Source organism: Musca domestica, unplaced genomic scaffold (genome assembly GCF_030504385.1).
Source record: "Musca domestica strain aabys unplaced genomic scaffold, Musca_domestica.polishedcontigs.V.1.1 1, whole genome shotgun sequence".
Lineage (NCBI taxonomy): Eukaryota > Metazoa > Arthropoda > Insecta > Diptera > Muscidae > Musca > Musca domestica.
The window spans coordinates 36997654-37141832 of NW_026712114.1; the positions used below are offsets into that span (position 1 = coordinate 36997654).

The window sequence follows — 144179 nt, forward strand, 5'->3', positions numbered from 1 at the left end:
CCTTGCTGCAAAATAAATTTATAAATAGTTTATCTATACATTCGAAAATCGAAAAAGAGAATATTAATACATTGTATGACCCTCAAGTGCAAAGTTGACAAACGTTGCTGCCAAATGACTATAATTCTTCAGTTGCAAATATCCAACATTTCTGCTTTCTTTTATGCAAATACTTATTAGGGAATAATAAAAATTCTTCAAATGCATACCTCGACCCAAGCAAGACCAATATAAGTGGTATAACAGCTCTGTAATCATCTATGATTATTTCCAGTTCAGTGGGTGAGCGTATTTCTTTTCAAGCGTATAAAGAAACAATGCACTTTTTCTTTCACTTTGGTTCGGCAATGGACAACAAATGTCACTAAAATGCCATTCAATGCAATGCACTGAAGTCTCTGAAGAGGGCTTTGTCAATCATGTAGAACCACATATTTTTTAAAGACGACTCATCTTGAATTTACTCACTGACCAAACGACCACTAACCCTTTTCAATTTGAAAAACCTCTAGAAAGCACACGCTACCAAACCTTTCATTAACCATGTCCGGTCGAATGCAGAGTTTTTCAAGCAGAACTCTATACAAAAGAATATAAAAACGCCATACTTTCCTAGAAGAACTTTCAGTTAAAGTTCAAAGCGAATGTTAAACAAATTACGGAAATATCGGAATATTGACAACCAATGAAATAAGATTTTGTGATTACAAAATAATTAAGGACATCATGTTGCGTTACGGAAATAAATTGGAATACATTTTCATTTCAATCGTATTAATAACATTTGCATATGAAACATCAGCATCTCCTCTGCCCGGACTAAACAAAAAATATGAGAAAAACAACCATACCGGCTCATCTCAATTTTCTGGATTACAACAATTGAGAATTTTGCGTCATCTAATTAAGGAATGTGAAAATGTATGATTTGGTATAATTTACAGCAATATATGCAAGTGTGGTATGATAACGCGTGTTATTAAAGAAAAAAATCTAACTAAGAAACTGATGTATAAAATAAAATTTATTGTTAATAAGTGGATTCTAGTTCTGAGGAATCAGTTTTTATTATTTTATTAATGTGAACTCTTATAAAATGATATAAAATAAAACCGCCATTGTGAAATACAAACATATTTACAAAATATCTTATCTTATATCTAACTTATTCAAGGAGTGATTTTTTTAAAGCACATTAAAAATGTTGATAACATACATCAAAAGTTGTTAAAATATGTGTACAAAACTTTAAAAATACCTCAAATAGAACAATACGATAAAAAACAGTAGAAATAGATAAAACAAGTAAAAGAGCTGTAAGTTCGACGGTTCGAGCTTTGAATACCGTCCACCATTTGGAAAGAATTTGGAAAATTTCAAAAAAATATAATCCGCTAAAAATTTTGTTAAAATTTTAAAAATACCAAATATAACCATTATATCGGGTCATAACGACGATGTGGACCTGAATAGGCAACTTTTGTCATAAGCCATTACAATATTCAAATGCGAAACTTAAAAAAATCGTTGAATAATGTAGCTAAAATCATCAAAATATAGGAATATAGAGAGGTACCATTATATGGGGACCATACCAAAACGTGGACCTGCGCAGACAATTTTCTGTCATAGGCTGTGGTATCAAATAGGAACTTCAAATGTCAAATTTGAAACAATTCCGGTAAATAATGTCGCGAAAATCATCAAAATATCGAATATCGGGAGGTACCGTTACATGAGGGCTATACGAAGACGTGGACCTGCACAGACAATTTTCTGTCATAGGCTGTAGTATCCATTACGAACTTCAAATACCAAATTTGAAATAATTCCGGTAAATAATGTCGCTAAAATCATCAAAATAATGAATATCGGGGGTACCGTTACATCGGGGCTATACGAAGATGTGGATCTGCACAGACAATTTTCTGTCATATACTGTAATATCCATTTCGAGCTTCAAATACCAAATTTGAAACAATTCCGGTAAATAATGTCGCTAAAATCATCAAAATACCGAATATCGGGAGGACCGTTATATGGGGGCTATAGGAAGACGTAGACCTGCACAGACAATTTTCTGTCATAGGCTGTATCATCCATTACGAACTTCATATACCCAATTTGAAACAATTCCGGTAAATAATGTTGATAAAATCATCAAAATACTGCATTTCGGGAGGTACCGTTATATGGGGGCTAAACGAAGACGTGGACCTACATGGCCCATTTTCAATAGCAAAAGTCCTGCAGATATAATACACATTTGAGTAATTTTATATAAATTACTTCATTTCGTTCGGAAGCTATTTCCACACACGGACAGAGGGATGGACAACGCTAAATCGACAAAGAATTTTATGCGGCTCATATTTTGAGATGTTACAAACGGAACGACAAACTTAATATACTCTCCATACTATGCTGGAGGGTATAATAATAGTAACTTTACTTTAAACTTTAAACCCTCTTTGTTAAATTGGTTTATGGCCAAATCGACTGGTTTATTGTGAAAGTTCTGTTGTATGTGGGAATTTACTATGTTGAATATTTCCGGGGGAAATTAAAGCACCCACTGACAACCCAAACTGTCCTGACCTGATTTGGAGGGAAATTGTGACCGAAATCTTCAAAATACCGAAAATTAAGAAGTACCGCTCTATGGGATTGTACCACAAAGTGAACATATATTTTATATTTTTTTGCGAAGAGGTTAACTACCGAGCGGGAGCCTGTGAACCAACATAGCCCATTTCCAATAAAAAAATTTAAGAATACTACACAAATCTATGCCAAATTGAATTTATTTACTATGAAAATTGAACTATCTTGATATCAACATGCGGAATGACATCATTAAGCCCACTAAACAGTTAATGCTGTTCAAGACTGTATGTACTCTATAGTGTCCCCCACGAATATTTTGAGGTGTTGCAAAGGGACAAAGTATGAAATCCCATGATCATATTGTGGAGGATATAAAATGTATATACTCAAGCTAGACCCAATCCTTTATAATTCACAAAATAATGAGAGGGGCCAAATTCAATCACTACGAATTATGCAGAATGATCTCAAAATATATTTAAAAAAAGTCCACGGTTTCTTAAAAATATATGATATTGATCGCAAATCTCTAATATATTTTATAAAATGTCTTAGAAATCTATTCCATTCCATTTGTCCTTGAAAACAATTTTTTTAATAAATAGATTCTACGAAGAAAATCTTTAATTGTATTTAAAAAAATGATTTTTGGTCACGAAGTCCCCTGCTCAATGTCGGAGATATTAGGATGAGCAAAAATGGGAAAAGTTCGGAGATAGATGATTTAAAAAAATCCCTTTTTTTGGGAAGGCTATATTCGGGTATATTCAGCAATTTGATACGCTATAACCAACCCTTTTGGCCTAGGTGAACGGGTCCTTTAGGCATTGGTATATGTAACACAGGGAACAGGAAAAGGCGGAGCTACAAATAGAAGACATGTTTATAGGCGTTCTTAAACTCTATATCACAAAAGTAATCTTAATATACAGGGTGATATGAAAAAACTGCAACCGACTTCGGACTGCTGTCATTTCTAAGCCACTCGTCCGACAACTGTTAAAAGTATTCTAGTGACAGGTCATTAGCATTTTCCTGAGAATTTTACACAAAAAAAAGATGTGCACCTTCGGTTGGCCACCAGAACTCAAGCGCCGGCCATGGTGATTGTGTGGGCCGCCATAACAGGCGATGGTCGCTCTCCGCTCGTATTAATCGACCGTGGCATCAGAAAAAATACCGAATATTATCGCGAAAATATTCTGGAGGGTTTATTGAAGCCTGGGGCACGCAAACATTTTGGTCGCAGACTTTGCAAGGTTGGCACTAAAAGATACCAAAGTGTCGATCAGTTCAAGCAAGTGCTTCGCCGGGACTGGGCCTAAATACCGCAGAGCAACATTCGGGCAGCGTGTGACGGTTTCATTGGCCGTTTGAAGGCCATAATTCGTGACAAAGGTGACCAATTCGAACAGATCTAAACTTATTCTAAAATGTTATGCTATTTTCGACATTTTTTGCTTTAAAAAAAAGTTGCAGTTTTTTATCTCACCCTGTATATACGTCAGAAGTGTCTTTTTTGTTTCTGTATTAAATTATTTGTATGGAAATTTTGGTATTTTTCACACAAAATATTAAGCCCTTTAAGATTTAGCTGATAAGATGATTATCCAAAATGGTGGGCTTCTGTCCTGCTCCAACCTATAACTTCAAGCAAAATTTCGCTTCGATTGGTCTATAACCGTAACCTGTAAAGTAACTGCAAAATCAGCCAAATTTAATTGTTGGCCCATTTCATTACCTAAATATTTTTCGATTCAAAACACAATAGGACAGACTAAAGGATGGATGGACTAACACCAATTGGGTGTTACATACTGTTTGGTCCAACCAAACTTGTGTTTTTATTAAAAGTGCTTATACTGCAAAATATATCATTTCAGCAGATCTCTAAAGTTCTTTTTGAAATTAAAGATCCTAAAAAATAAACTGTCCATAAAATAAAATATTGCCTTGAAATATGAGACCTTAAAATACAAGTTCTCAAATATTTAAATAAAGAAGAACTACCACAAATAAAATCCTTCAAAAGGACTTCTAATAGAAGATTCCAAAAAAATGATCTACAAAAGAATACTCAAAGACTTTTAAAAAAAAGTAGAAGAGATTAATGTTTTGCATCACCTCAAAAAGCATTTAAATAGACAATAATAATAAATATAGACAATAATCTCTATAAATAGATACCTTTAAATTTTAGTCTATAAGTTGGCAATATCAAAGACTATTTAAAAAAAGACTTTTTAATAAACTTGAAGTATTCCATAAATTAAAGACCTCAAATTTACATTATGCAAAGGGAAAAAGTCAACATATCGCTCATTTACTCAAAAAGTGGCATAACTCTACAATAGGTTTTTTGAATTTAATTCATAAATTTTTCATAATAAATGTGTATAACGTACAATTAAATATTTTCCACATAATTATTATACCACACTAAGTTTTAAGAATAACATATCTGTGTAATAACATATTATTTATTACTCTATGTCAAATAAACATACACACATTCATATTTATACATACAGTCGTCATCGAATTCATCAGCCACAATCAAAACATGGCAATGTCTGAAGGTCACAAGTTTATATTTATTCGATGACGTCACATCGCGGGATGTGGTGCCCGTTTGGAGAGGTGTTCGATTTGTACGTCTATCGCCCAAAAAATCTAATTATGACGCTTCAAACGCTGAAAACGATTTGTATAATGAGTAAATATGTCAACAAAAAGAAATCGACTGTGTTTTAATTTGATCTATTTGTAGTAGTCAATTTTGGAAACGTAAGGATACGCAGTATCTGACGTGGTTTGATCGTTTGGCTTTGAGTTTTAGACGATTGTTGTGGACGCATAAGTTGGAAATCGATTTGAAGGAAGTGATGGATGCCTACATGGAATACAGGAAGGAAAACGGTACGTAGGATTTTTTTACTTGTATTTATGTAAATATAGAAAATTCATTTATTTAAACATTTCAACCAATCCCAGACTCATTAATTGTTTTCCTTTTCATTAACATTTGTTGATTTTTTGGGATCAATTATCCATATGAAGCTAGGCCTAATTTAGTGCATAGTTTTTGTGAGAAAATGGAGTTCATAGCTAGGTTTTTTTTATGAAAAAAAAACGTGAAAGTTTGGCTGCAGAATATAGATTTTGGAAGATATATACGTAATTGAAACTATTTCAAGAAAAACTTGTAGACTATATTATTATTTAATAGCAAAAAATATCAAACGACATATAGTATCATTTAGTACTTTTCGTACACTTAGTTTACGCATTTTCAAAAGGAGCTCTTACTATAATAAATTTCAACATTGCACCTTTATCCATTCACTCAAAACAATTTTTTTTTTCTAAAACCATGTACAGATTTCAAAGCAATATCAAAACCACTTCCCTAACTAGATTTTATTCTTTCCGTTCACATATTTCCAAATAGTACTAAACTTAATGCATTTTCGTACGTATGGTACACTTATTGTTCGAAATTTTCAAATACATTATGAGTCTATCCGCAAGGCGGAGGGTATACATCTGTCGCCAAAACCGACTGATACTTCTTATACCCTACACCACATAGTGGTAAGGGTATTATGTCTTTGTTCATTTGTTTGTAACATGGACAAGGAAGCGAGATAGACCCATAGTTACTTTGAGAATCTTCATAGAATCACTTTCTGAGTCGATTTATGCATGTTAGTCCGTCCATGTATTCTTGTGAGCGAAATGCAGGTCGCAATTATTATCCAATTGAGATGAAATTTTCCAAACAATATTTCTTTGGCCCAAAGACGAACCCTATCGAAATAGGTGATAATCGGATAAGATTTAGATATAGCTCCCATATATCTTCAATTGATTTCGGGTTAATTGTGCACCAAATGGCCAATATAAATCCAAATGACCTGAATTTTGGTACATCCCATCGAATTCAATCAAATCTGGAGAAAATCGGTTCAGATATAGCTCCCATATATATGTTTCATCCGATTGGGGTTTAATGTCCATCACATGCGCAATATGCACTCCACAAGAATTATATTTGGTACCGGCCATCAGATACAGCTCGAAAATACCTCTGTCAAATTATATCGAGATCGGTTCAGATTAGGATAAAGCTCCCATATATCTTCAACCGATTTCAGGTTAATTGTGCACCAAATAGCCATAGCACACAGTCAAAATAACCTGAATTTCGGTACATCATACAGAATTCAGTCTAGAAGCAAGTGCATCAAATTTGGTGAAAATCGGTTCAGATATAGCTATAGCTCCCAAATATATGTTTTATCTGATTTGGTGTTTAAGTCCCTCACACTCGTAATATACATTCGACAACAATGATATTAGGTACCAAATATCCTATAGAGCTCGGAAATGCCCCTTTCCAATTTTATAAAGATCGATTCAGATTTGGATGTAGCTTTCATGTATATCTTCAACCGATTTCGGGTTAATTGTGCACCAAAGGTCCTAAATTTTGGTAGGGCTATTATATATATATATATATATATATATATATATATATATATATATATATATATATTTTTTTTTTAATATAATGCTACTCGAAGTGATATAATGCACTCTATAGCAATGTTATTTAGTATAACAGATTAAAATGTCTTCCTCAAATTTAGTGAAAACCGATTTAGAGTTGGATATGCCTCCTATATATTAGTTATCTCTGAAGCCAAACCATAACTGCTTTAAAGCCAAATGTTGAGAGGTGATTTGATCTACTTCAAATAAATTCTTTTGTTATGGGAGCTGTGCTAAATATCCACGTAGTGGGTCCCCCCCGACTTTTGACTTTTCCTGACAGGGTTTTCTAGTTTTTTTTTCACATATGACACTTTTCAAGTTTGAGCTCTATATACTTAAACAATTCAGATAACCTGTCAAATTCTAATTCATCAGACCCCATTGGAACGGCAAGACATCGTCGACATCGTTACAATATGATGCTGACTATGATGTTTGGTGTAACAGCTTTCGGGGCTGTTCTGGTGCCAATGGGCTTCCAACTGCTGTCTGTGGTGAGCGGTAAAGCGTTGCTATTGGCGAAAATGGCTTTGCTCTTGGCTTCTATAAATGGTCTCAAACGAGTAAGTTTTTTCAACTAAAAATATATTTTAAAAAGAAATTATCTGCAACAATTCAAGTTCTTTATATTTTTGTACAATTGCAGGTGGCCAACAGTGGCCTTCACTACGGGCTCTATCATGTACCCGGTGAGCATTATGGTGGCTATTACGATCGTGGAGATGTACATCATCCAAGAAATGTACAAAACCTTTTGACACCGTCCAATCAAATGAGGGGAGTGCCTCTGGAAGTGGGTATTAGTGTTAAGTGAGGGGGTTTTGTGAAATAAATGGCTGTGCGCCCAAAACGAGAACAAAAATATGGCAATATGAAAAAAGCATTTTGTTTATAAGCTTTATGTAGTGGTTGAAAAACATAAATAAAAGCATTTAGTCAAGTTTTGAACCAAATTGAATTTTATTGTTGAGTTGTTGTGGGTGTTGTTGACTGATAAGGGGGTGGGTTCTAGAGAAGGTAATTATGTGCCAAGAATGGCAACAAGTGTTGATTTCATTCATAAAATTGTATTCAACAGTGTGTGTGCGTGCGTGCGTGTGTGAGTGTTCGTTAAGGAAGCTTTTATGTGAAACCATTGTATAAAAGGACTTGTCGGCAGGATAACTTCAACATTCCAACATCTGTTGGCCAAGTTAACGGTCGTCTTTGATTTCTCGTTTTGGCATTAGCTATTCATTAAAAAGGACAGCAAGTTTGAAATTGATTTAGAAAATAAAAATTGGCGTTAGATATTATTTGTGTGTCGTTCCCGCATAAATTAAATTTGAATATTTTTTTGGAGACTCAACTCAAAAGCAACAGATTTCCTTGACAGGACATCACCACTTTGTGTTTATCAAAAATTGCTAAGGCTAATAAAGTTATCTTGGCTTGTGTTTTGTTTTTTAACTACGAGTGGTCAGCATAGAAGAAAAACAACTTGGGAGAGAAGGATAGGAAAAAAACAAAAACGTGATACTTGAGTAAAATCACTTTCTTTCCAAAAAGTTTGAAATAAAAAAAAAGTCAATTTGTCAATTGATGTAAGCTGATGACATTATAACGCTGTAAAAAAGGTCTTTGAAAGTAATAAAAAAGTGTATTTGTGCGAAATTTTTTTTTTTTCTGAAACAAAATTGCTGAGTGTCCTTTTTCAAAGTGGACGAAAAAATTTGGTATCGAACTACAAGTGTGAGATTAATTAAATCCCTAATAACTCAATTCCAACCAACAAAAAGCCAAACAGAGGGTGAAATAATAAATCAAAGGTCTTGGGTTATTCTTCAATTCCATGTTGTAGAGTATGGCCGCATGTTACAACTTGTAAGATTAATATAATTTGTAAAGGATATTTGTAACAGTTGTCGTATGTCTTAATAATTAATTCCTTATCGTGCGTATGTTAAACGGGTGTTTTGTGTGGGTTTGCATAAAATCTCACGAAAATTAAGACACAGCCAGCCGAACAAAGTTTTCACATTAACACAAGTTGTTGTGGATCCTTTTAAGACACATACACAAATTATACAAAATTGTCCTTTGTCAAAATTTCGACAAAAGCCGTAAAGTCGTTTTTTTTGGGACCTGTCACAAACATAGGACAAAAGTCGTAGTTGTCAACAACAGCGGCGGCAGTGGCAACAGCAACAGCATCGTCACATCATCTTCGTCTAAATCTCAATCACTGTCAACTCGAAGATTTGAAGCAACACTTTCTGAACCAACATTTAAATAGATCGCATTCAAAATGAAAGCTGCTGTGGTATTCTTTTCATTGTCAATTATAGTGCTCAGCGTCACGGTGAGTATTTGAATATTTATGAGATGAAATGCTAATATATTTGCTAATTTTAAATAAGAATGCAATTTTTTTTGTCTGGAATGTTAATAATAAGTATTGTTAATTATTTATTGTTTATAGATATCCATTAAGTAAGCACTAATGGTAACGTGGAAAAAATTACAAACCTCAAATCGATTTTAAAATATTTACTTGCATTTAAGATTAGAAAATATTAAAGAAAAAACTAAAATTAAATTATGAGACAATTTATATTTAGTTTAACCTATCTATTTTTATACCCTACACCACATAGTGGTAAGGGTATTATGTCTTTGTGCATTTGTTTGTAACATGGAGAAGGAAACGAGTTAGACCCCTAGTTACTTTTGAGAACCTTCATAGAATCACTTTCTGAGTCGATTTATGCATGTCCGTCCGTCTGTCCGTCCGTCCGTCTGTCCGTCCGTCCGTCTGTCCATGTATTCTTGTGAACAAAATGCAGGTCGCATTTATTATCCGATTGAGATGAAATTTTCCAAACAATATTTTTTTGGCCCAAGGACGAACCCTATTGAAATTGGTGAGAATCGGATCAAATTTAGATATAGCTCCCATATATATCTTCATCCGATTTCGGGTTAAATGTGCACCAAATGTCCACTATCAGTCCAAATTACCTGAATTTTGGCACACCCAACCGAGTTCGGCCTAGAAGCAAGTATATCAAATTTGGAGAAAATCGGTTCAGATATAGCTATAGCTCCCATATATATCTTTCATCCGATTTGATCTTTAAGTCCCTAACATTCCTACTATGCACTCCACAACCGTGATATTTGGTACCAGATATAAGATACAGCCCAGAAATAGCTGTTTGTAATTTTATCGAAATCGGTTCAGATTTGGATATAGCTCCCATATATATCTTCATCCGATTTCGGGTTAATTGTGCGCCAAATGGCCGATATAAGTCCAAATGGACTGAATTTTAGTACATCGGACCAAATTCAGCCTAGAAGCAAGTATATCAAATTTAGTGAAAATCGGTTCAGATATAGATATAGCAAGCATATATATGTTTCATCCGATTTAGTGTTTTAGTCCCATACATTCGTAATATTCACTCCACAACCGTGATATTTGGTACCAGGTATTAGATGGAGCACAGGAATAGCTGTTTTAAATTTTATCGAAATCGGTTCAGATTTGGATATAGCTCCCATATATATATTTTCATCCGATTTAGGGTTAAATGTGCACTAAATGGTCAATATCAGCCCAAATCACCTGAATTTTCGTACATAAGACCGAATTCAGTCTAGAAGCTAATACGTAAAATTTGGAGAAACCCGGTTCAGAGATAGCTATAGTTCGTAAAATGCACGATAGAATTCGATAGATTTTGATTTTGTACCAAATATCTCATAGAGCTCTGAAATGCCCTGTATAAACCTTTTTACGAGAGCTCTACTAAATATGCATAGTGGTGTAGGGTATCATATAGTCGGCCCCGCCCGACTTTTGAGCTTTCCTTACTGGTTATATTTGGTGTTGCGGAATAATTATTAAAGCGCCTATGTATACGGTCAAGGCAATATAGGGTCTTAAATAATTAGTTCTAAGAACCCGGTTTTTTGATCTACAAATCCACTTGGACTTTTTCACAAACCAGACTGCAATCCGACAGTGAAATTATAAGAACAATTGTAGATAATTCGGAAAAGTGCTAAATTTGTCGAAAGTAAAGGAGATTAAAAAAAAAGAAAATAATGACACATTTTTATGGTACCTATTGAGTATCCACCTTTCTTTGGTTTGGAGACTGATAATGAAATTTTATCCCGAAGTTAAAAAAAAACGTAAACACATAATATTTATAATCATGGTTAACTTATGAAGGAAAACATTTAAAGTAAGCACATCCACATCTTCAATTTACCATGTCAAATTTCTCTGAATAAAAAACAGTTTCCCATCTCTGGTTTATAAACACACATGTAGAAAATGAAATTTTCCCAAATAAATCATTTTGATTTTTTTTTTGTAACATTGATGCAAAATTTTTCTACATATAAAGGGTGATTTTTTAAGAGCTATAAGAAAATTTAAAAATTTGATAAAATTGTTATTTGGATTGATAGTATGGTTATTATAATTTAATGTTTGGAGATTAGTGCATGCAAATGTTGACATTGACTAAGTTTCAAATGGTCTTTCCGCTTAGTCCAAATCTGGCATACTCTTCCAACAACGGCCGGTAGCTCTTCCATTGCGTGATCACGTCTGTATATGAGCTTTAACATAATCCCACAAGAAATAGTCTAAAAACCTTAATGGGAGGCACATTGACAGGTCCTGAACGTAAAAAAAAAAAAAAATATTCACCGAAATAAAATAAGTCCATTATTGCGTCGCATAATGGAAATGGAGATTTATTTTTTTTTTTGTAAAATCTGATGAAAAATATTTTTTTTTTTTGAGTCATAATTCTAAATATATGATTTGTAGGAAAAGTTTACACAAATTCGCCCAATTCAAACCTAAAATATGTTTTTCATATTTATAAATTCCTGGCGTTTAGATAAGATTTAGACTTTTGATTTAATCTGAGGCCTATATTTTATGACATATAATTTTGTACAATATTTTGACTTGCTACGATCCGCTTTAAAAGAATTGTTTAACCCTGTGTTGAAAAATGTACCCAAAATACCCCTATAGTGGTTTGCTTAATGATTAACATTTTCCACCAAATTAAACTTGTTGTCAATAACATCACCGCAGACACTATATTCCCAGAATGCAAGGAATCATAAACTGAAAATTGCAAAAAATGCGATATAAACTCTCAAAAACTTGGACAAGGTGAAAAGATTTAAAAAAGGACTGACGGGCCAAAAGGGGTTTCTCTTTAAAAATAGTGGATTTTTATCTTTAAAGGACTGTCTGTGGACTTAAAAATAAAAAAATATTAAACAAGTATAAATACCATTTGTTTTAATTTTTTTTTTTTTTTTTTTTTTTTTTTGAGGACTTTTCTTGGCTGCGTTAGGAATATTTCTACACCGTCTTCCAGAATAAATCGTGGCATTTCGAAAAAATAAAGACCTGCTGACATTAGTGGTTAAAAAATGTTCAAGTAAATCCCGAAAATCGTGCGCTTTTTAAAAGTCATTTTATTATCTCCTGAAAATCAATCCAATTTTTAATTTTTTTTGTATGACTTTTACTGTTATAAAAATATTTGTTAAAATTTTTTATTTTTTAACTTCTTCCAAAGTTTTATGAACATTTTCTTCTTACTAGATTAGGATTTTTTTCTTGTTTTTCCTGACAGTCGTGGGATTTTTAATATACAATACAGGGTGAGATGAAAAAACTGCAACCAGACTGCTGTCATTTCCAAGCCAATCGTCCGACAGTTGTTTTTCTAGTGACAGCTCAGTACATTGTTTACAAGCGTACAAAAGCACTTTGGTGAGAATTTTCCAGAAAAAAAGTTATTCGTGATGGAATTCAAGCGTGATACTGTGATTTCTTTATATTTGTCTGGAAAACCACAAGTGACTATCGTTAGAGCACTCCAGTATTTAAATGTGAATAAATCTTTTGTGTCTCGACCATCGCTCGTTACCCCAAGTCAAGGAAGTGGACGAAAGAAAACAGCAGCGTCAGCAGAAATGGTTCGAAAAGTAAAGAAGTGACTTGATCGAAACCCGCGTCGCAGTGGCCAAAAAAATGGCTCGTGAGCTGAACATATCGCAATATTCCATTCGCAAATATTGAAAATGCGCTCCAAAAGTGCAAGAACTTAAACCGCAACAGAAAGAAATTAGATTCAAAAGAGCTAAAGAGTTGCTTCGCTTGGCCGAAAGTGGTGAACTGCCGAATTTGGTTTTTTTCGTTGTCCAGCAGTTTGCAAACAAACAAAATTATCGTGTTTATTTCCCAAAGAGGTCAGCTGAAAATGTACACCTTCGGTTGTCCACCAGAACTCAAGAGACGGCCATGGTGATGGTGTGGGCCTCCGTAACAGCCGATGGTCGCTCTCCGCTCATATTAATAGACCATGGCATCAGAATAAATGCCGAATATTATCGCGAAAATATTCGGCATTTATTCTGATGCCATAGTCGATTAATACGAGCGGAGAGCCTTGGGCACTCAAACATCATTTTATAACCATGAATGGTTATAAAATGAGGTTCCTCGCTTATTTTCTCCGGATACCAATCCGTTGGACTATTGTGTCTGAAGTATTTTGGAAAGCATGGTTGGCACTAAAAAATACCAAAGTGTCGACAACCTTAAGCAAGCGCTTCGCCTGGAATGGGCCAAAATACAGCAAAGCAACATTCGGGCAGCGTGGGACGGTTTTTTTGGCCGTTTGAAGGTCATAATTCGTGCCAAAGTTGACCAATTCGAACAAATCTAAACTTATTCTTAAATTTGATGTTATTTTCGACATTTTTTGCTTTCTTTCAATAAAATTAAAAAAAAAACCTATAAATAATTTAAAAAACTTAGGAAATTCGCGAGCCGTTTAGGAAAAAACTTTAAGGATTTCCAAACAATCATGAAAAAAATTTCCTTTTTCTCCGGTGTTTGTGGGGCGCACCGAAATACGGTAGAAAAATATAAAAAAAACAACAACAACCCATTTCGGGTTGTACTGTTATATGGGTTCTAAATGTCCCATTTTCAATACCAAAAATTCCACGGACCTGACATATTTTTTAATGAAATTTTGCTAACCAATACATTCGGCACTACTTGCGAGATGTGGTTATTCTAAATGTACCTTTGATGGTGAAGTAGAGTGGGGAGTGGCCCGATTTTCCAGGTCTATGATTTTATTAAAATCATGTGGCAGGTACCAGAAAGGGTCAACCTTAGTATCTTAGGTAACACTAGATTTAAGTAGAATAGAATGTGCGAAGTTTTAAGAAATCGGAAATTATTCGCCTTTGATCTTAAAATTTTGTATGATAGTACTGTCCATTTGGTTTCAGACTTAGACGTTATTTGACATTTATATTAATTATTTTTTTTTTCATTATAAATTTCCATGGGAAGCTCCCAGATAAAGAGGGACGATATTGTGCAGCTTCAAACTTGATCTTAGTTTGCAAACATATTATTACCTACCAAGGTTGGACAAAGTCGGATACTCCCTTCTAGAGTAATTATTCACACCAGCCGATATGATAATACTTATGTTATTGAGTGAAGGTATAAAATAATAAATAATTCGAATTAAAAAAATCAAATTAAAAAAATCTAATTTCAAATAGAGTTTTACGAACTACAAATGAAATTCTCAAATTATAATTCAAACATTTCGAATTACAAATGGAATTTTCGAATTTCAATTTCATTTTCACGAACTAAAATGTTTCGAATTTAATGTGAAAAGGTGTTGTAGGGTTAAAAACATTCCTTACATTTGGCATACAACAAATAATGACATACAAACTTATCTATAATATTTGAGAAATCTTAAATTTCCACATTTGGTAAAATTGTAATAACCAATATTTCCAATATACATTCCCAAGGGCTGCTATAATTCGTTCACTTTTTGTTGTACATTGGTCACTCAAAATATTTGGCCTTAAAAAAGTAAAACATTTTTATTCCATATTTGCCATTTAAATTCAATTACAAGTTACTCGTGACGATGATGCTCTTGCCATGTCTCTGGAATGTTATTTTTTTGCCCTGTAATAATAAAATCAACAAACATCTGCCAGCCACAGCCACAAAAAGTCAGTTTCCTTAAAAAATGGTCATGGGACGGAGAGCTGATATTCAAACAAATTAGAGCACACATACACAGGCATGTCCTGCTGACACGCATACACAAATGATTTGAGAATTGTTTGCCCCACCTCACTACTTACAAGCCACACAATTGACCATAAAGGATCATCAGAACGCCCATAAAAACAGACACAGAAGCTTACTTTAATTTAAGGATATACGTATGAACACGAATGAATTGGCTTGTTTATGAATGAAATCATTTTTGTCATAATCATATCTTTGCAGAAGTATATCAAAAGTTACTTATCTCAGTCACATATCTTTTGAGATGTTGTACCTATATTAGGGAGGGTCCAATGGGGGATTATGTATTTAAGATAGCCTTTTACAAATTATTTCCTTTTGGGTTTTAATTGAGCCTAGGGTTATCAAGGAATAGTGACATAGACAAAAATGTTGGATTAGAGACAATTGATTGTCACGAAGACAGGGTGATACACATTTTTTTCAAATAGTCATAATGTACCACCACGTACTGTGGAGAATATTAATTTTTGTAATATTTCATAAAATAAGCGACTCCCCTTATGTTCCCCTCATGGCTGGTATGTGAATCAAGAATTAGGTTAATCTCTTGCCACCGTGCATTGTATGAAACATCACAATGTAACTTCGAGGAGGAGGGGGAAGTGAAAAAACAAACAACATTAAGATATTGCACGAATATTACAAATTACAGATATAAATTACCTCAAGAACAGTGTTAGCCAAGTAAAGGCAGATGCCATAATTTACGAGGTAGGAAAAACGACAACAAACTCAGAAATGCAGCATATGTTGCCTGTGTGTGTGTGTGTGTGACATACGGAAATTCCAATATATGTCAGCTTAATCTCATCTTCTCTTCTCCCCCATTTCCCAGCCAAATATGAATAAACGTAAATTGGAATTAATATAACATTAGCCATAAATCTAGACATCTATAAATTACATATTTTGTTGGTGGATCATAATAATGTCATTGGTAGCGTGAAGCTTGTTGCTATCAGTTTCTACACATTTATTTATTTATTGATTTTTTTTTTTGGAAAATACCCTCAAACAAATCCAATAGCTACCAAGCCAATAAAAATATATTTTTGTGATGAGAATAGATTGTATTTTGTTCATTGGGAATTGTATTTGATATGCGAATGAACAATTTAAATATTTTATTGAAGGAATTATTTCCAATACCTATAGAGAACGCCATCAAGAAGTTAAAAGATAATTTAATCTGAACAAGTATCAAGTTAAAAGTCAAAAAAGTAATCAGTCGGTTTTGCTGACTGATGACATACATAAATATATTTTGACTTGTAATTATTCAAACTGTTGACCCTTTATGGAGGTGGTTCCCAAGGAGTGGGCCAATATTGTCCATTTTGTATTGGACCTAAATAAATACGATATAAATATTACGACGTGCCAGGTTTGTACTATATTGTCTACTTCCTTCATTTTATATGAGGTATGTGATAATTCTTGGAAATTGTTAAAATCTACGTAAGGTACCAGATATAGGGGAAGGAAGTATTCATCTAATGCTGAGTAAAATATTGGGATGGACAAATTAAAAGAAAATCCAACGTTTTTCCCAACCTGATACGAAATCGTAATTTCCGCTAAATTCCATATTCATATCGGAATTCTGATTGAGAGAAATATTTAAAGAATCGTTGACTTGTTTCGCAAGTTTTGAGAGACATAGGTATTGAGAATTGTAATAATTTTAGTTTGGGTGAGGTACCAGAAGGGGTGGTCGATATATTCCATCTTCACATCAGATCTTGCATTATTAGAAAAAATGGAATGCGTAAAATTTGGAGAAAATCGGATGCTTATTTCGTGTTTTATAACCGTTTTGGTTATTCAACTGCAACAAAGTCAAGTGCCATAATTTTTACATGTTTTTTTTTTTTAATTTAATTGAATGAACGCAAAAATGTCGGAAACAGCATCAAATTTTAGAATAAATTTAGATTTGTTCTAATTGGTTACCTTTGGCACGAATTATGGCATTCAAACGGCCAATGAACCGTCACACGAATGTTGCTCTGCGGTATTTTGGCCCATTCCCGGCGAAGCGCTTCCCTGAGGTGATCGACACTTTGGTATTTTTTAATGCCAACCTTGCTTTCCAATATACTTCAGACACAATAGTCCAACGGATTGGTATCTGGAGATTTTAGTGGCCATTGTGCGCTGGAAATTAACCATTCTTGGGTGGCGCGTGCTGAGTCCTGTTGGGATGTCCAAGTTCTGCGGCCAAAATGTTTGCGTGCCCAAGGCTTTAATACACCCTCCACAATAATATTTGACATTTATTCTGATGCCACGACCACGGCCCACACTATCACCATGGCTGGCCCTTGAATTCTGGTGGCCAACCCAAGGTGCACATTTTCAGTTAACCTCGTTGGCAAGTAAACACTATCATTTTGTTTGTTTACAATCTGCTGGACAACGAATGTTTTCTCATCGGAGAAAACCAAATTCGGCAGTTCACCACTTTCGGCCAAGCGAAGCAACTCTTTAGCTCTTTTGAGTCTATTTTCTTTCTGTTGCGGTGTAAGTTCTTGCACTTTTTGGAATTTCAATGGAGCTCATTTTTCAATATTTGCGGAATGGAATATTGCGATACGTTCAGCTCACGAGCCATTTTTCGGCCACTGCGACGCGGGTTTCGATCAAGTCGCGTCTTTACTATTCGAACCATTTCTGCTGATGTTGCTGTTTCCTTCCGTTCACTTCCTTGACGTATCCAATATCACGGTAACGAGCGATGGTTGTGGTGGACACATGTAAATGCTGGAGTGCTCTAATGATAGTCACCTGTGGTTATCCAGCCAAATATAAAGAAATCACACTACCACGCTTGAATTCCATCACGAATAACATTTTTTCTGGAAAATTCTTACCAAAATTCTCACAGGAATAATTTAACAGCTGTCGGACGGGTGGCATGTTATATCGTTGCTTGACATAAGCTTTCCATTATAAACGCCAAGAATCAACTAATAAAGCAATTTTAAAATTCCACAGTAACATTTCTACAGGATTATGTAATGAAATAATTTCTAAATTAACTGCCTTAGTTGTTTTTGTGTTAGCTTTCATTGGCATTTCCAATACTCATTTAATTAGTGTTAATATGAAATGAAAATATGATGATTAAATAATGATGAGAGATTCCCAAAATGGTGGATTTTTAACTGAACTGAATGACTGCAAAGGGAACAACAGACATAAAAATTAAAAAAAAAAAAAACAAGTAAAAGTGACATTAAGATGGGCCGAACATTTTGAATCTGTAGCATATGAAAATCAAAAATGGTCTTACACTCAATATTGTTCGAAAATTTAAATAACCCACTGAAAACTCCAAATGTTAAATGACAATTGCTTTGGTTGGGTATTCGCTCCAAACCGTCAATATACCGAATATCAAAAGGTAAAAAAATTTACAGTACTTAAAATATCCTAAATGTCAAATTACTTCTATATTTATACCCTACACCACAAGGTGGTCAGGGTATTATGTCTTTGTGCATTTGTTTGTAACAGGCAAAAGGAAACGAGATGGACCCATAGTTCCTTTTGATGACCTGCATAGAATCACTTTCTGAGTTGATTTATGCATGTCAGTCCATCTGTCCGTCCGTCCGTTCGTCCGTCTGTCCATGTATTCTTGTGAACAAAATGCAGGTCGCATTTATTATCCGATTGAGATGAAATTTTGCAAACAACATTTGGCCCAAGGACGAACCCTATTGAAAATGGAGATAATCGGTAAAAATTTAGATACAGCTCCCATATATATCTTCGTCCGATTTGTCTTTTATTGTGCACCAAACGTGTAATATCATCCCGAATAGTACGGAATTTTGCACATACAACTAAATTAGGCCTGAAAATAAGTATGCCAAATTTTATCGAAATCGGTTCAGATATAGCTATAGCTCCCATATATATTGTTCATCCGATTTGTTATTTTTGTCCTCCGCAGCCGTAATATGCACTCTGTAACAACAATATTTGGGGAAATATATCAAATGCAGCTCCGAAATACCTTTGCTAAATTTTATCGAGATCGGTTCAGATTTGGATATAGCTCCCATATATAACTTCGTCCGATTTACCATTTATTGTGCACCAAACGTTTAATATTTGTCCAAATGGTATGGAATTTGGCGCATACGACCGAATTTAGTCTAGAAGGTAGTATGCCAAATTTGGTGAAGATCGGTTCAGATATAGTTATAGCTCCCATATATATTGTTCATCCGATTTATTGTATTTGTTACACACCAGAGGGCTGCAATGAGTATGATTGAGTAGGCTTGATCACACACAGTGGAAATACAATCAAACTCAATCAGTCGGTCAGATGCAACATGTTCATTCGAGTTGCTCAAGCCAAACGAAAAAGTTGTGATCAAATATGTATTGATCGAAGTTTTGTGTTCGCAATCAAACAGCTCACATGAGTTATTTGTTTACGAACTTATGTTGAATTGTTCATAACGGGTCGATCATCTATGATGATTCTGATCGGTTTTATTTATCCTAGTTAAGTGAGTGATTTGATTTGATTAAAACACAAATGTTCGAATTTGAGCGAAATCATGATTGTAATTTTACTAAGGATTTCATAACTAAAAGCTGTCCCCATTAAAGAAATTGGTACACATTATATTTAATAAGCATACATTTTTTTTTATTTTATTTGGGTTTTTGGTATGCTAGACTTCAGTAACATATTTGAAAAAAAAAAAAAAAAAAAACAATTAAATTATTTAATAAAGAAACACATCATTGGTATTTAGAAAACAAAAAATGTTTAAATATTTTTTTATTTTACAATATTGGTCAAGATTTTTCACAAACTTCGACCTTTTCGTTTATTTTCTACTTGCAACAATTTCGGTCGCACTATCACAATATTCTTCCATTTCAATCCCAACTTGATTAAATGGTTGAATAAACAATGACGATGAGCGAACTCGATTCATAGAAGACAATTACGGTTGTGATTGCTCATTTACATTCATGTGTTCGATCAACTCATGTTGCTGAACACATCAAACCGTCTCGAACGCTCATGTTTGATTGTGAGTGAAGTGATTAAACTGAGCGTTCGATTCGATCCGAAGCGAAAACGGTAATTTCATTCAGATCAAACTAAACGACTGCATCAACAAAAATCATGTAAGAAACCGAGTATGCTTGAATTTTTGCATACTCGTTGCAGCCCTCTGTTACACACAGCCTTAATATGCACTCCGTAACAACGATATTCAGGGAAATATATCAAATACAGCTCAGAAATATCTTTGCCAAATTTTTCAAGATCGGTTCAGATTTGGATATAGTTCCCATATATATTTTTATCCGATTTCAAATTAATTTCGCACCAAATGGGCAATACAAGTCCGAATTTAAAAGATACAAATGCTTCGGCATATTTAGTCCTTTGAATTTTAAATTATAATTATAATCATAGCGTGTATGATTGAATTCTCCCATAAAAACTTTTAATTATTAAGTAGAGCTCAACTAAATTAGCACCGGTTGTAACTCTTCAAGTTCATCAAGTTCATATTCTTGATCTGCAAAAGGTACAAAAATGATTCCGCAGTCACGCCCGTCTGAGATTATAAATGTGTATTTTTTTGCAGAAAGTGAAAAGTAAAATGTTTTGCTAATGTTCAAAAAAAAAACCTAGAGAGGGTATATATCATTTGATACGGCCAAAACGTGGCTCAGTGAAACGAAGATTTTAGCCCCTAGGTCTCTTTGGACAAAATCAGTTGCAGAAAAGAAATAATCTTCCCATCATTTATCTTTTTTTAAAGTCACAAAAATTCGTCGAATACTTCTGGTTGGGGCTTCTATGTACGCTTCAATTACAATTGTTTTTGTCATCAAATCTACATCTGACAGGGCAAAGTTAATTTAATATTTTCAGAGATTTTCACGAAACTTCATTATACAAATCACTGACTTACTATATGTATCGCAAAACAAATCAGTAGCCGTGTAATGCCTTATTATTGCTGAAAGCTCTAAATGTGTGGCCGATGACATATTTGCTGACAACCATAAATACTTTGATAGGCCACCGAGAGGTAAGCCTAAGCTTCATTGATTGAAAAAATGGCAAAATCAGATTTATCTTTGGGTATGCTAAACATTGTGATTGATTTGCCTGTACACATCTTTTCTCTCAAGTTTCTAAGTCATACGTATTTTTTGCTGATGCCATTTAGCGGCAGACACATATGAGAATATACTTTCATCGTGATTTGGATTTGAGTGCAAGCAACAAGCATTAAGCGAAACAATTATGTGTGGAATTTATTGCCAGTTCAGACGAATTTTAAGTTGCCGTTGAACGTTTGTTAGGAAGGTACCAAGAGAATTCAATCTATATAACCCATGAACTTACGTTGTCAAATCTAGGTTGAAATATTAGCAAGTACAGAACATGGATCCAATTAGGCGCTTCTTGGGCGATTTTTGGTCGAGGGCCTGAAAACAGTAGGCAATATTTTCCACTTTAGCACCTCACCTAATGTTAATGCGCAAAGCTTGGTCTAAGTCGTGAATTCCATTTGCCATATATGGTTTTTAAAGTTATGACCATTTTTGCGGTGTTATCAGAAAGATGGTAATGATATGCGCAACCTCTACACTAGATATAATATTGCAAAAGATACAGGACCAACTTCAGACTGCTGGCAACCAACTTCAGACTGCTGTCATTTCTAGGCCACTCGTCCGACAACTGTTAAAATTATTCCAGTGATAGCTCATTATATTGATTACAAGCGTAAAAAGCATTTTGGTTAAAAAGTTATTCGTGATGGAATTCAAGCGTGATAGTGTGATTTCTTTATATTTGGCTGGAAAACCACAAATGGCTATCGTTAGAGCACTCCAGCATTTAAATGTGAATAAATCTTTTGTGTCTCGTACCATCACTCGTTACCATGATATTGGAGTGTGAAGTGAACGGAAGGAAACAGCAACATCAACCGAAATAGTTCGAAAAGTGAAGAAGCGACTTGATCGAAACCCGCGTCGCAGTGGCCGAAAAATGGCTCGTGAGCTGAACATATCGCAATATTCCATTCCGCAAATATTGAAAAATTAGTTCCGGGTAAAGCCATTGAAATTCCAAAAAGTGCAAGAACTTACACCGCAACAGAAAGAAAATAGATTCAAAAGAGCTAAAAAGTTGCTTTGCTTGGCCGAAAGTAGTGAACTTCCGAATTTGGTTTTCTCCGTTGAGAAAATCTTCGTTGTCCAGCAGTTTGTAAACAAATAAAATGATCGTGTTTACTTGGCAAAGAGATTGGCCACCGGAACTCAAGCGCCGGCCATGGTGATGGTGTGGGCCTCCATAACAACCGATGGTCGCTTTCCGCTCGTATTAATCGACCGTGGCATCAGAATAAATACCGAATATTATCGCGAAAATATTCTGGAGGGTGTATTAATGCCTTGGGCACGCAAAAATTTTGGCCGCAGACCTTGGACATTCTAACAGGACTCAGTAGCGTACAAGCACGCGCCATTCAAAAATGGTTACAAAATAGGTTCCTCGCTTCATTTCCAATCCGCTGGACTATTGTGTCTGAAGTATTTTGGAAAGCAAGGTTGGAACTAAAAAATACCAAAGCGTCGATCACCTCAAGCAAGCGCTTCACTAGGAATGGGCCAAAATACCGCAGAGCAACATTCAGGCGCATGTGACGGTTTCATTTGGCCGTTAGAAGGCCATAATTCGTGCCCAAGGTGACCAATTCGAACAAATCTAAACTTATTCTAAAATTTAATGCTATTTCCGACATTTTTTGCTTTCATTCAATAAAATTAAAAAAAAAATGTAAAATTATGGCGCTTGACTTCGTTGTAGTTTTCATCTTACCCTGTATTGTAGCTAATCTGCTATATGTCCGAACGGTCAAAATTGGACTTTTAATTCGTTTGTGATTTCCCCGGGAGTAGAAATATTTGCGGTTTAGTGGAATTATTCGAATTTAAAAGTTATGGTCACTATTTATTATGTGATGACCAAAGAAAATTTTAGGCTTCTGCCCTGTCTTAATATCTAGTCCCATGCTATTGGGCCAATCGATTGGTGTATAATTATGGCCTATAGAGCAACAGAAAAATCAGGACATTTTTCTGTTTTTGGTCCATTTTAATATCCAATAGCAAAAAGCTTCTATTCTGACCCTAACCCCATCTCCATGCTAAGTTTTGTGAGGATCGGACGATAATTGCGACCTTTTGCTCTCTCGTTGTTTCGTTGACATAACATATCATAGGTAGGAGTGGTTCTTTCAATTTACTGCAAAATTGCTGTTTTTATGTGGATACCTCGAATATTGGAGCAGATGCCAGAAAGCCCTTGCGTCACCTATATCTCACATGTTCAAAATGGCATGTGGAACACTTAAGCATGTCGCAGTTCCATTGTTAAATCCTCTCACACAATTGCAAAGTTTTTCATTGCTTATTAAAGGTTACGCCCGTTCGAATTCAACCGTTGTTACTTGTTTTTAGTCAAATCACTCTTTTAGAAAACCAAGACTAAGAAAAACATATAGGGGTCCGGACCCCTGTGACATAATTTCTTTTCGTTATATATATTTTAAAACCATTTCAAATGTTTAAAATGGGTTTTAAGTATATTTTTGGTACGTTCCTACCTATTCCCAAAAACATCAAACATTGGTTTCCAATCGATTTCTGAACTGATAATACCCAGTTCAATACATTTTTTTAGTTTTCACTTAAAAACCATTTTGTATGAACATGCCGAGAAGTCAAACACACATAAAAGCCATGAATATTAGAACTGTTGCAATTTCCAGAGGATGATAGGGGATAAAAAGAAAATAAGAAAGAAAAAACAACCGAACCAACAATACATTGAAAAATAACAACAACGGCAATATCAACATCAATTTAAATATGACAACTTCGAATGTGAATTGAACAGAACATGTGAAGTAAAAGAGTCTACGACAAAAGTAACAATTTCAAATCGATTTAAATATCTCCAACCCCCACCACATACACATCGCTACCACAGTTTTTTTTTTTTTTTTTGCCTACAAATAGGATCTTTAGAGTAATGCTGTTACTTTCAATCACGTTGCCGGTATTTGCCTAAGCACATAAGCACTTTATTCTTTGAATAGTCATGCCCGGACTATGTTGCTATCTGCCTCTCGGAAGTTATGTAGGCAAACCGTGGGAATCCTGACAGACATGCATGCATTTTAAGTACAGACATACAGGGATTCCACTCACATGCCGTATGTAGGTACGTAACCTACTTCCTTTCGTCAATTCGCTAAAAATGTCAAATTGCCAATTTAACGCTGTTTATGCCATTAAATCCATTTATATAACTTCTTCTATGAGCCATCCTCTCACGACATCATCATGCTGTCTCATCAGGAAGGTTAAGCGGCAGCATAGCTGTATTTGTTATTAACTTTTAAAGCTGTTACTAATTGCAATTGATGGTTTCTTTTGATTGCAAATTTTCAAATTAGAAGAGTTTTAAAACGGTATATATATATTTAAAAATGTGTAATATCGACTAGCATTTGTAGAAAAATTGTCACTCTTGGCAAAGAAAATATGTTAGAGACCTTTGGAATCAACTTCTTGCCAACCTTATAATGGCAACAACCTATCTTTTGTATTAGGGCAAGTTTAAAATGATGACAACAAAATATATCCTGCATTACCAGTAGGCTAAAAACATAATGAGCTATTTCTGAACTTTTTCTCCGGGTAATATATTTTGTTGCTATTTTTTCATGGGTTAGCCATCATTGGAGTTAGGAGAGAGAGCAGTGTGAGAGAGATTGACACAATTCCAATTACCTACTGAAATTAGTGAAAAGTGGAGATGTCTTAACTCAAGAGGATTTCTCAAAACGCTTATTGTTGAAAAAATCTAATAATTGTACAACAGCGCAAATTTTTGGAATTTCTGTGTAAATTTCTACACTCCGGAAGGTATATATAATTTGATACGGCCAAAACGTGCCTCATCGAAATAACGGTTTTAGACCCTGGGTTACTTTGGACCAAATCCATTTCAGAACATTTGGAGTTGATCTACGGCTGCCCGTCTACCCTCAGTCCTTACGTCTATCTATCTGACTGGCTGGTGCGCACGATAGCTTTCAAAAAAAGTATCCGATTTCGTCCAAACTTGTATCAAGATAATGTTATTATTAAACTTAGGAAACGGGAAATATCGGTCCATTCCTTCTTATACCTCCCCCACAAAAGGTCAAAAGTTCCACAGCAAATAGTTTGCCGTGTACAACAAGAAAGGATCATCCAATTTTATGCAAATGCCAATATTTGTATCAATTCTATGTTAGGTGCGCAAATGGACAATATCGGCTCACTCCACAAATGGCCAACATTTTTAATGATAATATATAATTATATCTCACATAAAATACGAAATAAGTATCCGATTCTCCTTTCACACACCTCAATATTTCTACTTACACAAGATCAGTTGCGAAGATTGGTTGATATCGATTCACCCCTTCTGGTACCACCACCACTACAGCTCAAAATTTTGAATATCCATGGAGCTCATGAAACACGAAATCGATCAATTTCAAACTCAGCACATCTCAATATTCCTACTAATACAAGATCAGCTGTGAATATGGAATATATCGGACCACTCCTTCTCGAACGTCCCCCCAGAAAGGGGTTACAAATTTTTAAACCCTCCACAATACTATGGAGGGTATATTTACTTTGTCATTCCGTTTGTAACTCCTAGAAATACTCATGTCAGACCCAACAAAGTATATATATTCTTGATCAGCGTAAAATTCTAAGTCGATTTAGCAATGTCCGTCTGTCTGTCTGTTGTAATCACGCTATTTTTCGAACGAATTGATATAGAAGGCTAAAATTTGGCACACATGTTTATTTTTCCAGTAGGCAGGTTAAGTTCGTTAATGGGCCATGGTAGTCCACGTCTTCATATAGCCCCCATATAACGGTACTTCCCGATATTCGGTATTTTGATGATTTTAGCGACATTATTAACCGGAATTGTTTCAAATTTGATATTTGAAGTTCCAAAGGGATATTACAGCCTAAGACAGAAAATTGTCTGTGCAGGTCCACGTCTTCATATAGCCTCCATATAACGGTACTTCCCGATATTCGGTTTTTTGATGATTTTAGCGACATTATTAACCGGAATTGTTTCAAATTTGATATTTGAAGTTCCAAAGGGATATTAAAGCCTAAGACAGAAAATTGTCTGTGCAGGTCCACGTCTTCGTATAGCCCCCACATAACGGTACCACCCGCTATTCGGTTTTTTGATGATTTTATCGTCATTGCTCACCGGATTTTTTTCAAATTACGTATTTAGAATTTGTAATGGGATCTACAGTCTGTGACAGAAAATTGTGTGTGCAGGTCCAGATTTTCGTATAGGTCCCATATATCAGTACCTCCCTATATTCGGTATTTTGACGAGTTTAGGTACAATACCCACCGAAATTATTTGAGATGTCGTATTTGAACTTCGTAATGGACAGAAAAATATCTACGCTGGTCCAGGTCTTCGCACAGCTCCGATATAATGGTACCTCCTTATATACGATATTTTGATGATTTTAGCTACATTATTCACCATTTATTTCAAGTTTTCGAATTTGAATATGGTACTGGCTTATGACAAACAATGTCTATGTAGGTCAACGTCGTATAGACCCCAATAAAACATCTATATTCGGTATTTTAAAAAATTTAAACAGAATTTTTTAAGGATTTTATTTTGTGAAAATTTCCAAATTCGTTTCAAATCGTGGAGGGTATTAAAAGTTTGGCCCGGCCGAACTTACTGCTTCTTAACTTGTTAATAATTATAACTCTCATAAAATGCAAAAAAAGCATTCGAATCTCTTTAAATGTTTCACATCCCATTATTTTTATTTACACAAAAACTGGTGTAAATACAGTAGATATGGGCTCACTCTTTTTTGGCAATGGGTAAAAATTTGGATTAACTATAACTCTCATTAAATGCAAAAAGCATCTTCAAATTTGGTATAATCCATATATCTACATTTTTGACATTTCGAAGTCTACGTCATCAATTGATAACCGAATTGGCATAGATTTTTCGTTGGATAAAAATTCGTAAGTTACAATATAGATTAACGTTTGCAATTTGTAAAAAACCGTTTGTTTTGTCTGTAGGCATTCCAAGTTCATATCCGCATCCATATATATGGATAAATATGACATATTCGCCTTTAAATCATTTATTTATTTTTTTTTTTATTTATTTTCAATTAATACAGAAACCTAGCCAACAGGGCCATGGACGGTTCAAAAAACTTCTATACATGACTAAATTTAAAAATTAAAATTTTTATGCGTGTATATTACTCAGCAGATTATATAAAATGATTATGAAAAAAAAATAAAAATAAAATGATCAACGAATATTGTTTTGTGGAGATGAGGTATTGCTGAGTATGTGGTCAGCCACCACCAGTGTCTGTGTACATTACACCACACCGAGCAGTAGTCTACCTCCAGCATTCCTTCTATATTGAACATTTTTTTTTTTTTTTTGATTAGATCAATTGATCCCTTACGAACTTTTAGGATCTTTCCTTTTTAATCAAAAATTTAACTTAAAATATAAACCGCTGCAATACTAAAATAAATTAGATTCAATTTAATAAACTTCAAAGTGATTTACAAAAAAATTGACATCGACCAGCAACCAGTGCTACTCCAGGTAACTGCGTTTTTAAAATTGCTAAAAACTTTAATACAACTTTAGTAATCTTAAAAAGTGTCATAAACAATGTTGCAAGTTATTTTGTTGTCACAAAATCCAAAGGTATAAGGATACTTTTGCCCAAATTGGAAACAAAACAAAACTAAAGAGTGAAATCGATACACATCATGCGAAGAAAAACCAACATTTAAATTAATTTCGTATGTTAATAACTTTTTGAAGTTAAATAAACATTACCCATGAAATATAAAAATGTGAAAAAAGATAAGTGTTCAGAACAGGAAAGTAAAAATTTAACGTGTGTATATCATATTTAACCGATATAAAGTAACTTCAAAAAAAAAAAAAAAATAATATATATATGAGATGAAAAAACTGCAACCATCTTCAGACTGCTGTCATTTCTAAGCCACTCGTCCGACAGCTGTTAAAATTATTTCAGTGACAGCTCATTATATTGTTTGCAAGCATATAAAAGCATTTTGGTGAGAATTTTCCAGAAGAAAAGTTATAGGTGATGAAATTCAAGCGTGATAGTGCGATTTCTTTATATTTGGCTGGAAGACCACAAGTGGTTATCGTTAGAGCACTCCAGCATTTGAATGTGAATAAATCTTTTGAGTCTCGTACCATCGCTCGTTGCCGTGATACTGGTAGCATAACCCGACATCAAGGAAGTGGACGGAAGAAAACAGCAACATCAGCATTCAGCAAATATTGAGAAATGAGATCGGGCTAAGGCCATTCCAAAAGTTGCAAGAACTTACACCGCAACAGAAAGAAAATAGACTCAAAAGAGCTAAAGACTTGCTTCGCTTAGCCGAAAGTGGTGAACTGTCGAATTTGGTTTTCTCCGATGAAAAAAAATTCGTTGTGCAGCAGTTTGTAAACAAACAAACTGATCGTGTTTACTTCCCTAAGAGGTAAGCTGAAAATGTGCACCTTCGGTTGGCCACCAGAACTCAAGCGCCGACCATGGTAATGGTGTGGACCGCCATAACAGTCGATGATCGCTCTCCGTTCGTATAAATCGACCTTGGCATCAGAGTAAATGCCAAATATTATCGCGAAAATATTCTAGAGGGTGTATTAAGGCCTTGGTCATTCCAACAGGACTCAGCACCATTGCACTCAGCACACGCCACCCAAGAATGGCTACAAAATGAGGTTCCTCGTTTCATTTCCAGCGCACAATGGCCAACAAAATCTCCGTATTCCAATCCGTTGGACTATTGTGTCTGGAGTAATTTAGAAAGCAATGTTGACACTAAACAATTAGGCAAACGCTATAGTCGTGCGGGGCCGACTATGTTATACCCTACAACACTACATATGTTAGCCCACTTATGTCAAATCCATATTGGAAGATTTCTCTTTTGAAATTAGGATTTTGACTAGTCCATTTTACAGCTAAATATAATCTAATGGTCAACCAAAATGCTAGAATTCTTCCCCGTCTCTAACTCTCTTCACAGACGTATCGATTGGCTTCAATTGTGTGATCGGAAAAACATTTATTTTTGCAATCATCTCCAAAAGCAAGAATCTCCAAATTTAGACTCATCTATATTATTTGCTTGTCTACGATATTTGGCTATATTCGTCAACATAATCAGGATAAAAAAGTCAGAAGTTCGCCTTTTGTGTATTTCAGATATAGCCTGTAAGTAATGCTGGTATTTTTTCACACAAAATTACTGGTACATTGTACCCGCTGTCCTAAACTTTTTGGTTTCTATTTGTGACCTTTATAACGGCTGCAAATGAGGAAAATTATTAGTTGTTGGTCCATTTCAACCCCTAATATATTGCGGACATCTTTGAAAACAATAGGCCTAGCCCTTCGAGCCCAACCCTACCCTTGTGAAAATTTTCGTGACGATCGGACGATATTTGCAATACTTATATAATATCCCCAACCTGTGTTGTAAGGTGAAAAAAATATTACAAAAAAAAGTCAAATTGAAAAAATCGCATGCGATAAAAAATATGAAAAAATAGAAATATGTGACAAAATACTACAAAACCTATATTAACATCATTATTGGCATATTTTTCTGCGATTTTTTTAGATTTTATACTTTTATGTCAAGAGGGCATTCTGAATTGACAAAATTTGTCAAAATCGGTCCAGCCATTCTTGAGAAATAAGCATTCTAACTAACATCCCCTTCCTTTGTATATACACATTGTATATATTTCGCTATATATATCTGATATTTTTACTATCGGCATCTACGTAACGTTCAGAATTGACCTGTTCGTCTATTTGTGATTTCGCCGGCAGTAAAAATATTCGCGGATTAATGAAAAATTTGACTTTTATTTAACGCAAATATAATGGTCTGTTTCACCCACTAAATATTACCCGATGGCCATCAAAATTGGAAGGCTTCTGCCCAGCTCTAAGCTCTAGCCCCATGCTAACGCGTCGATTGGTCTATAATTGTGACCTGTAGAGCAACTGCAAAATCAGGATTTTTTTCAGTTTTTGGTCCATTTCAACCCCTAAATATTGTGCGGTCATCTCCAAAAGAAATAGGGTTCTATTCTGACCCTAGCCCCACCTCCATTCCACATTTCGTGAAGATCGGGCCCTAATTGTGACCTGTAGAGTGATTACAAATTAACATGGACAGACGGACGGACGGACATACATAGCTAGATCGACTCAGCTCGGCGAGATAGGAAGATCCATATATACTTTCCTATGTGGGAAAACAATATTTCGTGGTGTTACATAATTTTTGGCCCAATCAGACTTATAATACCCCCAACACATAGTGTTGTAGGGTATAAAAATACCAAAGTGTCGATGCCTCAAGCAAGCGCTTCGCCGGGAATGGGCCAAAATACTGCAGGGCAACATTCGAGTAGCGTGTGATGGTTTCATAAGCAGCTTGAAAGCCATAATTTGTGTCAAAGGTGACCAATTCGAACAAATCTAAACCTATTCCAAAATTTGATGCTATTTCCGACATTTTTGCTTCATTCAATTAAATAAAAAAAATAAAAAATTATGATGTTTGACTTTGTTGCAGTTTTTGTATCTCACTCTGTATATCATATACTTTAAAATACCCAATATTTAAGCAATACTAACCCTTGTTCAAATATAAAAAATGTTAAACATCAGTAGTCCCAAAAATAATTAAAATGTTTAGGTTAAATATTACAGATTTATATTTAAGTACGGTATATTTTAGTATGCTAAAACTTTCACCCCCAATTTAGGGTTTTTATTATTCCTTTGTTTCTAAATTTCGAGAATTATCCTCCACTAACTACTCCTAACTACCTTTCCCAATTTCAGCTATTATTTGTCATTATTGCCCTGTTAAACGATAAAACTAAATAACATAAAATTGAATTAGAACTTGTATGACCTGAATATAGACGGTGCATTCAATAAATTATTATTATAATAAATCCAATTAATTTTTGGACAATTCAATTACATCTAAATCGACGATTTTTATTATCAATTAACGGTAATAACAACAAAACGCATCTGTATATCTTAATTTGTTTAATTAACTTGACAAGTCCTAAAGCCTAAACCACATATCGCCGACACAATCATTTGGGGGTTATTGTCCAAATATCGACAACAAGGGAATATGTATTTAGGCGTAGGTATTATTTGATAGCCAACATACACAAACATATGTACATCTATTTACATATTGACAATTAATGTCAATGCAAAAATTGATTGTGAGTTTGTATGTGTATGTCGCTAAGCCGACAACACAATGACATAGATAAGAACTACCTACAAAGACAATTGTTTACTTTGCATTTGCTACTCCTCCGCTCCAGCGCGTATTTTATAATCAATTTCGTACAAAGGATTTTTGCATAATATCACATTCACACTCAAACTCTCACCAACATACGCAAATATACTAAAGTGATAGCCTACTGCTGCCTATTCAAATATCAAAGATAAATATTGACACTTAAACGCTTCCACAGAAAACGACAATCTCAACTCCTTTGTTCATTGATTACATTGCTATTCGCTTAAAGGCTTGCTTTAATTTGGGATACAATGTTTACCCACAAAGGTGATTTTCGAAAGCTGTCCGGAGCTGAAAGGATTTAACTTCACTGCTTAGATCAATACATTCATTTGTGGTGATAAACTCAAACGTCGTCTTAGATGTTTCTTTAGGTTAAAAAGGTTATTTGATGGATTTTTTTGGAATAAAAGATGAAGCTGTTATCATTGACTCTTTTCAATCGTGATTAGATTTTTCTTGGAATATTTAAACAACAAGAACAATGAATTTCTTTATTATGTTATTATTATAAATTTGTGGAAGGATTTGAATTGAGTTCTTGTAATCATAAGATTAACATTGTAAGAGGGAAAAATATAATAAATACCGGAAGTATTGTGGTTGTTTAAGAAATTTTTATTTTCGGAGAACCTAACAAGTAAAAAAAGCTATAAGTTCGGCAGGGCCTCCACCACTTGGAACGAACTTCACAATTTTCAAAGAAATAAAATCCGTTAAAAATTCTGTTAAAATCTTAAAAATACCGAATGTAGCCGTATAGACCGGCGACGTGGACCTGCATCATCAAAATACCGAATATAGGGAGGAGGTATAGCTCTATTATACGGAGCGTGCAAAACGTGAACTTGAACAGAAAATTTTCTGACTTAGGCTGTAATAACCATAACGAACTTCAAATACCAAATTTCAAGCAATTCCGGTGAATAATTGAAACAATTGCAGTGAATAACGTCGCTATAATCATCAAAATACCGAACATCGGGCGGTACCATTATATGGGAGCTATACCAAAACGTGGAACTACATGACCCATTTTCAATACCAAAAGTCCTGCAGGCATATAATACATTTGAGTAACATTTTATCAACCTACTATATTTTGTTCGGAAGCTAAAGTGATTTCCACAGGCGGATAGACGGACATCGCTAAATCGACATAGAATTTTACGCTGATCAAGAATATATATATTTTGTGGGGTCTAACATGTATATTTCGAGGGTTATACAAACGGAATGACAAACTTAATATACCCTCCATACTATGGTGCAGGGTACATAGCCAAAATAGGACGCAGAAGTTTCTCTCATTTTAAAACTTTAAAAAAAATTGTTCAAATTACTTGAAATCCATGCTTTTTAGGTGTTCTCGCCAATATTACTGGCAAAAATCCGGGGAATGTTTTTGTAAAACATATTATCCCTCAATCGAGTCATTAAAGGGGTTTTATGGGACCTTTTCTTATGAACGTTTTAAAACTCCGTTAAGAAGTAATCGTTCCAGAGCAAAATATTGTCCAACAATTTATAAAGTATTAGTCAGTTAAGTCGACAGATGTATACCCTCAGCCAATATTCGATTATTTAAAAATATTTTGACTTCTGTTATGATTGTTCAAATTGTTGACCATCTATGGAGATGAACAGGTTCCGAAGGAATGGGCCAACATTGCCCATTTCGTATCGGTCCTAAATAAATCTTATAATTCAAAAACCGCTGGTTTGATTTAAACATTTCAGGCAAATCCGGAATTATCTCTTGGCAGAAAAGGATGATGAAAATGTGAAATTTGCAAATTTTGGCAAAAAATTGCGTTAAAATATGCCAATAAAAATGTGAATGAAAAAAATCTTTTTTTAAAGTCTTAAAGTCGGGCGGGGCCGACTTTATGATACCCTACACCACTTTGCTAATTTAGTAGAGGTCCACATAACAATTAAAAGTTTTTATGGGAGAATTCAATCATATACGCTATGCTTATAATTATAATTTAAAGTTCAAAAGACTAAATATGCCGAAGCATTTGTATCTTTTAAATTCGGACTTGTATCGCCCATTTGATATATATGGGAGCTATATCCAAATCTGAACCGATCTTGATAACATTTGGCAAAGATATTTCTGAGCTGTATTTCATATATTTCCTTGAATATCGTTGTTACGGAGTACATATTACGGTTGTGGATAACAAATCCGATGAACAGTATATATGGGAGCTATAGCTATATCTGAGCCGATCTCGATAAAATTTAGCAAATGTATTTCTGAGCTGTATTTGATATATTTCCCAAAATATTGTTGTTACTGAGTGCATATTACGGCTGCGGAGCACAAAAATAACAAATCGGATGAACAATATATATGGGAGCTATAGCTATATCTGCACCGATTTCGATCAAATTTGGCAAACTTATTTTCAGGCCTAATTTGGTTGTATGTGCAAAATTCCATACTAATCGGGCTGATATTACACGTTTGGTGCACAATAAAAAACAATCGGACGAAGATATATATGGGAGCTATATCTAAATTTTGAGCGATTATCTCCAATTTCAATAGGGTTCGTCCTTGGGCCAAACAAATGATTTGTGCAAAGTTTCATCTGGATAGGGCAATAAACGCGAACATTACTTTGTTTACAAACATACATGCACAGATGGACGGACGGATGGACATGCATAAATTGACTCAAAATGTGATTCTATGCAAATCATCAAAAGGAACTATGGGTCTATCTCGTTTCCTTTTGCCTGTTACAAACAAATGCACAAAGACATCTTACCCTGACCACTTTGTGGTGTAGGGTATAATGAGTAGGCAATACGATAGTAAATGGCGATCATTCATGTCTAAAATTGCCATCTAGCTTTCAACTCCAGGACCCACGTCGTGCTCCAGCTGGAAGATGCGAACACAAACAAGAGTGACCGACAAAGTGTTATGGGGTACATTTCAAAATGCGGATCTACTTCTTCCATATGACAATAATCCATCCAATGAGAACTCAAAATGCAAAATTCATTGGGACTGCAATTAGTGAAATATCGAATATAAAGGATGCAAACAAGTAGAGCGAATTGTACATTTAGTAAGAAAAGGATTTCTATCCTTCCAAAAATCCTTTCTAAACCTTCATGATACCTTAAAACGCTTTTGTATGTCATGATATGGGTCATAACCCCCGGATAAGGGGACAACACAATTCCAAGTATATTTTGCATTGTTCATATTAATTTAGGTAAATGCTGGTAATTGCAAAAAATGATCACGTTTTGGTACCATCATATGATTGGCCACTTTTTATACCCTCCACCATAGTATGGAGGGTATATTAAGTTTGTCATTCCATTTGTAACACCTCGAAATATACATTTTAGGCCACAAAATTCTATGTCGACTTGGCGATGTCCGTCCGTCTGTGGAAATCACTCTAGCTTCCCAACGAAATGAAGTAGATTGATAAAATTTTAATCAAACGTATATTATATCTGCAGGACTTTTGGTATTTAAAATGGGCCATGTAGATCCACGTTTTGGAATAGCCCCCATATAACTGTGCCTCCCGATATTCGGTATTTTAATGATTTTAGCGACATTTTTCACCGGAATTGTTTCGAATTTGGTATTTGAAGTTCGTAATGGATACTACAGCCTAAGACAGAAAATTGTCTGAGCAGGTCCACGTCTTCGTATAGTCCCCATATAACGGTACCTCCCGATATTCGGTTTTCCATAACATTATTCACAAGTTTAGCATTTGAATATTGTAATGGCTTATGACAAAAGTTACCTATGCAGATCTATGTTTTCGTATTAGGGTTTAATATAACAGCTATATTCGGTATTTTTAAGATTTGAACAGATTTTTTAACGGATTTTATTGGTTTTGAAAGTTCATCTTCAATTACATCTTTTTTACTTGTTCTTTTTCATGCTTTTTTTTGCCCTTATTTGGCACTTTTATATCTAAGTGGGTAGAAAACCTCTTCGAATAAAATTTTCAATTTTCGGAGAATGACCCATCTTGGTTTTGATCATATTCATCAATTGATTTGGCTAAAAAATTGTATTTAGGCTACCTTGGGGTAGAGAAACATCTTACAGATAATTGTCCACATGGGCATTTATTTAAGTATAGTCCCCACATTAGTGTATCCCCAAGAGTGGTCAGAAAAGAAAATTGTGTATTCTATTGAATTTGTAACCCCCCAAGAGAATATTGGTTAGGAACACATGAACTTCTATGTGAAATAAACTCCGAAATGTAAACCTGGGACTCATTCAGTCGGAAATTGTGGCAGAAACATGAAAAAATTACGAATATTTGAAAGTAGCACGGAATCGAACATTTGTTAATCGTCATTGAATTATACTATGATGAAAAATATGGACTTTATGGGGTCTCCAACGGACAATTTAAATTACAAAGAATTAATTTCCATCCTACGTTAATGGGTGTAAAAGAGTAATTAACTTTGCCTATTATGAAATCTTTCTGACCTTAATTATGAGATTTACAAAACTAAGTACCACGCAGCACGGTATTCTAAACTTTGAAAATACAAACTCCAAAATACAACTCATTTGAATGGAAAATGTTGCTAAGCTCTTTACAATACCCAAAACTAACCTGGGTTTTCACATAGGACTATTATAGATGTTCTATATCTATAGCTTTTCAACACTCAAATTAACGCCCATGACTGAAAAATAAGTCAAAAATTTATATTAAGTCATTACTTATAATAAAAATTGTGGCGCATACATAAATCAGATCAGTGTGGTTTATTATGCTTTAAAAAATATGAATTAAAGAATAAAAGTACTAGCCGGCAACGCATAAAATTATAATAAAATAAATTATATACATAAAGTAATGTTCAACTGCTGTGGGTTGTTAATCGGTCGGCAAACCGACTGCTACTTTTTAAGTTTTTCTTTTTAATCCATATCTGAAAAAACTGTTTTCCGAGTATCATCAAACTTTGCACATTCCAATATTTGTGTGAAATCAAATGAACATAAACTAAGAATCTGGTAAGAATTCGATCGGTACAATTAGAGTTTATATATGACTTGTTGCGTTCTAGTATAGTTTCGACTTAATCACAAATGCAAAATATATAAAAAATTACCTGGGACAGGCGGTTGAAAATTGAATTGAAATTTCCGGACTCATATTGTCTAATTTGGTTGATTATTGTCTTGGGTTCTGGGTATGCTGGGACTGGGGAGCTATTGCATCATATGTGATCTGAAAATAGAAAAGTATAATAATGTGTATTGGAATTCAGCTATTACATATACTGAATATTTCCCCTTTCATAACACACAATAATTGCAAGTTATAACATTTTACTACCCATTCTGAAAATTATTTAGTCGTCTGCATTTTTCACTAAATATCTTCATTTCATTCCAGGAATAGTTCTCATAAATTGTCCCCTCACACACACACATTAAACTATGTTTGCTCATTACAACATTTAAAGTGATTAACCATTTTTGCCCGACAGCCAACTTGTTTACACTCTGAACTTCTGTTGGCGTCTTAACAACGCCCATTTGTTGTTCTTTCCTAGGTTCAGCAGAGAGGAAATCCTTGAGCGTAGTAAACGCTTGTAATTAATTTAAAGGTTTCACGAAGTGCAACGATTTTATGTTCCACTCTTCTGCCGCACATAGTTACATTCAAAGCGCCGCTGTTGGGCGTTGTTGCAATTTAAAATTATTACCTAAAGTTTAACGAACCACACAGTCAATGCTAAGTTCGTAAGTTCCATTAATTTATGACAAAACATTTCCGTACTTTGAAGTTGAATGTGGCTATTATAGAAGTTGGTTGGCTTGTTGGTTTGGTAACTCACAAAAGTCGTTCTCAGTAAAGTGGCAATTGATAAATGACATGCAAAAAAACCAAGGTGGGCGATACCACCCTGTACAGGTGGTAGGAGTTGGCAGACAACGACAATTTGCTAACAGAAAATGTCCCATTTTGTTGGAAAAGGAAAAAAGCGAAATAGGATCTCTGTAGACAAAAAAAACTTTTAATTTGTTTTGTTAGGTTGTGAAACAAAGTAACTGCAAAATCCGCTTATTTATGTTGAAATGAACTTTTCAATGAGAACTTCTTTAATATGCTGGTGTGCTATGTCATATTTCACAGTGACATATTGCAAATGTCACAAATATATCATACACATAATTGTGTGCATTTTTATCGTCCATTAAAGATTAAATGAGTTCCATGGAGCACAGAAGAACCGGCTTAAATCGCTTGACCAGACCTTGAAGCCTCTACTGTCTTCAGACCTTAAGCTCTTCTATTGTAAACAGGAGACCTTAAGATTTTCTATTGTAAAAGACCTTAAGGTTTTGTATTGCAAATGGGAGACCTTAAGGTGTTCTATTGTCTATAAGACCTTAAGGTCTTTTATTGCTTATAGGAGACTTTAAGGAGCTTACGTTCTTCTATTGTCTATAGGAGAACTTAATATTTTCTATTGTCTACAGAAGATCTTAATGTCTTCTATTGCCTGCAGGAGTCCTTAACGTCTTCTATTCTCTATAGGAGACCTTAAGGTCTTCTATTCTCCATAGGAGACCTCAAGGTCTTCTATTCTCCATAGGAGACCTCAAGGTCTTCTATTCTCCATAGGAGACCTCAAGGTCTTCTATTCTCCATAGGAGACCTCAAGGTCTTCTATTCTCCATAGGAGACCTCAAGGTCTTCTATTCTTCATAGGAGACCTCAAGGTCTTCTATTCTCCATAGGAGACCTCAAGGTCTTCTATTCTCCATAGGAGACCTCAAGGTCTTCTATTCTCCATAGGAGACCTCAAGGTCTTCTATTCTCCATAGGAGACCTCAAGGTCTTCTATTCTCCATAGGAGACCTCAAGGTCTTCTATTCTCCATAGGAGACCTCAAGGTCTTCTATTCTCCATAGGAGACCTTAAGGTCTTCTATTCTCCATAGGAGACCTAAAGGTCTTCTATTCTCCATAGAAGACCTCAAGGTCTTCTATTCTCCATAGGAGACCTTAAGGTCTTCTATTCTCTATAGGAGACCTTAAGGTTTTCTATTCTCTATAGGACACCTTAAGGTCTTCTATTCTCTATAGGACACCTTAAGGTCTTCTATTCTCTATAGGAGACCTTAAGGTCTTCTATTCTCTATAGGAGACCTTAAGGTCTTCTATTCTCTATAGGAGACCTTAAGGTCTTCTATTCTCTATAGGAGACCTTAAGGTCTTCTATTCTCTATAGGAGACCTTAAGGTCTTCTGTTCTCTATAGGAGACCTTAAGGTCTTCTGTTCTCTATAGGAGACCTTAAGTTCTTCTGTTCTCTATAGGAGACCTTAAGGTCTTGTGTTCTCTATAGGAGACCTTAAGCTCCTCTATTCTCTATAGGAGACCTTAAGGTCTTCTATTCTCTATAGGAGACCTTAAGGTCTTCTATTCTCTATAGGAGACCTTAAGGTCTTCTATTCTCTATAGGAGACCTTAAGGTCTTCTATTCTCTATAGGAGACCTTAAGGACTTCTATTCTCTATAGGAGACCTTAAGGTCTTCTATTCTCTATAGGAAACCTCAAGGTCTTCTATTCTCCATAGAAGACCTTAAGGTCTTCTATTCTCTATAGGAGACCTTAAGGTCTTCTATTCTCTATAGGATACCTTAAGGTCGTCTATTCTCTATAGGTCTTCTGTTGCCTATGGGAGACCTTAAGGTCTTCTATCGTCTGTAGGAGACTGATCGTCCAGAGAAGACTTAGAGATCTTCCTTTGTTCAGAGGAAACCTAGAGGACTTCTATCGTCCGAAGAAGACCTAGAGCGCTTCTATCGTTCGGAGAAGACGTAGAGGTCTTCTATTGCAAAACACACAGTCCACAATGTCTGCCGCAATGTTGTTGCAGCACGTGTCGTTCTTTTTCTTTTTTATTAATGTTTTGTGAGACACATATTGTTTATAAATGTTAACATGAACCTTTTCATGTAATACATGAATGTAAATATAGTTTCATTCTGTTGCTGTAAAAAAATTACAATAAAAACGTAAAAAACGATTCCATAGAAATTTTCAACCGAAATCCACAAGCACCCATTCTCACAGTTTATTGCCGGGTATTAATTTAGTTATTCAATTGAAAGAGAACCGCAGCAACTGAGCTCCGCATCAACTCATGGTTAGAGTCATCAATCACAGGTGTTGTTATTCAACGAATATAACTAAGCTCTCGAGTTTTTATTTTCTATTTGTTTTATTTTCAAAATCAATAAGTTATGATGTATCGAAGTATGAGCATGATTGCAGTTGTGATGCCGATTGAGGACGAGTTAGTCGTTAACCACTGTCAAACCTGATGCAACCAACACCCGACACAACCTGTCCGTTTCTATTGACCTTTTGCATTGTTTGATTTTGATTTAGTTGTCATAAATTCGCATTCGTAGAGCGGTTTTATGTCGTTAACTGGCATTTTTTTACCTGTTGCCTGATGTTTGAGAAGCTGGCTGTTGGGGCGTGTGATTATCGTATTTTTAGTGGAGGAGTTTATGTAACATACGCACGCAAACACATACACAGTGACGTATGAGTGATGAAAGAGGTTTCAGTTGAGATTTGATTGAATATTTGCAGGAATTTTTTTTTATATTTTAGAGATATAAAAAAAAATAAAAGCGGTTAAATGTTTTTTTCTTGTGATATGTGTTCGCAATAAAATGGTCGGGCGGGGCCGATTTTATGATACCCTACACCACTTTGCTAATTTAGTTGAGCTCCACTTAATAATTAAAAGTTTTTATGGGAGAATTCAATCATACACGCTATGATTATAATTATAATTTAAAATTCAAAGGACTAAATATGCCGAAGCATTTGTATCTTTCAAATTCGGACTTGTATTGCCCATTTGGTGCGGAATTAATTTGAAATCGGATAAAAATATATATGGGAACTATATCCAAATCTGAACCGATCTCGATAAAATTTGGCAAAGATATTTCTGAGCTGTATTTGATATATTTCCCTGAATATCGTTGTTACAGAGGGCATATTACGGCTGCGGAGGACAAAAATATCAAATCGGATGAACAATATATATGGGAGCTATAGCTATATCTGAACCGATTTCGATAAAATTTGGCATACTTATTTTCAGACCTAATTTGGTTGTATGTGCAAAATTCCATACAATTCGGGCTGATATTACACGTTTGGTGCACAATAAAAGGCAAATCGGACGAAGATATATATGGGAGCTATATCTAAATTTTTACCGATTATCTCCAATTTCAATAGGGTTCGTCTTTGGGCCAAACAAATGTTGTTTGCAAAATTTCATCTCAATCGGATAATAAATGCGACCTGCATTTTGTTCACAAGAATACATGGACAGACGGACGGACAGACGGACTGACATGCATAAATCAACTCAGAAAGTGATTCTATGCAGATCATCAAAAGGAACTATGGGTCTATCTCGTTTCCTTTTGCCTGTTACAAACAAATGCACAAAGACATAATACCCTGACCACCTTGTGGTGTAGGGTATAAAAATACGGAAAATTTCACTTAACACAGGAAATCTATAATTTTGTAAAATTACATTGTTGGTGCAAAATTTATGTGTTTTGGGAAATTATCACAAAAGTCCATAAAAGGACTCAATGGTACCATCTATCAAAATGTATCTTTTCATATATTACAAATTGCACTAAAATGGTTACAAAATTACAGACAAAAGGAAATGGCTAAATCGACATTGAATTTTATATTGACCAATAATATATTTGTGGGGGTCTAAAATGATTATTTCGAGGAGTTATTAATGGAATAACAAACCTAATATAACCTCTATAGTATGGTGAAGTTTATAAATATACGAAAAGTATTTCGAAACTATTCTAATAAAATATTAATTGAGTCTGCGATTTTCTTTTTAAATATCTTTCAATATCAAATCTTTCGTGCATATAAGATACACCGATTAACCCTTTTTGGTACCTCCCCCAAAAGCGGTGCAAATATTGAAATATAATAAGCGATAGACTACGATTTCGTGCAAAGAAATCAGGTTTTACCATTAATAGCAAACGTAGATCAGGTACTGGTCCATATCATCCGGTATATTTTCCATAATGAACTCAACTGTCATAAAATAATATATAAAACCAGTAAGGAAAAGTCAAAAGTCGGGCGGGCCGCCTATATGATACCCTACACCACTGTGCATATTTAGTAGAGCTCCTGTTGCAAAAGAATTTATATGAAGTAAATCATACCAACCATCAACCTTTATAGGAGGCATATACAATTCTGAATCGATTTTAACTAAATTTGACGGAGACTTTTTAATCTTTTATACCAAATAACATTGCTATAAAGTGCATGATATCACTTCGAAAAGACGGAGTCCACAAATGAAAACGTACGTCCTGAAATTCACTCTATTTGGGCCGAAATTAGCCATTATTTGCACAATAAACATGACATCGGATTAAGGATATATATGGGAGCTATATCCAAATTTTAGCCGTTCTTGATTAAATTTGGCAAAGGTATTTCCGAGCTCTAAAAGATATCTGGCACCAAATATCATTGTTGTCGAATGCATATTACGGATGAAACATATATATGGGAGCTATAGCTATATCTGAACCGATCTACACCAAATTTGAAGTACTTGTTGCTAGGATGAATTCAGTCGTAAGGGCAAAAATTCAGTCCGCTTGGACTGATATTAGCCATTTGATGCACAATAAAGATGTATATGGAACCTATATCCTAGTCTGAACCGATCTCAATAAAATTTGACAAAGGTATTTTCGAGCAGTATCTGAATATTATTCTTGTGGAAGGCATATTACGCATGTGAGGAACCCCAAATCGGATGAAAAATATATATATAGAGCCTATAGCTATATCTGAACCGGCTTTCTCCAAATTTGATGTACTTGCTTCTAGACTGAATTCGGCGGGATGTACCAAAATTCAGGTCTTTAGGACTTATATTGGCCATTTGGTGCACAACAATTATCCCGAAATCGTTTGAAGATATATATGGGAGCTAAGTCTAAATCTGATCCGATTATCACCAATTCCAATAGGGATCGTCCTTTGGCCAAACAAATATTGTTCGCAAAAATTAATCTTAATCGGATAATAAATACAACCTGCGTTTTGTTCACAAAAATACATGGACATGGATAAATCGACTCAGAAAGTGATTCTATGAATATCCTCAAAAGTAACTATGAGCTTCCTTCTCCATGTTACAAACAAATGCACAGAGACATAATACCTTTAGTAGGGTAAAAAAAGTCGACCCTTGCTGTCCTAAAAATTTGCATTTGCAAAATTTGCAGTTGCATGATGAAACGTGAACAGATAATATTTGATCAAGTGCTTTATCAATTTCAATTCGAATTCGGTTTCGATGTTTAAATCAGAGCCATGTAATAGGGTCTTTCAGCCACCTTAAATATACCTGGTTGACATATCCATTTTGAAATAACAGTTATTCTTGAGGTCGAAATCACCAAAATACCGCAAATATATGATACCAATAAAGGTTTATATATTCTTAGGAACTTATAATCGCAAGATTGAGCACTACCATTATGTAAACAGGCAAAGCATGCTCTATGGTTAAAATGCATTAAGTCGGTCGGTACTTTACATTTTTTTAGCAAAAATATCAAGATATCTTTATGAAAAGTTGTAGTTTGGTTCGGAAATATGCTTGGGAACTTCACCATGACTAACATCGGCTGGTATCAATTTATAGTACCTATGTCAAAACAGTGCACTATATTGACCTTTTTATGATGGGGGCCTGTATATGGAGATATTTCAATAACAATCTTCTAAGGAATACGACAAGTATCTATTTTATTATTTTTCGTAAATATTGTGTATTGGAAATAAATGAATGGAAAAGCTTAAATTGACTTCAATTGAAAGCCATTATTTTTGAGCACAGCATGTGTCTTACAAACTTTAACGGGCGGTCCAATAGCCGGGTCGCCAGTACCATGCAAATAATATAACTTGATTGATATATTTTCAACATTTGCCTTAAATTAAATATTTTACATAGCAGCGCCTAAAAATATGCCACAAAAACCCATATTGGTTAAATTTGACACACATTAGAATTCAAGTCGTTTCTCCCACATGATTCTCACATATCATCACCACGTAATGACGCACCGAAAATTGCATTTAGCTTTCTTTCCCAGAACTGCACTTTTCTTACAATCTTTCTGATGAACAAGAAGAAGAATCAATTCTGGGCTGAATCATTTAATCTCAGTCTGACTTGAACCGCAAAGAAAATAAGAAGTAATGTTTACAAAATTATTCGTATTTTTAATCGCTTGTGTAATACTCGAAGCCAATGAACCAAAATCAAATGGAACCAAATCGACACCAGTGGAATTGAATGCAAATAGTACCGCAGCAGAATCAGTGAGTGTTTGCGGCAGCACCTCCAATTTTAGATTTGTGTATTTGTATCTAACAAAGTGTATTTTCTTAGCCACCTGCTATCAGTCGTCGTGGGAAATCGATATTTCAATATCAGGCAAAGAATTGCGGAATAAAACATAATGGTCAGGTGATTATTTGTCCGAAACCCTGAATTAAGACCATAACTGAGGGTGGTGAGTGTGTGAGAAGTTCCTCGTGGAATTGACTTTTATTTCAGACAATGTGTATTTGTGGAAATGTGACGAATAAATACAACCAATTATTTAAAAAAATAGTTTGCAAATAATGTATAATTCAATAATCAATGCTTGTTCTATTAAAATATTTAATGAAAATTATTAAAAAAAAAATGTCAAATTAAAACTTTTATAAATAAAATATTTTTCATTTCATATTTTCATAGCAAAAGAATCCAGTGCCAAAAAATTATTTTAGTTTTTTAAAGTAGTAATTCCTATGCCGTAGCCGATGGTGTAATATAATTAGAATGAATAGACCAATATTGATGAAGTTTGAACGAACTGCAAATGCTAGTGAATTGGATACAGAATACAGTTAAGAACTCCAAAATAGCATAAGGGACTTATAAGAATAATTTTCCGCCATAGGGGTTATCAAATGTTATCAAAATAAAAGTAATTTCGTGAAAATTTGTGGCTGAAATCACCATGACTCCGAATATCGGGAGGTACTGCTATATCATATGGGGGCTATAGAAAATACGAACTTATAGAGGCAATGCTCTGCCAACAAAGAGCCCATTAAAAATTCCTAACACCAAATCTAAAGAATTCCGTGAAAAATAGAGCTAAAATCGTAAAAACATCGAATGCCGGGATTTACAGTTTTGGGGAGGCTATATGAAAACGTGGACAGGTATAGATAAGACCGGTATAGATGGACCGATATAGTGAGATGAAAAAACTGCAACCAACTTCAGACTGCTGTCATTTCTAAGCACTCGTCCCACAGCCGTTAAAATTATTCCAGTAACAGCTCATTATATAATTTTCAAGCGTACAACAGCATTTTTGGTGAAAATTTTCCAAAAAAAAAAGTTATTCGTGATGGAATTCAAGCGTTATAGTGTGATTTCTTTATATTTGGCTGGAAATATAACAAGTGGCTATTGTTAGAGCACTCCAGGATTTATATGTGAATAAATATTTTGTGTCTCGTACCATCGCTCGTTACCGTAGTCCGACGTCAAGAAAGTGGAACGAAGAAAACAGCAACATCGGCAGAAATGGTTCGAAAAGTAAAGAATCGACTTGATCGAAACCCGTGTCGTAGTGGCCGAATGGCTCGTGATTTGAACATATCGCAATATTTCATTCGGCAATTATTGAAAAATGAGCTCGGGGTAAAGCCATTGAAATTCCAAAAAGGTGCCAGAACTTACACCGCAACAGAAAGAAAATTGACTCAAAAGAGCTAAAGAGTAGCTTCGCTTGGCTGAACGTTGTGATCTGCCGAATTTGGTTTTCTTCGATGAGAAAACATTCGTTGTCCAGCAGTTTGTAAACAAACAAAGTGATCGTGTTTTCTTGCCAAAGAGGTCAGTTGAAAATGTGCACCTGCAGTTGGCCATCAGAACACAAGCGCCGGCCATGGTGATGGTGTGCTCGTATTAATCGACCGTGGCATCAGAATAAATGCCGAATATTATCGGGAAAATATTCTGGAGGGTATATTAAAGCCTTGGGCATACAAATATTTTGGCCGCAAACCTTGGACATTCTAACAGGACTCACCACCATCGCACTCAGCACACGCCACCTAAGAATGGTTACAAAATGAGGTGCCTGGCTTCATTTCCAGCGCACAATATGGCCACCAAAATCTCCGGATACCAATCCGTTGGACTATATCGTCTGGAGTATTTTGGCAAGCAAGGTTGGCACTAAAAAATACCAAATGTCGGTCAACTCAAGCAAACGCTTCACCGGGAATGGGCCAAAATACCGCAGAGCAACATTCGGGCAACGTGTGACGGTTTCATTGGCCGTTTGAAGGTCATAATTCGTGCCAAAGTTGACCAATTCGAACAAATCTAAACATATTTTAAATTTGATGCTACATCCGACATTTTTGCTTTCATTTAATAAAACTAAAAAAAAATGTAAAAATTATGGCGTTTGACTTTGTTGCAGTTTTTTATCTTTTCCTGTATTCCCTCAGCTGTATGGGCACAGAGAGTGAATATCATTTGATAGGCCAAAATTGGCCCCATTGAACTAACGAATTTAGAACATAGGACTATTTAGACGAAATATGTTTCAGGACATATAAAGTCGATCTAGCGGTGTCCATCCGCTCCTTTGTATGGCTGGCTGGCCAAGCCGTGCCTCATCGAAATAATGATTTTAATAACTTACCTCCTTCAGCTACCTTCCCCACAAGCGGTCAACATTTTGAGTAATCAAAACTTTCATAAAATAGAATATAACAGTTCAAAGCTGGAATCTTAAAATTTGGGCGAGGGGCATTTTTGGTCGAGAGGGATTAGATAAGGCCGGGTTTCTGGAAATCCGAACTAGAAAGGTACGACAAATATTAAAAAGTACTAAATATGGTACCCTTTGTATTTGAGGAAGCAATGGAGCTAGAATTCTTATATGTGGGTCACTGATAAAGTGTATGATAGATGTACCCCATAGGGTTATTGGGAATTTACACTAGAAGTGTATGAAAATTACTAAAATGTACTACATTTGATACTATTTCGTAGAGCTTAAAACTTGAAATTAGGAATGGGAATCAAGGTTGCGGAGTGGTCAAGCCGATGTAAGGAGTTAGTTTTGGAAGTGTTTACTTATGTATACGAAAAGTACTAAACGGTACTAAATTTAGTACAAAATGAATTTGCAGGGAACGGATGGAGCTGGAATTCTGAAATTTGAAAATAATATTACTGGCTGAGTGTAGGCTTGGGATATGGAGCTAGTTTTCGAAATGTATACTTATGTACACGAAAAGTACTAATGGTACTAAATTTTGTACAATTTCGATTTGGATAGATAGAGCTGGAATTCTGAAATTTAGAAATAAGATTACTATTGCATTGTAGGACTAAGTTCCTAAATTCCTACTTATGTGCACTAAACGGTACTAAATTTCGTATAATTTAAATGTTGGCTGAACAAGTAGAGTTGGAATTTAAAAATTTGCAAAAATAAGGTATTTTTTGGACCGTACGATGAAGGTAGTCATGAAAATTTGAACATAAGTATAGGTTCATACACCTCATCCAATTAAAGTTGTTAGAAATCATGATGGAATCTACGCCCAATTTATTTGGAATTCGTACCAAAAACATATGAAAAAGACAAAAATGTACTAAATAGTGTACCATTCGTATAAAGTTAAATGTTTGGTTTCCCGTACTAATATGATAAGGAAAATAAGAATAATATAAAAAATAAAACAGCTTTGCTGTATTTTGAATGCATAAGCTTTTCCTAATCAACCGTGCTAATTTATTGTGCTTAGGTTATGTATAAATAGGAATTCTACTGTATTGAATATTAATTATTCAGTTTGAGCGCATCTGTTACGGCATTAGTATGAAAATCAGCATTTTATATTTTATTTTATTGGCAATAATAAGTATAAAATGTCTGCGAGGACAAGACATGGAAGATTCAACAAACAATTCAACACAGGTAAGAGTATAGAGATATATAAAATGGGCATATTGATATTTTTATTTATTTATTAATTTATAATTTTTTTTTTGTTAGATGGTAGGCTTTTTATTCTATACTCCAGAAAGATATTCTCCGTGTGGATACAGACACAATGGCCAGCCGATACCATGTAGATATTGATGATTACTTTTTAATAACTTCCTTTCACGGTGATCCGTATTATTTCTATAATGTGGTGATATTTAAGAAAAAGATGATTTGGGTTTAACAAAAACAAAAATAATAAATAAATATAAATATATAAACGCCATACTTTTTACATTTTTTTTTAAATTTTATTGAATGAAAAAAGTGTCGGAAATAGCACCAAATTTTAAAATAAGTTTAGATTTGTTCGAATTGATCACCTTTGGCACGAATTATGACCTTCAAACGGTGAATGAAACCGTCACACGCTGCCTGAATGTTACTCTGCGGTATTTTGGCCCATTCTCGGCGAAGCGTACCAAGGCTTGCGTACCCAAGGCTTTAATAAACCCTCCAGAATATTTTTGCCATAATATTCGGCATTTATTCTGATTCCACGGTTGATTAATACGAGCGGAGATCGACTATCGGCTGTTATGGCGCCCACACCATCACCACGGCCGTCGCTTGAGTTCTGGTGGCCAACCGAAGGTGCAAAATTTCAGCTGACCTCTTTGGCAATTTGTTTTTTTACAAACTGCTGGACAACGAATGTTTTCTCATCCGAGAAAACCAAATTCAGCAGTTCACCACTTTCGACCAAGCGGAGCAACCCTTTAGCGTTTTTGAGTCTATTTTCTTTTGTTCAGCTCACGAGCCATTTTTCGGCCACTGCGACGCGGGTTTCGATCAAGTCGCTTCTTTACTTTTCCAACCATTTCTGCTGACGTCGGGCTACGATACCATTGCTCACGGTAACGAGCGATGGAACGAGACATAAACGATTTATTTACATTTAAATGCTAGAGTGCTCTAGCGATAGCCACTTGTGGTTTTCCAGCCAAATATAAAGAAATCACACTATCACGCTCGAATTCTATCACGAATAACTTTTTTCTGGAAAATTCTCAGCAAAATGCTTTTGTACGATTGTAAACTATATAATGAGCTGTCACTGAAATGATTTTAACAGCTGTTCATAGAGTGGCTTAGATATGACAGCAGTGTGAAATTGGTAGCAGTTTTTTCATCTCACTCTGCATATGTCACCTTCAAGACAGATCTTGTGTTGATAAAAATATTGAAATATCAAAAGGGAAAGGAAAGTAAAGGAGGAAATATTGGAAAGAATCGGATGCTCATTCGCGTTGTACGAGCTTCATGGCTATTCAAAATTCTGACCCGTTGGGGGGGATGTAACAGAAGAAATGAACCGATAAATCCCATCATCACATGACATCTTGTGGGGATAGAAATATTGAGATGTGTCGAGTTTCAAAGGAATCATCTCGCGTTTACGAGCTTCAGGGCTATTCAAAATTTTTATCCGATGTAGGGAGGTACCAGAACGAGTGGATGTGTAAAATTTGAAATATTTCCCAATTTTTAAGACTTATAATTATACCAAATTTTTGCACGTAACCTAAAACTGACAAAAATATTAGGATTTCGAAAGTTTGAAATGATCTAATGATGATGAAAACGTTTGCTTGTGTATTAACTCATTAAAAATAATGTACAAATTAATATTGAGTTGAATTTATATTTTTTATTGGAAATGTTTGGAAACGTCTTGGCGATTCGTTTGCAAACGATATAGCTCGGCAACTCATGGCCCAAGTAGATTAAACAATTGATTTTATTATTTTTTTTTTTTTGTACTTTTCACATTGAATTGTTTGTGTTTGTGACTTCTTGTGAGCGGTACATGATTTGTTTCGTACGCTGGTTCTGAACTCCTAATTTTAGCAAAGGCAGGTCGCACTATATACGTAGTCCTTTTCTGGTATCTGTAGCCATAAGCCTTAGATATTAAAATGAATTAAATAATTTTCCAATAAAACCACATTCATTGGTTTTAGCACTGAAATATATTCAAAACAAATAATGAATAAACACAACCATTTGCGGCGTATAAACGAACAAGTTGTAAACATTAACACTTTATTGGCTTTCCATTATGTCTATATCCGCAATTTTTTTGTACGGGGACTACGAATATGGTCGAGATAATTTTTTTCTAAAAATAAAAAAAAATATTATTATTTTGATATTAAGAGTTGAAAAAAGCCTACTTCATCTCTTATTGGAGGCATCTCTGAACTTGGCGGTTCCTCTGCACCGTGGGATTTTGCCGAAGCTTTATATTCCCGATTGTCCAATGTAAAACGAGCATAAATGCAAAAATATGACGGCTCCTCAACAGATCCATGACTTCTACGTTTGTTTATTATTGTTGGACTGATGCGAACGGCAAACGTTTGGCGTTCAATGGTGTGCAATTTGTGACTGATAACACAGTATCCGTGTTTTTGTTTTATTTTTGAATATTCAAACAAATATGTGGGTATACACTGAACCTGTTAACTAAGCATTGACAGTCGTTTAAGCTGTGGTTGATAGGTATAATTTAATGCAAAGGAGGATAATTTTGTGTTTCCAATTTTATTATGAAAACAAAAAAAAAAAAAAAACTTAAAAAGTGCTGTCCGTTTTTTTTAATACATTTTGATTTTGATCTGTTATTGTCCATTGCGTATCAGATAGGTCTGATATAACTATCTACGACTTCTTTATCTGCTTGGTGTAAGATATCTGTTAATTTTTGGAAAATGTAGAAATGTTTGTGAGGTACCAGATATAGTGAATCAAAGTATTCCGCTTACTTTAATTCTGATAAAAAGGTCGAGATATGCAAAAAATACAGGAAATCGAACATTTATTTCCAATTTTATGCGAATGATTGTTAATCAAAATGTTAACCTTTTGTGGAGAAGTTACCAGAAGCAGTGGGCCGATAAAATTCATATTCACATCAGATCTCTAATTTAGAGAAATATTTAGATATACTAAGTTTGAATAGGATCGCTGACTTGTTTCGCAATTTGTGAGATATATAAATATTGAAAATTCTGATACTTTGTGAGGGAGGTACATGATAGAGTGGACCGATATTGTCCATTTTTGATACATATATTGGCTTTTGCAAAGTTTGCGTTTGTGGATGATCCTTTCGTGTTTTATAATGTAAATTATTTTCTGTGAAAATTTAGACCTTTCGTGCGGGAGGTACCAGAAGGCCATCCAATATTGGCCATCCCGAACTCGATCTAAGTTTGACAATAATATTACAATTTACCACGTTTGGACCAAATCGGATACTCCCATCGAGAGTTATCGTGCGCAAAAGCCAGACAGACGGGCGGATACCCCTACATCGTCTTCAAATGTCCTGAAACGTATTTGGTCCAAAGGGTCCTAGGATCTTAAACCGTTACTCCAATGATGCACGTTTAAGTCATATCTGTATCCAAATAGACCCCTCCGGGTCTTCTTTGGCAGAAGACCTACACGTCTTCTATGACAGAAGACCTACACGTCTTCTATTGCAGAAGACCTCCGGGTCCTCTTTGGCAGAAGGCCACCAGGTCTTCTATGGCAGAAGACCACCAGGTATTTTACCTCCATCTCCAGATCTTCTATGGCAGAAGACCAACTCCAGGTATTCTGCGGTAGAAGACCACCTTCTATGGCAGAAGACCAACTCCAGGTCTACTAAGGCAGAAGACCTCCAAGTCTTCTATGGCAGTAGACATCCCGGTATTATAAGGCAGAAGACTTCCAGGTCTTCTATGCCAGAAGACCACCTCCAGGTCTTCTATGGCAAAAGACCACCTCCAGGTCTTCTATAGCACGATTCCACCAGGTCTTCTATGGAGAAAGACTTTCAGGTCTTCTATGGCAGAAGACCTCCAGGTCTTCCATGGCAGAAGACCTCCATGTCTTCTATGGTAGAAGACCTCCAGGTCTTTTATGGCAGAAGACTTCCAGATCTTTTATGGCAGAAGACCTCCCGGTCTTATATGGCAGAAGATCAGCAGGTCTTCTATGGCAGAATACCGCCACGTCTTCTTTGGCAGAAAACCACCTTCTAGTCTTATATGGCAGAAGACCACCACCACTTCTTCTTTGGCAGAAGACCACCTCCACATCTTCTATTGCAGAAGACCACCTCCACATCTTCTATGGCAGAATACCTTCAGATCTTCTATGGCAGAAGACCATAGGTCTTCTATGGCAAAAAACCTCCAGGTCTCCTATGGCAAAAAACCTCGAGGTCTTCTATGGCTGAAGATCATCAGGCAGAAGACTTTAAGGTCTTCTACGGAAGATAACCTCCATGTATTCTAAGGCACCTCCTTGCACTCTAAAGTAGAAAACCACCACATTGTTATCTGTAATATTGCCGATTACACTATATACCAATGATGTAAGGATTTCAAGAAATCTAAATCGGAATTAATATAAAAAATTGTAAGGGATGGTTATGGGGACTCACCTCGTCTATTTAGGTTATTTTTGATTTAATTTCAAATTCTAAGCTCTGTTTTTATAAAGTACTACCCTCGAATTATTTTCTTTGTTGCACAGTGTAATTTACACTAACGAAATAACAGGCAATTGCTAGATATTTCCAAATCTTTACATACAAATACAAAAATATGTTCCAAGTGAAAAAAAAAAAAAAAAATATTGACCTATAACAATAAAATAATCAGTCATTTACCCAACTGACGGCGATGCGTTCCCATTCACATATGGTACGGCCCTGAAGTAACATATACATGAGAGAACGGAAATATACAGACGACAACGTATCATAGAGAGCCACTGAACAAAACAATTGTTGCGGCTGCTGCTGTTGTTTTTTTTTTTACATTTATGAAATATTTATTTTGCAACTCAATTTGAGTATATTCTAAATTCCCACCATGGAAATGGCCGGAGATCTCTTAAGTCTACTTAGACAACTAATTTGTTTATTTTTGTTTAATACTATTATCGATTCTATGGCTAATCATGCTTAGCATCTAAATTCAAATTATATTGATTAAAGGCGGCGATTGGCACTTTTTTAATGGCAATGAGATGATTCCCAATTCTTATCACCATCACCATCCAGCCTTTGATGGTGGTGTTGTTGGTGTCTCGTGCATTTGCGTTTCAATTCGCAGTCTAATGTTATTTATTTACAACGTAACGGTTTGCCCTTGTGTGTTCGGCCGCAAAATTCATGCTGCCTAGGCACTTTCAAAATCATGGGACTCAATATTCGGGATTTGGAATTGGCCTAGACAGGGAAAGAAATTAAATTAACAACAAAAACTGGAATTTTCTATAAAAAAAAATGCATCACCTTCATCGTGGACAAAACTCGCTGTCGTGATTTAATAAATTCCGTATTCACAGATTTACTTTGAGCGCAGAGCACCAGAGTAGTTAGCACCAGGATCAGTATTAGTAATATGGCACCGAAATGCATTGTTGTTGTAGGATTTGAAGTTCCGGTTTTTGATTTTTGTTGTTTTAATTTAGGATAAATATAATTTTGTTTTTTTTTTTTTTTCAATTTGTAGCACTATTTAAATATTTTAGCGTGTAAATAAATGAACCATAAAGTTTTACAGCCAGGCAACAACTGATAAGCATAATGTTGCCTACTGAGGAATGGATGGAGTGAGTGGATGGACAGATGGATGGCTGGTTTACTGGCTGAATGAAAGTATGGTTGTGGTTCATGTTCACGATGAGATGGTGATATGGGCATCATTTTTACATTGAGATGTTTACAAAAGCAAAAAAAAACGAAATGAAAATAAAAAAATATTTTCCATCCATACAAATAAATATGATCTCCTAGAATATATTTTCCATACATACAAACAACAGCAACACCCATGGATAACAGTTATAATATTTTTTTTATCACAACAACAATATATGTATAAAAGTTATGAATGAATGGCTGATTGGACATATGAATGACATGGTGTTGATAGAGCAGCACATAGTTCTGCTCACGCTCTTTCTTACACTCTAGAGTCTAGATTATAATTTAATTATAAGTAAAGTAGATATTTGATCGTATCACAAAGTATATATCGCCGTCAACTTTAACATCTCCTTCGACGTTTTCCATTATGTGTATAGCCGCAGGGCGATGGACGTTGTGGCACATGGAATATGGACATTTGTCGAACGTGGCGCATGGGAGCTGAATTCTAAAATAGAATTAGAAATATTTTTGGTGGAGTTAAAAAAAAAATTTGTAAAACTTTAATTTTCAGGTCATCTTAAGAGCTATAGGCGAAGAAACTACAATATCTGGGCTACGGATTCAGAACATTTTTAAAAATATGTTAAGTTATAGTCCAATAAAATAAAATGTTTACACTAGATAAGATGGGTTATTTTCTTAAAGAGTATCGAATGTAATGGAAATCAGATCATCAAATTCAGAAAAAAATACATGCAATCTCTATTTGAATTGATAGTACACTAGAGCCCAGCCTTGCGAAAACTCCGATTAGATTGTTTCAAGTTGTATAGTTCTGTTTTCAGCAATTTTAAAACGCATGGCAACACTGATCGTCACCTGAGCGTTAAAAATTGGAATTTCATTTTCTTTGTTATTATGTTTATTTACTCCGACGTTAAGAAAGATTATGCATATACTTTGTGTTAGGGGTATTATATTCAATTGGGCCAAAAATTATGTAAAACCTCGAAACATTGGTCCTACACATAGAAAACTATATATGGATCTTCCTATAACACTGAGCTGAGTCGATCTATGTATAATGTATATCCGTCCGTTCATCTAACAATGTTAATTTATTATTTAAAAATGGAGGCGGGGTTAGGGTCAGAAGAGAAGCCTATTGTTTTTGGAGATGATCGCAAAATATTTGAGGATTGAATCTACAAAATATTTAGGGGTACATAGAAGTAGAGCTTACGGCTGGGCAGAAGCCTACCAAATTGGGCAGTCATCAGACAATATTTATCGGGTAAAATAAACCATACTTTTATATAAAAACCAGTAAGTCAAAAGTCGGCCGGGCCGACTACATAATACCCTATACCACTATACGCATATAGTAGAGCTCTCGTAACATGTATATGGGAGCTATAGTTATATCTGAACCGATTTTCACCAAAATTTGAAATACTTGCTTCTTCCGTCGGAAGTGCCAACGTTCAGTCAGTTGGACTGATATTCGCCATTTGGTGCACAATAAACCTGAAATTGGATAAATAAGTACAGGGTGAGATAAAAAATGCCATAAAGTCAAACGCCATAATTTTTATTTTTTTTTTTTTTTTAATTTTATTGAATGAAAGCAAAAATGTCGGAAATAGCATTCAATTATAGAATAAGTTTAGATTTGTTCAAATTGGTCAACATTAGCACGAATTATGGCCTTCAAACGGCCAACCGTCACACGCTGCCCGAATGTTGCTCTGCGGTATTTGGCCCATTCCCGGCGAAGCGTTTGTTTGAGGTGATCGACACTTTAATATTTTTTTGGTGCCAACCTTGCTTTCCAAAATACTCCAGACACAATAGTCCAACGGATTGGTATCTGGAGATGTTGGTGGCCATTGTACGATGGAAACGAAGCGAGGAACCTTATTTTGTAACCATTCTTGGCTGGCACACGCTGAGTGCGATGGTGCTGAGTCCTGTTGGAATGTCCAAGTTCTGCGGCCAAAATGTTTGCGTGCCCAAGACTTTGATACACCCTCCAGAATATTTTCGGCATTTATTCTGAGCGGAGAGTTACCATCGGCTGTTATGCCGGCTCTACACCATCACCATGGCCGGCTCTGGAGTTCTAGTGGACAACCGAAGGTGCACATTTTCAGTTGACGTCTTTGGCAAGTAAACACGATCGTTTTATTTGTTTACAAACTGCTGAACAACGAATATTTTCTCAACGGAGAAAACCAAATTCACCACTTCGGCCAAGCGAAGCAACTCTTTTGAGTCTATTTTCTTTTTGTTGCGGTATAAGTTCTTGGACTTTTTCGAAATTTCAAGCTCGGGGTAAGCTAATTCTTCAATATTTGCCAAATGGAATATTGCGCTATGTTCAGCTCACAAGCCATTTTTCGGACGCTGCAACGCGGGTTTCGATAAAGTCGCTTCTTTACTTTTCGAACCATTTCTGCTGATATTGCTGTTTTCTTCCGTCCACTTCCCTGAAGTCGCAATACGCGACCAGTATCACGGTAACGAGCGATGGTACGAGACACAAAAGATTTATTCACATTAAAATGCTGGAGTGCTCTAACAATAGCCACTTGTGGCTTTCCAGCCAAATGTAAAGAAATCACACTATCACGCTTGAATTCCATCACGAATAACTTTTTTTCTGGAAAATTCTCAGCAAAATTTTGAGTAATTTTGTGTAGGAGAAAGAACTTTTCTCGTTAATAATTTAATTAATTGCAGATGTAAATATTCTTGACGCCCATTCACATGGCTTCTCTTTCATAATCTACTGAGATTTTGTTTTTTTTTTTTTGTGTTACACTGTCCTATTTTAACTCTCAAAGAATGAGAGCTTCGCTTAGCTTAGTAAAATGCTAAGATCGTGTTTTAGGTTGATTTATATTGATATTGTTACAATTCAAATCCGGTAAACAAAAACGCATATAGTATTTTTCGCAAGGTAGCTCTATAAATTCTTAGAAATGTCTTCTTACCGTCTCAGTGTCGAATCGTTGTGTAATTATTTGCTGACCCCAGCACGCGAACACCAACGCAAATACGAAAAATGCGATTTGTAAGAACTTTGTAAAATCCATGCTGTCTGATTAAGAATGTACACGAGACTGAAGCTGCATTTGAAATTTTCGAAACATTATTCATCAGCCGCTATAAAAATAACAATTTCATTATGAAAAGGTTAATGCATTTTAACCCTTCCGATTTTGCAAGCTGATAAGTCTCTGAAGCGGCGGCATTCTTTTTATATAAATGCAATTAAAACGACGTTGACTAATTCGGAATTTCGTATTTTGTGGAGCGAGGTATTTATAGAAAAATATTTGTAAGATATCGATGATTGACGGGAGTGCATAGTTTGAATTTATGTATGTATGGTTACGATCGACATTGCGGGCACTCTTGTAAACGATTACTATTAGGCTATTAGAAGAACACCTTAAGTAATGTTTGTGAAAAGCTCGGTGACATAATTCACATTGGACTCTTTTGTAGGGAACGTACCAAATGGAATGGGCGGACATTTTCCATTTGCAAACTCTAGGCTTTGTAGCAGGAAATAATTACATTTCGTCTTAGGACCTATTCGTTTTATATGTGACTAACGATTTGTAAAAAAAAATGTTTGCGAGGGAAGTACCTGAACCACTACCACTATATGAGATAAAATATTGTGGAGTCATTCATAATTGTTTAAAATTTCGTCTCTCTTTTGGTAGAGAAAATACTTTAATTTCCCGCATGAACTCAATGTGAGAGATCCGTACATCGGACCTAGTATGGATAGAAATATTGAGATGAGCGATTTTTAAAGAAACTCCTAATATTTTCGCCATTATTTGATCCATTTTGAAAATGTCTATCTATTTTCTGTGATATATCCCTGACAAATGGTCAAATTAAAAAAAAAAAAATGACCCTCGTGAAAAGTGTATTTAGTTCCGATATCCTCATATCCCACCGTATTCGGACGAAGTCCGACAGTGGGATACATAGATTTACACCTCATTTCCACAAATGGATAGAAAATCTTGAATCCCATAGTAGGTGAATGAAAAACGTTTTGATTATTTCTACGTTCACATTTAAGTTGAAAATATATATGTTTGGACAATCATGATCCTTGTAATGCGATTGAGCTCTTTGATTTGGTCCAAAACTTTGACCAAGTCCTAAGATTTTTAATTTTTGGTTGAAAGGTTTCTTGGTTCATTGGCCTCATGGGATTTTTAAAGGCAAGTGTTCAAGGGACCTACTGAGCAAAAATATTGGGTTTACAAAAACTACAAGGACTTCTTAAAAAACACGTTTTCAAAGGTCTTCGGACAGAAAAACGTACATTAAAAATAATCAAGAATAATTATGAAAAAAAAACTAGTAAAAAAGCTGTAAGTCCGGTCGGACCGAACCTTAAAAATAACAAATGTAGCCGTCATATTAGGGTCTAAACGACGACGTGGACTTGCATTTTTGTCAAAAGCACAATACTCAAATGTGAAACTTGATCATCAATAAAGGGAGGTACTATTATATGGGGGCTATACCCAAATGTGGACCTGCAGAGACAATTTTCTGTCTTGGGTTGCAGTATCCATTACGAACTTTAAATACCAAATTTGAAGTAATTCCGATTAATAATGTCGCTAAAATCATCAAAATACCGAATATAGGGAGGAGGGGCTTAACAAAGACGTAGACATGCACAGACAATTTTCTGTCATAGGCTGTAGTATCCATTACGAACTTCAAATACCAAATTTGAAATAATTCCGGAGAAAAATGTCGCTAAAATCATCAAAATACCGAATATCGGAAGGTACCATTATATGGGGGATATACCAACACGTGGACCTACATGGCCCATTTTCAATACCAAAAATCCTGCCGACATAATGTACATCTGAGTAAAATGTTATCAACCTACTTCAAGCTAGAGAGATTTCCACAGACGCACAAACGGACAGGCGGACGGACATCGCTAAATCGACAAAGAATTTTATGCTGATTAAGAATATATATACTTAGTGGGGTCTAAAATATATATTTCGGGGTGTTACAAACGGAACGAAAAACTTATATATATATAAATTAATATACCATAATATGGTGGAGGGTATAAAAACAAAAGGACTTCAAAAAACGTACCTACCTTACATAATGGCAAATTTTTGGCCAATCATGATTCTCGTAATGTGATCGAGATTTCTGATTTGATCCAAAAACGGGACCAAATCCTAAGGCCTTTGTGAAAATCCTTTAGGAAATTTCGGCCGAAAATCGTGGATTTTGTTGAAAGGGTTCCTGGTCCAAATATAGGGATTTTTTCTATTTTAGCTGACTTTTTGGCTGAGAATACTTATCGACATTATCTTGACACTAAAACGGGGATTCTTTTATTAATGTTTAAGGTACATATAAGGGAGGTCCGTGCCACAATTGTAGATTTCTAGCAAAAAATCATGGATTTACAAGGACTTCCTAAAGAAGATGGATTTTTAAGGAATCATTTTTCTACGACTTCCCGACGGAAAAAGTCGTTTAAAAATATTAATTGTGAATTAAACAAATTAAATGGTCTTTGTGGGCAAGAATCGTAAATATTTATGAAAACAAATTATAAGGTTATTTAACTTTTTCCTCGTCCGAAAAAAATGTTTAAAGTAATCTCGAACCAAAATCGTTGAATTAAAATAAAATTTAAAATATTTACGTGTTTGTTTTCTCTTGATATGATCTTCGCCTTAACAAGGCAAAACTCTAAAATATTTACGCCGACTAAAATCTTGGATCTAAAAAAATATAAATTATAAAGACTTTCTGGACCGAAAATTGTTCATGGGCATCCTAATTAAAAATTGTTCATTTATAATGAATTTATGGATATTGTGACTAACAATTAAAGATTTCACAACAACAAGTTTTAAGGACAAAGTCACAAGGTATAAAAAAATTTCGAATTTAAAAAATATATATAAACCAAAATGGTAGGTTATAAAAAAACTTAAAACTTATCTTGGAATAAAATCATGGATCTAAGAAAATCAAAAACAAAGAAAGTAGACCAAAATCATAAATTTCAAAGAAAAAAAATTAAAAGGACTTTACGAATCGAAACTTTTTTTGAGAAATAATTACCGAAGACCTCCTGATCAAACTTAGCGTTTTTATAAAGAAGAACAATGTTTCCTGGACAAAAATCTTGAATCGTATATTAAAAATTGTTGAGACTAGTCACATGGTCTATAGAAATTTTAACAAGTAAAAAAGCAGTAAGTTCGGCCGGGCCGAAATTGAATACCCTTCATTATTTGGAACGAATTTTGCAATTTTCAAAAAAAAAAAAATAAATAAATAAAATCCTTTAATAATTCTGTTAAAATCTTAAAAATACCGAATGTAGCTTTCATATTAACGAAACTTGAAAAAAAATATCGGTGTATGATGTCGTTAAAATCATTAAAATATCGAATATCCGGAGGTACCGTTATATGGGGGCTATACGAAGACGTGGACCTGCACAAATAATTTTCTGTCATAGGCTGTAGTATCCACTAGAACTTCAAATACCAAATTCCGCTAAAATTACCAAAATACCTAATATCTGGAGGTGCCGTTATATGGGGGCTATACGAAGGCGTGAACGCGCATGGACAATTTTCTGTCATAGGCTGTAATATCCATTACGAACTGCAAATACCAGTAAATAATGTCGCTTAAATCACCAAAATACCGAAAATAGGGAGGTACCATTATATATATTGTTTAAAAGCGAAAAAGAGAAAAAAAAATATTGGTGATGGAATGCAAGCGTGATAGTGTGGTTTCTTTATATTTGGCTGGAAAACCACAAGTGGCTATCGTTAGAGCACTCCAGCATTTAAATGTGAATAAATCTTTTATGTCTCGTACCATCGCTCGTTACCGTGATACTGCTAGCGTAGCCCGACGTCAAGGAAGTGGACGGAAGAAAACAGCAACAACAGCAGAAATGGTTCGAAAAGTAAAGAAGCGACTTGATCGAAACCCACTCCGAAGTGGCCGAAAAATGGCTCGTGAGCTGAACATATCACAATATTCCATTCGGCTAATATTGAAAAATGAGCTCGGGGTAAAGCCATTGAAATTCCAAAAAGGTCAAGAACTTACACCGCCACAGAAAGGAAATAGACTCAAAAGAGTTGCTTCGCTTGGCCGAAAGTGGTGAACTGCCGAATTTCGTTTTCTCCGATGAGAAAACATTCGTTGTCCAGCAGTTTGTAAACAACATTTCTGTCTTAAAACCCCCTTTTATTTTTCAACTTTCTTTAATAAAGCACTAAATTCAATATTGATTTAAAGACTTATTGTATTTATTACATGACAAAATTTCTTTTTCTTTTACTTCAACTTCCCCAAAAAAAAAGAGATTGATTTTGGCTCCCATCGACCGCCTTAGACGCCCAAAAGAAATTGTGTCAACAAATCATATCTTAAACGACAATTTACAAAACTGTAAATATTGACAACATCTTGCAGTTTTTATTGTTAGCCAACCACAGATTGTATTGTGGGGGGCAAGATGACGGACAGAATATTGTAGTCCCAAACAAACTCAAAATAATTACATCAACCCTTTTTCGTTTCGGTATATTTTTTTTGCCTTCATTTCTTTTTTGCTTGTTCAAAATCTTGAGAGTCTCTGTAAAAGTAATCAAATTCCTTTGTGCAAAATTGTGTTTTGTATAAAATCAAATGACGTCAAATTACCATAATAATGGAGAAACGCCAACTCTGTGTAAAACTCATTTAAATATGTATGTATGAAATAGCGTGACCAAAATATGTATTAAAAAACACACAGTGATAGGAGGAGGTCGGACAAGTTTAAACAAATAAAGACATTCAATTTTGTGTTGACATTAAAATTTAGCTATTGAAGTGGGCAAAGTGTATTTAATTTAGTGGTTTTCCATGAACCATGGGTTGAAAAAACGTTGATATCGACAAAATTAAAAATGTTCTTTAAGGTCAACAAGATCTTTTTTTGCGTGATAGTGTGATTTCTTTATATTTGGCTGGAAACCCACAAGTGGCTATCGTTAGAGCACTCCAGCATTTAAATGTGAATAAATCTTTTGTGTCTCGTACCATCGCTAATTGCCGTAAAACTGGTAGCGTAGCGTGACGTCAAGGGAGTGGACGAAAGAAAAACAGCAGCATCAGCAGAAATGTTTCGAAAAGTAAAGAAACGACTTGATCGAAACTCGAGTTGCAATGGCCGAAAAATGTCTCATGAGCTGAACATATCGCTCCGTTGAGAAAACATTCGTTGTCCAGCAGTTTGTAAACAAAAAAAATGATCGCGTTGCTTGACAAAGAGGCCAGCTGAAAATGTGCCACCAGAAAACAAGGTCAACACAAAAAAAATGCCAAAGTGTCGATCACCTCAAGCAAGCACTTCGCCGGGAATGGGCCAAAATACCGCAGAGCAGCGGGCAGCGTGTGACGGTTTCATTGGCCGTTTGAAGGCCATAATTCGTGCCAAAGGTCTGTCCATGGTAAAGGTGTGGGCCGCCATAACAGCCGATGGTCGCTCTTCGCTCCTTTAATCGACCGTCGCATCAGAATTAAAGCCGATTATTATCGCGAAAATATTCTGGAGGGTGTATTAAAGCCTTGGATAGGACTCACAGGACAGGACTCAGCACCATCGCACTCAGCACGCGCCACCCAAGAATGGTTACAAAATGAGGGATTTCGCTTCATTTCCAGCGCACAATGGCCACCAAAATCTCCGGATACCGATCCGTTGGACTATTGTGTCAGGAGTATTTTGAAAAGCATGATTGGCACTAAGTGTCGATCACCTCAATCAAGCGTTTCCCCGAGAATGGATCAAAATACCGCAGAGGAACATTCGGGCAGCGTGTTATGGTTTCATTGGCCGTATGAAGGCCATATTGATGCTATATCCGATATTTTTTGCTTTCATTCAATGAAATTAAAAAAAATTAAAAATTATGGCGTTTGACTTTGTTGCAGTTTTTTATCTCACCCTGTATATGGGACCTATATTCGAATCTTAGCAGTTCTCGACAAAATTTGCCAAAGGTATTTTCGAGCTTTATGAGATATCTGGTACCAAATATCATTGTTGTCGAATGTATATTATGAATATGAGGGACTTAAACACCAAATCGGATGAAACATGTATTTGGGAGTTATAGCTATATCTGAACCGATTTTGGAAGCTATAGCTATATCTGAACCAAATTTAATATACTTGCTTCTAGACTGAATTCGGTTGGATGTTGGTTGGCCATTTGGTGCACAGTTTACCCGAAATCGGTTGAAGATATATGTTGAACCTGTAAGCAAATCTGAACCGATCTTGATGAAATTTGATACGCTTATCTGATATCTGGTAGCAAAGATCATTGTTGTGGAATGCATGTTACACTTGTGACTTTAAACCCCAAATCGGATACATATCGGATAGATATATGAGAGCTATAGCTATATCTGAACCGATTTACACAAAATTTGAGGTACTGATTTATGGGATGAATTCAGTCGTAACTGCCAAAATTCGGTACTTCTGGGCTGATATTGGCCATTTGGGGCACAATAAACCTGATATCAGAAAAATATATGAAGCTATATCCTAATCTGAACCGATCTCGATAAAATTTGACAAAGGTATTTTGGAGCAGTATCTGATGTCCAGTACCAAATATCATTCTTCTTGAGTGAATATTACGCATGTGAGAGAATTAAAACCCCAAATTGGATGAGACATATATATCCCATATATATTGATTTCCTTGCTTCAGTAGGGTTCGTCCTTGTGCCTAACAAATATTGTTTGTAAAAGTTTCATCTCAATCGGATAATAAATGCGACCTCCATTTTATTCACAAGAATGCATGGACGGACTGACATGGATAAATCGACTCCCAAAGAGATTCTATGTGGTGTAGGGTATAAAAAGAGATATGGGTCCCAGAACCCTGGAATATATAAAGACGTAATTTATCCTTTACAATACTTCAAAAATATTTTATTGTTTTGAAAAAAACCGCATTCGATCGATTTGTCCCACTAAGGAATGACCATTTTTCAACCCAATAATATTACCCTCTTAAGAAGAAATTTGAATTTTAAAAATTGCCATCTAAGAAACCCTACAAAATAGTTAATAATTTACTTCAAACAATTACTTTGCCCAGGATTCATTTGAAAAGATTCCATAATTTCTTATTACGGTCTAGAATTACACAAAGCAAATAGCCAACACTTAAGACATTATCAACGCTTTGCTTGTCATCAAGAGAAGCAACAATACAATGTTGCTGATGTACTTGTCCTCGTCGTAAAGGAGGAGGAATCACTTTCAAATGCATTCGACTATTTATGGACGACGACGACATCATCATCGTCGTCAATTCTGTGATTTTCGAGATTTAGTTGTGGCTTTTAACATAAAAGTCTTCAGGATCTATAAATACTGCAACGAATGAAGAAACCATTCAAACAAGTCGAAGACTATGAATCCACAACAGAACATTGTCAGATCCAGTAGAACATTGCCGGACATTGAAAAACAACAAACACAACAACGACGATGATGATGATGATTACAACGCGACAATGGGTGATGGTGGCAAAGATAACAATATTGAAATATCCTTTAACAAGAGACGGCCATCTGTGCAAACATTACGAACATACCACCTTTGTTCGTGTTGCTGTTTTTTTTTTCCTTGGAACCCAATGTCCATGGAAGAAAATTGACTTTGGAGCAACAACAATCAACAGAGAGGGAGGGAGAGAGGGTCTTAAGAAAACAAAAAATAACACTGCAGCAATTCACTTAAGTGAAGGAGGCGATAAGTACCGTGAAACAAAAGCGTCACTTACTATTATATTGTGAGTTATTGTTCCACACTTTAGTGCCTCAATGGCCCCTACCCTAGCCAACCCAAACCAACCCACCCACCCACCTCCATTGACTTGGACGGGTCCAGTTGCATTTTATTACCCAACGACTTTCAACGCCATCGCCATCATTGTCATTGTGTTTCCTGTCGCTGTTTCCTTCGTTTCGTTTTAACAACTCAACAACGATAACAACAGCAACAAAAAAAAGTTCTTTAGCCTTTCCTGGTCGTTCGTTGTTGCTCTGCTGCCAGCATTTAACGGAGATCCTTTGTTGACCACCATCATGGCCACCCATCTCCGTGTGATGCAGTGGGGGGGTCGGGGTACGTAGTTTGCATTAAGTGTTTACATTGTTAATGTTTACGATGCTTTGTCATGGAATTTATTATATTAACAAATTGTTTTGCGAATTAGTTTGTTATTGTTTCTACTGCTCTTTATCAATTGAGAAGTGGTTGCTAGTCCTTATTGAGAGAGGCAGAGTTCTCTTTGTGTTCTAAGGCAAATATTTGAATTGTATATGTATGTATTTATGAATGTGTCACACAAAGGAAGTGGGCAATTGATTATTTTATAATCCATAAGATTATTTAATATTACTTAATAGTTCTTTAAGCCCAAATTCACACAGAAGCCCTTTAATGGATATGAGTTGTTTTAATTCCAAGAAGCAAAAAGCTCCGACATAAATTAATTAAAATGCTGTGGGTTTTGAGACAATGTGATTGAATTTTAAGTCATTGACTCTTTGGACGAAACTGCCGATTTTTTTTTGACATTCTTACATGTATATATCACTTGATGTGCCCAAAATGCCTGGCTGATGCCCATGGCTATTCGCAAAGGGAGTGTACTTTTATTATTTATTATACCCTACACCACATGGTGGTCAGGGTATTATGTCTTTGTGCATTTGTTTGTAACAGGCAAAAGGAAACGAGATAGACACATAGTTCCTTTTGATGATCTGCATAGAATCACATTCTGAGTCGATTTAAGCATGTCCGTCCGTCCGTCTGTCCATGTATTTTTGTAAACAAAGTACAGTTCGCATTTATTGCCCTATCCAGATGAAATTTTGCACAAATCATTTGTTTGGCCCAAAGACGAACCCTATTGGAGATAATCGGTCAAAATTTAGATATAGCTCCCATATATATCTTCGTCCCATTTGCCTTTTATTGTGCACCAAACGTGTAATCGAATAGTCCGAATAGTATGGAATTTTGCACGTACGATCAGATTGCACCTGAAAATAAGTATGCCAAATTTGATCGAAATCGGTTCAGATATAGCTATAGCTCCCATATATATTGTTCATCCGATTTGTTATTTTTGTCCTCCGCAGCCGTAATATGCACTCTGTAACAACAATATTTGGGGAAATATATCAAATATAGCTCAGAAATACATTTGCTAAATTGTATCGAGATCGGTTCAGATTTGCATATAGGTCCCATATATAACTTCGTCCTATTTACCTTTGATTGTGCACCAACGTCTAATATTTGCCCAAATTGGATTGGATTGGAATTGGCACTTACAACCGAATTGATTCTAGAAGGTAGTATGTCAAATTTAGTGAAGATCGGTTCAGATATAGCTATAGCTGCCATATATACTGTTCATCCGATATGTCATATTTGTTACCCACAGCCGTAATATACACTCCGTAACAACGATATTCAGGGAAATATATCGAATATAGCTCAGAAATATCTTTGCCAAATTTTATCGAGATTGGTTCCGATTTGGATATAGCTCCCATATATATTTTTATCCGATTTCAAATTAATTGTGCACCAAATGGGCAATACAAGTCCGAATTTAAAAGATACAAATGCTTCAGCATATTTAGTCCTTTGAACTTTGACTTATATTTATAATCATAGCGTGTATTATTAACTTCTCCCATAAAAACTTTTAATTGTTATGCGCAGCTCTAGTAAATTAGAAAAGTGGTGTTGGGTATCAAAAAGTCGGCCCAGCCCGACTTTAAGACTTTCTTTACTGTTTTTTTTTTTTAATTTTGGAATGAAAGCAAAAAATCTCGGAAATAGCATCAAATTGTATGGCCTTCAAACGGTCAATGAAACCGTCACACCCTGACCGAATGTTGATCTGCGGTATTTTGGCCCATTCCCAGCGAAGCGCTTGCTTGAGGTGATCGACACTTTGGTATTTTTTAGTGCCAACCCACAAATCAGAGCTGGGAACTTGTTTTTAAGTAGTGAAATGTGACAAGGTAAATTACAGAAAATACAGAGATGGGAATGCTTATTTGAAATGACATTACCTTCTTAATTTTACCATGGTGCCCCCTTGCTTTCCAAAATACTCCAGACACAATAGTTCAACGGATTGGTATCCCGAGATTTTGGTGGCTATTGTGCGCTGGAAATGAAGCGAGGAACCTCATTTTGTAACCATTCTTGGGTGGCGAATGCTGAGTGCAAAGGTGCCGAGTCCTGTTGGAATGTCCAAGGTCTGCGGCCAAAATGTTTGAGTGTCCAAGGCTTTAATACACCCTCCAGAATATTTTCGCGATAATATTCGGCATTTATTCTGATGCCACGGTCGATTAATACGAACGGAGAGCGACCATCAGCTGTTATGGCGGCCCACACCAAGGTGCACATTTTCAGCTGACCTCTTTGGCAAGTAAATACGATCATTTTGTTTGTTTACAAACTGCTGGACAACGAATGTTTTCTCATCGGAGAAAACCAAATTCGGCAGTTAACCACTTTCGGCCAAGCGAAGTAGCTCTTTTGAGTTTATTTTTGAGTTTATTTTTATTCTTGCACTTTTTGGATTTTCAATGGCTTTACCCCTAGCTCATTTTTCAATATTGGCCGAATGGAATATTGCGCTTTGTTCAGCTTACGAGCCATTTTTCGGCCACTGCAACGCGGATTTCGATCGAGTCGCTTTTTTACTTTTCGAACCATTTCTGCTGATCTTGCTGTTTTCTTTCTTGACGTCGGGCTATGCTTCCAGTATCACGGTAACGAGGCACAAAAGATTTATTCACATTTAAATGTCGGAGTGCTCTAACGATAGCCACTTACGGTTTTCAAGCCAAATATAAAGAAATCACACTATCACGCTTGAATTCCATCACGAATAACTTTTTTCTGGAAAATTATCACCAAAACGCTTTTGTGCGCTTGTAAACAATATAATGAGCTGTAACTGGAGTAATTTTAACAGCTGTCGGACAAGTGGCTTAGAAATGAAAGCAGTCTGAAGTTGGTTGCAATTTTTTCATCTGACCCTGTAGTAGGTTCTAATTCGTGGGGCGAAACATTGTATGTATAGGTCCACGTTTTTATATACAAATTGGTATTTGTAGGTAATAATAGGTTGTAGCGCGTGTGGCGAAACATTGTCTGTATAGGTTCACGTTTTTGTATAGCCCCCATATAACGGCACCTCCCTATGTTCGGTGGTTTGATGATTTTTGCCATATTTTTCCACCGGTTTTTTTTTTTCTAAAAATTGGTATTTGTAGCTCATAATAGGTTCTAGCTCCGATGGCGAAACATTGTATGGATAGGTCCAATGTTTTTGTATAGCTTCCATATAACGGTAGCTCCCGATATTCGGTGTTTTTATGATTTTTGCTACATTTTTTTCACGGATTTGTCTAAACATTGACCTTTGTAGGTCATAATGGGTTCTAGCTTCGATGACGAAACATTGTATGTATAGGTCCATGTTTTTGTATGACTCCAATATAACGGTACCTCCCGATATTCAGTGTTTTGATAATCATAGTCACATTTACCCACGAAATTATTTCAAATTTGGTATTTTAGAAGGTCTGCTAAATGACAATCCTTGAATTATAAAATTTTCTATAGACGTTCCCGTTTTGGTATGGCCCCAATATAACGGCCTTACCAACTTTAACAGCATTATCCAAATGGTCTAACTTAATGTTTTTTTCTTGTTTAAATGACTAAAATTTCATACAAGAATATGAAAACTGTAAATATAGAATTTTTCCCTCATATAGACGATAATGGGCCATAAGACTGCAAGAAACAATTAGGAGGATTTTAATATTTTAAGAATTATTTTCAAAAATATGAATGAAACTGCGAATGTGTGATATTTATACCCTACAACACTTTGAGTTGGGGTATTATAAGTTTGATTGGGCCAAAAATTGTGTAACACCTCGAAATATTGATTTCCCACATAGGAAAGTATATATGGATCTTCCTATCTCGCCGATAGGATTCGATCTAGCTATGTATGTCCGTCCGTCTGTCCATGTTAATTTGATCTTCACGAAATTTAAAATGTAGGTGGGGTCAATGTCAGAATAGAACCCTATTTCTTTTGGAGACGATCGCACAATATTTATGGGTTAAAATGGACAAAAATCTAAAAAAATCCTGATTTTGCAGTTGCTCTACAGGTCACTATTATAGACCAATCGAAGCGAAAGTTAGCATGGGGCTAGAGCTTTGGGCTGGGCAGAAGCCTCCCAATTTTGATGGTCATCGGGTAACATTTAGTGGTTGAAATAGACCGTAACATTTGTGATAAAAAAAGTCAAATTTTCCATTAAACCGCGAATATTTTTAATGCCGACGAAATCATAAATAGACGAACAGGCCTATTCTGACCGTTACGAAGATGCCGATAGTAAAAATATCGGATATATATATATATATATATATATATATATATATATATATGCGAGTTTTTCAATTTGACTTATAATATTGAAGTGTATATGTTGTAATATTTTTGCACTTTACAACACAGGTTGGGGTTATTATTTATATACAGATTGCAATTATCGTTCGATCCTCACGAAAATTTTTGACAAAGGTAGGGTTAGGCTCAGAAGGGCTTCAAAGATGTCCGCAATATATTTAGGGGTTGAAATGGACCAGCATCTCAAAATGTTCCTGATTTTGCAGCCCTCATAAAGGTCACAAATAGAAACCAAAGGACACGAAATCTTGCATGAAGTTAGCATTTAAGACAGCGGGTAGAATGGGCCACTACTTTTGTGTGAAAAAATACCAACATTACTTACATGTGATATCCGAAATACACAATAGGCGAACTTCTAGCTTCTTTATGATGATTTCGTTGACGAATATAGCCAAATTCAAATGAACAAAAAAAACAGAAAAAAATCCTGATCACACAATTGAAGCCAATCGACACGCCTGAGAAGATAGTTAAGCAGAGTGAAGAATTCTAGCATTTTGAAGCCCATTGGATTATATTATGGACCATAAAATGGACCACAAAATCTAACAGCACGACGGAGTGCATAAATATCGGGAAAATGTCCCTGGTCAAAATGCTAAGGGTAATATCTGGGCTGGGCAAAAAGTGAAATCTTCCAAAATGGATTTGGAAATGAGGGGGCTTCTCACATATTGTAGTGTTGTAGGGTATCACATGGTCGGCCCCGCACGACTATAGCCTTTGCTTACTTGTTTTTTAATGCACGTGTATTCTATTTTTACCTTTATTTCATTATTTACTAAATTTCTACAGATAATTTTTTGATATCCACAGTCTTGCATAATTTAAAATGTGAAACGCAGACCTTCCAAGATCGTAATGAGCTGCTGAAACACGTGTAAACAGTAAATTTATCTTCTTCTGAATAAAATTACTAAGAAAAAAGACAATAGCATTTTGACCCTTAAATATTATACAATATTTCTTGCGATTAAAAAACAATAATTGTTTTTGTTTGTGAATACTTTTGTTATGAAAACCTCACTGTTACTCTGTAGAATAAAGACACTCACAAGTAAATAAAAGATTCCAATCATCAATCAAAAATGAAAACGTTTGTTTGTTCCTTTCTATTATAACCCGACATTTAAGGATGTATTTGTCCTCGCATATTAACAACAATGAATGGATAAAGAAATTTAGAAATCCTTAAAAACGTGACAATAATTTAAGGTTTACTAAGATAAGAGCTATGCGACTGGGATAATAAAAAAATCATTGTGTGGAATATAGATTTTCTTTGGAGTTTGAATGAGTGGGTGAACCTTCTTAAATTACAGATGAAAGCAAGCGACTGAGACTTGCTATGGAGAAATCGATTTATTATTAAAGATAAATTCTAAGAAACATATCTAAAAATGTACTCTACACCACACTGTGTTGCAGGGTAATATGACATTGTTTATTTGTTTGTAAAATGCAAGAGATAATAGTTTCATATTATGAAGTGAGTGTGTATGTCCGGCTACAGAATCTACCCAATAAAAAATCTTATTACCAAATAATGGGTTTATGAAGTACATTCTGTTCTTCAATAACTGTTAAACAAGTAAGCAAAGGCTATATTCGTGCGGAGCCGACCATTTGATACAATACAACTCTACAATATATTGGAAAACCTCATGGTTTCCAAACCCATTTAACTCGATTTTTATACCCTACACCACATAGTGTTAAGGGTATTATGTCCTTGTGCATTTGTTTGTTACATGAAGAAGGAAGCGAGATAGACCAATAGTTACTTTTGAGAATCTCCATAGAATCACTTTCTGAGTTGATTTATGCATGTCAGTCCGTCCGTCCGTCTGTCCATGTATTATTGTGAACAAAATGCAGGTCACATTTATTATCCGATTGAGATGAACTTTTGCACATATCATTTATTTGGCCCAAGAACTAACCCTATTGAAATTGGAGATAATCGGTCAAAATTTAGATATAGCTCCCATATATATGTTCGTCCGATTTGCTTTTTATTGTGCACCAAACGTGTGATATCAGCCCGAATAATATAGAATTTTGCACATACAACCAAATGAGGCCTAAAAATAAGTATGCCAAATTTGATCGAAATCGGTTCAGATATAGCTATAGCTCCCATATATATTGTTCATCCGATTTGATATTTCTGTCCTCCGCAGCCGTAATATGCACTCTGTAACAACAATATTTGGGCAAATATATCAAATGCAGCTCCGAAATACATTTGCTAAATTTTTTCGAGATCGGTTCAGATTTGGATATATCTCCCATATATAACTTCAGCCGATTTACCTTTTATTGTGCACCAAACGTCTAATATTTGCCCAAATGGGATGAAATTTGGTACTTACGACCGAATAGAGTCTAGAAGCTAGTATATCAAATTTGGTGAAGATCGGTTCAGATATAGCTATAGCTCCCATATATATTGTTCATCCGATTTGTAGTATTTGTTACCCACAGCCGTAATATGCACTCCGTAACAACGATATTCAGGGAAATATATCAAATTAGGCCTGAAAATAAGTATGCCAAATTTGATCGAAATCGGTTCAGATATAGCTATAGCTCCCATATATATGGTTCATCCGATTTGTTATTTTTGTCCTCCGCAGCCGTAATATGCACTCTGTAACAACAATATTTGGGGAAATATATCAAATGTAGCTCAGAATTATCTTTGCCAAATTTTATCGAATTCGGTTCAGATTTTGATATAGCTCCCATATATATCTTTATCCGATTTCAAATTAATTGTGCACCAAATGGGGAATACAAGTCCGAATTTAAAAGATACAAATGCTTCGGCATATTTAGTCCTTTGAACTTTGAATTATAATTATAACCATAGCGTGTATGATTGAATTCTCCCATAAAAACTTTTAATTGTTATGCGTAGCTCTACTAAATTAGCAAAGTGGTGTAGGGTATCAAAAAGTCGGCCCCACCCGACTTTAGGACTTTCTTTACTTGTTTTATAATGCCATACAGTCCTGCACAAATGTTACCTTTGGGTTTTGACCAGGGTATTTGCCCTATATTTACCCCTCTCTGTCGTGCTGATTGGTATTCAAAACAATTTCCAAAATGCTAGACTTCTTCTGCCATGCCATTAACACTTACCTCATGCAACATTCTGTGTCGCTTAGTTTTTAATTGTGACCCATAGAGCGACTGCAAAATTAGGACAAGTTTCCATTTTTTGGTCTATATGAACCCTAAATATACATTTTTAAAACAAAAGGCTTCTTTTCGACCCTGATTTTACCTCCATGCAAAATTTCTTGATAATCGGACGTTAACTGCGACCTGAATATAATACCCTCAACACATAGTGTTGTAGGGTGTAAAAACATTAAAAAATGTTTAAATCGAAATTGTTAGTCAAATATGAAATAATCGCATGCGATAAAAATTTGACAAACAGCTATTCACTTTTTTACTCTCATATTTTTACACGATTTTCTTAGATTTTATCCTTTTCCGGAAAAAGGCTATTTCGAAATGGTAAGAATTTTCAAAATTAGTCCGATTTTTGACTTATAAGCGGAATAACTAAGATCGAATTATTTTTCATATATACTATACCTACTTTGCTATATATTCCATATCTTGGATATCAGCATCACTGTAACGGTCAGAAGTGACCTTTTGATGTATTTTCGATTTCGCCGGGATTAAAAATATTCGCTGTTTTATAAAAATTGTCGTTAAATATTGTCCGATGACTAAACTAAATGTTGGGATCCGCCCAGCCCTAAGCTCTAGTATCATTCTAAATTCCGCGTCGATTAGTCTATAATTGCAACCCGTAGAGGAACAGCAAAATAATGGAATTTTTCTGTTTATGGTCCATTTCAAGCCCCAAATATTTCGCGATCATCTCCGAAAACAAAAGGGGTTTATTTTGACCTTGACACCACCTCCACTCTCATTTTTGTGAGGATCGGGAACATAGAGAGACGGACATACATAGCTAGATAAAAATGGATTCAGATTCGAACCAGCAACCTTATATATTATAGTAGGATATGCTCACTCTGCGCCGACATTACTTTTTACTAGGAATGATTAAAGCAAATGTTTTCTGTATGTTTAGGAATAACTTATTATTTTTAACTTACTGCTAAGGCAGGAGGTATGTACTAGCTATTGCTAACAATGCCAAAAATGGTACGTACGACTACCATTTTTTTCTGGGGAGACATCACATGCAGGCTTGGAAAAACTTTTGCGGTGTAAGTTCTTGCACTTTTTGAAATTTCAAAGGCTTTATCCCGAGCTCATTTTTCAATATTTGCCGAATGGAATATTACGATATATTCAGCTCATGAGCCATTTTTCGGCCACTGCAACTCGGGATTCGATCAAGTCGTTTATTTTCGCACTATCACGCTTGAATTCCATTATGAATAACTTTTTTTTCTGGAAAATTCTCACCAAAATGTTTTTGTACGCTTGTAAACAATATAATGGGCTGTCACTGGAATTATTTTAACAGCTGTCGGACAAGTGGCTTAGAAATGACAGCAGTCTGAAATTGATTGCAGTTTTTTCATCTCACCCAGTATATATGTTATGTTTGATTTAAAATTTAAACTGCACTGAAGTCATAAAATTCTATCAATAACGATCATAGTTGTGCGATTTACCTAATACAAATCCACAATATAAACGTGCATTTATTACGGTAACCTCCGCTTAATATGTAGAATGCTGTAGGGTATCACATCGTCAGTCCCGCCCAAATTTTGTCTTTTTGCTTTATTAATATTGACATTTGGTTGTAAAAAGTTCTAATTCTAAAGTAGCTTCTACAGCATGTTTGTCATTGTATTAAAGTTCCAACTTTCCTTTCATTTTTCTATTTTCCCAAGGGGAAAACCATATACAAATACATTTTTTTAGGAATAACATTTACTTTTCAAATATGTTTCACCTTCAACCAGAAACAAAACAACTTCTCACCATAGAAACATTGGCCATGTCTACGGTGTTCCACCACCTTTAGGAGTAGTAGTAAGTAATTTAAACTCTTTATTTTAAGTCTTCCTTTTTCTGCCTCTGTCCTAACAACAAATTCCTTTTTTCTTCTTGTTCCACTTTACATCTCGATTTGTTTTGCTTGGCTTCTTAATGAAGTTCTTAATTATTCATAAGTTGCTGTTGTTTTGTTTCAATTTGCCTTGGCTTGTTGTTGGTTGGTTGTTGATACCACAATAAATAATATTTCTTTTTCAGATTAATCTTGACCATTTGCCATTTGGGGTGGGAGATCAGTCGAGAGGTCCACCATTCAGGTTGTTTAGATTTAAATCAGGGGTTAAAAATAAATTATTTCTTTGTTTAAATTTTGAATACAACAAAGTTGTATTGCAATGACAATTTTAAGTAATTAATGCGACGAGATGGCAGATAAAATGGATTCGTTGTGAGACGAATATTTAGTATTTTGGAAAAAATATTCCGTCCAAATCTGTTTCTAAATAAAATATTACAAAGGCCAATGTTAGAATACTGAAATTAAAAGTACAAAATTGGGCACTGCAGGACTATGGAAGGTAATAAAAGCAATTTAAGAATGGGAAAATTTCTATGATAAAATATATAAAATGTTGTCGAAGGTAGAATATGATACAAATACGTAATCTTTCATACAAAAAAGGGCAAATGCACTTCATATGCCTTTGGCGATGTCCATAGAGTCACATTCTAAATAGATTTATGCCTGTCCGTCACCTGGGGATATCAGAATATGGTTAATAACACCTTGCAAAGCAAAAATATTTACGCTTAGACTGCTGGCTTTTCGATGACCTCGGCCATATTTTCCAATCGATTTGGCTGAAGAGTAGTATTTTCGATTCTACAATGTTTTGCCTCACGAGTTAGAACCCAATTAGACAAATCCGTGAAAAAAATATGGCAAAATTCGTCACAATACCGAATATCGGAAGGAACCGTTATATGGGAGCTATACCTAAACTTGGACCTATACATAGAATGTTCCGCCACACGAGCTAGAACTCATTATGACCTAAAAATATCAATTTTTAGACAAATCCGTGAAGAAATGTGGCAAAAATCATCAAAATACCGAATATTGGGAGGTACCGTTATATGGGGGCTATACCAGAACGTGGACCTAGGTATACAATGTTCCGCCACACGAGCTAGAACCCATTATGACCTAAAAAATACAGATTTTTAGACCAATCCGTGGCTTAGAAATGACAGCAGTCTGAAGTTGGTTGCAGTTTTTTCATCTCACCCTATATTATATATATTTATAACCTCCACATTGTTATCAGTAATTTGGCAAAGAAACCATATACCTAAAATACCAGGATTTCAAGTAATCTGTGTCCGAAAATTAAAAAAAAAAAATGTGGTGATGTGAGAATTTGCACCATTAATTTAGTTTACTTCGCTATGTAAACATTCAAAACTGCGATACACGTGTTTCTATGCTTGGCTCTGTTTTCATAATCCAATGGGGGTTTCCATAATTATTGTTGCACAGTGTAATACACCTAAGTCATTGTCAGAAAAAAGTTGGGATCTAAATTGTGGAACAATAATTTTGTTAAATAACCTCCACAATGGGCCATGTTAATCATTGGACACAATTTGATAAGCTTCATACATTTAGCATACGATAAGAGTGCCAGTGGTCAACACCTTAAGAATTTTCTTATCATCTCAAGGGTGCGAATATAAGTTGGCTATTAAATTGGATTCAGTATTATAATAGATTTATTCGCATATCATATACAAACAAATTAAACAAAGAATTGAATTAAAAATAACAATTAACAAGTAAAAATGCTGTAAGTTCGGCCGGGCCGAACTTTGAATGCCCTCCACTATTTGGTACAAATTTAACAATTTTCAAAAAAAATAAAATCCGTTAAAATTCTGTGAAAATTTTAAAAATACCGAATGTAGCCGTATATTAGGGTCTATACGACGACTTGGACCTGCTTAGGCAACTTTTGTCACAAGCTATTACAATATTCAAATGCGAAACATAAAAAAATATGTTTATAGTGTAGCTAAAATCATCAAAATACCGAATATAGGCAGGTACCATGGGGGTTATAAATGGACCTGCCCAGACAATTTTCTGTCACAGGCTGTAGTATCCATTACTAACTTCAAATACAAAATTTGAAATAATTCCGGTAAACAATGTCGCTAAAATCATCAAAATACCGAATTTGAGGGTTCAGTTATATAGGGGCTATACGAAGACGTGGACCTGCACAGACAATTTTCTGTCATAGGCTGTAGTATTCATTACGAACTTCAAATACTAAATTTGAAATAGTTCCGGTAAATAACGTCTCTAAAATCATCAAAATACCCAATATCGGGAGGTACCGTTATATGGGGCTATAGGAAGACGTGGATCTACATGGCTCATTTTTTGTCTTAGGATGTAGTATCCATAACGAACTTCAAATACCAAAATTGAAACATTTCCGGTAAATAATGTCACTAAAATCATCAAAATACCGAATATCGGGGGTTCTGTTATATGGGGGCTATACGAAGACGTGGGCCTACATGTTCCACTTTCAATACCAAAAGTCCTGCAGACATAATACACATTTGAGTAAAATTTTATCAAACTACTTCATTTCGTTCGGAAGCTAGAGTGATTTCCACAGACGGATAGACGGACGGATATTGATAAATCGACATAGAATTTTATGCTGATCAAGAATATATATACTTTGTGGGGTTTAAAATGTATATTTCGATGTGTTACAAACGGAATGACAAACTTAATATACCCTCCATACTATAATACTATGTATTAAAAGACAACACGAAACGGATTTTCAGTACCCTGCAACCATTACGTAAAAAAAATTGTTCTACTTTAAACAGCAGATGTTGGTGCGATGGGTTGGAGCATGCAGTTAAAGGATTGTTATATATTGCGAGTCTTAAATAACAAATTTGAAACAATTCAAGGTGACTGGGATCATAAAATACCGAATATTGTTGGGCACCGAATTTTAAACAAATCCCATTGAAAATGTGGCCCAGCTGATAAAACCCATTACAAACTGTAACTCTCGTGACTAAAATCAGCAAAATACCAAACGTCGTCCGTTAAATGGGCGCTACAGAAAAACGTGGAATTAATATATATATATATATATATATATATATATATATATATATATATATATATATATATATATATATATATATATATATATATATATATATATATATATATATATATATATATACATATATATATATATATATATACATATATATATATATATATATATATATATATATATATATATATATATATATATATGCAATGTCCCTCACTTCTGTTATATGCACTCCACAAAATGATATTTTGTACCAGATATCAGATACAGTTCCCATCGATTTGGTGTTGAACTCGGTTCAGATCTGGATAAAGGTTCCGTATATATATATATATATATATATATATATATATATATATATATATATATATATATATATATATGTAGAAGCTTTATCCAAATCTGAACCGATCTGAAAAAATTTGACCATTGATAAGACATTTCGTACCAAATAACATTGTTGTAGATTGAGGGATTTCAACACCAAATCGATGGGAACTGTATCTGATATCTGGTAGAAAATATCATTTTGTATATATATACATATTGGATTGGATTATTTCACATGCAACCGAATTTTTAATTTACCGAGACTCGACTCGGATATATATTCTTTAATATGGCCAATGTTATTTGGCATGAGAGGTAAAAATGGCAAATTGGTTGAAAATCGATTCAGAATTGGATATATCTCCTTCCTTCTGAAAGCAAATTATAACAGCTCCGAAGTCATGATGCTCCGAAGTCATACGTTGAGATAGATCTACTAAATATGCATAGTTCTGTGGGGTATAACATAGTCAGCCCCGCCCGACTTTTGACCTCTTCTTACGGGTTATTTTCATAAATCGTGTCACAATGTGATTCTATTAAGACCATCAAAAGGAATTGTGGGTCTATCTTGGTCCCTTCTTAATTTTACAAACAAAGCCATAATATCCCTATACCACAGTGTAGTGTGGGGTATTCAAATTACTAAATAATATGTTGTTGTTGTTGTTTCAAAAAGGCTTAATCCCATTTTGGTTTTTGTTATAAAAACGTTGATGAATTCATGGATAAAAATGACAATAATTGCCAATCATCGTCACAATCCCTTGGGTTTCGTTTTGGGATATTACCCCTGAAGTAATTTAAAAAACAACTCCTCTGGCAAGAAGAAATATATTAAAATAAAAAATAAACGAAATAACTAGGGTATCCCAACAAATTAATACCAACAATATTACTAATAAATACAATAATAATCGAGTAATTGCTTATTCAAATATGTATAACTCTGTTGAATTTGCGACAGAAGTTATCTATTCTTGGTAGTTTAGATGTGCTCACATTAATAGTTGATGAGGTTTAGGTTTTAAATTATGCCCAATATTGGAGAAAATGCTCTAAAACATTCTTAACTTATTCCATTTATTTTGCATTATATACGTCATCCAAGTTTGTGAATTGCATTTGCGAACATTACACTATTTTTTTTTTTCAATAATTACGGCGAAAATCCGGCAGAATATTAAAGGATAGCTTAAAACTGAAGACACATATATGGGCCTTTTTAAAAGTTTACATTACAAAGTAAACTTAAAGATCACCCTCTTCCATACTTTTGGAATTTTAGGATCAAGATTCCTCCAAATCCGAGCAATTCAGATGTATAGTGTATTCAGAAGATAAAAATGCGAGGGATATTTGGATTTGTGAAATCTTAACTTTAAAGCGAGTCAATAAAGGGATCGCTAAATATTCATTGTAGACCCCATAAAGTATTATACATATTCATAATCAACATAAAATTCTAAGTCGATTTAAAGACGTCCGTTTGTCTGTCTGTTGAAATCACGACACAGCTCATAGTATTTGACGTAGACCTTTAAAATTTGGAATTTGGAATTTGAAAATGAGATATATCGGTCCACGTTTTGGTATAGCCGCCATATAACGGTACCTGTCGATATTCGGTATTTTGACGATTTTCGCCACATTTTCCCAAGGATTTGTCTAAAATTTGGTATTTTTAGGTCATAATGGTTTCTAGCTGGTGTGGCGGAACATTGTATACCTATATTCACGTTCTGGTATATCCACCATATAACGGCACCTCCCAATATTCGGTATTTTGATGATTTTTGCCACATTTTTCACTGATTTGTCTAAAAATTGATATTTGCAGGTCATAATGGATTCTAGCTGGTGTGGCGGAACATTGTATGCTCCACAGCTGTTAAATTTATTCCAGAGACAGTTCATTGTATTGTTTACAAGCATACAAACGCATTTAGGTGAGAGTTTTCCAGAAAAAAAGTTATTCTTAATGGAATTCAAATGTGATAATATGATTTCTTTATATTTGTCTGGAAAACCACAAGCGGCTATCGTTAGAGCACTCCAGCATTTAAATGTGAATAAAGCTTTTGTATCTCGTACCATCGCTCATTACCGCGATACTGGTGGCGGAGGAAGTGGACGGAAGAAAACAGCAACATCAGCAGAAATGGTTGGAAAAGTAAAGAAGCGACTTGATCGAAACCCACGTCGCAGTGGCCGAAAAATGGCTCGTGAGCTGAACATATCGCAATATTCCATTCGCCAAATATTGAAAAATGAGCTCGGCGTAAAGCCATTGGAAATTGAAGTGATGGTGTGTCCGCCGCCATAAAAGCCGATGGTCGCTCTCCGCTCGTATTAATCGACCGTGGCATCAGAATAAATTCCGAATATTATCGCGAAGGTAAAAAAAGCCTTGGGGACGCAATAATTTTGGCCACAGACCTTGGACATTCCTACAGGACTCAGCACCATCGCACTCAGCACGCGCCACCCAAAAATGGTTACAAAATGAGGTTCCTCGCTTCTTTTCCAGCGCACAATGACCACCAAAATCTCCGAATACCAATCCGTTGGACTATTGAGTCTGGAGTATTTTGGAAGCAAGGTTGTCACTAAAAAATGCTAAAGTGTCGATCACCTTAGGCAAGCCCTTCGCCGGGAATGGGTCAAAATACCGCAGAGCAACATTCGGGCAGCGTGTGACGTGGCGTGGTTTCATTGGTCGTCTGAAGGTCATAATTCGTGCCAAAGGTGACCAATTCGAACAAATCTAAACTTGTTCTAAATTTTGATGCTATTTCCGACATTTTTTGCTTTTATTTAATAAAATTAAACAGAAAAATGTAAAAATTATTGCGTTTGACTTTGTTGCAGTTTTTTATCTCAACCTGTATGTGGGCTATACCATATCGTGGACCCATATAGACATTTCCCTTTCAGGGAGAATAGTGCTTAAAAAGAACTTCTAGTATGGATTTTTAGACAATTCTATTGGAAAATATAGCTAAAATCATCAAAATATCGTTACATGGGGGATATACGATATTCGTTGACCTATATAGAGAATACTCTTCCAGGGGTAAAGTACTCAGAAAGAACTCCTTTTGTGGATTTTCAGACAATTTTATTAAATAATTTGGCTACAATCATTAAAAAAATAAACGATATCGTGGACCGACATAGCCCATCTTCGAACTTGCTTGCCTGCCAAGAAAAGACTAATCTGTGCAAAATTTTAGTTTCCCATCTTTATCCGACTCTAGCGTGAATACAGCAGACGGGCAGGGTATAAAAGCCCAACACAAATTTTGGAACGAATTTAACATTTGGATTTTTTGGTGGAATTTTCGCGGGTACTTGCTAGTGAATTATATATAGAGATTTCTTGATTTTTATACCCTACACCACAAAGTGGTTCAGGGTATTATGTCTTTGTGAAATTTCTTTGTAACAGGCAAAAAGAAAACGAGATAGACCCATAGTTCCTTTTGATGATCTGCATAGAATCACATTCTGAGTCGATTTATGCATGTCCGTCCGTACGTCTGTCCATGTATTTTTGTAAACAAAGTACAGTTCGCATTTATTGCCCTATCCATATGAAATTTTAAACAAATCATTTGTTTGGCCCAAAGACGAACCCTATTGAAATTGGATATAATCGGTCAAAATTTAGATATAGCTCTTCGTCCGATTTGCCTTTTATTGTCCACAAAACATGTAATATCAGTCCGAATAGTATGGAATTTTGCACGTACGATCAGATTGGACTTGAAAATAAGTATGCTAAATTTGATCGAAATCGGTTCAGATATAGCTATAGCTCCCATATATATTGTTCATCCGATTTGTTACTTTTGTCCTCCGCAGCCGTAATATGCACTCTGTAACAACAATATTTGGGGAAATATATCAAATACAGCTCAGAAATACATTTGCTAAATTTTATCGAGATCGGTTCAGATTTGGATATATATAACTTCCCATATATAACTTCGTCCGATTTACCTTTGATTGTACACCAGACATCTAATATTTGCCCAAATGGGATGAAATTTGACACTTACGACCGAATTGAGTCTAGAAGCTAGTATGTCAAATTTGGTGAAGATCGGTTCAGATATAGCTATAGCTCCCATATGTACTGTTCATCCGATTTGTTATATTTGTTACCCACAGCCATAATATGCACTCCGTAACAACGATATTCAGGGAAATATATCAAATACAGCTCAGAAATATCGTTGCTAAATTTTATCGAGATCGGTTCCGATTTGGATATAACTCATATAGATATTTATCCGATTTCAAATTAATTGTGCACCAAATGGGCAATACAAGTCCGAATTTAAAAGATGCAAATGTTTCGACATATTTAGTCCTTTGAACTTTAAATTATAATTATAATCATAGCGTGTATGATTGAATTCTCCCATAAAAACTTTTAATTGCTATGCGGAGCTCTACTAAATTAGCAAAGTGGTGTAGGGTATCATAAAGTCGGCCCCGCCCGACTTTAGGACTTTCTTTACTGGTTTTGAATTGACTTTTTTTTTAACTTTCCTATAACTCTTTTTTGGGGAACCGATTATTTGTTAATGGACACTTTTGCTAGGTTAGCGGACTCAATTCCACACATTCTTACGGAACACGTTTTATACCAAATAAAACATATTCTGAGAATTATAACTACGTATTTATTAAATATTACATACCTTTCACTAATTTTCATATACCATTTATTATGAGAATAAATTTTATTTAAACACAATTAGGAAATTTTTTGTTCTGCTGCTAAGTAACCAAATTCGTTTGGATACCAAATAATAAACCAAAATACCAAACAATGGCAGCATATCACAAGCCATATTAGCAAACATATAAAAATAGAATGGAAATTGATAGACACAATTAAATATTACAACCACTATCCATCCATTCGATTGGAATTATCTCTCTTCATGGTAACCAGACGTGTGTATATGTGTGTGTGCTACCATGCCATTCCCATGGAATAAATTCAAGGAAATTCAAATAATAACCTATATTTTTGTGGCAAATATTTGACAACAAATTGAGTGAATGGCACTTCCCCTATTGACAAAAGATTAAAGCCCATCAAGATGACCAAAACTGTAGAGGGACATAAGTATGTAAATATGTTTGTAATCGTAAGATATTTGATTTGCAATTCAAATAATATCTTGTTGCTTCGCATGTAGAACACAATGTACATACTGAGACATGTGTCTGTGGCATTTGGAAATTAAACTATTGCGTAGTAAAATAATCTATTAATTTAATATTTGAAGCAGTCGTTGAGAAATATTTATAAATTACTATTTTTTTTTTTCATTTTTCTTTTTCCAGGCATGGCCCAGTGTGAAGCGAACCTTTGATTTATATCCACCAAATCCCAGTCCATATGAACTGCATACCATAACAGGTAATTTCAAAGTTAATAATGCTTCGTCCTTTTGCTGCCATAATCATTGTCATGTACAAAGGACATGAAACCTTTGATAATGTATTACATTATGGAAAATACACTCTAATAAAATTACAGTTTTGTAGAATAATGAGTCTTGGAAAAAGGTTAAAAGATTTTGATGGCCACATTATGCATTCTATTAGAAATTAATGAGAAAAGTCGACAAAAGAAAGTTTTCTTACTTTATATTGCTTAATTTACATTTTTAAATACGTGTTAATTTACAAGTTTAGATTGAGTAATTGTATTTAAATATGTCTCAGAAATTTTAAAACAACAAGTAAAAAACATAAAGTTCGGCCGGCACAAATTTTTAATACCCTCTAACTTAGGGTAAAGGAAAAAATTTTATATAAATGCATCCGAATTCAAGCGTGTATCACTTTAAACTTCATATACCACTAAGACCGTTTGAAAAATGCAGTTAAACTTATCAACAAAACGATAAAGTGAGTGAGGCCGTTATATGGGGTCATACCAAGACGGAAACCCTAAGGCAATTTTATACTTCAAGGATTGTAATCTATCAAATTTTCTAAAATGCCAAATTTGAAACAATTATGTGGGTCAATGTGACTAGAATTATCAAAATACCGAATATCGGTGGGAATCGTTATATGTGCGTAGAGGGAAATGTGGAACTAAATATTCAATGTTCTGCCACCGGGCTAGAACACATTATGAACTACAAATACCAATTTTTTTTTATCAAAATATCGAATAAAATGTGGCAAAAATCATCAAAGCACCGAATATCGTTATATGGGGGTTATACCAAAACGTGGACCTATATAAAAAATGTTTCGCCATACGAGCTAGAACCCATTATGACCCACAAATTCCAATTTTTAGGCAAATCTGCGAAAAAATGTGGCAAAAATCAAAATACCGAATATAGGGAGGTACCGTTATATGGGGGATATACCAAATCGTGGACCTATACATAGAATTTTCTGCCACCGGAGCTAGAACCCTGTATGACCCACAAATACCAATTTTTAGACAAATCTGCGAAACATTTTGACAAAAATTATCAAAATACCGAAAATCGGCATATACCGTTATATGGGGGCTGTACGAAATCGTGGATCTATACATACAATTTTTTTCCACCGGATCGAGATCCCATAATGACCAACAAATACACATTTTTAGACAAATCCATGAAAAAACACCGAATACCGTTACCAAAATATGGACCTATACATACAATGTTTTGCCACACATGCTAAAACCCATTACGAACTACATGTACCGATTTCTGGACAAATCCGTTAAAAAAACTTATAAAGCGTTGAGAGTTATCAAAACTGGATAAATTGCAATATTTATATCAGAGTTAGGTTTGGGGTGTAAAAACCAATACTAGTCCACTCCGCTGGAATTTCTCTAACAAATTAAAAACAGTTTGAATAAGTTAAAAAGTAGTAAGTTCGGCCGGGTCGATCTTTGAATACCCTCCACCATTTGGAACGAATTTGGAAATTTTCAAAAAATATTGTAGCTGTGCGAAGAGCTGGACCTGCATAGACAATTTTCTGTCACAGGCTGTAGCACCCATTACGAACTTCAAATACCACATCTCAAACAATTTCGGTGGGTATTGTACCTAAAATCGTCAATATACCGAATATAGGGAGGTACTGATATATGGGGCCTATACGAAGACCTGGACCTGCATAGACAATTTTCTGTCACAGACTGTAGTTCCTATAACGAACTCTAAATACGTAATTTGAAACAATTCTGGTGAATAATGTCGCCAAATTCATGACACAAACAATTTTCTGTCTAAGAGTGTAGTATCAAATTCGAACTTCAAATACCAAATTTGAAACATTTCCGGTGAATAATGCCGCTAAAATCATGAAAATACCGAATATCGGGAGGTACCGTTATATGGATGTTATACGAAGACGTGGACTTGCACAGACAATTTTCTGTCTTAGGGTGTAGTATCCATTTCGAACCTCAAATACGAAATTTGAAACAATTCCGGTAAATAATGTCGCTAAAATCATCAAAATACCGAATATCGGGAGGTACCGTTATATGGGGGCTATATGAAAACGTGGACCATTCACGAACTTAACCTGCCTACTGGAAAAATAAACATGTGTGCAAAATGTTAGCCATCTATCTCAATTCATTCGAAAGATAGCGCGATTACAACAGACAGACGGACATCGCTATATCGACTTAGAATTTTACGCTGATCAAGAATATATATACTTTGTTGAGTCTGACATGAGTATTTCGAGGAGTTACAAACGGAATGACAAAGTTAATATACCGTCCATAGTATGGTGGAGGGTATAAAAATAATAATAATAAAATATAAAACAATTTTTTGGATTTTTATATCTATATATCTGGAAATAACTGATAGACTGACGGAGAATCAACGCCAGGACGAAACGGCTAAAGCTAGAATCTTAATATTGCACAAGGGTCAGTCCTGGTGCGTAGGTGTGTGATAAGGCTGAGGGAGTGCAAGATAGATGTACCAAAGGAAATTTTGGAAATTTAAACTAAACGATAACGAAAAGTTCTAAAATATAAACTTCTAAAATAGTACCAATTGGTATTATGTGAAGGGAAATTTGGTAGGAGAATCAAGGTAGGAAAGTAGATTTGATATATGAAGGTGGTTTGGGAAATGTGTACTAAATGTAACTAAATTTGGAACAGCTTGGTTTAAGAAATTTAGTTTTAAAAATTTTGTATTGGGGTCCCTGTTGGTAGGAGGTTTGCGATAAAGAGTTGGTTTTGGAAATATGTACTATAATTGTACGAAATGTACTAAATGTTACTAAATTTGGTATTGAGTGAAAACAGGATGAGGTGGAAAAACTGCAACCCACTTCAGACTGCTGTCATTTCTAAGGCACTCGTCCGACAGCTGTTAAAAAAATGGCTAGTGAGCTGAACATATCACAATATTCCGTTCGGCAAATATTGAAAAATGAGCTCGGGGTAAAACCATTGAAATTCCAAAAAGAGCAAGAACTTACACCGCAACAGAAAGAAAATAGTCGCAAAAGAGCTAAAGTGTTGCTTCGCTTGGCCGAAAGTGGTGAACTGTCGAATTTGGTTTTCTCCGATGTCTGGAGTATTTTTTTGAAAGCAAGGTTGGTACTAGGGTTTCATGTAGAATTCTATAGAAATTATTGCGTTCCCAAGGTTTTCTATAGAAAATACTATGTTCCACAAGATTTTCTTTAGAAAATAATGCGTCCCATAAGATTTTCTAAAGAAAATAATGCGTTCCATAAGATTTTCTAAAGAAAATATTATGTTCCACAAGTTTTCCACAAAATTTTCTATTGAAAATATTATGTTCCACAAGATTTTCTATAGAAAATATTATGTTCCACAAGATTTTCTATAGAAAATATTATGTTCCACAAGATTTTCTATAGAAAATATTATGTTCCACAAGATTTTCTATAGAAAATATTATGTTCCACAAGATTTTTTATTGAAAATATTACGTCCACAAAATTTTCTATTGAAAATATTATGTTCCACAAAATTTTCTATTGAAAATATTATGTTCCACAAAATTTTCTATAGAAAATATTATGTTCCACAAAATTTTCTATAGAAAATATTATGTTCCACAAGATTTTCTATAATGCGTTCCACAAAATTTTCTATTGAAAATATTATGTTCCACAAAATTTTCTATTGAAAATATTATGTTCCACAAGATTTTCTACAGAAGGCTATAACTCGTGCCAAAGATGGCCAATTCGAACAAATCTAAACTTATTCTAAAATTTGATGCTATTTTCAACATTTTTTGCGTTCATTCAATAAAATTTAAAAAAAAATTAAAATTATGGCGTTTTACCTTGTTGCAGTTTTTTTCATCTCACCCTGTACTTTCTTATTATTTTCAAACAACCACAATTAAATAAGTACCCCCACGAAAGACATATCAATAATTGTTACTAACATATTCGTTTAGACAACTATCTATAAATGAAAACAACAATATAATCAGTTATAAAATAATTTGACTACCTACGTACTAGCTTCTGATGCAAGGTGGGCAAAAACATCAACTCGATATCGATTCAAATATTTTATTTTATGGTGCCCCCTTCAAAGATATTTCAGTGCACATAGCCTGGCATATTGGAAAACATTTATTGGCACTTTTATGACTTCTATGGCACATAATTAATCATTGAACTACTTACGAACCAAATCGAACGGAACGAAACGTATTCACATTAAATGTATAACGACCATAACCATATTTCATAAAAAATACTAAAGAAGAAGCACATTAAATTTGCAGCAATTAGTATTAGTTTTGGGTAGCAAATTGTTTGGAAAAAACTACCATTAATGCCTCCTCTATTGCGTTTGGTTATATCACCGCCTACGCTGGCCAAAATTTATTGGCCAACTAAGAATATCTTAATTTTGATATTTATTTATTTATTTTTATGAAGCAATATGTTGCTTCTCTTTCATAAATGCGTAAATATAACTTTATCATAATTTCACTTACCCCAAACGAAATGCCACGAAGGAGATTGGATGTGAATGGCAAACTGAAAATAAATAAATAGAAATTAGATGAAAGGAAATGGAATGGAATATTTGCAAATTCATATTCGATTTGATGGACGGCAACAGTCAAATTATATTCAGCATTGCCTGTGAGAGAGTTCAATACGATATTGTATTGGAGACAATTAAATATTCAGAATGCTTTAATATAAGAAGAGCAAAGAAAATAACCCATGTCGTCGCTCTTCCTGTGATATGTTGGCGGGCATAAAATTTAGAATGGAGTTAAAGATGGCAAATTCAAATATTCTTAATGAAATTCAGTGTTTTTATTTTTGCAAATAACTACCGGTCAGTAATTTTTATTAAATATTTATAAGATTGTGCAGGATGAAATGGAAACGTATTTTTTTATGTCATTTGCCGACAACATAAAGTAGTTCCACTACCATAGAATATATTTTGTCACAATTATGGGCAATATTTGTATTTATATGATTTCAAAGACAATTGGAAAATAATTTGTAATCATACAGGGTGAGATAAAAAAAACTGCAACTAAGTCAAACGCAATAATTTTTACATTTTTCTTTTTTATACCCTCCACCATACTATGGAGTGTATATTAACTTTGTCATTCCGTTTGTAACTCCTCGAAATACTCATGTCAGACCCAACAAAGTATATATATTCTTGATCAGCGTAAAATTCTAAGTCGATTTAGCCATTTCCATCTGTCTGTTGTAATCACGCTATCTTTCTAGCGAATTGAGATAGAAGGCTAAAATTTTGCACTCGTGTTTATTTTCCCAGCAGGCAGGTTAAGTTCGTAAATGGTCCAAGTAGGACCACGTTTTCATATAGCCCCCATATATAAATACCTCCCGATATTCGGTATTTTGATGATTTTGGCAACATTATTCATCGGAATTAATTCAAATTTGGTATTTGAAGTTCGAAATGGATACTACTGTCTAAGACAGAAAATTGTCTGTGCAGGTCCACGTCTTCGTATAGCCCCCATATAACGGTACCTCCCAAAATTCGGTATTTTGATGATTTTAGCGACATTATTCACCGGAATTGTTTCAAATTTGGTATTTGAGATTCGTAATGGATACTACAGCCTATGACAGAAAATTGTCTGTGCAAGTCCACGACTTCGTATAGCCCCCATATAACGGTACCTCCCTATATTCGGTATTTTGACGATTTTAGCGTCATTATTTAACGGAATTGTTTCAAATTACGTATTTAGAGTTCGTAATGGAAACTACAGTCTGTGACAGAAAATTGTCTATACAGGTACAGGTCTTCGTATAGGCTCCATATATCAGTACCTCCCTATATTCGGTAGGTACAATACCCACCGAAATTTTTTGAGATTTCGTATTTGACGTTCGTAATGGATGCTATAGCCTGTGACAGAAAACTGTCTTTGCTGGTCCAGGTCTTCGCACAGCTCCGATATAACGGAACCTCCCTATATACGATATTTTGATGATTTTAGCTACATTATTCACCATTTATTTCAAGTTTCGAATTTCAGTATGGTAATGGCTTTTGGCAAACAAGGCCTATGTAGGTCCATGTCGTATAGACCCCAATATAACGGCTATATTCGGAATTTTTAAAAATTTTAAGAGAATTTTTTAAGGATTTTATTTTTTGAAAATTTCCAAATTGGTTCCAAATGGTGGAGAGTATTCAAAGTTCGGCCCGGCCGAACTTACGGCTTTTTAACTTGTTTTTTTTTTTTTATTTTATTGAATAAAAGCAAAAAATGTCAGAAATAGCATACAATTTTAGAATAAGTTTAGATTTGTTCGAATTGGTTACCTTTGGCACGAATTATGGCCTTCAAAACCGTCACACGCTGCCCGAATGTTGCTCTGCGGTATTTTGGCCCATTCCCAGCGAAGCGCTTACTTGAGGTGATCGACACTTTGGTATTTTTTAGTGTCAACCTTGCTTTCCAAAATACTCCATACATACAATCCAACGGATTGGTATCCGGAGATTTTGGTGGCCATTGTGAACTGGAAATGAGGCGAGGAACCTCATTTTGTAACCATTCTTGGGTGCGATGTTCCGAGTGCGAGTGTTGAGTGCGATGTTCCGAGTGCGAGTCCTATTGAAATATCCAAGGTCTGCGCCCAAAATGTTTGCGTTCCCAAGGCTTTAATACACACTCCAGAATATTTTCGCGATAATATTCGACATTTATTCTGATGCCAGGGTAGTTCACCCCTTTCGGCCAAGCTAGGCAACTCTTTAGCTCTTTTGAGTCTATTTTCTTCCGGTCGCGGTGTAAGTTCTTGCACTTTTTGGAATTTCAATGGCTGAGATTGGGGCAAGCTCATTTTTCAATATTTTCCGAATGGAATATTGCGATATGTTCAGCTCACGAACAATTTTTTGGGCACTGCGACGCGGGTTTCGATCAAGTCGCTTCTTTACTTTTCAAAACATTTCTGCTGATGTTGCTGTTTTCTACCGTCCACTTCCTTGACGCCGGGCTATGCTACCAGTATCACGGTAACGAGCACTCTGTATATCGGAGCCGAGTTGCAAAAAATGAAATGCACTCCATTTGGGCTGATACTACATAAAATTTGGCAAGGGTATTTCCGAGCTTTATAAGACATCTGGTACCAAATATCATAGTTGTCGAATGCATATTACGAATTTGAGGACCTTAAATACCAAATCGGATGAAACATATTCATGGGAGCTATAGCTATATCTGATCCGATTTTCTCCGAATTTAATTTACTTGCTTCCAGACTGAATTCGGTCGGATATGCAAAAAATCAGGTCATTTGGACTGATATTGGCTATTTGGTGCACAATATATATGGGAGCTATATCCAAATCTGAACCGATCTTGACAAAATTTTATCAAAGATTATTGTCGTGGAATGCATATTACGCTTGTGATGGACTTTAAACCCCAAATCGGACAAAACATATATATGGGAGCTATAGCTATAGCTTGAACGATTTACACCAAATTGGAAGTACTAGTTGAAAGGATGAGTTCAGTCGTAATTGTCAAAATTTAGTCACTTTTGTCGGATATTAGCCATTTGGTGCACAATAAACCTGATAACGGATAAAGATATATATGGGAGCTAATCTGCAGCGATCTCGATAAAATTTGATAGAGGTATTTTCGAGTAGTATCTGATTTCCATTACCAAATAACATTCTTCTGGAGTGCATATTATGCATGTGAGGGACTTAAAATCCCAAATCGGATGAAACATATATATATATGGTAGCTATAGCTATATCTCAACCGATTTTCCCTAAATTTGATTTACTTGCTTCTAGACTGAATTCGGTGGGATGTAATAATATAAAGAACATTTGGACTTATATTAGCCATTAAGTGAACTATTAAAACGAAATCGGTTGTAGATATATGGGAGATATATCTAAATCTGATCCGATTATCACCAATTTCAATAGGATTCGTCCTTGGACCAAACAAATATTGTTTGCAAAATTTCACCCCAATCTGATAATAAATGCGACCTGCAATTTGCTCACAAAAATACATGGACGGAAGGACGGACTGAGATGCGTAAATCGACTCAGAAAGTGATTCTATGAAGATCCTCAAAAGTAACTATGGGTCTAACTCGTTTCCTTCTCCATGTTAGGGTATAAAAATGCAGGTCTTTACCACTTAGCCATCGTTCTTTAACAATTTAAACATATTTTGTTCTCTTTAGTATTTTTTTTTTTTTTTTTTTTTTTGCATTTCTTTATTTCTAATGCCCATATTTCAATCCAATTTTATATTGAACTTGCACACACACTCCTAGCATAAAACATCATTTTCATATTCTAATTGTTCAGCTATAAATATTGCTCCTTAATTTTAAGATAATATACCCTACTGTACGAATAATATACCTTGAAGACATTACAATCGAAATTCTGTCAAATGTCACAGCCACAACAATACCCATAACTAGTTAATGATCTGGACAAAGGAGAATTTCATGTCTTAACCTAAATTCAGGCTCACAAACTCCGCCACCCTCGTAGATATTTCGTACGTTCTAATTGGATGTTTGTCATTAAGAGATGCATCTGAAATATGTGTGTGGGCGGGTGTGTTTGTGAATGTAGCTGAGAGTCACTGGCAGACAAACCATATTGACATGCCGGTGGGGTGCTGCTTTCCTCGTACTATTATCACACAGACCGTATGATAAAATAATAAAATCCTTTAATTATGCTAAAACCAAATCTTGAATATGAAGATACAGATGTCACAGGTCATTAAAATTAAATGTAATTTTATAAAAATAGAAAGAGAATAATATCAAATTTAAAACAAATGATTTTTCTTTACTCAAACAATTCATTAGAATTTTTCAGAACAAAAACCATTTCTTTTGTGAATTATTAAAACTTTAATGAATTAAAATTCTTATATATTTTTATCTCTCCCTCCACCACTTCCGTCAAAACTCTGTTTGTTTGGTGTGCCACATTTCTCTCGCCCAAAACCACAGATTGCATGCACGTCGCCTCCGAGCCAGGTGATTATGCATTCAAAAAGTTACCTCCCCGCACGACAGCAGCAACAGCTGCTTTATTTGGCAACACTGACGAAACATCAGCCATCCTCCAATTGGAAGAATCCCTGCAGGTTTGCGGTCTTTATGTGATTGGAGAGCCTGATACGATTGTCGAGATAACGATGAAGTACTACGATGTCAATTGTGAAACGGGCGCTCTGATGGCCGTAAGTATGATGCGCGTTAACGCTTGGCAAAAAGAGTTTGCCAAGGGTCGAAGGTTAAAAGGTTAAATTGAATTAAAATTTAATCTCTGTCTCTACTTTTTCTGATTAAAAACAAAACCCGTAGTTTGTCGATGGCTGGGAACTCAATGGTGAATATTTCCCCTCGTTAAGAGATCATCATCGTTCGTTGGAGGATAGAGTGCAGGAGTTTTGTAACAACTATAAACAATGGTAAGTAATTTTCTCGCTTTGGCATGGAAAATGCAGTTTGTTTTATGTTGAAAATAAGCACTACAAGGTAAATATATTTAATCATTTGAAAGTAGAAAATGAGAAAAATTCTTGGGAAAAAATGCTAATTGAATTAGCGGACCGAAAAGTAATAACATTACGAAGTTTTATCAGGTTAATATAGGGATATACCGAGCACAGGATAAAAGGGAACCCATCACACCGAATTCACGATTTATCCAAAGAGATTTTAAGTCTCAATGTTTTTATTAAAATTAGGTACTAAGATGAAAAATATCGGTCCACTCTTTCTGGTACTCCCGCCCCCCAAAAAGGGACAATATTTTAAATGATCAAAACTATAGTTGATTTGGTGGTTGTCTTTGATTAATAATGTTTTCAAGTATCATTTTGATTACATTTTACCAGATGCTTATGCTGTTGTAGTTTTTATACGACGTAACTGCAAAGAATTTTCAGATCCATATACTTGCAAATATTTGTATTCGACTTATATAGGATCTAGAATAGATTATGAATCTATTGTTCTAGAATTATATGTGGTGAATAATGGGATATGTGGGTCCACTGATACTTGTACTTTCCCCTATAAACGACGATAAATCTCAATAAAGCAAATGGAGCCGTAGTACTTTTTTTATCAAAATTAGGTCAGGTACAAAATTCATAAAATTGATTCACTTTTTTTGGGAGTGTTCTAATTTTGAACAATCGAAGCACCCAAAATATATGAAACTTGGCCGCTTTTCTTCTTTTTCGAGAAGGTCAAATATTTTTGTTAATCTATATACAGAGTGAGATGAAAAAAAACTGCAACGAAGTCAAACGCCATAACTTTTAATTTTTTTTTTTTCAAATTTTATTGAATGAAAGCAAAACATGTCGGAAATAGTATCAAATAGACTAAGTTTAGATTTGTTCCAAGTGGTCACCTTTGGCGCGAATTATGGCCTTCAAACGGCCAATGAAACCGCCAAACGCTGCCCAAATGTTGCTCTGTATTTAGGCCCATTCCCGGCGAAGCGCTTGCTTGAGGTGATCGACACTTTGGTATTTTTTAATGCCAACGTCGCTTTCCAAAATACTCCAGACACAATAGTCCAACGGATTTTGGTGGCCATTGTGCGCTGAAAATGAAGCGAGGAACCTCATTTGTAACCATTCTTGGGTGGCGCGTGCTGAGTCCTGTAGAAATGTCGAAGGTCTGCGGCCAAAATATTTGCATGCCCAAGGCTTTAACACACCCTTCAGAATATTTTTGCGGTAAGATTCGGCATTTATCCTGCGGCCACAATCGATTAATACGAGCGGAGAGTGACCATCGGCTGTTATGGCGGCCCACACCATCACCGTGGCCGGCGCTTGAGTTCTTGTGGCCATGCGAAGGTGCACATTTTCAGCTGACCTCTTTTGTTTGTTTACAAACTGCTGGACAACGAATGTTTTCTCATCGGAGAAAACGAAATTCGGCAGTTCACCACTTTCGGCCAAGCGAAGCAACTCTTTAGTTTTTTCTTGAGTCTATTTTCTTTCTGTTGCCGTGTAAGTTCTTGCGCTTTTTGGAATTTCAATGGCTTTACCCCGAGCTCATTTTTGAATGTCTGCCGAATGGAATATTGCCATATGTTCAGCTCAAGAGCCATTTTTCGGCCACTGCGACGCGGGTTTCGATCAAATCTCTTCTTTACATTTCGAACCATTTCTGCTGATGTTGCTGTTTTCTTCCCTCCACTTCCTTGACGTCGGGCTACGCTACCAGTATCACGGTAACGAGCAATGGAACGAGACACAAAAGATTTGTTCGCATTTAAGTGCTGGAGTGCTCTAACGATATCCACTTGTGGTTTTCCAGCCAAATATAATAAAATCACACCATCAGCATTTTTTTCTGGAAAATTCTCACCAAAATGCTTTTATACAATATAATGAGCTATCACTGGAAAAATTTTAACAGCTGTCGGACGAGTAGCTTAGAAATGGCAGCAGTCTGAAGTTGGTTGTAATTTTTTCATCTCACCCTGTATTTCAAACACATTATAAATTAAAGCATTACTTTTTTCAAGAAATTCTAAAAAAAATAAAAGCTTTCCATTATATTTATCACTAAAATTCTTTAAATTATTTTCAGGCCACGTCTTTCGAATAAAAAATTCTTCCGCTCCAGCCAAAATGCAGCACTTCTTCAATATCGCATACCGGTGAAAGGTAGTTTCATAGCCAATGTTCGTTTTCACAAAATCACACAGCGTAAGTTCAACAAATTACAAAATTACTTAAAACTGCCAATTTATTTTAAATTATACTATAATAATATATTACTTTCTCTCTTGGATAGCCTGTAATATTTTGGTCCAAGATATTGATGCCTTATACACTATTGGAAACTATGGCCACAATCGTAATTGTACCATATCGGCTCTATTTCCAGCTGTTGTTTCGGTGGCCAATCTTAAAATTGGTGGCAAAGCTGTACGGCAGGATAAACCGAATTATGATGTGGGTTGAAGAAAGAGGGGATTTGATATTGAAAATAAGAAAATTTTTAAAATTTTTTTTTAATTATTTTTCAGTGTGGCTTGTTTGCTGACCGTTTAGAAATTGGCGGTTCATCTGGTCTAGATTCGACGGCAATGGAAAAATCAAGTGAAATATGTGGATTGGCCACAGAGCCAGGTAAATATATATAAACAAATACAGAGTGAGATAAAAAACTGCAACGAACTTCAGGCTACTGTCATTTCTAAGCTACTCGTTCGACAAGCGTACAAACGCATTTTGGTGGAAATTTTCCAGAAAAAATTTGTTCGTGATGAAATTAAAGTGTGATAGTGTGATTTCGTTATATTTGGCTAGAAAACCACAAGTGGCTATGGTTAGAGCACTCCAGCATTTAAATGTTAATAAATCTTTAGTGTCTCGTACCATCGCTCGTTACCGTGATACTGGTAGCGTAGCCTGACGTCAGGGAAGAGGACTTATGAAAATAGCAACATCAGCAAAAATGGTTCGAAAGTAAAGAAGCGACTTGATCGAAAACCGCGTCGTAGTGACCGAAAAATGGCTTGTGAGCTGAACATATCGCAATATTCCATTCGGCAAATATTGAAAAATGAGCTCAGGGTAAAGCCATTGAAATTCCAAAAAGTAGTAAATAGACTCAAAAGACCTAAAGAGTTCATTTGCATGGCCGAAAGTGGTGAACTGCCGAATTTGGTTTTCTCCGATGAGAAAACATTCGTTGTCCAGCAGTTTGTAAACAAACAAAATGATCGTGATTACTTGCCAAAGAGGTCAGCTGAAAATGTACACCTTCGGTTGGCCACAAGAACTCAAGCGCCGGCCATAGTGATGGTGTGGGCCGCCATAACAGCCGATGGTTGCTCTCCGCTCGTTTGAATCGACCGTGGCATCAGAGTAAATGCCGAATATAATCGCGAAAATATCCTGAAGGGTGTATGAAAGCCTCAGGTACGCAAACATTTTGGCCGCACACTTTGAACATTCCAACAGGACTCAGCAACATTGCACTCAGCACGCGCCACCCAAGAATGTTTCCAAATGAGATTCCTCGCTTCATTTCCAAATCTAAACTAATTTAAGGAAATTTGATGCTATTTCCGACATTTTTTGCTTTCATTCAGCAAAATTTAAAAAAAAAATAATGTAAAAATTATGGCGTTTGACTTGGTTGCAGTTTTTTTTTATCTCACCCTCTATAATTAATTCTTTTTGTACTTTCAATTATATGTGTTTTTTTTTTTGTAGGACCCGAACAAGCCATCTTTTGTGGTGTTACCACATTGCGTTTAGTATCCACGGGACGTTTCCAAAATCAGGCGGCAGTAATGATACGCAAAGCTGACGAACATGATTTGGACAAGGCCACATTAATTTGTGCCCTATAAACGAATCAACGTTTCCAGCATTGCAAGCAAAACCAAATTAGAACATATTATTAACTAAAACAAGAAAAAAAAATATGAAATATTGCAGTATTATGTAGTTGTAGCTTTTATGACCCCAAACAAAATGTATCCAAATTTTAACCATCTTCCCCAGTACTCCCCCCTTACCAAGCCAACCATATATTATTTCCTATATAACATTATTGCTATTGGATTGTATTTTAAGTTAATTTTAATGTTAAATTTGAAATCACAATGTATATAAAACACAAATTATTTTATTTGCTTTTTACAGCCCAAATTTGTACGTTAAGAGATAGCAAAGGTTTTGGAAATAATTCTGAATAGTTTTTTATCTTATCAAAAAAAAGCATAAATCCTGAAATGGAAAGGTAAATCTGGGAAAATCCTTAGGATTGGTGTATTAAACATACAGTGGAATAGCCTTTTCTGAAATCAATATTTCACACGTTCCAAGAAATAAATGTGCTTTTTAATGCTAACTAATTTCTGGTCAGTACCTTGTCCTTTCACAGAACCACACATTTTTCATGCTAATTTTTTTAACATTTCAGATAAGCAGAATAATTTATTGATTCATTAGAATCAATAAATATCTCAGAATTATTTCCAAAAATTATTTTGCTTTGCAAACACTGCTCTTCCCTGCTATATAGCTAATTTATTAAAACAAGTCCCACATCTAAATAGTAGCGCCCATAAAAAAATACCAAATATAAGTCGTATCAGTTCATGAAATCTCAAACAACAATTTATTGGTCGATACAAAACAATTGATTCCATAACAGTATTAACAAAAAGAAATGAAATAATTCAAAAAATATACAACACGATTATATCTGTAAGTATGATTGCAACAATTGAAAATTAATAAAAAATAATTATCTGAATGTATTAAACGATGTGAGAATGTTTTATTACCCAAAAGGCTTTACTATGACAGAAAAAGTAATTGAGTTTACAATTCCGTAAGTGAATCGGAAGCACCTACCAAAAGGAATGAAGTACGAAGGAGAAATTTTATTAAAATGTGCCATAAATGCTTAAAGGTATTAACGTGGGTAGGTCCAAAATGTGGGTTTCAACAGATTTTATGGCAAACTTGCACCCTGGCAAAGAAACGTCCGTTTGCATGTTCCAAGCGGATTAGAACGAAGATATGAAATTTTCGTTAAATTGAATTATAAATCTCTAGAGTTTTGGTATAGAAAGTTGGCCAAATTGTGGTAAAGCTTCCATACAACGAAATAAGGTATTTTTAGACATACATTTTGCGGCTCGGAAGAGTAGAAACCACCCATACAAAGAACTCTTATCACCTTAGTCTTCTATATATATAAAAGAGTAAACAATTAGTTAAGAATTATCAGTCGGTTTTGCCGACAGATATATACTCCCAGCCATGTTGACTTCTGTTATGATTATTCAAATGATCTTGATCCTCTATGAAGATGGTTCAAAAGGATTGGACCAATATTGTCCATTTCGTATCGGACCTAAATAAACATGTTATAAATATTGGAACGTACCTGGTTTGAGCTATATTGGTTACATCCTTCACTTTATATGAGATATTTGTTAATTTTTAGAAAATGTGTGTCAGGTACCTATACAGGGTGAGATGAAAAAACTGCAATCAACTTCAGACTGCTGTCATTTCTAAGCCACTCGTCCTACAGCTGTTAAAATTATTCCATTGTTTGCAAGCGTACAAAAGCATTTTGGTGACAATTTTCCAGAAAAAATTATTCGTGATGGAATTCAAGCGTGATAGTGTAATTTCTTTATATTAGGCTCGAAAACCACAACTGGCTATCGTTAGCCACTGCAATCCAGCATTTAAATGTGAGTAAATCTTTTGTGCTCGTTGCCGTTGCTGGTTGCGTAGCCCGATATCAGGGAAGTGAGCTGAACATATCGCAATATTCCATTCGGTAAATATTGACCAGTAAAGAAAGCCTTAAAGTCGGACGGGGCCGACTTTATGATACCCTACACCACTTTGCTAATTTAGTAGAGCTCCGCATAACAATTAAAAGTTGTTATGGGAGAATTCAATCATACACGCTATGATTATTATAAGTTAGAGTTCAAAGAACTAAATATACCGAAGCATTTGTATCTTTTAAATTCGGATTTGTATTGCCCATTTAGTGCACAATTAATTTGAAATCGGACAAAGTTATATATGGGAGCAATATCCAAATCTGAACCGATCTCAAAAAAATTTAGCAAATGTATTTCTGAGCTGTATTCGATATATTTCCACAAATATTGTTTTTGCAGAGAGTATATTACGGCTGCGGAGCACAAAAATAACAAACCGGATGAACAATATATATGGGAGCTACAGCTATATCTGAACCGATTTCGATCAAATTTGGCATACTTATTTTCAGGCCTAATTTGGTTGTATGTGCAAAATTCCATACTATTCGGGGTGATATTACACGTTTGGTGCACAATAAAAGGCAAATCGGACGCAGATATATATGGGAGCTATATCTAAATTTTGACCCTGACCACCTTGTGGTGTAGGGTATAAAAAATTAACCAAGGGGTAAATTTCATTTTGAAATTGAAATTTCAAAAAGCGCAAGAACTAACACCGCAACAGAAAGAAAATAGACCCAAAAGAGCTAAAGAGTTGCTTCGCTTGGCCGAAAGTGGTGAACTGCCGAATTTGGTTTTCTCCGATGACAAAACATTCGTTGTCCAGCAGTTTGTAAACAAACAAAATTATCCTGTTTACTTGCCAAAGAGGTCAGCTGAAAAGGTGCATCTTCGGTTGGCCACCAGAACTAAAGCGCCGGCCATGGTAATAGTGTGGGCCGTCATAACAGCCGATGGTCGCTCTGCGCTCGTATTAATCGACCTTGGCATCAAAATAAATGCCGAATATTATCGCGAAAATATTCTGGAGGATGTATTTGGGCACGCAAACATTTTGGCCGCAGACCTTGGACATTCCAATAGGACTCAGCACCATCGCACTCAGCACGCGCCATCCAAGAATGGTTACAAAATGAGGTTCCTCACTTCATTTCCAGCGCACAATGGCCAACAAAATCTCCAGATACGAACCCGTTGAACTATTGTGTCTGGAGTATTTTGGAAAGCAAGGTTTGCACCAACCTCAAAAAGCGATTCGCCGAGAATGGGACAAAATACCGCAGAGCAACATTCGGGCAACGTGTGACGGTTTCATTGGCCGTTTGAAGGACTTACTTCGTGCCAAAGGTAACCAATTTAAACAAATCTAAACTTATTCTAAAATTTGATGCTATTTCCGAAATTTTTTGCTTTCATTCAATAAAAGTGAAAAAAATGTAAAAATTGTAGCGTTTGACTTTGTTGCAGTTTTTTTTATCTCACCCTGAATGTGTTTGAAATTTGGTTGTTGTTTGGAAATGCTTCCTATATTTGTACAAATTTTGTTAAATGATAATGAAATTGGTGTTGGGCTGAAATTCTCAAATTTGATATTGAGATCTCTGTTGGAAATTGAAATTGAGATGGAGGTGGTTTTGGAAATTTGTACTCTAAATGTTGTACGAAAAGTACTAAATTTAGTACCATAAGGCTGAGGGTATTAAAAGTAGCACATCTATATGGTTGTCGTGCGCAAAAAAATAAAGCTTACATTGTAAAATAACCTTGATGATTTGTGCCATCCTTTTCACCAGAATTGTTTGAAGTTTGGTATTTAGAGTTCGTAATTTACACTACCTCCAATGACAGAAAAGTGCTCATACAGACCCCATCTTCGTACAGCCCCCATAAAACCCTACCTCCCAATATTTGGTAATTTAAGGATTTTAACTACATTTTCAATATAATTATCATAAACTTGGTCTTTGGAGTTCATAATAGGCACCACCTTCTCCGGCAGATAATTGGCTGTAAAGGTCCACGTTTTCATATAGTCCCATATAACTGTAACACCTGATATTCGGAATTTTAACAAGAAAAAAAGCTGTAAGTTCGGCCGGACCGAACTTTGAATACCCTCTACCATTTGGAACGAATTTGGCAATTCTCAAAAAAAAAAAAAAAAAAACAATAAAATCCGAATGTAGCCTTAGAAATACCGAATGTAGCCGTTATATTAGGGTCAATACGACGACATAGAAATACCGAATGTAGCCGTTATATTAGGGTCAATACGACGACATAGAAATACCGAATGTAGCCGTTATATTAGGGTCAATACGACGACATAGAAATACCGAATGTAGCCTTTATATTAGGGCCAATACGACGACATGGACCTGCATAGGAATTTTTTTATAAGCCATTACAATATTCAAATGCGAGACTTAGAAAAAAATCTGTGAATAATGTAGCTACAGTCATCAAAATACCTATTATCGGGAGGTACCGTTATATGGAGGCTATACGAAGGCGTGGACCTTCACAAACATTCTTTTGTCTTAGGATTTAGTATTCATTGCGAACTTCAAATACCAAATTTGACACAATTCCGGTGAATAATATCGCTAAAATCATCAAAACACCGAAGATCGGGAGGTACCTTTATATGGGGGTCATACGAAGACGTGGACCTACACAGACAGTTTTCTGTCTTAGGCTGTAGTATCCATTACGAACTTCAAATAGCAAGTTCGAAACAATTCCAATGAAAAATGTCGCTAAAATCGTGAAAATACCGAATATCGGGAGGTACCGTTATATGGGGGCTATACGAAGACGTGGATCTGCATAGATAATTTTCTGCCTTAGGCTGTAGTATTCATTACGAACTTGAAACACCAATTTTAAAACAATTCCGGTGAATAATGTCGCTAAAATCATCAAAATACCGAATATAGGGAGGTACCGTTATATGGGGCTATACGAAGACGTGGGCCTGCACAGACAATTTTCTGTCTTAGGCTGTAGTATCCATTTCGAACTTCAAATGCCAAATTTAAAATAATTCCGGTGAATAATGTCGCTAAAATCATCAAAATACCGAATATCGGTAGGCACCGTTATATGGAGGCTATATGATAACGTGGACCTACATGGCCCATTTACGAAATTAACCTGCCTACTGGCAAAATATACATGTGTGCAACATTTTGGCCTTCTATCTTAATTCGTTCGAAAGATAGTGTGATTACAACATACAAACGTACAGACAGACCCACAGACAGACAGACATGGCTAAATCGTCTTAGAATTTTGCGCTGATCAAGAATATATATATACTTTGTTGTGTCTGACATGAGTATTTCGAGGAGTTAAAAACGGAATGACAACATTAATATACCCTCCATAGCATGGTGGAGGGTATAAAAATTATAGCGACATTTTTCAACGGATTTTTTTTCTACATTTGCAAGTTCCTTGGTGGAAGGTATTAAAAGTTTGGTCCGGCCAAATTGCCTTAATATCGGAAAATATAGGGCAATGTACTAAGTTTGATGAATATCTGCCACTTATTAACCATTTTAGTAGATTCATTATTTCAAATTTTGAGAGGAGCCAAAAGAACTGCGTCGATAAGTCCCAGAATGTTGAGGTATACGAAGTTTGAAAAAAAAATCGCTGTATTATTTCGCATGTCATGAAATAATTATTCATAATGTGGAACCTTTGTGGAGATGGTACTAACAAAAATGAAATTTTCAAGCGAAATTCTCTGAAAATATCAAAAAAAAAAAAAAATCCCATTACGGAGGAACCAGTTTTAACTTCGCCCGAAAATATTTGTTTCTTGTTTAAATGATGTTGACACAAACTTAAATACGGATTATTCTTTTATCATTTGACAAAGCCGCCAAATACTCGTCACGTTTGTAACGGTTTGACGGGAAACTTAAGAAAACATTTTCATCACATATTGTTATTCTCTACATATCAAAATCAACATTTTTTCTCACCCAAATCAAACTTAAGAAATTCTTCTGTTAAAACCCTTTCGTAAGTCTTTTACATAAAGCGTTGATTTTTCTTTGAGTTTTGTACGTCAAAGATCGATTTTTACCAACTAACTTGCCCACCAACCCACTACATGCCAAATTTGAAGGCCCCTGTCGGTCACTCATCTTTTTTATGTATAAATATAGAATACTATCATTGCCTTGGACTTCTTTAAAGTGATCGCTGGTGGCCTCATAACATAACTTTATCAAATTATTTATTGTGTTTGTTCACGTGAAATTGTAAAGCACTTGAGAACAATTACAAAAAAGGTCGAACTACCGTTTTGAAAATAGAAAATTCCCGTGAACATATGTACAGGTGTTATAAAATCGCCAACAGTTGTTGATAGTTAACAAATTTCTATTACCGGAGATTGATAAGATTTCTCGGTATTTGTTATGGTTACGGTCACTCTATAATTACTTCAAGAGCCAGAAAGAAACAACAACAACAACAACTATGCAGATTAACAATATCTTTATATACTACGTAGCCTATCTACCATATCGAAGAGTAAACCACCAACAAACACAGCTGAACTTTCCCAAACGATTTTTCTGATTAGCGTTTATGGACTTGTGATAGTGGCCTTAATCGTAGCTAATCATTGATACGGTGGTCGATGATGATAATGATTAGGACAAAATGCAAAAGATTTTTTTTTTAAATTATTAAGACCCGAATCTATAAATTATAGCGTTTGCATGGCGTTGGGGTTTAGTTGGTTTTTAAACCGTTTACTATTGCTTTAATCGGTCTGCGGTCTCAATCGACATGCGGATTTTGTTATTAATTTCAACATTGTTGGCCACCGCATTGGCCTTCAATTTACCAGGAATACCTACCGAATTTACAGCCAACGATGCTGTTCTATCTGCCATATCGGGTGAGTGATAAGAGACGGATGTGAAGCACAGACAAAGTAGAAATAAAGAGTGAATGATAGTTCTCAACTAAATAATATGGACAGACACGCCATATTTTACCGGTGACTTATGTTCCTGAAGGACTTTTATTAACCTGTTGAATAAATCGTTGAAAATACCGGGTGAGATACAAAACTGCAACGCCATAATTTTTAATTTTTTTTTATTGAATGAGAGCAAAAATTTCGGAAATAGTATCAAATTTTAGAATAAGTTTAGATTTGTTCGAATTGGTCACCTTTGGCACGAATTATGGCCTATGAAACCGTCACACGCTGCCCTAATGTTGATCTGCGGTATTTTGGCCCATTCCCGGCAAAGCGCTTGCTTGAGGTGATCGACATTTTGGTATGTTTTAGTGCCAACCTTGCTTTCCAAAATACTCCAGAAACAATAGTCCAACGGATTGGTATCCGGAGATTTTGGTGGTCATTGTGCGCTGGAAATGAAGCGAGGAACCTCATTTTGTAACCATTCTGTTGTAATTTACAAGGTCTGCGGCCAAAATGTTAGCCTGCCCAAGGCTTTAATACACCCTCCAGAATATTTTCGCGATAATATTCGACGTTTATTTTGATGCCATGGTCGATTAATACGAGCGGAGAGCGACTATCGGCTGTTATGGCGGCCCACACCATCACCATAACCGGCGCTTGAGTTCTGGTGGCCAACCGAAGGGGCACCCTTTCAGCTGACCTCTTTGGCAAGTAAACACGATCATTTTGTTTGTTTACAAACTGCTGGACAACGAATGTTTTCTCATCGGAGAAAACCAAATTCGACAGTTCAACACTTTCGGCCAAGCGAACAACTTGTTAGCTCTTTTGAGTCTATTTTCTTTCTGTTGCACTTTTTGGAATTTCGATGGCTTTACCCCGAACTCATTTTTCAATATTTGCCGAATGGAATATTGTGATATGTTCAGCTCACGAGCCATTTTTCGGCCACTGCGACGCGGGTTTTGATCAAGTCGCTTCTTTACTTTTCGAACCATTTCTGCTGTGTTACGTCCACTTCCTTGACGTCGGGCTACGCTACCAGTATCACGGTAACGAGTGATAGTACGAGACACAAAAGATTTATTCACATTTAAATGCTGGAGTGCTCTAACGATAGTCACGCTTAAATTCCATCACGAATAACTTTTTTTTCTGAAAAATTCTTACCAAAATACTTTTGTACACTTGTAAACAGTATAATGAGCTCTCATTGGAATAATTTTAACAGCTGTCGGACGAGTGGCTTAGAAATGACAGCACTCTGTAGTTTGTTGCAGTTTTTTCATCTCACTTTGTAGAGGAGTCTTACCTTTATTACAAAATTATTTAATTTTTATTTTTATCGTTCTAGATGACATTGCAAGAAAATTCGAAAATGAATATATGAAATATCTGAAGACAGGTGTCGAGTCTGCAGTTTTGAAACAAATCTCCACACAATTGTCCCAATCTCACAGCAAAAAGGACATTTTCGTTAAAGAAGTGCATGAACTGGGAGCTGTCGATCAGTTCTTTGTCTGTGTAACATGCCGTGCAACTCTGAATGTTATTGCCCGTTCATTCCGTGATCCAGAAGGTGAATTGACCGGACCCAACAATAAGCCGATTATGAAGAAAATTGTTCTTGACATTTGTGATCGTTTAAAAATCCAAACCGAAGAAGTTTGTGAAGCTCTCTTCGAATCTCATTGGGACATTGCTGAATATATTATAACAAACACCGTCATCGATTCGCGCGAAATGTGTGGCCTCTTTATGCAATTGAGTTTCTGTGATACGGGTAAACATCCCGACTACGAATGGTCTTTGGCCGTTGACCAGTCAGTGCCTGAAGCCACAGAACCCAAATCTGATATTCCCTCTAAGAGTGAAAAAGATTTGAAAATCTTACATTTAACTGACATCCATCACGATCCCTGGTACAAGGCTGGCGCATTGGCTGAATGTGATGAGCCGCTGTGTTGTCAACGTCATAGCGAGGTGGCAGAGGGTACCTCAAAGGCGGCCGGTTATTGGGGTGATTATCGTGAATGTGATTTGCCATGGCAGACACTTGAAAATGCTTTCGATCACATTAAAACCACTCATAAATTGGATTATATTTATCAAACTGGAGATGTGGTGGATCACATGGTGTGGGGTACTTCGGATGAAAAGAATGAAGATGTCTACAAGAATGTTATTGAAAAAATGTATGAAGTATTCCCTGATGTTCCCGTCTATCCAACAATTGGTAATCACGAATCGCATCCATTGAATATGTAAGTACAAAATTCGGAAAGGATTTTTAAGAATAATTACTTACTTCATAACTCATACGCCTCTGATATTTCTGATCTTATGGAGCGTATGATTACTGCCGTAACGTATACGGCGTCAGTAGGAAACGGCTAGCTTATTTTGTGCTTCCCCAAGGTATGTGAGGTATGTTTATGTTGTCGTTCAGTTTATAACCTCTGGCGATATTCATTTCAAAAATTTAGTTTTCGGGTCGTTGATATTGGAAAATTCATTTTACATTTTTATGCACACATAGGAAGGGTATATTAAGTTTGTCATTCCGTTTTAAGTTTGTCATTCACTCTAGCTTCCGAACGAAATGAAGTAGATAAATAAAATTTTATTGAAATGCATTTTAGGTCCATAGAATTGTTGGAATTGGAAATGGGCCGTATAGGAACACATTTTGATATAGCCTCGGTATATGTAACTGTACAAACAGATTTAAGGTGTCTTGGCGGTTTTAGTCATATTTTTGAATAGAATTTGTAAATTGGAAGTTTGAAGAATCCCTGGCATTCATGATAAATAAATTTGTAAAATATTTTGTCTTGGCATGATCTCCCATAAAGGAAGTTTTTAATCATATTTTGAATGAAAGGCCAAAAGGACCGCTTAGATGACTCGCTTTAGGGTTAAAAATGTCGGCCAAACTAATCCTCGTATTGTTATCTGTAATATTTCCGAAGATAGTATATATCTTACATAAAAGGATTCTTAGCTCGAAATTTTCTAAAAAATTTGGAATAGAGGTAACCCTCCATTTAGGCTACTTTGCGATGTGAACTTTGAAAATGCCGATACATGTGTCTTCTATTTTTAGCTCAGCTTTTATAAACGGCTGGACTTTTTCTGTAATTATTAAAAATTTTGAATTTTGTCGCACAGTGTAATTTTAACCTTGAAAATGGAGTTTTATTGATTTTATTTGTTTAAAATTGTTGTTCTATATGACAATAGCTATAACTTTGTTTAAGAGAGAAAACCTAAATTCGAAGTATTTTACAAGGCCCCAAATGTTGGTTACCTATGAAATATTTACCCTTTCCACCATAAAGTCTTCAAAATCTTTCAGTTTCAAAGTTTACCGAAGAGGATATTAGTAAAACCGTTCCACAATGGACCCATATCCAATTTTTCAGTTCAAAACTATTTGAATATATCCATAAGTAAACCCTAGAAACCAACCCTTCACTCAATACCAAATTTAGCAACATTTAGTATGAATATCCAGAACAATCTACATCTATCCATTCTAGACACCAACAGTGATCCAAAATGTGTACCATTTTGTATTTTCCGAACAATTATGGTAGGCATTTGCAAAACTACAGCAACAACTATTGTACGCATTTCCAAAACCACCTCCATATTTCAATCCTCAGATACTAACAGACCCCTTAATATCAAATTTCAGGCTTTCAGCTCTATTCCTTCATCCAATACCAGTTTTCGTGCTATTTAGTATTTTTCGTACAATTATTGTACACGTTTCCAAAACCACCTCCATATCTCAATCCGAGATACCAACAGAGACCTAAATATCAAATTTGAGGATTGCAGGTCAACCCCTTCACCCAATATCAAATTTAGTACTATTTAGTACATTTCGTACGAATGTGGGATGTATTTCCAAACTTCCAAATCTCAAACACAGATACCATGAGTAATCTATATATCAAATTTCAGAACTTTATCGCTATATTTTCACCCAATACCAAATACAGTACCATTCAGTACTTTTCCTACAATTATAGTACACATTTCCGAAATCACATTTCCGACAATAGCAAATTTCAAACTTCAAGCGCCATATATTCAACCAAAACCAAATTGCACCAAATTTATTAGCATTTAGCACATATTTCCATATTCCGAACTTTAATTCCTAAACCTACGACCAATAGGGGACCCCAATACTAAATTTCAAAATTCCAGCTTCATCCGTTCATCCAAAACAAAACTCTCCCAAATTTAATACCGTTTAGTACCGTGTGTAAACTTAGTTGACATTTCCAAGACAATATTTATATATATCAAACTTATTTTCAAACCTTGATACTCATGCCAAATGTCAAGATTTTAATGCCAAATTAGAACTTTTCGTAACCTTAAAGTTTCGTTACCAAAAACACTTTGGTACATCCAACATGCAAAAATCGATTTTATTAATTATTGACAATCGATCTAAAATCGGGTTTAATTTCGAATCGAAAATAGAGGATTAAGGACAAAATCGATAGATCCGATGGAAAATATTCTTTAACCAGTAAAGAAAGTCCTAAAGTCGGGCGGGGCCGATTTTATGATACCCTACACCACTTTGCTAATTTAGTTGAACTCCACTTAATAATTAAAAGTTTTTATGGGAGAACATACACGCTATGATTATAATTATAATTTAAAATTCAAAGGACTAAATATGCCGAAACATTTGTATCTTTTAAATTCGGACATGTATTGCCCATTTGGTGCGAAATTAATTTGAAATCCAAATCTGAACCGATCTCGATAAAATTTAGCAAAGATATTTCTGAGCTGTATTTGATATTTTTCCCTGAATATCGTTGTTATGGAGTGCATATTACGGCTGTGGGTAACAAATACAATAAATCGGATGAACAATATATATGGGAGCTATAACTATATCTAAACCGATCTTCACCAAATTTGGCATACTACCTTCTAGACTAAATTCGGTCGTATATGCCAAATTCCATCCCATTTGGACAAATATTAGACGTTTGGTGCACAATAAATGGTAAATCGGACGAAATTATATATGGGAGCTATATCCAAATCTGAACCGATCTCGATAAAATTTAGCAAAGGTATTTCTGAGCTGCATTTGATTTGGTAGTATGTGCAAAATTCCATACTATTCGGGCTGATATTACACGTTTGGTGCACAATAAAATGCAAATCGGACGAAGATATATATGGGAGCTATATCTAAATTTTGACCGATTATCTCCAATTTCAATAGGGTTCGTCCTTGGGCCAAACAAATGTTGTTTGCAAAATTTTATCTCAATCGGATAATAAATGCGACCTGCATTTTGTTACAAGAATACATGGACAGACGGACGGACGGACGGACGGGCAGACGGACTGACATGCATAAATCAACTCAGAAAGTGATTCTATGCAGATCATCAAAAGGAACTATGGGTCTATCTCGTTTCCTTTTGCCTGTTACAAACAAATGCACAAAGACATAATACCCTGACCACCTTGTGGTGTAGGGTATAAAAATTGCAGCTAAACCTACTACCCACTAATGCTATTTATATTTTTATATTTCTCTCCCTCTCTCTCCCTCCTACGTAGGTTCTCGCCAGACTATGTGCCGGAATATGTAAATACCAGAAAATTATACGAAGTTTTGTATAACATTTGGTCGAAATATTTACCCGAAGATACCAAGAGCACGATTCTCAAGGGTGGTTACTATACGACATTGGTCAAGCCCGGTTTCCGTATTATTGCGCTGAACAACAACGATTGCTACACCGATAATTGGTGGATATTCCACAATGGTACCGATATGAAATCCCAACTGCAATGGCTGCACGAGGTTCTTTTGACCGCTGAAAAAGCCAATGAATATGTTCACATCTTGGCTCACATTCCCTCGGGTGATGGCACCTGCTGGAAGGTGTGGTCTCGTGAATATAATCGTATTATTGCCCGTTTCCGCAACACCATCAGTGGTATTTTCAATGGCCACACCCACAAAGATGAAATGAATGTTCATTATTCGAATGGCCATGCTGTGGGTATTTCATGGAATGGTGGTGCCCTGACCACATGGACCGATAAGAATCCCAATTATCGTGTCTATCAGGTGGAGCCAAGCAGTTATGTAAGTTGGAAAGCCTTAACACAAAAAAAATAGGTGCTTTAATTAATTTAATTTGTTGTGAATTTTTACAGCAAGTTGTTGACCATGAAACCTGGATTTTCAATTTGACTGAGGCCAACAATGCCGGCAAAGATGCCAGTCCCAATTGGTTCAAGGAATACACATTCTCAGAAGAGTTTACCAGCAATTTGAGTCCTGCCTCAATTGATTCATTCTTGGATAAAATGGCTGAGAATCCCGATCTGGTTAGAAAGGTAAGGAGCAATAATTTCTTTTTTTAAGTAAATCTAATCATTTCAATCCCCTTTTCCAGTTCTGGCGCTACAAAATGACATCTGCTGATCCCAGATTAGCAGAAGGTTGTGGAAAGTCCTGCCTTCTGAGCACTTTGTGTCGCATCGCCACCTCGGTGAATGATCAGAAGACACGTTGCGAAGAGCTGAAAGCCAAACTAAGTGTTGCGGTAGGTTTTTGAAAGAAAATATAAATATTTTTGCCATTCTCATCATTTGGCCTCTCTCTATTTCAGATCGACAATGAAAACAACAGCAGTTCCGAAGGTACGACCGCCGGTACAACTGCCAGCACTGCACCTACTCCAACCGGATCAACGACAGAATCTAATCCAAGCACAAAACCCCCCGGTGGTGGTGGTGATGGTGCCATGTCAATTACTGCCATTAGCCTGACATCATTGCTGGCCGCTCTCTTTGCCATCAAATGTTTGTTCTAAATTGTAAATTGAGATTATGACTGGAGAGAATTGCAATTGTTTTACGAAATAAAATAATTGAATAATTTTACTTAGATTTATTTAAAACATGTTGTGGTTTTTTAGGGAAAAATAAGTTTTCCAATTTCTACTCCAAATCCACAAAAATCGGAAATATTTTTCGTCCGGGTGGAAATTCTTTGCTACTTAGGGCCTGCTTGTTGTTAACCAGAACTTAACGCCAACCCCTTGATGTAGGTAAAGCCCCGTTGTTCCACGTTTAAAAAAATTAAACTTGACAAGTTTCTCCTACCGTTCCGAAACTTAATACACTGAAACACATTGAATATCTGGGCTTTTAATTTGTTACAAACAATTTCAATTGAGTTAATCCGACACCAAAGGTTAACTCTGCAACCAAATTAAGTACGGAAATCCGTATTGTCTTATCTGCAACTCCGCTGGATGTCACCACCCACCAATGACCTCTATTTCAATGTGGGCAATATCAGAGTAAGGCAGCCACCACGCTTACAACGTTCGCCTATGAAACTAAAATAAATCGTATGCGTTAAGTAAAACGTCAAGTGCAGAAATATATTCAGTTGACATTTTCATCTAAGCGAGTAGAAAACCACTAAAGCGGTATGAAAATAGTTTCAAGTTTAATTCTGATTTTCGGTTTGAGTTTCTTTGGAAGAGTGGTGGTAGCTTCCAATTTTATTGAGGTTGCGAGGAATTCCAATGCAAGCGATGAGGAATTGTCAACTGCTTCTGGTAAGTACGAGAACAGGGGGAATTATTTGTCCTAGGAAACTATTGTATCAGAGTCTGAGAATTTTTATCTGTAGAAAACAGAGTCTACAGATTATACTGTGTTTAATTTGTATACTACCCATATGGCCACAGAGGGTATAAATCACTTGATACGGCCATAACTTGGCTCATCGAAATAAAGGTTTTTAACCCTAGGTCTCTTAGGACCGAATTCGTATCAGGACATTTGGAATCGATGGACTAGAGGTGTCCGTCCCGTCCATCTGTCTGACTCTCGAAAGTAGTATTCGATCTGGTCCAAACTTGGTGCATTATAATATTATTATTAAACTTCGTTGACATTCGAAAATGGGCAACATCGGTCCACTCCTGATACCTCCACCACAAAAGTTGAAAATTTTCACGGAAAAAAATTACCATATAGATCAAGAAATTGTAATGCGATTTCATGAAAACTATGCAAATCCCAATACTTTTATCAGTGCTACGTCAGGTGCTAAATTGGACAATATCGGCCCACCCCCTCAAGTTCCTTACCCACAAAGAGTCATCATTTTGAATAATTATAATTCTTATGAAATTTGAAATAAGAGTTCGATTCCAATTTCATACATGCCAATATCTCCTCCAACATAAGATATGCCCACCGTCGACTTACAAAACAAGTCAATCTTGATGTATCTAAATATCTGGCATATTTGAATATTTCTCCCAACAAGAGAACTGATGTAAATATGGAATTTATCGAGGAACTCCTTTGTGGTTTTCCCACAAATTTTGCAATTTTTATTAGCAATTCGAATAAAATTAGAAATAAATTTTCGATTTCCTTTAAATTTTGCACATTCCAATAGTTTTGATCAATATTAGATGAAGTGTAATACGCATGAATACGCATCACAATATATTTATATAAATGAACATTGGCTGAGGACATACATACAACTGCACAAAACCTATTACCGAATACTCAAAAGGAAGGAAGAATTATCAAAACAGTGATTATTCTTCAAATATTCCCAAATTTTCAGAAGAACAAAAAACAAATATGTTTAATAAAAATTTACGATTTTCGGTCAGCTAGTATCCATTTAACGTTAATCAACATTATCTCGTTTTTTATACCCTCCACCTCCAGTATGGAGGCTATATTAAGTTTTTCATTCCGTTTGTAACACCTCGAAATGTAAATTTTAGACCCCACAGAGTATATATATTTTTGATCAGCATAAAATTCTATGTCGATTTAGCTATGTCCGTCCGTCCGTCCACTCTAGCTTTCGAACGTTATGAATTAGATTGATAAAATTTTACTCAAATGTATATTATGTATGCAGGACTTTGGTATTGAAAATGGGCCATGTAGGTCCACGTTTTGGTATAGCCCCCATATAACGGCACCTTCTGATATTCGGTATTTCGATGATTTAAGCGACATTATTCACCAGAACTGTTTCAAATTTTGTATTTGAAGTTCGTAATTAGGTATTACACCCTATGACAGAAAATTGTCTGTGCAGGTCCACGTCTTCGTATAGCCCCCATATAAAGGTACCTCCCGATATTGGGTGTTTGATTATTTTTGCAACATTATTCACCGGAATTGTTCCAATTTCCGTATTTGAAGTTCGTAATGGATACTACAGCCTACGACAAAAAATTGTCTGTGCAGGTCCACGTCTTCGTATAGCCACCATATAACGGTACCTCCTAATATTCGGTATTTTAATGATTTTAGAGACATTATTCACCGGAAGTGTTTCAAATTTGGTATTTGAAGTTCGTAATGGATACTACAGCAGAAAATTGTCTGTGCAGGTCCACGTTTTGGTATAGCCCCCATATAATAGCACCTCCTTACATTCGGTGTTTTGATGATTTTAGCTACATAATTCACCGAATTTTTTTTTTTCAAGTTTTGCATTTGAATATTGTAATAGCTAATCACAAAAGTTGCATATGCAGGTCCACGTCGTCGTATAAACCCTAATATAACGCCTCCATTCGGTATTTTTAAGATTTTAACAGGATTTTATTTTTTTGAAAATGGCTTTTATGGATGGATTTTATTTTTTTTCTGAGCTATATTTGATATATTTCCCTGAATATCGTTGTTACGGAGTGCATATTACGGCTGTGGGTAACAAATACAATAAATCGGATGAACAATATATATGGGAGCTATAACTATATCTGAACCGATCTTCACCAAATTTGGCATACTACCTTCTAGACTAAATTCGGTCGTATGTGCCAAATTCCATCCCATTTGGACAAATATTAGACGTTTGGTGCACAAAAAATGGTAAATCGGACGAAGTTATATATGGGAGCTATATCCAAATCTGAACCGATCTCGATAACATTTAGCAAAGGTATTTCTGAGCTGCATTTGATATATTTCCCCAAATATTGTTGTTACAGAGTGCATATTACGTCTGCGGAGGACAAAAAAAAACAAATCGGATGAACAATATATATGGGAGCTATAGCTATATCTGAACCGATTTCGATCAAATTTGGCATACTTATTTTCAGGCCTAATTTGGTTGTATGTGCAAAATTCCATACTATTCGGGCTGATATTACACGTTTGGTGCACAATAAAAGCAAATCGGACGAAGATATAATTTTGACCGATTATCTCCAATTGCAAAATTTCATCTCAATCGGATAATAAATGCGACCTGCATTTTGTTCACAAGAATACATGGACAGACGGACGGACGGACTGACATGCATAAATCAACTCAGAAAGTGATTCTATGCAGATCATCAAAAGGAACTATGGGTCTATCTCGTTTCCTTTTGCCTGTTACAAACAAATGCACAAAAACATAATACCCTGACCACCTTGTGGTGTAGGGTATAAAAAGCTAAAACGACAAGTGATCGTTGTCCTAATGTCTGTAATAGAGTGCAATTTGAAGTTAAGAAATGGAGGAATATCTCAGACGTAAGCAATGGACTGAAGTCCTTAAAAAATGATTTTCCTGCGTATAGGATTTTTACCAAAAATGGGGAGGTAAGCAGTTTAACCTGCCTTCTGGAGGTTTAGAAAAAAAAATTTCTTTGGGAATTCTAACAAATTTCTCAAAAATTTACTATATTTAGTCAGGACTAAAAAAATTAAAATTCACAATTTTTGTCTAAAACAATTCAAAACCAGTAAAGGAAGGTCAATAGTCAGACGGGGCCGACTTTATGATACCCTACACCACTATGCGTATGTAGTTTAGCTACCCGCAACATATAAACGTTTATATGGGAAATTATATAATGTATATCACACCAACTATGATAGTTTTTATGGCTTTTGAACAGTTATAAATTGAAAACGAAAGGAACTAATATATGGGAGGTATATCCGGCTCTGAGTCGATTTCCACTAAATTATATATTTCCACTAAAACATATATATCGAGCTATAGCTTTATCTGAACCTATTTTCACCAAAATCCATTTGAACTGATATTACTCTTTTGGTGCACAATAAAAGTGAATTCGGATGAAGATGCCGGCTGTCAGAATCTCTTATAACTTATATATGATCATGCATATATCTGAGCCGATTTTTACCAAATTCCACCCAATTTTGAATAATAATGCCCATTTGGTGCACAATAAAAGATAAATCGGACGAAGATATATATGGAAACTATATCTAAATATTAACCGATTATCTACAATTTCAATAGGGTTCGTCCTTGGGTCAATCAAATGATTTGTTAAAAATTTAATCTCGATCAGACAATAAATGCAACCTTTGTTTACAAAATTACATGGATAGACAGACGATCGAACATACATATATCGACTAAGAATCTGATTCTATGTAGATTGTCAAAGGAAACCATGTGTCTCTCCCGCTTCTTTCTCTCAATGTTACAAACAAACGCACCAAGACATAATATCCTGATCACAGTGTGGTGTAGGGTATAAGGATATAGGATTTTTTCCACAGAAGGACTTGTAAAAAAATGGTAAAAAGTCCAGGATATTGCTTGGATGATTTTGAAAATGTTTAAAACAAGTAGAAATGTTGACACCATTGACCATTGCCGACTACCTATATAAAACCCATATAATGACTAACAGAAGAAATATAAAAGTTCTTCAATCTATACAAGTTGCTTATTAAAGACCTATAAAAGGTATTCTGTAAATGGTATCCTGTAACTATTCTACTATTTATGACTCATAAACATTTATATGGTTATCCCTCTTTTCGTAAAGGCCCTACGGAAAGATATTTTTCTAAGGGATTTAATTTATTTCTAGATAATCTGTAAGGGTGGAGTTGTCTTAAGAAGTCCCACGGAAAATCCGTATTAGTCCCTTATTTGATCTTAAGGACCTAAGGAGGTCTGCTTTCCGTGAACGATAAATAGTCATTATTTTTTCTCTTTTTTGTAGAAGATTTAGCCCAAAAATATGCCGAGGAATATCTGCGCTTCGTTGAAACCGGCAAAGAATCAAAAGATTTAATCGACTTGACAGCCCAGCTTAGAGAAACTCAAGGAAAGGAATGTCTATTTCGTAATCTTCCCCAACAATTGGATGAGGCACAGGAGTTTTTCACCTGTACTACATGTCGGATAGCTGTACACATCATAGTTTGGGTATTACGTACCGCTGTTAGCAATGAACAAGCTGCCGAACTGGCCAAAAAGGCCTTCATCTATTTTTGTTCAAGTGTACAAATTCAAACAGCTCCAGTTTGCGAGGGTCTATTTAATTTAAATTGGCCTATTCTATATTTTATACTGATGAATTCCAACATAAGTCCAAAGACAATCTGTGGTTTCCTACCGATACAATTTTGCCGCTTCGAACAGCCTGGATTTAATTGGATTCTAAATATTGATAACAGCAAATGGCCTTTGCTGGCGCCCAAGGCGGATGTGCCCCGAAAGACTCCTTTTGATTTGAATATTTTACATTTAACGGATATACATAACGATCCGGAATATATGGCCGGTTCGTGGGCCGATTGCAAAGAGCCGATGTGTTGTCGTGCCTCTTCGACTGTAGCAGGTAAAGAGTCAAATCAATCAAGGGCTGGGTATTGGGGTGACTATCGTAATTGTGATGTACCTTTGTATATGGTAGAGAATGCCTTGGAACACATAAGGAGTGAAAATGGAAGAATTGATTATATCTATTATACCGGAGACATAATGCCGCATAATATATGGTCCACCACCAGGGATGGAAATTTGGAGTTGATAAGCCAAATATATGGACTTTTGGAGAGAAGATTCCCTGGAATTCCAGTGTATCCATGTGTGGGAAATCATGAAATGCATCCAGTTAATACGTGAGTATTTCTTTTTTTTTATTTGAAATTTTAAACATATTTCCCATTTTAGATTTGGCCATGAAAACGTGCCAAGCGAATTCCATCCATTTTGGCTGTATGAACATTTGTGGTCAACATGGCAGAGATGGCTACCGGCAGACACCAAAGAGACCATTATCAAAGGTGGTTATTACACCGTCTCCCCGCGACCTGGTTTTCGTATAATTTCCCTAAACAATATTGATTGTTATCTCCTCAATTGGTGGATATACTATGATGGTGGCAATCACACAAGCATTCCACAGTTGAATTGGTTACATGATACCCTTTTGAAGGCTGAGGAAGCAGGCGAATTTGTTCATATACTAATGCATATACCATCGGGAGATTCTCAGTGCTGGACGGTGTGGGCCAGGGAATATAATCGTGTTGTTGAACGTTTCAGTCACACAATTGGTGGTATCTTCAATGGTCATACCCATCATGATGAATTTGAAGTACATTATTCGTCGAAGGGTTATCCCATGGCCATCTCATGGAACGGTGGAAGTTTGACGGCATATACAATGAAAAATCCAAATTATAGGATATATGAAGTGGAACCAAAGACATATGTAAGTAAAGCATATATAAAATGAGATAAATAACAAACATTTGATAGATACGCCAGGGAGCCGCTCTGTCCTTCCTCATCTACAATTCTTATTTCAATAGGCAACAATAAAAATAAAATTTTTTGTCTATTTCAAAATAAGTAGTTCCTAAACTTTTTGTATCCAAAATATTTTCGTTTACAGCAAGTTGTTGATCATTCCACCTGGATATTCAATTTGACCGAAGCCAACGCATATGGCGACCAACGTTCTCCCCAATGGTTTAGGGAATATCAATTTTCTGAATTCACTGAAAATTTAAGTCCAGCTGGAATAGATGCTTTACTCGACAAAATGGCAACAAATCCAGAGATCCTACGTCAGGTAGGTACAATGGACATATTTCACAAATTGTTAAAAATATATATAAAAATTATAATTTCTTACAGTATTGGAAATATAAAACGTTGTCCTCAGATCCCCTTTTAGATATGGGATGTAATAATACCTGCCTCTTGAATACCATTTGTAATCTGGCAACATCAGTTTACAATCAAAAGGAACGTTGCAAAGAACTGCAAGCAAAATTAAAAACGGCGTTGAGTTCGGAATAAAATATTTACTTTTTATTTTACTTCATAATTATGTCCATATATAAAAGTAATAATCGTTTTTAGTAAAAAAATAATATTTATTTGAGTTTTATGAAAAGTTTGATCAATTGTGCCAGAAGAAGTGAAACGATGTAGGGAATAGAACGGACACAAATGTTCAATAGTCCATCCTAAATTATATATCGTAGATCCATAATGATATTGGGGTATTATGATGTTTGAATTTTAAAAGAATTGTCTGGGAAAATGCGAAAGACATCATAGACAGCATCATAGCAAATGTCATTTCTAAGCCACTCGTCCGACAGCTGTTAAAATTATTCCAGTGCAAAAGCATTTTGGGGAGAATTTTCAAGAAAAAAAAGTTATTCGTTATGGAATTCAAGCATGATAGTGTAATTTTTTTTATATTTGAGTGGAAAACCACCAGTGGCTATCGTTAGAGCACTTCAACATTTAAATGAATCTTTTGTGTCTCGTACCATCGCTCGTTACCGTGATGCAGGCAGCGTAGCCCGATGTCAAGGAAGTGGACGGAAGAAAACAGCAACATCAGCAGAAATGGTTCGAAAAGTAATAAAGCGACTTCATCGCAGTGGCCGAAAAATGGCTCGTGAGCTGAACATATCGCAATATTCCATTCGGCAAATATGGAAATATGAGCTCGGAGTAAGGCCATTGAAATTCCAAAAAGTACAAGAACTTACACCGCAACAGAAAGAAAATAGACTCAAAAGAGCTAAAGAATTGCTTCGCTTTGCCTAAAGTGGTGAACTGCCGAATTTGGTTTTCTCCGATGAGAAAATATTCGTTGTCCAGCAGTTTCTAAACAAACAAAATGATCGTGTTTACTTGCCAAAGAGGTTGGCTGAAAATGTGCACCTTCGGTTGGCCACTAGAACTCAAGCGCCGGCCGTGGTGATGGTGTGGGCCGCCGTAACGGCCGATGGTCGCTCTGCGCTCGTATTAATCGATTTTGGCATCAGAATAAATGCGGAATATTATCGCGAAAATATCCTGGAGGGTGTATTAAAGTCTTGGGCAAACATTTTGGCCGCAGACCTTGGACATTCCAACAGGACTCGCACTCAGCACGTGCCACCCAAGAATAGTTACAAAATGAGGTTCCTCGCTTCATTTCCAGCGCACAATGACCACCAAAATCTCCGGATATCAATCCGTTGGACTATTGTGTCTGGAGTATTTTTGAAAGCAAGGTTGGTACTAAAAAGTACCAATGTGTCGATCACCTCAAGCAAGCGCTTCGCCGGGAATGGGAAAAATATCGCCGAGCAACATTCGGGCAGTGTGTGACGGTTTCATTGGCGTTTGAAGGCTATAATTCGTGCCAAAGGTAATCAATACGAACAAATCTAAACTTCTTCTAAAATTTGATGCTATTTTTGCTTTCATTCAATAAAATTAAATGTAAAAATTATGGCCTTTGACTTTGTTGCAGTTTTTTATCTCACCCTCAATATGGGTAAACCTTCGTTTACGTTTTAGTCATAATTTCTATACAATTTCCGTATTTTGTGTATTTATACCCTCCACCATACACAGCATGTAGGGTATATTTTGTGCCAATCCGTTTTCAATTCAACGAAGCATTTTCGACCCCACAAAGGATATATTCTTGAGTAGCAAAAAATCTATGTCGATTTCCCATGCCCATCCGTCTCTCTGATCCTGGAAATCACTCTAGTTTTCGAACGAAATAAAGTAGGTTCATAAATTTTTACTCAGATTTGCTGTAAGTCTGCAGGACTGTTCCAATTTATAATGGGCTATATGGGTCCACATTTTTGTATAGGCTCCATATAACAATTATAAACCGAATTGGTTGTAAATTGGTAGTATGTATTCCCAGTATGTAGGAGTCATCCTTGCCGAGAACTGTACATATAGGTACATGAGTAATTTTGACGGCATTTTTCAATTTAATTGTGATAATCTTGGTGTTTGGAGTTCGTATAGGCACCAGGATAATTGATAATTGGCTGTAAAGATCCACGTTTTTGTGTAGCTTCAAACAACTTCAATACAGGGTTGTCCATATTCGACGGACCCATCTGGCAACGCCATAACTTTTGACAGAGATGTCACATCGCTTAATTACATACCGCGTTTGAAGCGTCAGTCTAAGCAGATTTTTACCATGAACCAATACACGCCACGCGAGCGCTCTGAAATAGTTGAAATTTACAAGAAGTCAATTGTGAAAACTCAACGTGCTTTTAAAACATTAAAAAATGTGAGAAGTGCGCCTTCTAAGAACACCATTAAGCGTTTATACGAAAAATTTTCGAGTGGTAAGGCTCTTTCTAATCCGAAGAGGCCATATAAAAGTCGACCAAGGCGATCGGCCGAGAATATCGTTGCCGTACGAGCCAGTGTTTAGAGGTCCCCAAGAACATCAACGCCGTTCTCAGCAGTTAGGCATGGCTCGGTCCACTTTACAACGGATTATTCGCATTGATTTGCATTTGTTCCCGTACAAAATTCAATTGACGCAAAGAATGTTGCCTGCGGACAAGCCTCGTCGATTGGAATGGGCCCAAAGGGCCCAAAGGTCCGTCGAATATGAGCAACCCTGTATGTGATATGTGAAAATGAAAAGCTTCCGAACGCAATGAAGTATGTTGATAACATTTTATTCGAATGTATATTATGTATGCAGGACTTTTGGTATTGAAATTATAATGGTAGCTCCCTATTTTCGGTATTTTGGTGACATTATTCAACGGAAATGTTTCAAATGGATACTACAGCCTATGACAGAAAATTGTCTGTACAAGTCCACGTCCTCGTATAGCCTTCACCGGAATTGTTTCAAATTTGATATTTGAAGTTCTTAATTAATACTACAGCCTATGACAGAAAATTGTCCGTTCAGGTCCACGTCTTCGTGTAGCCCCCATGTAACGACACCTCCCGATATTCGGTATTTTGATGATTTTAGCGACATTATTCACCGGAAATGTTTAAAATTTGGTATTTGAAGTTCGTAATGTAAACTACAGCCTATGACAGAAAAAATATCTGTGCAGGTCCACGTTTTGGTATATCCCCCATATGATGGTACCTCAATATACTCGGTATTTTGATAATTTTAGCTACATGATTCACTGATTTTTTTTAGTCTCGTATTTGAATATTGTAACAGAATTTTTAACGGATTTTATTTAAAAAAAATGCCTAATTCGTTCCATATAGTGGGGGGTATTCAAAGTAACGACATTTTTCAACGAAATTTTTAGCATTTTGTAAGTATTCTTCAAATGGTGGAGGGTTTTGAGCGGGCTGAACTTATCTGCTTTTTTACCTGTTATTATATAAAATTATTTATTAAAATTGAATAATTACGGAAAATTAACAATAGAGTTCCTGGTTTTAGTATATATTTTATATCCCTAGTCATTGTGTCTCCTTTATTGGAATGTGTAGTGACTAATGCTACTTGAGTTTAATAAAGTTGATCTACATATCGGTAGATGGCCTACTCTAATACCGAGTACCACAGTATATTCATCGGGGTAACCACCGAACCCTCATGGCAAGCGGTAGGCTGTTAGCAATTGAAATTTGTGAATATTTATTAACATCATTGCCAGGCTCCCCTACCGCAAATAAGGATCATAGAAATTTGTATAATTAGATCATAGAATTAGTATATATACTTCAGATGGAGCAGAGAAAGATACAATTATTTTTTGTACATATTACCTGATTAAGACTATTAAGAGAATATGACTCAGTGGAAGGTGGAAGAAAAGAACCCTAACGTTATTCGATTTCATTGTCTTATAAAAATGATCAAACTATTATGGTTTGGCAAATGTTCTCCAACTAATGACAAGTATTTCAATTCCTTCCCCCTACTTTCCTATACCAAAGCTTTCCTAGGATTTTAGACCAAAAAACAACGGAATAGTGGTATCCGAGTAATTTGTACTGACGAGAAAATGTTTGCAGTAGGAATTTGAAAAATCTTAGGGCCAGACAATATTCTATTAATAGGAATGAATCAATTTTCATGTAGCTCAGGACCTTAGCCATTTCGTTAACAGCAAACAAACCACTTACCCCCAACGTGCTTGCAAACAATGATATTTAAATTTGTTGCTTATAACAAGAAATAACTTTCGATAAGCCTTATACATAATACAATGCCGATGTAGTTTTTTTTTTTTTTTTTTTTTTTTTTTTTTTTTTGTTGGTTCAACGAAGTAATCTGCCAATGTTTAATCTATATTATAGCCATATTATTTATTAACTTTTCTGCTTAACAGACGTGCCTTTTTAATAAGCAAATTGAAAAAGAGGAATTTAGTCCGTCTTTAGACTCGAAACGATTAGCACGTTTTTTGGCAATGTTACGGAAATTCTTAATTCTGGCCCTATTGGCCATTACAACAAGTGCTCTGAACTTACCCGGTGTACCAGTTGAGTTTACCGAAGATGATGCAGTTATTTCGGCTATTTCGGGTGAGTTATTATTTTGCTGAAAAGAAAAAAAAACACAAAGAGGTTTACACAAACTATTGTGTTGAAAATATTGTTGTTATATTTAAGGAGCCTTAATCTGGAGGTGGATAAAATTATTGTTTCTATAAAAAAATTAAAAAAAAAATCATCAGAAAATGTTTAAAAATGTAAAGTTTTTTTTTGGCAAAAGTATGAAACTTCTCGAGAAAATCCTTTAAAATATAATCATGAGAAATCTTGCCACCTGAAAAAAAAATATATAAACATGCCCAAAAATTGGTCCAAATAGTTAGTTTTATAGGAGTATCACGATCTTTTAAAAAATTTGATTTGTTTTCATCCTAGAAAGAATAAAGTTGGTTTGAATTGGAATATACGTGAACTAGAAAGAAAGTTGTAGTAATCACCATTTGGAACCAATTTGGAAATTTTCAAAAAGCTAAAAATTCTGTTAAAATCTTAAAAATACTGAATGTAGTTATTAGGGTCTATACGACGACGTAGACCTGCATAGGCAACTTTTGTCATAAGCCATTACAATATTCAAATGCGAATCGGTGAATAATGTTGAGAAAATTAACAAAATACGGAATATAGGGAGCTACACCAAAACGTGGACCTGCACAGACAATTTTCTGTCATAGGCTGTAATATCCATTACGAACTTCAAATATAAAATTTGAAACAATTCCGGTGAATAATGACGCTAAAATCATCGAAATACCGAATATCATTTCGTTCGGAAGCTAGAGTGATTTCCACAGACGGATAGACAGCGCTAAATCGACAAACTTAATATACCCTCCATACTATGGTGGAGGGTATAAAAAGTGAGGAAAGGTTTTAAAGACAGAAGTATAGTTTGCAGGTTGGTCTGTCTAGGCGTGGTCGAAGAACGTTAGGGTTTCTATCTTTCACCTGTCAAATAGTCTATGTTTCTTGTTAGATAACTTCTGCATAGTAGGTGAGGATCTCTATATCTTCTTTATCTTTACATAGTCCACAGTAGTCAGGATCACTGTTATCCACCTTGAGCTAAGATATCTGATATGCAGTGCCCAGTCAGTATACCTACTACAATTCTTAAATCAGAACTATTATGTGATTAAAAGGAACTTGTTCAACTTCTGGGGATTACCGGATGGCCTTAGAAAGTCATGAATGGCTTTTGGGCCGTCTGATTATCGACACATACAGGGTGAGATAAAAAAAAACTGCAAAAAAGACAAAAGCCAAATTTTTAATTTTTCTTAATCTGCGGCCAAAATGATTGTAAGCCCAGGGCTCTAATACACCCTCCATTTATACTGATGCCACGGCCGATTAATACGAGGAGAGAGCAACCTTCGGCTGTTTTAGCGGCACACAACATCACCATGGCCGACGCTTGAGTTCTAGTGGCCAGACAAAGGTGTTCATTTTCAGCTGATCTCTTTGACAAGTAAACACGATCATTTTGTTTGTTTTCAAACTGCTGACAACAAATGTTTTCTCATCGTAGAAAACCGAATTTGGTAGTTCACTAATATCGGCCAAGCGAAGCAACTCTTTAGCTCTTTTGAGACTTTTTGGAATTTCAATGGCTTTACCCCGAACTCATTTTTCAATGGAATATTGCGATATGTTCAGCTCAGAAGCCATTTTTTGGGCACTGCGAAAATTCTCACCAAATTCCTTTTTACGCTTTTAAACAATATAATGAGCTGTCACTGGAAAAATTTTAACAGGCTTAGAAATGACAGCAGTCTGAAGTTGGTTGCAGTTTTTTATCTCACCCTGTACATCCACAATAAAGTGGTCACTAATCAAATATAACTAAAATACTCCGCCAATTGTATCGTTTCTAAAATGTGTATTTTGGTCATAAATCCAAAATAATTTTTTCAAAATATTCAAATCTACATTGCGATAGATTGACGTTATTAAAAAACTTATATTTAGTAAATATCAGATCAGATTAAGCATTGGCACTTAAGATAAACGTGTTACTACCTGTGTTAGTATATCATCATGTTGATAAAATAAAAGTGTGTTGTTGTTGTTGTTTTACTTTCCTTATAAATGAACTGTGTACCTCGTTATCTATAAAGTTTGCTACTACAACACCTGGCAAAAACAAAATTCATATGCTAATTAAAAACAAAATACATTTCTTTTGTACTCTAGATGAAATTGCAAACAAATATGCCGATGAATTTATGAAATACATGGAGACAGGCATTGAATCTGCCAGTATGAAACAAATTTCCACCCAATTGGGGAGATCATATAAAAAAGAAATCTTCACCACCAGTCCCAATGAATTGAGTAGCATCAATCAGTTTGTCGCCTGTACCACCTGTCGTGCCGTTGCCAATGTTGTGGCACGTACCTTCCGTTCCAGTGAGGGTGAACTTAATGGTCCAAATGCCGAAGCTGATACCAAAAAGGTCTTACTCATTTTGTGTGATAAATTGAGAATACAAACCGAAGAAGTTTGTTCGGGTCTCTTTGATTTGTACTGGGACATTGTCCACCATATTGTTATGAATACAGGTGGTGATGCTCGTTCCATGTGTGGCATGTTACCCATTAGTTTTTGTCAAATCGAAAGCAAAGACTATAACTGGAGTGTCGAAGTTGATGCCACCAAGGGACCAATGACAGCACCCAAATCGAGCGTACCCAAAAAGACCGATAAAGATTTGACCGTTGTTCAAATAACCGATATCCATTACGATCCAGATTATAAGGTCGATTCGCTGGCCGATTGTGAGGAACCTTTGTGTTGTCGTGTAACACCAGCAAGTGGCATTTCCGATGAAGCTAAAGCTGGTTATTGGAGTGATTACCGTGGCTGTGACTCACCTTTGTATATGGTCGAGGATGCCTTCGATAATGTCAAGAAAAATCATCCAAAAATTGACTATATCTATCAAACTGGTGATATTGTTCCACACAATGTTTGGTCCACAACCAAGGAGAGCAACAAGGCAATGTTAACGGAAATTAATGATTTGATTTCAAAGAAATTCCCAGATGTTCCAGTATATTCCATTGTGGGTAATCATGAACCGCATCCAACCAATGTGTAAGTATCTAAAAATACCCAAAACGAGATTTTTTTTAAATTTGAAAAGTTCATACTTGAATGTAACGAAGATTATGACATTTACTTCAATCATCTACCTTCTTTGCCATAAAATCCGCTATTTTACGGCGAACTTTGCTCAGACAAAATATAAAAAGGAAACAAATATTTTCAAATGTTGATCCATTGTGAGGGAGGTACCAGAAGGAGTGGACCGATATATCCCATCTTCACAACAGATCTTGTGTCAGTAGAAATAATGGGATATGTGAAATATAAAGAGAACCTAATGCTTATTTGGGATTTTGTTAACATTTTGGTTATTCAAAACTTTGACCCTTTGTGGGAGACCTACCAGAAGGAATGTTCCGATCTCTACTGTCTTTACAAAAGATCGTGTGTTATTAGAAATATCCAGATGTGAAGGGTCTAAAGGATATTCAAAATTCCTAACTTTTGTGGGGGGAACACTTCGTGGTGTAGACCGATATTATTCATTTTTGCACCTGACCTAGAACTGATGCAAATATTAGGATTTGCAAAGTTCGAGCAAAATCGGATTATCGCTTCTCTTTCTGTGCAGAAAAAAATATTTTTTTGAAAATTTCGAACTTTTGTGGGGAAGGCACCTGAAGGAGTGGACTAATATATTACATCTTAACACCAGACCTTGGGTTAATCAAAATAATGGGATGTGCGAAATTTGAAGACAATCGGACTCTTACATCACATTTTATAAGAGTTGTAATTATTCAAAATGTTGACCTTTTGTTGGAGAGGTACTTAATGGAGTGGACCTGACCTAGAACTGATGCAAATATTAGGATTTGCAAAGTTGGAGCAAAATCGGAGTATCACTTCTCTTTCTGTGCAGTAAATATATTCTTTGAAAAATTCGGCCTTTTTTGGGGGAGGGACCAGAAGGAGTGGACTGATCACCGAACTCGATCTAAGTTTGACAAAAATATTACGATGTACAATGTTTGGACCAAATCGGATACTCCCTTCGAGAGTTATCGTGCGCACTAGCCAGCTAGACAAACGGGCGGACACACATCGCTAGATCGACTCCAAATGTCCTGAGACGGATTTGGTCCAAAGAGACCTAGGGTCTAAAACTGTTATTTCGTCTAGGAACGTTTTGGTCGTATCAAATGATATGTACTCTCTCTAGCCATATGGCTGAGGGTATAAAAAAAACTATAATCGGGGTTTACCCATACACTGACAAGGGCTAAACTAAAAATGTCATTGGCCCACCATATAAACCAATGTTATTTGAAGTAATTCCGCCCACCATATAAAATTTCAAAGTTCTAAACTAAATATGGCTAAATTAAGTTGAAAATAGTGGGCTCTTGATATGGTTGAGACTATAAAAAGGCCCTAAAAAAGTTTTGCATGATAATCCAAAAGTGTTCTGGTGTTTCCATCAAAAAACGAATAAAATTTAATCTTCTTTAATTTTCCCACACCTCTGACTGGTTGTGTGTTCCAGAGACTCTTGAAGTCTACTACAAGCTTTAATATTTTTGGCTTTATAATTATAAAAACATGTTTCGTACGGGTCCACATTGTAGAAATTCAATTCATTGATATAAATGTGAAGCAAGGACTCATTTTTTCCAAAAAAAAATATCTAAACTGGTTTTTCATCTCTTTTCAGTTTTGGCCATGAAAACGTTCCATCTGAGATGAGTGTCAGTTGGTTGTATGAACACTTGTGGAACATTTGGAAACGTTGGCTGCCAGAGGAAGCTAAGGAAACTGTTCTAAAGGGTGGCTACTATACGGTATCACCTCAACCTGGCTTACGCGTCATTGCGCTGAACAACAACGATTGTTATTTGTTCAACTTTTGGGTCTTCTATGATGGTAAGGGCACATCACAACCTCAATTGGACTGGCTACACAAAACACTATTGACTGCCGAAAAAGCTGGGGAAAAAGTTCACATTTTGGCTCACATTCCTTCGGGCAGTTCAGACTGTTGGTCTGTTTGGGCACGTGAATATAATCGCATTATTGAGCGTTTCAGTGACACCATCAGCGCCATCTTCAATGGTCACACTCACAAGGATGAAATGATTTTGCATTATTCCGAAAATGGTCACCCCATGGCCATTTCCTGGAACGGTGGTAGTTTGACTTCATACTCGGACAAGAATCCCAATTACAGGTCCTATGAAGTAGAACCAGCTACATATGTGAGTGAATCTTCTATTTTTATATATTCTTTGTTCGTTTTTCATATTTTGCTTTCTGATTACAGCAAGTTGTTGATCACTCCACGTACATTTTCAATTTGACCGAGGCCAATGAACATGGCGATCATCGCGCCCCAGTGTGGTTCAAAGAATATCAATTCACCGATTTTACCAATGACTTGAGTCCTGCCGGTATTGATGCCTTATTTGAAAAAATGTCCGAAAATCCAGAGGTTTTGCGCAAGGTTAGTTCAATTCAAAATTTAACAATAATTTGAAATTTTGAAATATTTTTTTTTTGTCTACCTTCCAGTACTGGCAATACAAAGTAACTTCGGCTGATCCCAAAATACAAAAAGGTTGCGATAAAAAATGTATGTTAAGTACAATGTGCTCCTTGGTAACCTCTGAATATGGCGAGAACAAACGATGCAAGGAATTGAAAGCAAAATTATCCGATTCTGTAAGTTATTCGAAATTATTTTTCAGTTCTTTTATTAGTAATTTGTTTATTGATTATTTACTATATATTTATGATTCAGTTGGACAATGAAAAACCCACCGAAGCTCCTACAACCACATCTGCTCCTGAAACCACAAAGGCTCCTGGTGGAGATGGTGCTGCCTCTCTAACAGCTTCCATTACCTCAATTGTTGCTCTGCTCTATGTTATTAAACAAATACTGTTGTAAGATATACTAATAAATTATTTAAAAATAAATAGAATTTTAAATCGTTATATACATAATGGGGCTGGATTCTTGTTCTAAAAAATCGAATCGGAAATCGGCTAGATTAACGAATACAGCGACTTTTTCTTAAAAATTTGTCGTTATATTTTTACAACTTCAGACTGCTGTCATTTCTAAGCCACTCGTCCGAAAGCTGTTAAAATTATTCCAGTGAAAGCTCATTATTTTGTTTACAAGCGTACAGAAGCATTTTGGTGAGAATTTTCCAGAAAAGAGTTATTCGTAATGGAATGTAAGCGTAACAGTGTGATTTCTTTATATTTGGCTGAAAAACCACAAGTGGCTAACGTTAGAGCACTCCAGCATTTAAATGTGAATAAATCTCGCTCGTTACCGTGATACTGGTAGCGTAGCCCGACGTCAAGGAAGTGGACGGAAGAAAACAGCAACATCAGCAGAAATGTTTTGAAAAGTAAAGAAGCGACTTTATCGAAACCCGCGTCGCAGAGGCCGAAACATGGCTCGTGAACTGAACATATCCCAATATTCCATTCGGCAAATATTGAAAAATGAGATCGGGGTAAGCCATTGAAGTGCCAAAAAGTGCAAGAACTTACACCGCAACAGAAAGATAATAGAATAGACCCAAAGAGTTGCTTCGCTTGGTCGAAAGTGGTGAAGTACCGAATTTGGTTTTCTCCGATGAGAAAACATTCGTTGTACAGCAGGTTGTAAACAAACAAAATTATCGTGTTTACTTTCCAAAGAGGTCAGCTGAAAATGTGCACCTTCGGTTGGCCACCAGAACTCAAGTGCCGGCAATGGTGATCGACCGTGACATATATTTTGGAGGGTGTATTAAAGCCTTGGGCACGCAAACCTTTTGGCCGCAGACCTTGGACATTCCAATAGGACTCAGCACCATCGCACTCAGCACGCGCCACCCAAGAATGGTTAAAAAAGAGGTTCCTCGCTCATTTCCAGCGCAAAATGGCCACCAACATCTCCGGATACCAATTCGTTGGACTATTGTGTCTGGAGTTTTTTTGGAAAGCAAGGTTTACACTAAAAATGCCAAAGTGTCGATCACCTCAAGCTCTTCGCCGGGAATGAGCCAAAATACCGCAGAGCAATATTCGGGCAGCGTGTGACGGTTTTATTGGGCGTTTGAAGGCCACAATTCGTGCTAAAAGCGAGAAATTCGAACAAAATCTACACTTATTCTAAAATTTGAAACTACTTCCGACATTTTTTGCTCTCATTCAATAAAATTAAAAAAATAAATAAATAAAAATAATGGAGTCTGACTTTGTTGCCGTTTTTTTCATCTCACCCTGTATATCAGACTTAGTAAAGGTGCGAAAAACGGCAATATTGGTCCATTCTTCTTTTTCTTTTTAATACCTCTTCAACAAACAAATCACCGTTGTAAGATATACAATTCAAAATAACTCCCTGATTCTCGTCGAATTTTGCATGCTATGTTTTACCAGATCGGGAGAGATCTTGGATCTTGAGCTACCTTCAAAGAAATCTTTTAAACTGTTCATACATAGACTATGGGTATAACCTCCCGTTAACAATTCATTGATAAATTGTACCGTTAAGAAATGAAGAATTTTAAATTATTTTTCCTTTATAAGAGGAGCTTGAAATCCACCATAACTTTTTTGAATGCGAGCAGATTGGGAATCAGAATATGTTTCTTAATGCATGCACCAAAAATCGTTAATGTGCTCACAAAAACGGGTTTTTATATTTTTTATGGAATTTATAAAAAAGAAAATTAGATTTCCCGTATTCATTAAAATCTCCCTACTCGCATGTTGTACAACAAATCAATAATTTTGATCAAATGCCTTGTGCTAACCGACATACGTCGCGCGTTGAATTCTAGTTCAGCAAGACCATTGTTTTTTTGTTTTGAATTGACGGAATCACAACCAACTTCACTTTATTTTGTTTGTGTTTGTGTGGTGGTAGTGACTGCAAAATCGATTATTGTCTTCTATCCTCTACAATTGTATTACAATACAACGGTGACGCCATTTTTATACATAAATCATAATTAATTCCGACATTTTTGTACTGCTACAAAGCCCCTACTCCCATACAAGCGCAAAGGGTAGATAGACAGGAGAACAGTTAATATAATTTCCTCCAGATTGCCTGTCCTGTCGGTTTGTTCTTTAGTCGTTTTGCCTTGCCTTCTTCCGTGTGCGTGCGAGTACTTTAAAGTCGTCGTGATTTTCATCATCATCGTGTGGCCATAATACTGCTGCTATTGTCCATCTTAAATGAGTTTAATAAATTTCCTTAATCCGAAATTAAAACCCTCCGTCGAGTGTGAAGCGGTCTGTGAGGATGGCTACAGTGTTTCCAACCTGATAGCTGACGACGCGGAACAGCTCCAGCGTGGTTTTATGGCCTTCAATGTGACCAAGCCCCCGGTAGAAATCGTATTTGATTTCCCCAAGGCCATTGATTTGAAGGTTATTAAACTTTGGAACAGTCATGGGGCTTTGCGGTCAACAGCATTTGAAGTTCATGGCAAATATGAGGGCATATGGGAACGGGTGGCCTATGTTCGAGATTTGGCCAAAGATGTCGATTCGCTTACATTCTGCTATCAGAGTGATTACAACTCGAAAAGTTCAGAGCAGCAGCAGCCAAGCGAAACCGTTTTCTTTTTTAAGACTGCTCATAAAATGCTATCGAATACCAAAAGTATTAAACTCACAATAAGGGCAACCCATAAGTGTCCCCCGGTACTAAGGAAGGTGCAGATTTGGGGTTTGCCAGCCCGTTCATTAGACAAGGCAGATCGCGAATTGATTAAGAGCATTTGGAACGAGATTACCAATCCCTATGACCATGCAGCACGTCAAGAGGATGCTGGCCAGAGGTCACCATCAAGATCTGTTCCGGAATTGAATCAAAGTTCAACTCTAAAAATACCCGAGGAGTTTCTCGATGCTATCACCTGGGAATTGATGGTATGTAGACAGACACAACACCAACAAAATGGAGATTTCCTCTTATACCCTTTATTGATTTCTTGTCGTCATTGTGGTTCTTTGCCTGCAGCAGAAGCAGCAGTAGAAAATATTCTCATCTAATTATAACCTCTACTTCTGGGGGATGAGATATGTATACCAAACTTTACGTAATGCCAAAAAGGGAGCAAGAAATGTGCAATGGTGTGTATGTGTTCGCACGTACATATGAACTACGTACGTACGTATGAACAAACGTTCGTACACCAGTGAATACTGCTTCAACAAGCAGTCAACTGACTGCTGCCTGGCTGACTGACTGACCAAAGTAATGCATTCTTCGTGACATTTTGTGTGTTCTGGTGTGATGTTATGTCTGTAGCGGCAGCAATATCTGTTGGGCCATTTTTATATTTTGCATTGTTTGATCTTTGACAAGAGCCACGCCATTTTGCCCAGATATGAGTGTAATGCAATAATATACTGCAATTTTATTTGTGAACAGTGAAGATATTGGTTTGCTTCAGTGTTCTATTGCCACAAAATACATTATTATTTGTCTATTTATTTTAAAATGTTTACTCAAATGATTTGTTTTTACTATAAAACAAAAGAATGCATTTTATTTGTTAACATAGGGCATTGGCACCAAATATAAAGTTTCTATGTAGCTACATTTAAAACATATAACTATAGCAAAGAAACAAGATCTTGAGGTTTGAGAAAAAAGAAAGCAACAATATATATTTATAATGCAAATGTGATTCTCTTATCTAAAATATGACGGCAATGTTATTTAAATGTATACCATTTGACAGCTAAATGTTTGCAAGATGTCAATGTATACAGATGAGTAATGATTCCTTAACAATCTCTCCGAAACAGATAAACCAGCTAGAATCATAAAATGTTGGATGTGGGTTTGTTTTGGTATGAAAAAGCACTTTGGAAAAAGTGAAAAACGTATGAATCTCCGTACTTCTGACTGGGGGACAAAATCATGAAACTATTCTGTGAAGAAAAACCAAACCGGTTTAAACCCAACATTATAAATCAGGTCAAATATAATTTTTTGCTGTCTCAACAAGATTATTAGTTTATGGAAATAATATCTACCTGAATCAATGAAGGGCAAAAAATGATTGTTTCCAAAGCTAATTTTTTTTTGGACAATACGTCAGAGCTCCGTCTGTGACGACATTCGATCTTCGCGTTTCACAAGCATTTTGTTTCTTTTAACTTCTCTAGCACGGTTCTTATCCAATACTACAGGGTTGGTTCAACGTAAAAGTTATTTTAAATATATTCAATAGGCATATTAAAGACGGCAAAACACGGACTATTGGCCCATAACGAACAGACTAAAACCACACAGACTAATGCCACATTCTGAATCCGTTCGTCTGTCCATGTATTTTTGTACTGCAGGAGATAACATCTCTTGTTTTCGATATTGAAAATAATTCATGTTCATTTCGGTTGATTATAATTAAAATTTTGGTACATACGTCCTAGATTTAGCTATTATTTTCTTAATTTCAAATTCGATTTGATTTTTAAGTCACCCAAAGCCACAATATGTGCCCAAAATCAAAAAAAATTTCCAAATTTTCAGATTTCGATATAGCATAGCAACGTGCGCTCGCATCCACCAAATTTGGTGGAAAACGATTCAGACTAAGTTATAATTGCCACCTCTCATGTCGTAACTCGCGTACAATACCATTCAAAATTGGTTAACACAAATTCATAATACAAATTTGTTACGGGTAGAACTGCTATATCAAAAAAAGCGGGAGTGTGGAGACATTTTATACATTTTTCTTTTTAGAACTTTTTCGGATCAAAACTTCAGAAACAAAAAGTAAAAACGGGGCCGAACTTATTAATATCCTTCACCAAGAGGTAAAAGAACCCTTTTTAAAGAAAATACAAATAATGTCTTCAAAATATACAAAAACGTGGACAGACATGACCCTTTCACGAACTTAACCTGCCTTCTATCTTAATTCGTTCGAAATATAGCGTGATTACAACAAGCAGACAGACCGACACCGCTAAATCGACTCCGAATTTTACACTGATCTAGAATATATACTTTGTTGGGTCTGACATAAGTATTTCGACGAGTTGCAAACGGAATGACAAAGTTAATATACCCTCCATAGTATGGTGGAGGGTATTAAGAATGATTATATATTATCTTTTTAATTCGGAAAATAAAATTGCTTCTTCTATAGTCTCAAAAGAATGTTTAAGATTTTGAACGAATACTTCTTTACCCAATCCCAAGGGGCATTGTCGAAGACATGATCTATGCCCTCTTACGCTGCTCTATTCCCTTGAATCATTTCAATCACAAGTTCGATTGAAAAATTTTCTGATATTAAATATTTTGTTGGATGTGATTTAGGATAGGTTTTTCAACTTTGAAAGGAATATGAGGGTCAGTGCAGTACCATTCAAGAGCAATATCAAGGAAAATTTCCGAAAAAACATTCCGATCGACATCAATTTGAGAGTGTTTAAATCTGACATTCAATATCTTATTTCCGTCAAAGTTTTAAATTTATTTATTCGATATCGAATGCGATAATTTGGGTCCAATGTACGCTTCAAGGACGTTTACTTAACTAGCGCATACTTGCACCCAATAATAGTCCCTATTTTGGGGCTTTATGAATAAAAATCCCGATACATATCTTCTTTTATATACTTTCTTGAGTTGCTAAACCGATTTTGTAGCTTTCGAAAAAGATTGCGTTGGAAATCTCAATGTCTATTCGTCTAACATCTTATACAAAAAATACTTAAAACGATCTACCTACCTCTACAACTCAGTTTGCGTTTAGCAAGAAGACTTGTTGTTTTCCTCATTTTAATTAATGCGCAATATATTTCCCACGATGGCATGTTTCACCTTAAATAAAAAGAAACACAAACCATTTACAAAAATATTACATTTTATTCTTTAACAAAAAAGGACTAATTCAAGTTGTATTTACATGTTATTCTTAGACATCTATGTTGATATAGTATAATAAAACACGGTAGCGTTCTTCTCCCAATACGCCTTTAATTCTTCGATTTTTCATCGGCCAATATTTTCCTCTTTAGCTCATTGCCCCAACGATATTTGTTAATATCGTTATTTTTAGCTTTTACACGATGACATGGAACAAATATGGCAATATCATTTCGACCCACAGCAGTGGCAGCAGCCCGAACCGATTTAGGCATCCTTATCATTGAGGCCACTTCATTATAGGTACGTTCTTCACCATAAGGTATTTTCAAAAGTGCTGACCAGACCTTATTCTGGAATTTGGTGCCGGTGAACATTACATAAATTTCACGTTTTGGTTTCTGTTTCTGGAAGTAAGTTTCAAAGGAACGCTGCGCTTTTTCCGAATCTTCCTTTAGGATCACTCCTGGCCAACGTTTTTTCATATCGGCTGCAAAAGTTGCAATTGGCTTTTCTTGCACAAAATGAAAATAAGCTATATGGAGGAAATTATCCTTAAGATTATAGGCCATAACCATTGGACCGTATTTTGCCTCAATAACTCCATAATCCAAGTTGCTTAGCGGCTGCTTGGGATTTTCAATGTTAATTATAACGTTTTTGAACATGTTTTCGCGATAATATTCTCAACTTTTATCCGTTGTCTAATCGTGAATTTTCAAACATCAACTGGAGTTGTTGAATTAGTGATGTCAGACGCTTAATCCGATTTTGTCTATTTTTAAATCGATAATTAACGATGATAGATGTGATAAGTATTTATAGTTGGCAACACTCATGTTTGTCTACAGAAACAAAAAGGGGATTTACTTTTGGACATTTGATAAGAGTGCAAATAAAATTAGAGAACAAAATTAGATAAGTAGTAATTATTATTAAATTAAATTATAAATAATGACAAAATTAATTGTTATAAGCATTGCTATTGTATTAATAATAATTATGATTATACCACCTATAATAACAATAAATTACTATTACTTTCTTTATGGTTTTGCTTATTATATGATAATAATTATTGTTAATAGCAACAGTACTCATGATAATACCTGCTTAATTCGTTTTTAATATTGTTTAAATTTGTTCATCTAATTATTCCATCGATTGTTATTTTATGTTTAAATTTAATTAAGATATTTAAGATTAAGAATATAAGAATAAATAGATACATAGTGAATATAATACTAATAATGACAATAATATATTTATTTCTATTTAAAAGAAATCTCGAAAGCTTTTACGTTCAATTGCTTGGATAATTAAAAGAGAATTTAAGATAAATAAATCCAAGAATAGAAAAAATATATTGAGTTCCATTTTATGAAACTTAAAATGTAACTTAGACACATACATTGCTTTAGACACTGAATTATTTGAATATCTTTGCATTCTCAATCTTAATCGTCCTCATTTCCTTTACTTCCAGATCTTTCCAACTGTTCTACCATCGGGCAAGGTTGTAGATCAATCAACTATCGATAAACACTCCGAAGAAGAAGCCAAATGGGGTCGTTTGCCATCAGATCCATTTACGGGTCTCGAATTTACAATTCATCGCAAAGCCATTCTAAATTTGGCTTTAAAAGCACGCATAGAAAAGTTCCTAATGGAGAACTCGGAACACTTTAAGACAGTTCCACGTTCATTGGGAAGTTCCCGTGTACGACGCAGTAAAAATCGACATGCCTCGCAATTTGCTAGTCTTACTCAAACACATACACATGGAGCATATTCGTCACTTTCGAAATCATATCGGACCAGTGCAACAGCGACTCTATCATCATGCCCCGATGCCAATTTAATAGATGACTCGGCCATGGCAGCCGGTTATCATTTGCCAGCTAAACGGGCACGGCTAATGGAAACCTCAACATCAAATAGCTATGCACCCTTGTCGCACAAGGGAAAATTAACTAAGAAATACACTACCTCGACAACTTCCACCTCATTATCATCGTTATCGACATCATCTACGTCACTACGACTGGCCTCGACAGCAACACAGACCACCTCAACATTTACAGCAGCCACATCTTCATTCACAACAAGTTCCACCTTAACACTGGATGTCAATAGTGCTTCGGCCACGGGTTCAGAAGTTCCCGACCCGTCATCGTCTAACTCTAGCAACAGTATCGATCAGGCCATACAACAGGCCCTACAGAAAATCACACGATTTTCACAATTACCCCTAGAACAACCACCCAAACCGGTGGGTTGTATAAAATGTCAATCGCCTGAATTTGCCTATGAAATACAAACGTGCCGTCATTTGGTGTGTCGTGAGTGTTTGGTTGAACTCTCGCAACAGGAAAAATGCATTTGTAATAAAACTTTTCGCTCTTCAGATGTTGAGCGTTATCATAAATTGTGAATTGAATTGTAAGCAAGATAAAGAGTAGCAACAAGCAACGGAGGAAATGTAAGAGTAGATTGAGAAATCGTAGTAGTGAAACGAAACTTTCACTTTATGCAATTCTTTATTGCATTGTGGCTCTTTCGTTTCGTTTAGTCGTGAATTTTATATTTATCTAGTTTTTTTGAAATAAAGGCAGGATTTTATTTTTTCATTTGTTTTTTTTTTTTTTTTTTAGTTTTATTCTACCGTTTAAGTTTACACAATAATAGTTCATAAATATTATATAATTTTTAGTTTAAAACAAATATATATAAACACAATTTCACTTTAATAATTCATACATGTATACAACAAAAGGAATATTTATAGTGTGCTGTATATTGGATTAATCTCATATATCATATATTTTATTACATACTGTTGTGAGAGCAAATTGAAAAAAAATAGTACTTGTTATTATTTAATAACTGTCCTAAATAATTTGAAATATATTTTACTTTCCAATAAGCTATAATGTATTCAATATTAAAATCTAATATTTGTCATTAAATCAGTCACCCAGTTTTCTGCCTGTCCATGTTTTTGTAACCTTTACCATATGAGGGGAGGCATGTTCATTTTGTCTTCTCGAATATAAAAATCGAATCGAAAAAGTCATCACAGGCATCTTAAAGTAGACACATTCTTGATCAACAATTAGATTTGATCAATTTTGATCAATTTAACTAAGTCTATCTGTCTTTTGAAATCAAGAGAAATGTCACCATTTTTGTGAAGAACTTTGAAAACTGATACAAAAGTTCGTGCTATATCGAGAATGATTGATTGTGAAAATGACCCATATCAATTCACAATACCTTCCGATTTTGAAGACTTCCGAACCAGCTGTTATTTAATGTGTGGAATTTCCACTCCAAAAACCATTTTCCAATATTACTGCATCTCTTGTTTTGAAGAGATTGAAAATCTTATCCAATAATTTGTTATTAAGCAATTCGGGATCTCAAAGTAAGAACATCTTTCAGGAGAAAATTTTCATATTTGGTACAACCACTTTTTTAATATAGCTCCGAGTTTTTGAAGTCTTAAAGCTTTCAGCCAAATTACGGCAATTTGGCATAATTGGTTCTCAGTGGATAAAATGTAGCGATAGATCGATTTAATTTGTTTCAGATGTCCCATCAATAGTGTTCAATAAAAATGTAGGTATCCCCCATTTGTATTTTCCAACAGAATGAACTGTACCTCATATACATATCGAATATTACTACAGATTTCTAACTCATTTGGATATAAATTAAAAAATAAGATACAAAAATTGTTAAAACTCCTAAATATCCTGTACTCCGATTTAATGTGAATGAGACTAGCATATCCAGATGGAACTCTGCTGATTTCCGTCTGTAGCAGAGGGTGCCTGCTTTAGTTCAAATTGTCTCAGATATTCAAATATCCCACCATCCGAGAATATGACCCAAAAAAAATTCAAGTCGACCTCGATTCAATCGTAATGATAGTTGTCCAAGAAGTAGTTATGTAAATGAATTCGATAGCCATGAGTTTTACACGAGCCCACTGCAATCGAGTGAGTGTAAAGTTTTCTCTGTAGAAGCGAATCTAAAAGAAATACATATGAACTTGATCAATTTTATTTTACTGACATATTATTATAAAAATTTAGGCTATTTTCGTTTGAAGCTGTTGAATTGTATGTGGGTGTAGCCTCACCTGAGGATTGGAAATTATAAATACTCCTAAAATCCTACATACATTTGATATTCTTATTAGAGTCATTTCTAACGTATCAAAATTGGTATGGTCAAAGTCGTCCCCTTCCTTACCATAATAATATCCCAGCAAACCAGGTGTAAGTCTTCCAAATTATAGTGGAGATATCAGAAAATTGAAAGACCGTAGCACTGGATCCAAATAAACAGTACATTGTAAATATTCAACAATAAATAATTTGTAAAATTCCATGCGAAATTACAATACATGTATGTCTTCATATGAAAAGCCACCGCATTACATTTTTCACAAATAGAAAAAGCTTTATTAAATTTAATTTTATTTCCATTATAAATCATACGAAAATATTAAAAATTAATACAAATTTATTTCAATTAAATTTGTTTGTGTTTGTTTCTTTTAAATTACAGCAGTAACAAACCGCAACAACAAAAGTCAACATATAAAACAAACAACAAATAGCCCTCAAACCAATGAAACAAATGTTTCCTTCAAATCAAGAAAAAGAAATCAATAATAAAGAACACAAAAAAAAGAAAACAAATACAATTTTTATATTTAAATCTATATATTTAGGAAATAAAGAAAGTAATATTAAAAACAACTCAAAACAGCCCTATAAAATATATCATATATATTTTTCATTAAAAACTTAACATAAAATAAAAAAAAAAACATCAGAATATTAATACAAAAATGTACTCCTACATAGTTTCATTAGTAATATATTAAAATCTAATAGAATAACATCATGCATAAATGCATACATTCATTAAAAAATATATACATATGTATGTATTTGTAATAGCTCTTGGAAAATGAGCCATTACACTATGGCATATATCAATAAACTTCAATATTAATTATAATGTGTAATACTATATTTATAGGAATAATAAATAATAAGTAAATGCATCTATTTAAACAAATTTAGTTTCATATCGCAATATTTTCCGTTTTGTCAGAAACCCAACAACTAGGACAAAAACAACCAACATTAATAAAATATTGTCATCATTAAAAATATGAAGAAAATTAGCTTTAATGGAAAACAACAATTATATAACATACAAAAATAAGAAATCACAGAATATCGAAATATATAAAATATATATGCGCATCTGTATAGAAAGGAAAAAAACTGTGCGTTTTTTAATTTAATTACACTGTGAAACACAAAAAAAATATTACGGGGAAAGTCCAGCAGATTGTGAACGTAGAGCTAAAAAATAAAGAAACTGCATCGGCGTTTTGAAAGTTTACACCGAAAAGCAGCAAAAATAGAGGGGGGTAAGTTTCCCCATTCATCAACATTTCTGGAATATTCCTCGGAATCCGTTCATTTTAGGTATATAGTGTATTCACCAAAATTGCACATAAAAGTACCAGCAACAAAAGCGAGTCAACAAAGGGATACAAAAATTTTGTCATAAAATTCTACCTTATGTCCCGGATGACATCAAGAATCTAAATCTTACCTAAACGTCAGGAATCCATATATACAGGGTGAGATAAAAAACCAACCAACACCATATTTTTTACATTTTTTTTAAATTTTATTGAATGAAAGCAAAAAATGTCGGAAATAGCATCAAATTTTAGAATAAGTTTAGATTCGTTCGAATTGGTCACCTTTGGCACGAAGTAAGTCCTTCAAACGGTCAATGAAACCGTCACACGCTGCCCGAATGTTGCTCTACGGTATTTGGCCCATTTCCGGCGAACCGCTTGTTTGAGGTGATCGACACTTTGGTATTTTTTAGTGCCAACCTTGCTTTCCAAAATAATCCAGACAAAATAGTCCAACGCGAGGATCCTCTTTTTGTAACCACTCTTGGGTGGCGCGTGCTGAGTGCGATGGGTCCTAATGGAATGACCAAGGTTCTGCTGGAGAGACACTTGTCAAACATTTTGAAAATATTGCCTCTTTTGTTTGCAGTTTTGTGTGGAAATTTTAACTCGTGAATAAAATGCGTACTTTGGATGAGAGAGAAAACAAAATTTAATTTCGTTTGAATGTACATACGCCATTCAACATTGTAGTTTTCATTCATAATTTTCAGTCTTCCCAAAAATTTTTAAAATTTCATAAAATTTTTCTATTATAAAATTTTAAATGCCATAATTTATTTTTTCGATTATGCTCTCATTAGGGATGGCACACATATCATCTTAGTTCTGAGAGTGATTTGAATGGAACAAAGAACAAAAATCTTTATTCGCTCAGCAAATTTTGTGTGTGGAATAAAGTAGATATTTCTTAATTAATGGTCGAACAAGAAATATAGAGCGAATCACGTGCCATGTGAACTTAGCATTACCTTCTTAATTTTACCATGCCTTCACCCATGATAGAATAATAGAGGTAGACGCATTGACACAGCTGCTTGGACAATGAACTGGAATTGAAAATGTTGAATGAAAGATTATTTTAATAACCTCCGAATGACGTCGTAAAAGAAAACATAAAAAACCACTTATATTTGAAAACACATTTAAAATTTTTTGACATATCAATGTTCCCAAGCGTTGATGCATCTACCTGTATTCTTCTACCATGCCTTCACCTTAAGGCCAAATAGGATTATCATGTAGATTTTTTCGAGAGTTCTGCTGAGACTACACTTTTTTCTGAAAACGAAAACTAAATTCCTGTTTTTCTGCCTATTCTCGTATATTATTACACATTTTTTATCGAATCCAAAATCGGAAACTTGTGTTTAAATTTATTCCGAGTTCCAAAAAAATAAAGTTTCCTGTGCAGTTTATGATGATCCTTTACATAACTGAAAGAATGTAAAACTTTTTACTACAAGAACTGATTTTTATGATATCGAAAAAAATTTCAAAACTGGAAGAGTCTTGCAGGACAGAGAATTTATGGGTCTGTTCCCGTACCAGCAAGAATCTACTAGTTTCTTCCATATCATAAAGGGAATATCGCTTATCATAGTAAAAAAACTTTTACATTCAGTTCTAGAACAAACCATATATCTAGAGTAAAGAAGAAATATGTTACTTCTTCTAGACCTAGCTAAGTACACAGGATTACATCGGGTACTTAGCTAGGTCTAGAAGTTTACACATCGCAATTTAAACAAACTAATATAAAACTATTAAAAAAGATTATTATTATGATTATTATAACCGACTGTAATTGGTTTTTCCCATGACTATATAAAATGTCATCCAATCCCAAATTTTTAGTTTAATATTTTAATCTGAGCGGTCACCCCTAAACCCATTCATATAAAAAGCTCTTAAAGCACATCCCTAATTTAAAAGCATTTCCAACTACTTTATCAAACTATTTAGTTGGCAACACTTTACAATTCATTCATTGTTTCGTGTGCGCGGGAGAAACTTTTTTCTGTGTCTTCGAACGACAAATATACTTGAATTTTAGGTTGTTAGTAATTTATTTGTGATTTGTAAATTATTATTAAATATGAGTGAAACCAATGATAAATTTTCAACACCAATTCAAACTAAAAGTAAAAGTCTTGGCCTAAAACGCAACAGCAGTAGCGTCAGTAAACAAAATTGTAATACAACAACAACGCCAGTTATATCTGCCAAAAAGAAGGCAATTAAGACTTCTAAACAAGAACCCCAATCCGATGTAAAAATCAACTATCGTAATTTGGAGACTGGAAACAGCAATGATAGCGTTTTGGACAATGGAACGCCCTCAACGCCAGTCTTACTAAGGGACAAGCAACAATTACACAGAGAATGTGTAAGTACTAATTGTCGGCCCTATCGCCTCTCTTTGAGCAAAAGGATACGAGAGAAAATGACTAAAAAGCGTCTTGAATTTCATATGGCCAATGAAATGGAAAAGCAAGAGGAAGAAGAGACACAAGAGCAGTGTGATCTGAAAGATGACAGACTGACAAAGCATTCCGAGAAACAAGAAAAGGAAAAATCCACTCCAAATGGCCCAGCAGAAAATATGACTCGTACAGAACTTTTAAGTAGCATAGACAAATTACAAAAAGAGTTAAAATCCCGCGAGGAGCATGCCAAAAAAGTGCAAGAACTTAAACAAGCAATTGAGGTGTGGAAGAACGGCTTTGCCTCCGCTCTAAATGATTTGCAGAGTAAAATAACACCTCACTATGAAAAGGAAGTTTTATTGCAACATCTGCACATATCCGAAGAAATGTTAAAATTTATTAACGATTAAGTAGTCCTAGTTATTTTCAATCCAATCAAAATCAAGCGCAATTACAATTTATGCCAAACCTCACACAGACAAGTGAGAATAGGAGAAAATGCGTTAGTCTCGCTCTAAATAATGTAAACAACACTTCACAATGAAAAGGAAACATTGTTTCACCACCCAATTGTAGCCAAAGGAATGTTAAAACTTGTTTATGATTAAATACCTCATCTTATTATTTTTCAATTCAAACAAAATCAACAGTAGAGAATTACAATTTATACGATGTGGATGGTATGAAAGTTATAAACTAAAACACCAACTGCCGCCGTCTAATATTTATGTGGTCTAATTGGTTTCTCTGGATCGAATAGCTTGGGATCTTTCAAGAACTCCAAGTCCTTGTGATATGTTGGCATCAATGCACAGTGTTGGGCCCTACGTATCGCCTTCTCCACATCTTCTTGTTTTTGTTTACATAATCCGGTAATGTGGCGACCGTAAATGCGGCCGGTATAAGGCGATTGGAATTGTGAAAGTAACTTAACATTCTTATAGTCTGGCGTTATGTTGTGTTTGCACAAAATGCACACTTTGCGTTCCTTTTCGAAGGGATTGGATATTTGTATTGGTTCATCGGGATTACTGTCAATGGCGTTTGCTGAGGGGCTGTTCGTTGTTGCCGTAGACGAGGAATATCGAACAGCAGCCGTGCTCAATAGACGAGCGTTTTTCGAAATGCCACTGAGTGCAGATGCTGAAAGAAATTGTGAAATATCGATTAAAAGTGTACAATTTCAAATGTTTAATTGACAATTTACCATTTTGTGCAATAACTTTTGTTAATTTAAACATTTTACTCTCATTAACCTGGCCCTCCGACTCGTGAAAACAAGAATTATGAACATTGACAGCTGTGAACAGCTGTTTTGTTTAAATGAAATGTGACATTTGTTGGAAGTGTCCAGAAGGCTATATTTGTGTTGTTTGGCTAACAGATGTCGCCCACACAACATTAATGGTGTTTGTCCATGCTGTAAAAGTGGAAACAAGTACTGTACAAAGTAATAAATGACTTAAAATTAAAACTTCAATCAACAATTGAATCGAATGAAAGTGGAAATGAAATAAGAAGAAAAAAATTGTCTACTGGGATAATTCCTGTAAGTATTTAATTCAAATTTATGAAAGTTTATTAATCACATTATCTTTGAGTTTACTCAATTGTTTACAATGTATGTCATACCTATGTATTTGTAGAAACAAAATAAACCAATTTCACTCAAACGTCGCAATATGCATAGGCCAGTCAGAAGCATACAGGGAAGGTTCAGGTAAAAAGAAAGTGCATTCTTAAGGGAAGAATGTTGTTAAGTGTGTTCCTTTTTCTTTTTAACAAAAAATACAAATTTCCTAAGAGCAGATATTATAGGAATGAATTGATACGAAAAAACTTGTTGAACAACTTTATCCTCATAG

The 144179-nt window shown here is 35.3% G+C and overlaps 9 protein-coding genes and 2 long non-coding RNA genes across 12 annotated transcripts; 8 read left to right on the forward strand and 3 right to left on the reverse strand.

The window, feature by feature from the left end:
• The first annotated feature begins 646 nt into the window (after positions 1–646).
• Positions 647–8026, forward strand: LOC101900382 (uncharacterized). Its single transcript, XM_020036821.2, has 5 exons — positions 647–921; positions 5139–5323; positions 5378–5526; positions 7513–7727; positions 7811–8026. Exons 1-5 carry the CDS (start codon positions 727–729, stop codon positions 7976–7978), a joined length of 912 nt encoding a protein of 303 aa, XP_019892380.1. The 5' UTR covers positions 647–726; the 3' UTR covers positions 7979–8026.
• A 325-nt stretch (positions 8027–8351) lies between these two features.
• LOC101900555 (corticotropin-releasing factor-binding protein) lies at positions 8352–97205 on the forward strand. Its single transcript, XM_011294332.3, has 8 exons — positions 8352–9505; positions 83360–83435; positions 92540–92772; positions 92897–93003; positions 95153–95271; positions 95360–95520; positions 95595–95697; positions 96790–97205. Exons 1-8 carry the CDS (start codon positions 9452–9454, stop codon positions 96927–96929), a joined length of 993 nt encoding a protein of 330 aa, XP_011292634.1. The 5' UTR covers positions 8352–9451; the 3' UTR covers positions 96930–97205.
• LOC101897228 (uncharacterized) lies at positions 47536–48391 on the forward strand. The gene is made up of 2 exons (XR_225597.4): positions 47536–48094; positions 48173–48391. It is a non-coding gene; the product is annotated as an uncharacterized LOC101897228 (long non-coding RNA).
• On the reverse strand, positions 52956–56946 carry LOC109612625 (uncharacterized). The gene is made up of 3 exons (XR_002194614.2): positions 56819–56946; positions 53463–54327; positions 52956–53396 (listed from the first exon to the last, which is right to left on the reverse strand). It is a non-coding gene; the product is annotated as an uncharacterized LOC109612625 (long non-coding RNA).
• Positions 97206–103592: 6387 nt separating the features above from the next.
• On the forward strand, positions 103593–110771 carry LOC101897683 (sphingomyelin phosphodiesterase). The gene is made up of 6 exons (XM_005183772.4): positions 103593–103767; positions 105158–106067; positions 109417–109951; positions 110023–110205; positions 110265–110414; positions 110481–110771. The coding sequence occupies exons 1-6, from the start codon at positions 103656–103658 to the stop codon at positions 110682–110684; spliced, it is 2094 nt and encodes a 697-aa protein (XP_005183829.1). The 5' UTR covers positions 103593–103655; the 3' UTR covers positions 110685–110771.
• Positions 110772–111296: 525 nt separating this feature from the next.
• On the forward strand, positions 111297–117949 carry LOC101900732 (sphingomyelin phosphodiesterase). Its single transcript, XM_005183790.2, has 5 exons — positions 111297–111440; positions 115857–116760; positions 116813–117356; positions 117540–117719; positions 117785–117949. Exons 1-5 carry the CDS (start codon positions 111311–111313, stop codon positions 117947–117949), a joined length of 1923 nt encoding a protein of 640 aa, XP_005183847.1. The 5' UTR covers positions 111297–111310.
• Positions 117950–122278: 4329 nt separating this feature from the next.
• On the forward strand, positions 122279–128440 carry LOC101900910 (sphingomyelin phosphodiesterase 1). The gene is made up of 6 exons (XM_005183791.4): positions 122279–122437; positions 124604–125507; positions 127174–127714; positions 127780–127959; positions 128028–128177; positions 128257–128440. The coding sequence occupies exons 1-6, from the start codon at positions 122323–122325 to the stop codon at positions 128404–128406; spliced, it is 2040 nt and encodes a 679-aa protein (XP_005183848.1). The 5' UTR covers positions 122279–122322; the 3' UTR covers positions 128407–128440.
• Positions 128441–130365: 1925 nt separating this feature from the next.
• LOC101897855 (RING finger protein 37) lies at positions 130366–139079 on the forward strand. Of its 2 annotated transcripts, XM_059122419.1 has the most exons (3): positions 130366–131402; positions 135854–136849; positions 138946–139079. In XM_059122419.1, exons 1-2 carry the CDS (start codon positions 130704–130706, stop codon positions 136799–136801), a joined length of 1647 nt encoding a protein of 548 aa, XP_058978402.1. In that variant the 5' UTR covers positions 130366–130703; the 3' UTR covers positions 136802–136849; positions 138946–139079. The 2 variants fall into 2 exon arrangements, with proteins under 2 accessions (XP_058978402.1, XP_005183830.2); XM_005183773.4 differs by lacking the exon at positions 138946–139079 and having other exon boundaries at positions 135854–138914.
• LOC101898495 (methylated-DNA--protein-cysteine methyltransferase, inducible) lies at positions 134348–135101 on the reverse strand. The gene has a single exon (XM_005183777.4). The coding sequence runs from the start codon at positions 135033–135035 to the stop codon at positions 134478–134480; it is 558 nt and encodes a 185-aa protein (XP_005183834.2). The 5' UTR covers positions 135036–135101; the 3' UTR covers positions 134348–134477.
• A 2765-nt stretch (positions 139080–141844) lies between the features above and the next one.
• LOC131802327 (uncharacterized) lies at positions 141845–142877 on the forward strand. The gene has a single exon (XM_059122433.1). It carries the CDS (start codon positions 141984–141986, stop codon positions 142722–142724), a length of 741 nt encoding a protein of 246 aa, XP_058978416.1. The 5' UTR covers positions 141845–141983; the 3' UTR covers positions 142725–142877.
• A 31-nt stretch (positions 142878–142908) lies between these two features.
• LOC101898145 (small ribosomal subunit protein bS18m) lies at positions 142909–143662 on the reverse strand. Its single transcript, XM_005183775.4, has 2 exons — positions 143522–143662; positions 142909–143457 (listed from the first exon to the last, which is right to left on the reverse strand). The coding sequence occupies exons 1-2, from the start codon at positions 143553–143555 to the stop codon at positions 143033–143035; spliced, it is 459 nt and encodes a 152-aa protein (XP_005183832.1). The 5' UTR covers positions 143556–143662; the 3' UTR covers positions 142909–143032.
• Positions 143663–144179: the final 517 nt, after the last annotated feature.

Bases quoted from the DNA above. Each gene is read 5' to 3' on its own strand.
- LOC101900382 (XM_020036821.2), top strand. From the start codon at position 727: ATGTTGCGTTACGGAAATAAATTGGAATACATTTTCATTTCAATCGTA. The intron at 5,527-7,512 runs GTACGTAGGATT...TAAACAATTCAG, and splicing joins GGAATACAGGAAGGAAAACG to ATAACCTGTCAAATTCTAAT. The intron at 7,728-7,810 runs GTAAGTTTTTTC...GTACAATTGCAG, and splicing joins CTATAAATGGTCTCAAACGA to GTGGCCAACAGTGGCCTTCA.
- LOC101898495 (XM_005183777.4), bottom strand. From the start codon at position 135,035: ATGTTCAAAAACGTTATAATTAACATTGAAAATCCCAAGCAGCCGCTA.
- LOC101900732 (XM_005183790.2), top strand. From the start codon at position 111,311: ATGAAAATAGTTTCAAGTTTAATTCTGATTTTCGGTTTGAGTTTCTTT. The intron at 116,761-116,812 runs GTGAGTATTTCT...TTCCCATTTTAG, and splicing joins GAAATGCATCCAGTTAATAC to ATTTGGCCATGAAAACGTGC. The intron at 117,357-117,539 runs GTAAGTAAAGCA...TTTCGTTTACAG, and splicing joins AAGTGGAACCAAAGACATAT to CAAGTTGTTGATCATTCCAC.
- LOC101900910 (XM_005183791.4), top strand. From the start codon at position 122,323: ATGTTACGGAAATTCTTAATTCTGGCCCTATTGGCCATTACAACAAGT. The intron at 125,508-127,173 runs GTAAGTATCTAA...ATCTCTTTTCAG, and splicing joins GAACCGCATCCAACCAATGT to TTTTGGCCATGAAAACGTTC. The intron at 127,960-128,027 runs GTTAGTTCAATT...TCTACCTTCCAG, and splicing joins ATCCAGAGGTTTTGCGCAAG to TACTGGCAATACAAAGTAAC.
- LOC101897855 (XM_059122419.1), top strand. From the start codon at position 130,704: ATGAGTTTAATAAATTTCCTTAATCCGAAATTAAAACCCTCCGTCGAG. The intron at 131,403-135,853 runs GTATGTAGACAG...CTTTACTTCCAG, and splicing joins CTATCACCTGGGAATTGATG to ATCTTTCCAACTGTTCTACC.
- LOC101898145 (XM_005183775.4), bottom strand. From the start codon at position 143,555: ATGTTTAAATTAACAAAAGTTATTGCACAAAATG. The intron at 143,458-143,521 runs GTAAATTGTCAA...AATTTCTTTCAG, and splicing joins AAAAGTTATTGCACAAAATG to CATCTGCACTCAGTGGCATT.
- LOC131802327 (XM_059122433.1), top strand. From the start codon at position 141,984: ATGAGTGAAACCAATGATAAATTTTCAACACCAATTCAAACTAAAAGT.
- LOC101900555 (XM_011294332.3), top strand. From the start codon at position 9,452: ATGAAAGCTGCTGTGGTATTCTTTTCATTGTCAATTATAGTGCTCAGC. The intron at 93,004-95,152 runs GTAAGTAATTTT...AATTATTTTCAG, and splicing joins TGTAACAACTATAAACAATG to GCCACGTCTTTCGAATAAAA. The intron at 95,698-96,789 runs GTAAATATATAT...TTTTTTTTGTAG, and splicing joins TGGATTGGCCACAGAGCCAG to GACCCGAACAAGCCATCTTT.
- LOC101897683 (XM_005183772.4), top strand. From the start codon at position 103,656: ATGCGGATTTTGTTATTAATTTCAACATTGTTGGCCACCGCATTGGCC. The intron at 109,952-110,022 runs GTAAGTTGGAAA...GAATTTTTACAG, and splicing joins AGGTGGAGCCAAGCAGTTAT to CAAGTTGTTGACCATGAAAC. The intron at 110,415-110,480 runs GTAGGTTTTTGA...TCTCTATTTCAG, and splicing joins AAGCCAAACTAAGTGTTGCG to ATCGACAATGAAAACAACAG.